At 45.9% G+C, this 144,179-nt stretch overlaps 2 protein-coding genes across 2 annotated transcripts; one reads left to right on the top strand and one right to left on the bottom strand.

Moving 5' to 3' along the window:
• Positions 1 to 81,717: 81,717 nt before the first annotated feature.
• Positions 81,718 to 94,268, top strand: LOC142007170 (sulfotransferase 6B1-like). The gene is made up of 6 exons (XM_074983723.1): positions 81,718 to 81,862; positions 82,597 to 82,781; positions 86,029 to 86,155; positions 90,528 to 90,622; positions 91,713 to 91,899; positions 94,130 to 94,268. Exons 1-6 carry the CDS (start codon positions 81,718 to 81,720, stop codon positions 94,246 to 94,248), a joined length of 858 nt encoding a protein of 285 aa, XP_074839824.1. The 3' UTR covers positions 94,249 to 94,268.
• Positions 94,269 to 116,656: 22,388 nt separating this feature from the next.
• CMAS (cytidine monophosphate N-acetylneuraminic acid synthetase) lies at positions 116,657 to 136,407 on the bottom strand. The gene is made up of 8 exons (XM_075004640.1): positions 136,209 to 136,407; positions 130,422 to 130,564; positions 129,956 to 130,111; positions 127,592 to 127,725; positions 125,509 to 125,603; positions 124,449 to 124,620; positions 121,075 to 121,213; positions 116,657 to 120,576 (listed from the first exon to the last, which is right to left on the bottom strand). Exons 1-8 carry the CDS (start codon positions 136,388 to 136,390, stop codon positions 120,404 to 120,406), a joined length of 1,194 nt encoding a protein of 397 aa, XP_074860741.1. The 5' UTR covers positions 136,391 to 136,407; the 3' UTR covers positions 116,657 to 120,403.
• Between the last annotated feature and the right edge of the window lie 7,772 nt (positions 136,408 to 144,179).

Genomic DNA, 144,179 nt, shown 5'->3' with positions numbered 1-144,179 from the left:
TCCGGCATGGAGTACGCTGGCGCACATTTTCCTCTGCCGTTACCGAGGGCTCCGATACGACCGGCAGCTCCTTTCCTTATCCTGGAGAGACCGTCTGCGAGGCCTCTCAGAGCTGCCAGCCTTCTACCAGGACCTCCTCCGCACTTGGCGTCTGCTTGCAGACTCCGGGTCCTTAGAGGCCGCCGTGGGGGAAGACCTCCTCATGGAGCCCTTGCTACACAACCCCCACCTTCGTGTGCAGGCAGCAGAGTCTCCCACAGTGCACCGGAGGTTGCTCCTAGGTGGAATCACCAGGGTCGGAGACCTCCTGGACTACGACCGGGGGACCGGATGGAGGACCCGTCGCTCACGCGGCGCATGGGGCTCTCCACCCTACGCTCCCCCCAATGCGTACTCGAGGAGGTGAAGGCTGCCTTGCCACCCACTGCTCATATCTACCTCGGTCAGGTCCTGCGAGAGGGTGCGCCCCACCCCCCTCTCACTCCTAGCCCTCTGGACCTCTCCGTGGGCCCCTGGCTTTGTGACCCTGCCCGCCCCCTCCCCGTCACCATCCCAGCCGGCAGCATACTTTTCAGCCGGTCCCCTTCCGAACCACACCCAGACATCTTCTGTACACGCTCGTGCTTCACACGCTCCACTTCCCCACCCTCATGTCCTGCCCCAACCACAAATGGCAGGACCTCTTACCACTGTCAGAGAGTGGGGAGTCCCGGTGGGCCAGCCTTTATTCCACCTTGGTTCTGCAGCCCACCAGGGACATCAGCTGGAGGATCCTCCATGGAGCGGTGAGCACGGGCATGTACCTGGCACGGTTCACCCCATCCCAGACACCTGCATCTTCTGCGGCATGAGGGAGAACCTGGCGCACAACTACTTTGAGTGCGCCAGGCTGCAGCCCCTGTTCCGGCTCCTCCAGAACCTCCTCTTGAGGTTCTGGATGCACTTTTCCCCACTCCTCCTCATCTTGTCACACCCTATCCGCGGCCCCACAAAGTCGCGGGACCTCCTCGTCAGCTTCCTCCTGGCCATGTCCAAAATGGCCATCTACAAAACCAGGGAGAGGAGGCTGGCAGAGGGGGTGACCTGCGACTGTGGGGCCTACTTCCATTCCTCCCTTTGGTCACGAATCTGAGCAGAGTTCCTCTGGGCGGCGTCCACCGACTCCCTGGACACCTTCGAGGAGCGGTGGGCGCTGTCCGGGGTCCTCTGCTCGGTGTCCCCCTCCGGCTCCCTTATTTTAAACCTCTGACCCTCACTCCCACCCCTCTTTTTTCCTTCGTTGTGCCCCGAATTCATTTGGGACCGGTTGCTTTTAGTAGGTCCCCCCTCACCGTGAGAGGAGCCTTTTAGTCGTGGGCAGGCTATGCCTGCCCACTCCCCGACCTTCAATAGGTGGTGCTCTGAAGGCCCTTCTGCTTGTTTGGGTTCCCTCTGAGGGGGCCCTCCACCCTGGCCCTGGCACACCTTCTGAAATTATCCTGTGTGCTTCTTATGAGCCTGACATAACTTTTGGCAAACATTTCCTTAAAAAGCGAATTTCCAGTGGCCATGTGCAAATATGCATAGAAATGGAAATTTAAATTTGTACAGACAAATTTTCTGAGCGGACTCACATCTAAGATGAGAATTTAAATGATACTCTGACTTGTCTAATTAATGCCAACTAGCAACGGGAAGAAAGTGTAACAAATGTGAGCAGAAGATTCTGTGAGATCAGTGTACAGCCTGAGAATAATAAAGATGTCTCAGGCTTATTTCAAGTAACGACTAAGGATTACATGGTGGCTTGGCCTATATGCCATCATCGGGGAGAGTAAGAATGCCATTTTATACTCTTTGCTGGGCTGCCCAGAGCTGGGTCCTGCTGTACAGCAGCAAGAGACTACCAGCACCAGGCAGGGAATGGGATGAGCCTTAGCACAGCAATCCTGGCTCGCTGGCCAATGGAACTGAGCTGTTGTGGGGTGCATCACCCTTCGGTGCTTGTATAGTACCACTGCTTGCTCTCGAGAGCAGGGAGGAGCTGTGTTTCTGTCAATGCCACCTGAGGCTAACCCTGCTGTTATTTGGCACACATACAAAAACCCTTGCCTGAAGTAGGGCTCTCCACATTCTCTTTATGGATATTCCATGAGCCAAAAGGGGCTAAATTCAACAGGTAAATTAGTAGCACAAAGGATTCACTCAGCTCTCTGTTCCCTTTCCTGCCCCCAATCAGAATTAGTTCCTATTTGAAAAATGCTAATATACCACCACAGCTATCACACTGATTTATAGCAGAACAAAACAAGATTATGCTCACCAGCGAGCAAAAAGCATTGCAATGTGTAATTATCCACAGATCTGCATACCTTCCTCATTACCCAGTTATCAAGATGAATAATTACTTGTAACGTAGTTTTCCTGATGTGCTACTCTGCCGCTGTAGGAGGAAACCTGTGGGAAATGGGGAAAGGGTTTGCCTGCTAAAGCTGTAATCCATGATTATCCAGGTGATGCACAGCTATATACTGAATAATGAATGGCTATGGAAAAAGTGAATAAATCCATACTGTGTTGTGCCTGTAGCTCAGGGTTTAAATACTGCAATAGAGTGATGCAGACCCAGAGACAATAATTCCAGCCCCGAGGGCAGAACAGTCAATGGGCCACCGCTCATGCACAAACTGCACCTACCGGGACATAGTGGCTACGTCTACACGTGCACCCAACTTCGAAATAGCTTATTTCGATGTTGCGACATCGAAATAGGCTATTTCGATGAATAACGTCTACACGTCCTCCAGGGCTGGCAACGTCGATGTTCAACTTCGACGTTGCTCAGCCCAACATCGAAATAGGCACAGCGAGGGAACGTCTACACGCCAAAGTAGCACACATCGAAATAAGGGAGCCAGGCACAGCTGCAGACAGGGTCACGGGGCGGACTCAACAGCAAGTCGCTCCCTTAAAGGGCCCCTCCCAGACACACTTTCATTAAACAGTGCAAGATACACAGAGCCAACAACTAGTTGCAGACCCTGTATATGCAGCACGGACCCCCAGCTGCAGCAGCAGCAGCCAGAAGCCCTGGGCTAAGGGCTGCTGCCCACGGTGACCACAGAGCCCCGCAAGGGCTGGAGAGAGAGTATCTCTCAACCCCCCAGCTGATGGCCGCCATGGAGGACCCCGCTATTTCGATGTTGCGGGACGCGGATCGTCTACACGTCCCTACTTCGATGTTGAACGTCGAAGTAGGGCGCTATTCCCATCCGCTCATGGGGTTAGCGACTTCGACGTCTCGCCGCCTAACTTCGAAGTTGGTGCCGCTACTTCGAAGTAGCGTGCACGTGTAGACGCAGCTAGTGAGTCTGACATATGGTCAGTGCTGCACCCAAGTCCTTCTAAATTGCTCAGGCCCCTGGGCAATTATCCCCTTTACCCTCCACTCATCAGCAGGCCTACAGCAGTGTGAAAGATTAACTTTCAGCCCCACACAATTATCCCATTGTTGATAAAGAGTTTGCCACTGTCTGACCTTGAAGAAGCATAAGGTCATAAAACAGGAGAAAAACAGATAACTTGTCACTTCATAATAATAATAATAAAAACATTTATTGTAAAGAGCTCATCATGCGTCCGTAATACGTTGTGCAAAGCCAAAAAAGGATCTGTTCTTAAAGGGTTTAAAGATGCTAGGTTTGAACAGATAACTTCTCTTCTCTTATCAAAATCCAGCCATAAATTTGAGCATGACTAGATTGTCCTCTTGTTAGTGCCAGGCATCTAAATTCATAAAGAGAAAGGTGATTTAAGAAATAACTTAATGCAGGTGCCACTAATTATTAGATTTTCAGCCCACTTAAAAAAGCCCAGAGCTCTCCCTCTTCAGTCTCATTTCAGGATGTCATCAAGAATGAATACTGCTGATACTCTGATAAGCAAGGACACACTCACGTTGACAAAGCAGTTTCATCATAATGAAATGCAATTCATGGAATAGAGATGGGGAGTAAATCAAGTCAAAAAGCATGATTAAACAAAAAAATTGATGAGGGGCGAAAATAATTATGAGGATAATACGGCTTCTAATGAAATGTGGCAAGAAAAATTGTGCCATTAATGAGTACATAAGTACCCCTACTTCAGCTATGAGTTAAAGGCAGAAATAGTGATGCAGTCCTGAGTATAAATGTTAGACTGAAACATTTGTGACACTGTTGTTAAAGGGTGCATCATTATCCACTCCTCATTCTCTATAGCTCCAGGGAAAGGATGTTCAGGCAGGCACTGAGGTTATCCTAATGTGTGAGAGGCCAGTGGGAGAGGAAGGTTCGTTTGTAACTGACCAATGTTGGTTATGCAGATAAAAAATATGAGGCTATGACTGAAGTCTCACTTACTGATTTTCAGAAGATAGGGACCTATTGTACCAAACAGCCTCATCTCCTGCTCCTGAAATGCAGCCCAAACTGAATCTGACTGTCTTATATGATGCAAAAGGGAAAACTTCACCAGTAAAAGGAGGAATACCAGGCAAACATTCCCACTGATGAGTAAATTAGTGCAAACCGGTTCCTTGCAGCTTACCACTCTAGACCAGGAGGCTGCAAGACCTCTGTAGCCAGGAATTCAGGAGGAAATGTCCAGCACCATTTTACTTTCTACCTTTTCACGTTCGTGAGTCAGAAAATTATAATAGGTTCAATTTAGCTGAAGGCAATGAGTAAGTACCGTAGTCCTAAATAGGCTGGTTCTGGCCAACGGTATTGTTACCAAACAACTGTGTGGATAAACAGGTGCCATATTAATTATTCAGAAGTTGCAGTTGAATCAGCACTGTTCTCTTTAGAACAGTGCTGATTTTATGATATTCAATGTTATTCACTTGTATTAAGAGAAAAAGTAATAAGGAGTGTTCAGTTGGTTGGCCTAGCTGATATTAAATAAGTACCCTATGGGGCGTAGGACATCAGTAATATAATATGCAAAAAGCACCATTCTCTATCTGAATTAAAATTGTGGTGAAAAAGGGAACCTGCTGGTGATAACAGCCCTTCCTGGACATTGACCAAATAGCGTTACGATTAATTACAGCAAGTTATGAGCTATTTCTGTGTGACACAAGTGGGCATAAGTCCATTGTCATTGATACTCATGCCAATGCTAAATTTGACGTGTTACAGATGTTTTTATAATGATGATGATAGGCCAATACATTTAACGAATTATTATTATTATCATTCAGTCACAGGAGAAGCCATGGCAAGTTATGTCATTGCTGCTCCTAAATACCCTAATTAGAATAGGAGGCATCTGTGGTAATCTCACGTACCGCTATGTGGGATCAACTGACAGGCACTGATGGTTTCACCATGGTGGTTATATATAGACACAAATATCCACAGTACCAGTGATCTGTGGGTGGAGAGGAAAAGAAAACAAGGACTAGAAGACTGGAGTCAGTTTGGGCCTGACCACATTCAAATGCTTTCAGCTGGTTACAGAAATAGGTTTTTAACATTCATGAACATTCAGTATTCATTTGTTCCAAAGACACCTGGCACCTGAGCCCATGGTGAACATTCACACATTACAAGAAGATAGATGGTTAAGGGGAAAACATGAACAAATATTTGATTGGTCTGTGAGGAAAAAGCTCAGGCAAGTGGGCTTAACACCGCCTCACTCCAATACTATTAAGCTGTCTATACTAGCCCCTAACTTTGAAGGGAGCATGGTAAGTAGGGTGTTGGGAGATTACTAATGAAGTGCTGCAGTACATATGCAGCACTTCATGAAGATAATTCTCCCCCGTGGCAAATTCGAAGCACCGAACTTCGAAGTGCTGGCTCTCAGGTAGCCACGGCTAACCCAGCAGTACTTCAAAGTCCCTTTACTCCTCAAAATTTTGTAAAGGGAGGAATAAAGGGACTTCAAAGTTGCTCAGGCACTTTGAAGTACCCGCTGGTTAGCCATGGCTACACGCAAGCTGGCACTTTGAAGTTTGCCACTTCAAAGTTGCCACTGGGGAGAATTAGCTTACTGAAGTGCTACATATGCATTGCAGCACTTCATTAGTAATCTCTCAACACCCTACTTACCATGCTCCCTTCGAAGGTGGGAGCTAGTGTAGACACACCCATAGTGGAACATTGTATTTGCAGCAGAAAAAATACACAACCTTCTCCCTTGATTACACTTCAGAATGCTACCTCATTCTATTGCCACCAAGAGGCTGCTATGCAGAACAGCATTCAGGCAGATGCTTGAATTAAAGCAATGTACAGAGCAAAGTTTATGACTGCAAGAAAACTTTCAAGAGGACTGAGCTGTAGCCCTTGACGTACAACATAGAAGAGAAAGACAGTGGCTCAGCAAATAAATGATTCCTGAATGTTGCAGCTGTAGGATGGATGTGGGAAAAATCCTACCTAGCTAAAAACAAACTCTCCAAGTTTGTAGTAGCTCATAGATGGTTCTTTCTCTTACGACACAAAGGCCGTGTCTACACGAGCCCCAAACTTCAAAATGGCCACGCAAACGGCCATTTCGAAGTTTACTAATGAAGTGCTGAAATGCATATTCAGCGCTTCATTAGCATGCGGGCGGCTGTGGCACTTCGAAATTGATGCGCCTCGCCGCCACGCATCTCGTCCCGACGGGGCTCCTTTTCCAAAAGATCCTGCCTATTTCGAAGTCCCCTTATTCCCATGAGCTGATGGGAATAAGGGGACTTCGAAGTAGGCGGGGTCCTTTCGAAAAGGAGCCCCGTTGGGACAAGCCGCGCAGCGGCGAGGCACGTCAATTTCGAAGTGCCACAGCCGCCCGCATGCTAATGAAGCGCTGAATATGCATTTCAGCACTTCATTAGTAAACTTCGAAATGGCCATTTGCGTGGCCATTTTGAAGTTTGAGGCTCGTGTAGGCGTAGCCAAAGAGTGGCCCAGACCAGACTCCCCCATCACAGTCTTTAACAAAAGAAAGAGGAGTAGGGCTACCTCCTGAGTAGTATCACGGAGTGCTCATAATTGAATTAGAGTGCAACAATGCATAGGCACCTCTCACAATGGTGCTACCTGAAGTCATATTCCATATGATTAACACACAATGCCCAGCTGCACCTTCTACCACAAACACCTCTAAGTTTTTAAGGGTGTCTCCCGTTGCTGTGTTCTTTTACCATCAGGGCATCAATCCCCAATACACCATGCTTTGCTTCTGTACTGGCTACAGCATAGATGCTTTTAAAGGTGAGCTGTTGGGCAAAATTAAGTCATAATAATAATAATAATTATTATTGAAGAGTTAAACACAGTTTTCTGTACCAAGCTTGAGGGGGAGGGAAAGCTGATAAGTAAAGCAATATGCTTTAATTAGCCTTCCCTCCAACTGGCGTTTCTCCTTCCCAACCTGTGGATTCACATGGTATTTCCTACTCCACTGAGTAAACCCCAGAAGGCTTTGTTCTAAACATCACACTGTATAGGTACCATACGAGTACCTTTAACTATCAAATGGTTCTATGTTTTATTAGGGGCAAATCGCTGCTTAGGTGGTGTCAGTCAAGCCTGGCTATAAAGGCACTTAAGATGCTCCTTTACACCACGAGTGTGGGCTGAACATGCTGAGGGAAGCAGTACAGGAGGAGATGTAGCTTTCAGAACTGACAAGAGACAGGGTGTGGAAAGGGACAGTTGTACATGGGCCTCACACTCCACCAGGCCCCAGTGCATCTGTAACTGGGGTGGAATGGGCGAGTGTGGGCCCCAAGTAAGCATGAACTATGGAGGCCTCAAATTTCTCTTGCTAAGAACCATATTAAGTAATTAGTAAGTTATAAATTCCAATCATATTAATTTAAAGACATTTCTAATGAAAAGTCTCATTCTTGGGTATACTATACTATACTTTCGGCCTTTGGAAAACGAACTGGGAACCATATGTAAGGAGCTGGTGCCAGGCATAAGGAACCAACTTTAGACTCTTTATTGGCCCAATCCTGTACATATATGCATGACAGGGTGGAACGACAGCACAACATACTAGCCAACACAGCTGTGCTGGTACATTGGGGGATCATGAACACAGCATCGGGTAAGGACCCAGCACTGGGAGACTCCTTCTGAAAGCAAGGGTCATTACAGGAGCCGCACTCTGGCTCAGAATCATAATCTGCCGCCTGCTCTGCTTCAGAGGCAGCAGAACATGCTGCCCTTTGCTGTGGGGCCTACACACAGCCACAAAGTGGCCCTGAGATACCAAACTCATCCGTGCTAGGCGTCTTCTCCAAAGGCAGCACCCAGAAAGAAAGTTAGCTATTAAAACCAAAAGAAAAAAATACACACCCTTTTTCCAGAGGTTGCTGTGTCGGATTTCTTAAAATCTGGAACATGAACATAATAACCAAAAACTGAAAGAGAAAGAGATGTGGTGGGGGCTGCTCCCTAAACGGAAAGGCATAAATGCCCCCAGCTTTTTATAATCTGTCCCTCTGCATTTTGACTGCTGCTATGCCCAGATCACACGTTTCCCTTCAGCATCTCCTGCCTGTAAGCAGTACCCGGGCAACTACTTGAAAATGAAAAGGAACCGCTTCAAACTGTAATACAATTTTTGATACACTGTCCACAGTATGTTAATATGGTGAGATAATTTATAGTTTCTAGGGCCCTCAATCTTAACTGCATACCATGCTGAGTATTCATCCCCATATGAAATGCTAGAGGATTTCTGTAAATTTTAGAGAAAAAAAACTACTATAGAATTTCTATAGAATTTTTAAATATAATATTCATGTAGACCCTTCTCATACTTCTCCATAGAAATGTTGTAGCATTTTTTTTTACAGTTGAATCCAGGGTCTGACAGGAATTTTAGATTATATATACACCCTTGTGACTCAATGTAATTTATAAAGAAAAGGAGTTTGGTAATGTCTTTGCAGGGTATAAATCTATTGGTATGCTAGCTTTATTTTAGTAATTTTGAATATTAAGAGGGTTGTTTTTTTATCATTTTCTGCTTTCCGAGAGTTCACTTGAGAAAACGTTGTGAGCTGTTTCTCCTTCCCTTCCTAAATTTGAGACAATGAGAGGTTTTTCTTCTTTAACCAACTCATTGCTGTATGGTTCAGTACCATATATTAAAGAAAAATAAGTATATCGGCGAGCACTTCTCTCTCCAGCATGGGAATCTAACTATAATAGAATATACGATAGTTGAAAACCCTCTATGATGAAGAAGGATGGGGTATTTGGGAGGATAATGGAACAATAAACCAGAGTTCAGCCAGTGGAACCATACCTGCTTTTGTATCCCTTTCTTTGGATTACAAATATCATTGACATTTGGCCATAACTAAAGTGTTTGCCATTTAAAATGTACACTTACACATCGATATATTTATGACAACACTGCTCCATTACAAATTTATGAGCCAAATCCTCACTTGACATGAATTAGCACAGCTCCACTGAAACCAAGCTAAGGATCTGCCCCCTTTAAACGCTGTACACCCCTATTTAATATTCACGTATGTAAAAAGGGGGAAAGCCAAAATGAATCAAATTTGCTTTTCCTACAGAACAAATGCTGCTTCCGATTATATGCTAAGTCATTCAGACACCACCACACAACCGGGCAAATCTGATGTCTTAGACAAGTTCCACAATACAGTATATACTATACAGCCTTCAATCAATACTTAGAACTACATCAGTGAGAATGTGTGTGCATAAGTTGTGTTGGTTCACACCATCTAAGGATCAGATCCATAATATCTTGAGAATTAAGCAATTACCCTACGTTTTACAGGAAAAAAGGATTCTTTCCACCCTAATTTGAAATCAAGTGTAACCCCTGCTCAAAGACTGGTATTCTGCCACAGATTTTCAGATGTCACACTGATGTAGTAAGTAAATAAAACACCACACATCTCCCGAGAGACTTCTGTGCCAAAAAATGAAAAATGCTGCACCAAAGGAAAAAAAATCTGAACCCAATATTTTAAAATTCTGCAAGTTGTTTCTGTTAATAACTAAATGTGAGGGCATGAGTCTGGCAGTGGGGCGCACAAGCCACTGGCTGCGTAGAGCAGAAAATCACCCTGTGACACATCCTTCAAACAGCACACAGACATGGTAGTGAGGCTGCACCCAACCCTGATACAGAACAAGGACTGGGTCTGCCCCCAAAACATCCTAGGATGCTGCAGTCCTACTCCACACTGGGGCATGCAGGCTCAGTCAGAGAGGATCCAACGGTGGGGTGATCCGGGAGTAGGGGCGAGAAGGTTCTGTGTAGGACAATCTTGGTTTGGGCAGCTCAACAGGGGGCCCAGGTGTGGGGCTATTTGGGTGCACAGAGGCTCACTGTTGGAGCAGGGGTTACAGCTGAAGGACAGCAGGACTCTGCAGGGGACTCCATCGGGTGTTGTGGGTGTGAGGGGCTCAGCAGGGACTGCATGCTGGGGAAGTGGACCTTGATGTGGGGGTTGGTCTGGGTATTGTTAGTTGGGGATCAGTGGGGTGGGAACCTGTATGTGGGGGGCTTGCTGGGATAGTCCAGGTGCAGGGGGTGAAGGCATTGAGGTGGGGAGTTGAGTGCAGAGGGTTCAGTGGGGAGTGGTTTGGTGTGATAGTGGGGCTCTGGGGACAAGCATCTGGGTGCTGGGGGTGCGCAAGATGCAGGAGTCAAGGTTCAACAGGCTGGGGTTTGGATGTGGGGGTTCTGGGTATACAGGGTGAAACTCAGTGAGGGGGTCTGGGTATGGGGGCAGTGTCTGAATGCACAGGCACTGGGCGGAGGGGATAGCAGTTCTCCATCCAGTGATCCTCCTCATATGGCAGAGGAACCATGGGGGCAGGAAGCAGAGGAGGATGCTGAGCTTCCTGCATATTGGGCAGGTTTCTGGTGGTGAGTGTGACCCAGAGCTGTTTGCTCCTTGCACGGAAAGGGGTAGTTCCACTCTCCACTGTCTCTAGCCCGGTCAGGACTAGTGGGTGATGACAGATAGGAGCCTCCACCTGGGGTGTCCCCAGTCTCTAGTGATTTATCTCTCTGGGGGCTGTTCCAGGTGGCCAAAACTATGTACTTGTGCTGTTTGGGAGGGGTATATGAAAGTCACTTTTCTTCAAGGAAGTAGAGAAATCTGTGGGGGAAATGAATTCTGAGAATGCATTCTGGTGCAGAATTCCCCCAGGAGTAAATCTAACCCACTCTTCAGGCTGAATAGACAAAGAACAACAACAACAAAAAAGTGATACACTTACATAAATCCACGTATTGAATATTGTCCTCTTGATCAAATCATTCTGAGAGCTTTGTTGGTAAGGATGTGTTTTCAACAAATTACTATTGTTTTAGTTATGCAATATATTAATAATGTATGTAGAGCCATACATTTACATGGCTTACTGCCAGAGAACGGAAGACATTACCTGAACAGCTTCCAATCTGTAAAATGTACATATGTGTTTTGTAACACAGTAACTTAATTCATCTGGCTAATCCTCACTATGTGAAGGGCCATCCCTGTTAGGAATTGACATATACTCCTGATGGAGTACTTTTAATTTTACCTATGTACAAGGTAAGAACTTAGATTTCACATTTTATTTCAATGTCCTGATAATTTCAGCATTCCCGATATGCCCATTCTTGAAAAGGTACCTCCAACAGAGAACAAACTCCTCCTCTTTTGCTTGTTCAACTAATCCTTACGACCAAAACTTCATTAATTCACAGTATACATCAGCATGCCAATTTAGAGTTACAATAAAGCCTGTAAATAACAGTAGATGTATGAAACCTATTTAGTTTTAAACAGGGCTTTTTTTTCTGAGGGAACACACTGGAATGGAGTGCCAGCCCCTTTTGTGGAAGCTCAGAGTTTCATGTGCAGGGGAAAGCAACCTGCAGTTCTGAGCGCTGCCCCTGCTGACTTCATTTGTGGCTCTGGAGGCTGCTGCTGTTTAAACAATGCCCACCATTAAAACTGAATTTGGTACTTTTCATAGAACCCGAGGGCTGGAAGGGACCTTAGGAACTCATCAAGTCCAGCCCCTGCCTAAAGCAGGATCAACCCCAACTAAATAATCCCTGCCAGGACTTTGTCAAGCTGGGACTTTAAATTTGCTAGGGATGGAGATTCCACCACCTCTCTTGTTTAAGCATGGGCAGCCTGTGGAACTACTGAGCAGTCAGTTGCAGCAGGGAGACCAGCTCAGTGGTTTGAGGATTGGCCTGCTAAATGCAGGGTTGTGAGCTCAATCCTTGAGGGGGCCATTTAGGGAGAGGGGGCAAATAGGAGAATTCACGAAAAGGGAGGCTGCTTGATCCTGCTATGCAGGCAGGGGACTGGACTTGATGACCTCCTGAGGTCCCTTCCGGCTCTATGAGAGCTGTGTGTCTCTGGCCTGGAAGAGGGAGTGGCTTGTATGCTCCATGAGCGGGGCTGGGGAAGTCTAAGCCTGCTGGGGATGGGGGCAGATGAGCTTGCCCCTGCTGGAGGCACACTGAAGAGGAGGCAGGGGAGCAGTGGGTGGGCTGTGGCAGCCATGGGGGAGCAGAGCAGGACCCTGGCTCACCCCACCATGCCAGGAAGATGGGGGAAGAAAGCAGCCAGCTCACCCCCATAGCCAGTGCTGCTGCTTCCTCCACTCCCACTCTGGGAGGCCTTGCCCTTGTCCAGGTGCAGCTCTGCTCCTGGCTGGTGCTGCTAGCTAGTCGCAGCCTGCTCCAGGTGCTGGGCTCAGTGGTGGGAGAGTGGACAGCCACAGCCAAAGGGTGAAGAGAGGCAGCTAGTCTTTTGCCAGCTGTTTGTTCCCCACTTCCCTGCTTCCACTGCCACTGCTGGCTCAGAAATGCCCTGCCACTGCCACTGCCCCTGCCCCTGCCGAGACTGCACCATCCACGTGCACTGTGAGGGAGGTAGGGTGGGCACTGGCTCTGGGCTTCCTCTTTATACCTCAGCAGCCAGGGCAGGTGGGCAGCGCACAGAGCTGTCATCTGAGGCAGGTAAATCCTGGGTATGAGGGGGACAGGTTTGGGGCTGAGAAGGGTTAAGCCTGAGAGTGGGTGGTGGGGTGGTTTGAGGCTGTAAGGGGTTTAAGCCTGTTAGTTGGAGGGGGCAGTTTGGGGCTGAGTTCTGGCACCTTTTTTTCCTAGAAAAAAAGTGCTCGTTTTCAACAGAGTGTGTACACAGGACTTACTAAACCCCTTGTACTCTGGGTGGAGCATAGGTTACTTACAAGTCTCCTCCACTTCACTCTGTCTTGGGGCAAAACTTATTAGCATGGGTCTGTTATTTCCAAATACTCAGTGACAATATAACTAAGCAATGCAACTCCTTGTGATAAATATTGACAAGCTCGTATACTCCACCAGCACATAAGGTATGTATCACATATTTTACAGGAAAACAATGCTTTTTCCAGGAAATAATGTAAATGGGATTTCTCCACCTGAAAATCCAGCTATATTATTTAGTATAGGACCAGATCCTTAGCTGGTATAAATTAGTATACGCCACTAAAGTAAACCAGTGCACCAATTTACACCAGAAAAGCTGGACTCTGAGCCTACACATATTTTCAAACCTCCAAAAGCAATTTAAAATACAATACAGTTTCTAAACATAAAGTCAGACATTCAAAGTCAGCTATCCCAGGGGTCTTCTGGGTTTAGAAACAAATGCTGTAATGCAGCATTTAGATACTATACTGTTCACTGGTACTGTTAATTGACAAGTAACTCGGTGGTATACAGTATGCCATGGGGAAGATGTGAATCTCTCCTTTCTAACAGTGGGGTAAGGCCTTCATTTGCATTCCTGCTAGGATATGAAATATCAGGCCTTCAATGTGTTACAGTTGAAGATCTGGTTATTGGCTGACATTTCCTTCCTTGGAAAAGGAGGCTGATTCTTTTAAAAAACCATCATTTGGAATGACTCATGATGCATGTTCAAATGCTTTCAGCCGGAGGAGATGGGGTTTCTGAGAAGACACTGGGTGAAGCAGAAAGAGGTGGCAATAAATGAATTTTTATCATATGTCACAGCAATTTAATGACATGGATCTCACCACCACACACAGCAGCCTCTGAAAATGAGTTAATGTTCTTGTGATGTGATTTTTGTGGCCATCACCTCCACTAACCATGACTGACAATCTGCTCCAACAGTGCTAGCAGAAGGACCAGATGTTTGTCTGACTCCCTCGCAGACATGATCCCTCCAGAGTCAGGACACAGCAGCAGGAGGATGGCTAGTACTCATGTTGTACTGGGTTAGAGGATAAACTCTGGATTTCAGTTGCCAAGACTGTCAATCCAGCACCTTTCACCTGCACTTAATTCATTATTTTAGTCAGTGCATGATCTTCTTAAAGACTGCATTAGGCTTCCTTTATTATAGTTGCTTGAGAAGGCACAAAAGCCTTCATGCTCATATAGTAGACATTTGACTTTTGCCAGCTTTCCAGTGGGAACAGTGCTTTACAATGTGTGGATTTGATTTCTGGAATAATAGCTCAAAATTACATTTCATTCTCTTTAATCTTTTAAATTGGCATTTGAGATGCTTTGCAGAAACCCACAGGTGTGCTTTCTCTACTCACTCACATATTTTTTCTTTTTTTTTTTTAATTTTAAATGCTTCATGCAGAGATGAGCAGTCTCCCTAACAACAGTCCCTGTAGAAAGATCCTTAATTAAATTGGACCTTGCATGTTGTAGAAATTGCCAGGTTTGGAGGCACAAGGTGTGCAATTAATTTGGCACTTTGTCCTATATTTTTGCATTATGGCTCAACTTAATGAGAAGCTCTCCTCAGCCACAAGGTGAAGGATTGTGAATGAATGGGAAAACAGTCTTGACCCTGGCATTTTTTATCTATGTCTCTATGTTTCAAATACATATTATTTCATTAATCCAGTTAGTGGGCCTCTTGCCATAGATATAAAGGCATGTACACAATTTTTTCAAACTAAATAGATCAATCAAAACAATCAGAATCCACCCTATAATCCACCACCCAGAGCTTCTAATTGCTTTATCAGTAAAATTTGATTTTTCTAAAGGAAGGATTGCCAAAATTCACAAAAATCCTTTTGTTATTTTGAGGCAACTATAGAGCTGGTTTGTATTAAGATTTTTTTCAAAAAGAAAAAAACTCTGATTTCCCCACCTTTTTTTTTGACCAGCTCATCTTCTGATAGTATACCCCATATTCTTGACAGAGACGCATTTAGAAGATGAATATGCCATAACTACGATGTATTTTATGCAAGATACAACATATGAGAGATGATTGGAAAAGGCATGATTTAATGAATGCGATTATCCTAGTTTATGAATTTTATGCAAGATACATCATATGAGAGATAATTGGAAAAGGCATGATTTAATGAATGTGATTATCCTGGTTTACGAATGTATCAATTTTGTATTTGAAGTTAGGAATATTGACTATTTAACACCTGGAGAATTCCCACCAGGCAGAATGCAATCAGCCTGGATAGGCCAGTAAGAGAATAATAGAACTTTGAAGATGCTATTCTGCCACCCTTCTGAGAAGCCTCCTGGGATGCCACTCTTGACTCAGGACTGCTTTGACACTGCAGGGTCATGTGATCATGTCACCTGGTACTAGACTCTATCTTGAACTGCTAGTACTTTTCAACTAGGAGGAGGAATGGGGATCATGGGTCAGCAATGTATCTGTACATGAGCACAAGTATATGTGGTAAAAATTTTGAGGTCCATGGGGGAAGCTCTGCCATCTTCCTCTGTCCCTCCACCCTGTCAGCTGACTCTGCATCTTCCAGACAGCCCATTTGCATGGATTGGGAACCACAGCCAATGGGAGCTGCAGGGTTCAGCACCTGAAGATGGAGGTAATATGCCTGATGAGGAGCTGTGGCCATGTCTCTGCTCACAATAGTAGGGAGCTGCTTCAGGGATCTGCTGGAGGTGAGCCACCCCTCCACCCCACGAGGAATTTGTTCTGTGCTAGCTGCTGCTCACAACAGACCCCCATCCACAGCTGGTGCCTACCCTGGTCAGGTACCAGAGGAGATTACCACCTACCCTGGTATAACCCTGCCAGGCAGAATGCCCTGGTCACAGAAAGGGAAGGGAAACCCTGCTCCACTGAAAGACCCCTCTCCTCCACTTCCCACATTCTGTGACATGATCGGGGATATTCCATGTAAGTGACACAAACAGGAGAGAGGGACCCCTTGGTCCCAGACATGGGGTAAACAGTGTACCCTGAACAGCAAGAGGTACACCTCCTCCTCCTGCTTACACCCACACTCTTCATCCCACTGCCTACAGCTGCACACACTCACACACAAAAGAAGAGGATATCACCAGATCTCAGAGAGATTTCCCTCCTCCTCCATACACACATACGCTGGAAAGGGCCCAATCATACAGCTCCCAAAAATCAATTTAAGAACATGCCATAATTACTATTAAACCCTCACTAACATACAATATGTAGCATTCTCTATATACACACATCTGACAATAACCCATGAAAAGCTGTTGAAATAAATCTTCAAGCTCCATTTTCATGCAGCTCCTACTATTTTACACCATTGTTCAAATTGATGCTATTACAGTTATCTGGTTACTGTTTGTCAGAGTAAGATAGTTTTTTTGAAACTTGCAAATGGTTTTAAATGACTCATTATGAACAATATTCCAAAATTTAAGACAGCTTGTGTATACTCTGTGTGTGTTTGTTATTATTTATTACAAGAAAATCAACTTCTCATATTATGCAAAAGAGGGAAAGTATTAGATTTTCTTCTCTAGTTTTAAATGTGAAACTTGGCTGCTTTACTTCCCCCACCACACACACACACAAATCAACCCTTAGCTCTTCTGAATTGAAATAATATGAAGTGATTATTGTGGGAAATTTTGTTAGTGAAATTTAAAACTTCCTGCACCACAAAGATACATGTTCTGTAAATCAAAACCCTCCTTCACTTAAGGCTACAATTAAACTGAGGAAATCAAAGACTAAGTTCCAAGCAAGCTTTGGTATTAATCATTGGAAAAAATAAGTAGTCCAAGTTCTTTTTAACAGAGCTTCTTTCAGTGTAAAGAACCTACATGTTAATATAAAACTCAACTCTTTAATACAGACTGAATTGCAGATGAGGCAAATTTCATGTGTCATACCACAGCAGTACAGTATTGCATACAATTTAGTATATAATGAAATAGCATTGCATAGTCTGTACACAACTACAAAACTAAAATCCTGATTAACTATGTAACCAATGCTGACAGAGTACAAGGAAGGAGCCTATCCCAGAAACACCCAATAAACAGAATATCTGTGTAAAACAGAGGGTTTGTAAATATTCACTTGTGCAATTTCCTAAAGCAGTGTTTCTCAACCAGGGGTACGTGTACTCATGGGGCACACTGTGGTCTTTGAGGGGGTACAAGAACTCCTCTGGATATTTGCCTAGGTTTATAACAGGATACATAAAAACACTAGTCAAGTCAGTACAATCTAAAATTTCATTCAGACAATAACTTGTTTCCACTGCTTCATAGGCTTTGCACTGAAATGTAAGTACAATATTTCTATTCCAATTAATTTATTTAATAATAAGATGGCAGAAAGTCAGCAAGTTTTCAGTAGCAGTCTTCTGTGACATTTTTGCGTGTTTTTGTAAAGTAAGTAGTTTTTAAGTGAAATGTAATTTGGTTGTATGCAAAATAAATCTGACTCCTGAAAGGGTACAGTAGTCTGGAAAGGCCAAATGATCCTTTTTTCAAGACCTCAGTTTACCTTTGGACCATATTTCTCAACCATTGTTATGCGTACCCTTAGGGGTAATGTGAGAGAGGTCTGGGGGTACTTAATTTTTTTTTTTTAAAAACGGGGTACGTTGTAGAAAAGGTTGAGAGCCACTTTATGTACTGAGCTTCTGTGAACAGAGGTTGGTGAATGGGTGCCTCATTCCTTATGGATAATATGTTTAGACTGAATTTAGCAACCTGCAATTTGACTTGAGGCTATCTGTATCTCACTGGATCAAGCCAGTTCTTCACTCTGCAATGGTGAAATCTGAAATCGGGTCCAAGGCCTTTAAAGTAATCAGTCAGCTACTCCCATTTGAAACAATCCGGTATAAATCAGAGTCCATTTTTCCCCCGAAAAGATAACAGCTTTTTGTATCTTTGCCACTTAGGTGCTTGGATTAATCATTGAATAGCTCTTAGTAAATGTTCTATACAGCAGCATAAAACTGACATTTAAGAGGATTTCCAAAGGGAATCAGGTACTCAATTCACACTTGAATATTTAAAAACACACTTTCACCCCCAAACTATTTTAAATAAGCTCACTTTAAAAAAAAGAATATTTTAAAACGATTATTTCCAATGAAAATTTATTTCTAACAAACACAAAAGTCCAATAATGTTCAGACACTGGGAAGCTTTACTTCAGTGAGGTGTTTGGAGACACAGGCTACGTCTACACGTGAAGCCTACATCGAAGTAGCTTATTTCGATGTTGCGACATCGAAATAGGCTATTTCGATGAATAGCGTCTACACGTCCTCCAGGGCCGGCAACGTCGATGTTCAACTTCGACGTTGCTCAGGCCAACATCGAAATAGGCGCAGCGAGGGAACGTCTACACGCCCAAGTAGCACACATCGAAATAGGGATGCCAGGCACAGCTGCAGACAGGGTCAACGGGCGGACTAGCGCTTCCGGGGCAACAGCTAGCCGCTCCCTTAAAGGGCCCCTCCCACATACACTCAGCCTGCACAGCACGCGGTCTGAGGAGCCGTAGGCACACAGACCCCGGGCGCCACAGTCATGGACCCCCAGCAGCAGCAGCAGCAGCAGCAGCAGCAGCAGCAGCAGCAGCTAGAGGTCCACCCAGCCCTCCCGGCAGGAGCAGGGCTTGCCCTGGCCCATGCCATGTGGGAGGCAGCTGAGCACCTCCTTGCCCCAGGGGAGGAGATGCCCCCAGGGCAGCAGGGCTCAACCCCAACCCCTGCAGCACCCCGCTCCACCCCCCGCCTCACACGCCAGCGGCCGTGGAGCTACCCCACCAGCACCGACTGGTGGGAGCGGCTGGTGCTTGGGGAGTGGGACGACGACCGCTGGCTCAGGAACTTCAGGATGAGCCGGCAGACATTCCTGGAGCTGTGCCAGTGGCTCACCCCCGCACTCAGGCACCAGGACACTGCCATGCGGCGTGCCCTCACGGTGCAGAAACGGGTCGGCATCGCTGTCTGGAAGCTGGCCACTCCAGACAGCTACCGATCCGTGGGACAGCAGTTTGGTGTTGGAAAGGCCACCGTCGGGGCTGTCTTCATGGAGGTAAGAGAACCCACAGGGGGAGGCCAGGGCAGGGCAGGGGGGCCAGAGCAGGGGGGCCAGAGCAGGGCAGGCCAGGGCAGGGCAGGGGGGCCAGGGCAGGGCCATAGCAGGGCAGGGCAGGGCCATAGCAGGGCAGGGCAGGGCAGGGGGGCCAGGGCAGGGGGGCCAGGGCAGGGCCAGAGCAGGGGAGGGCAGGGGGGCCAGTGCAGGCCAGGGCAGGGCAGGGCCAGAGCAGGGCAGGGGGGCCAGGGCAGGGGGGCCAGGGCAGGGCAGGGGGGCCAGGGCAGGGCGGGGGGCCAGGGCAGGGGGGCCAGAGCAGGGGGGCCAGAGCAGGGCAGGGCCACGCACACCCTGCTCACCCCTCATTGGGGCTGTCCCATGTGCTTTCTCTGCAGGTTGTGCGTGCCATCAACACCATGCTTCTGCACAGGCTCGTGAGGCTGGGGGACCCAGATGCCACCGTCGCCGCCTTTGCCACCCTGGGCTTCCCCAACTGCTTCGGGGCTCTGGATGGGACTCACATCCCCATCCGCGCCCCGCATCACAGTGGCGGACGATACCTCAATCGCAAGGGCTACCATTCTGTCGTCCTGCAGGCCTTGGTGGACAGCCGGGGACGTTTCCAGGACATTTACGTGGGCTGGCCTGGCAGCACCCACGACGCCCGGGTTTTCCGGAACTCGGGCCTGTGCCGCCGGCTGGAGGCGGGGACCTACATCCCCCAGCGGGAGATCCCTCTGGGGGACACCACCATGCCCTTCTGCATCATCGCAGATGCGGCATACCCCCTCCGGCCGTGGCTCATGCACCCCTACACGGGCCATCTCTCCGCTAGCCAGGAGCGCTTCAACGAGCGCCTGAACCGTGCGCGCCAGGTGGTGGAGCGCTCATTTGGCCACCTCAAGGGACGCTGGAGATGTCTCCTGACCCGCCTGGATGCAGGCCCCAACAACATCCCCCAGATTGTGGGTGCCTGCTGCGCCCTGCACAACCTCGTGGAGAGCAAGGGGGAGACCTTTCTGCAGGGCTGGGCCGCGGAGGCCGGCAGGGCACACGTCCAGCCACCTGCTGCCCCCAGTCGGCAGGTGGACCCCGAGGGGACCCGGGTCTGGGAGGCCCTGCGGGCCCACTTCGACCAACAGGCCGCGGGGTGAACTCTGCCCAGGCCCCCTACTGCCCGCCCCTTCCTCCCCCACACTCCTGCCCCAACGCCCACACCATGGAGCACCCCCCCCCCCCGCCCCCACTTGTCCTGGACAAATGACAGCACGAACTTGTGGCTGAACGTAAATTTTTTTTTTTTCTGGCCGAACCTTTTTTTTTGGGTGTAAATAAATATGTGAAGCACAAACAGAAAACTAGGTACAAACGTTCAACCAAAGCAATATGTACACAAATAAAACAATCCAAAGAAACAACTGTGTGCCATAAAAAGAAAACCAGGGAGGAGAAAGGGGAGAAATATTTACATGGGGGGGACGGGGCAAATGGGAGGACCAAAAAAACAGGGTCCAACTATATACAAGGGGGGGGGCCACCTCCCGGGCCCCTCGCCCCTATAGCCTGGCACTGGGCGTGCCTGGCTGGGAGCCCCGCCGCGCTCGCAGCCTGGTCTGCGGCTGGGTGGGAGCGGGCTGGACCGGAAGGTATCGGGGCCGGCGAGTCTCAGGTGGCTCCAGGGGTCCCTCGGCGCTCTGGCCCTCGCGGGTGGGTGGTGGGGTGACGGCGGACGGGCCGGCGGTGGGCGGAGCAGCTGGTGGTGGGGCTGCAGGAGCGGGCAGGGCGGGCGATGGGTCGGCCGGCGCGGCATGGGGGGCCAGGTAGTCCACGAGCCGGTTAAATGTCTGCATATAGGCCCCCCATGCCTCCTGGCGCCAGGCCAGCGCCTGCTCCTGCAGCTGGAGGTGCTGCTCCGAGACCTCCAGCTGCCGGCGGAGGATGGCCAGCAGCTGGGGGTCCGTCGCCGCCGCCGGTAGTAGGCGCAGGGTCCGCCGTCTAGCCCTCCGCGGGGCTGGTCATTCCTCGGCCGAGGGGCTGGCCTGGAGCGATGGTCCCGGAGGGCTCTCCGGGACAACTGAGGCCTCGCCGGCGCTCTCTTCTGGTCCTTCTGATGGTGCAGGTGCAGGTGCAGGACACAGGAGAGGAGGGGGGAAAGAAGAATGGAGACAGGCATTAGTGTGGGCCCCGAGCTGTGGCCTTTGTCCCCCCGGCCCTGTGCTGCAGGTTCCCCATCCCCGTCCCCGGGAGATGCTGCTGTGATGGATGGGGTTCAGGGGTCCCCCTGCCCTGCACCCCGTCCCCTGGTGGGAGCAACTCTCACTTCACCCCGCAGGGTCTGAGAGCAGGAGAGGTTTCTTAGGCCACAGATGGCCACTTTCTGGCAGGAGTGACAGCACCAGCTGTCGGAAGAGACAGTCCTTCCAACCTGTCGTGGGGAGAAGACCCCAAGGGGGGGCCCCTCTGGGATGCAGCTTTCCCCCTCCTCAGGCTGGCTGCCTACCAGCTCTCCCTTCCCCTAGCCTCTACCTGTGGCCCCCGCCCTCACCCCCCAATTCCAAGCCAGCTCGGCTCCTCCCTCCTGTTTGTTCAGGGCAGAGGTGTCGCCTGCCAGCTGTAGCGCCAGGATCCTCCTTTGGCCCTGGGAGCTCTTCGGCTCTTGTGGCTCATATGTAGCCTGAGTCTCCCTTTGGCACTCCCCCCACTCCATCACATGCTGCTGCTGCGGGGTGTCCCACCCACTCCGCCCGGGGGCCCCTCGAGGTTCCGCTCCCCCCTGGCCCGGGGATGGGGCATGGCACTGTCATGCAGGGTGGCGGGGGGCAGGGGCTGATGGCTGCAGTGCTGTGAGGGCCATGGCCCTGTTGTCCTTGGGGCCATGGCCATGTGAGCGTGTGGGGGGCCCTGGACACATCTCTGTTACCCCCGCCCCTCAAGCCCAGGGGTGTCCACCAGAGAGGGGTACCTACCTGTGGGTCCGCTCCCACGGTCCGGAGATCCCCGGGGGTCGGAGGCCCTGCTGATGCTCCGGGATGGCAGGAGGAGGATCTGCAGGCTGGATTCTGCAGAGGAGGAGACCCCCTCCTCCTCCTCCTCCTCCTCCTGCCGCGATGTCCCGGGGATGGCCTCCGGGGGGGGGGCCCCCAGGGTGCGGGGCTTGCCTCCGGGGCGGACTCCGGCTGCAGGGCCTGCTCGGGCTCATCAGCCGAGGTGTCAAGGGTGGCCGGAGGGGAGGAGGTGTGCCGGGGGCCCAGGATGTCCCTGAGCTCCCTGTAAAAGGGGCAAGTGACGGGGGCAGCCCCAGATCGGCTGGCCGCATCCCGGGCCCGGGCATAACCGTGCCGCAGCTCCTTCACCTTACTCCTCACATGATCAGGAGTGCGGGCAGGGAGACCCCGGGCAGCCAGGCCATCGGCCAGCCGAGCGAACGCATGCGCGTTCCGCCTCTTGCTCCCCATTACCTGGAGCACCTCTTCCTCGCTCCAGAGCCCCAGCAGGTCCCGCAGCTCGGCCTCCGTCCAGGAGGGGCCCCGCTGCCGCTTCCCAGCCTGGCTGGCCCTCTGGCTGGGCTGGCTGCCCTGGCTCCCCTTGGGGGGGGTCCCCTGGGGGCGCTGGGGGGGCTGCCGGCTAGCCATCGCCGCTGGGTGGGTGGCTGAGGGTGCAGCAGGCTGCCCGCGTGTGCAGGCTGCAGCCTGCACATTGCCTCAGCTTCCTGCAGAGGCAGGGAGGGGGAGGGGACCTTTAAGGGGCCGCTCCACGCGGCCACCAGTGAGCTGAGGGGCTGGAGAGAGCGTCTCTCAACCCCCCAGCTGATGGCCGCCATGGAGGACCCGCCAATTTCGACATTGCGGGACGCGGATCGTCTACACTGTCCCTACTTCGATGTTGAATGTCGAAGTAGGGCGCTATTCCTATCCCCTCATGGGGTTAGCGACTTCGACGTCTCGCTGCCTAATGTCGAAGTTAACCTCGAAATAGCGCCCGACGCGTGTAGCCACGACAGGCGCTATTTCGAAGTTAGTGCCGCTACTTCGAAGTAGCGTGCACGTGTAGACACAGCTACAGTTAACACACCTTTATAAATTCAAATACAGTCATCTACAAGCAGCAATCTTCATTATTTCTGCAACTAATTGGTCATGATGTGTACGTGTGTGTGTGTGCATATAGGGGGCTGTCCTTAATGATGATAAAAAGAAAAGCTTGGTCACCCTGGGAAGTCAGTAGAAGACAGCAGTAAAAACTTTCAGCATAAGATTTATTGTAGGGACAGAACTCCAATCTTTGTGGCTAAAAATGAGATCAAAATAGTAAGGGGCATTGCCAGTTCCTTAGCTCTGTGAATTAAATACTTTCTTACTTTACCTCTCCAGATGTATTCATGAACAAAATTATACCAATGAATTCTAATGATTTTGGACAGTGTCTAATCAGAATATTCCCAAACCTTATAACTCACATGCAGTATTTATCCTGCCTGCAGCACTTAGAGGTTTTAAGGCTATGCTTTCTGCCCCTTAGTTACACCAGTGAAATTCTAGACCAGCTCTGCTGATTTTAGTGGAGTTTCTCCAGCCTCTGTGCACAGAAAGGACTGATTTCCACCAGATGAGGACCTGGCGTACAAAGTACTGGATAGGTACAAGAGAACTGCACAGTGGGGTAGGTGGGAATATTTTTGGCCCATAGTGAGGAAGGATTTGGGAGATTTTCATTCAAGAAACCTTAAAAGAAATTCCAATCTCTCACAGGGTTTAACTTGTCATTATGTGTTCAGCTCTTGGTGTGCTTTAGTTTGATTTTCAGACTAATTTTGGGGCCACCTGTTTATTAATATACTTATTGCTGTTAGCTATTTGCATAGCCTCAGTACACTGATTATCCCTTCTCTTCTAAATCAAAATTGTATTCATGTGCCTGAAGCACACCAGGAAGAGTAAGACCTTTTCCTTCCCAGTAATTAACTCGATAAAGGTCATTTACAGTGTTGACACCTACAGTGTTGACAATGAATTAATGTCATCAGTGAAGCACCTATTCCCTGACACAAATGCCAGAGAAGTAGGTTCTTTAGAAATAACTGCTCTCCACATCTATGAAGTCCTATCTTTAGCCCTGGAATTAACTACTAGGATACTGACTCTCGGTGTTAAAATAATGCTCCTGGAAAATTTGTCTACTTCAAGTGCAATAATAGCAATGAGAACATTTTGAGAGATGCAGTGCAACACTTCTGAAGTGTCCTACAGAATAAACTTGTACAAAGTGTTAATGCATTTGCAATGCTGAGAAGCTGCATGCACAATATTGTCATGTGTGAAATTCCAGCATAGTAACATGGCATCATGGCTTCCTGTCCCTTCTATCACAACGATGTGCTGACATTGCACAAGGCTGCCCCAAAACTGCATCATAGCTCTTGCAGGGCATCCAGGCCCCATCAATATCAAGAAGACCCTAGAAAAATAATGACCTTTGGCAATCCATAGGCAAATGTGCCAGCATTGACTGGACTACTGGGCGTTTGCCAAGGCTGCAGGGTCAGTGCAGAATGGCAGCACCGATCTGCTCTCTCTTCACTGGTTCTGTTTTCACAAGGGACTGGGTCAAATGAATGGAGGCATTTTGGAGAGCACCCTGATTTTTTCCACTGGAAACTGAAATAGTTAAAATTTAAGTCTTTGAAAAATGTTTCCAGTTTAGCCAGAGATCCTGCTCTACTTCCTGCAAAGGCCTAAGTCAATGGAAGTTGCGGCTGGCCAGTGTCTTTCAGGATTGGACCCTTTATCTGTATGTCTGAACCCAAATGATTGGGAGGGGGTTGCACAAATATTATTTTTGGCCCAGTCAGGAAAAAACAAAACAAAAACAAAGAAAACCCAAGAAATACTAGAAACCGTATGAGGCCCTGGTTTTCAAGGCTTCCAGTCCAAAGATGCTTAAGTAGTTACAAAGGGAAAGAAAGGGAAAAAAAAATCACACTTTCTCATGCTTGCCAGTCAGGAAAAAAAATAGTGAGCTGCTGGGAGTCATTCTTTTTTGGAAAAGAACAATTAAACTTCATGAAGGATAGGTCATCCATAGAGACAAAGATAAAGGTTAAAGGGGGCAATGTATTTTATGAACTCCAGTCTTCATGACAAAAGCTCATGGCATTGACTTAAAGGTTTTCGCTTTTGAGATTCTTTTCATTCTCAGAGATCAGTGATTAAGCTACACTTCAGTAGCGTTTAAACTGTCAGATCCAGGAGTGAAGCACCATGCTTTCCTAAGTTGTGTGATGAAACTGTTCTGTCTAGTCAAGTGGTGTCAAATTTTGCTGTGTGGTAGGAGGAAGACCTCAGAGAGGAGATTGTCACACCAAAGCCTAAACAAGCTTCTAGGCTAGAATGACATGACAAATAAACCCAAGGAGCTGGAAGTGCTGTCACTTTAACCTTTACATCTTCTGGTTTCCAATTACCACACTGTCCAAGCTGATCAGGTGAAACAAAATCTAGCGTGAGGAGACAAGAAAGTAGCTCTGTTACGTTTACAGAATGCCATAATCTTGGGTGCTTATCTATCTTCTCTTTCCGTAAACTCTGAGCATGTCACAGTCATGATCTGCGTGATGTTTATCTTTAGTGCCCCAAAGAGGCAGGGAAGTGCTACTATGCTCGTTTTGCAGATGGGAAATTGAGGCACAGGGAGACTAAGTGATGTGTGAGGTCACAGAGGAAGTCTGCAATAGAGCAGGGAATTAAACCCAAGTCTCAGGCTGAAACTCCAGCCACTGGACTATCCTTTAATGCACTAAGGGCCAGATCCACACAGTGGCTATGTCTACGCTACAGTTCCCTTTCAAAAGGGGAATGCAAATAAGGCAAATTGAAAATGGAAATGAAGCACCAATTTACATATCTCATGCTTCATTTGAATATCCACATTTTCAAAAGAAAGTCTTTCAAATGAAAAACAGCAGTGCAGACAGGGTTCTTTCAAAATAAAACCTGTTTTTGAAAGCACCCTTCTTCCTACTTTTTGATTTGGAGCAATGTATGAAACTGAGCAAGAGGAAGAAATTTTCTCTCTACATTCATTAATATTTAGCCCTTTGTTAGCTTGTGAAACTTTATTTAGTGTAAATTTTGCCAAGTTATGGAGTGTGTTTGCTAATTAGCTGCATTTTCGTACTTCAAGTAGGAAAATAAGCATAGGGGAGGCAGACTTTACCAACTTCAGTTTGGGACTGGGAATTGCAGCCTCTCCACAGCACCACCATCAGCTCTGCTTCTACCACTGATTCCCTGTGTGATCCTGTGCAAGTCACTTAACCTCTGCCTCCCCCTCTGAAAAACTAGGATGCTACCACTCATGGGACAAACCATGACGTTATGAGGGGCAAGGAGCAGAGGGCAAATGTTGCACTGACTTAGGTGCTGAACAGCAAACTGAATTAGGCTAGGTCTACACTAGGCAAAATAAGTCAACTACATATATGCGATTCTATCTATGGCAACTGCATAGCTAGAATCCATATATCTGTGCTTGGCTTACTTTGCTGTCCCTACTGAGGAAGGTTGATGGGAGAATTTCTTGTGAGGAATAGAGGGTTCGACTGCAACACCTGAGTGTTTGACTTCATGCGTCTGTACTAGACATGTGAAAACAAACATCAGATGATTGACGCTGAGCCAGTCAGTCTTCCAGGCTAGTGTAGATGTAGGCTTAGTCTATATCCATAGATGCAGATATCTGTACACGTTTGCAGATTGGATGAAGATTCAATTTTTTTGTCTGCACAGGGCTCTGTTTTGTTCCTTGCTCTACACCAGGTCTATACCTGACAGCCTTGTTCTGTGCAGCTATATTGGACAACTGATTGGAGACAAAACAAAGGTTTCACCCATTTCCCAGCCCTTCCCATGCACATGCATGCGGTGAGCAAACCCAGTTTACAGTGATTATGCTACTATCAGCTGTAGCTGTAATGTGCATATGAGATGAAGGGGTTTCCTATTCCTTTTTACAACTATGCACTGCCAAGAGTTGGCCGTATTTCCCCATGTATAAAGAGCTACAGGTTTGGATATTAAGTTTGCTGAATCACTTTTTTTCCTCATGGTCATTGCCACCAAGGTCTCAATGTCAAATCCTACACATAGCTACCTGTTTACAATGTTTTGGTCATGTTTTTTCAGTCTAAGTGAACTGTCTATGCCAACATCATTTTAATTGGCTAATGTATTTTGACTCATGATCAGCTTATACAACGTGGAAGAGAAGTCTTTCCAAAATAAATTTATACCATCACATCTAAAAGTCCTAAACATCACCATTATTTTCACGTAAATAATTCACTCTACTTCATAAATCAACAAAATGCACATTACTGTATTAATAGAAAGCTAGTGTATTAAAAGAATAAGTACCAGATATGTGGCAACAAGACCAACCAAAATCCATCCTCACATTATCCTGTCAAGAAGATGAGCAAAACTAACGGTGAGCATTAGTCCAGCCATTGACTTTCCTTGCATTTATATTTTTCAGCACAGTCGTCCTTTTATAGCCAGCAACTAGAAATACTCAAGGAAGAGCATGCAGTGCTAACCTGCAGAGGGAGGGGATAACTATTCAACAACTCACAGATTCATCATTATCAGAGCTAGCCAACATTGCTGTTAGAACCGCATTATTGAGATGGCATTATGCAGTGACTGTGACAATACAAATTGCCAGTGATTTAATGTGCACCTTGAGTGTAGCTTCATGAGATTTCTCACAAAAGCTCATTTGAGGCTATTTCCTGGTGAGCAATACGCAATCGTAGCTCACAGCACAGTTAATTTGGGCTGACTTGCAATAATATCTTTGGGTTAAACACAAATCAATAGTTTACTTACTGTTTCAACTGCAGGACTAAGTTGAAGTTTGCTTGGTAGCATCCATCAAAGACATGAGAAAAGATTAAAACTTTCTATGTTGCAACACATTTAATCTTACAGTAATTGACCAGATTTTTCTAGTTTGCCTCTTGTATGATCGCATTTTAAGACCTAAGTCTGCAACCACTGAATGCACTGAGATTTGCTACAGTTGTTTCAGTGGGACAGCTGTTAGGGCATGGAAATATTCAAGTGGTTAGATCTTCAGAGGATGCCAATGAGCACTTAAAATGGATGCACTTAAAATGTTTCTTCTGTTTTGAAGGAGGGATTCTGAGTTTTAGAAATGTGCCTAATGCCTAAATTAGGGAGCCCCAGAAGAACTGTAAATCTCACAAAACAGGAAAAGGTTTAAAGTGCAAATTACTTGGATGAAAAGTTTGGCTCAATTGCTTATACAGAGTTCCAAATCCATGTAATTCCTTCACCATCAGCCAACAGGAGACTGTGTGACCTCACAAGGAAGATTGCTAGGTTACCCCTAAGAAGCTGTTCACTTTAAAATGTCCAAGATGTAAGGTATGTATGCAAATGCATGAGAAACAGATATTCATATATACAGATGTTTAAATGCAAATTTAATATTCAAATATTGCACCTTTCACACTTTCCAGCTTTTTCAAATAAACTACAATATGATGTGATTTTAAAAGCTGCTTCAGGTTTCCCATTTGTCTCCCCCTCAGACACTTCCTGCTGTTGTGTTGCTTCCTCTCTTTCCCCATTCTTCTCCTGTTTTCCCCTCTCATACTATTTGTGAGGGAGGAACCTCTCAAGGTTCCCATTCTTCAGTTACAATGCACCCTGAAGCTGTATCAATTGGAGGCTTAGCATCCACAATTGCGTCATTCTTCTATCCACTGGCTAAAGGCTACAATTTCTGGGATCAAAAATAGTAGTCCTTTTTACAAGTGTAACTGTGCTTAAAAGACCCCTACACGAAAGGATAGGTCAGCAAATGAAGAAGTTTAATGGGGCTGGGGTGGGGGTTGGGGGGTGGTAATGCTGCAATTTGCTATTGCAATTAAAATTTCAAAAGGCGAATTGCTTGTAATTTCAAAACGTAGTTTGACACTCCAGTAAAAGGATTAATTTCATAACCCATTTGGTCCAACAGAAGACACAATCATACATTTTGATTTAAATAAGGCAAACCTTTGACAATAGGCACTTACATTTCCTATAGACTGTGTGCTTTTGCAGGGAAAATGACTCCTCCAGCAGTGCATCAAGCAGTTAAAATGATTCATAACAATAAGTGGTGACAGTTGAGGCATTAGTCCAGTGTTGGCCTTTGAGCACTTCTGTATAGTAAATGGCATAACAATTGATTTCCTGCAGACAGAACTCAGAAAGATGCCTGCACAACTTATTTTGTTTGAGTCTTTCTTCCCCCTCCCAGAGTACAATAAGATATACTGGCAGAAGATTGCAGGTATTAAGACTCTTCATCTCAGATGCCAAGATAATTCTGGGCTGCCCTTAAAGCAAACAGACAAGTGGCTCCTTGGCGTACGAAACTGCTTCAGCAATTTGCAGCCTGATCTAGCTCCCTTGATCTTTCCTAGAAGCAAGATATAACATTCTACCATGCCAGAACAAGGCTGTCAACAAACACATTAGCTGAGAGAAGACCAAAAAAACAGTTTAGCCATAGATGTAGACCACACAGCACCAGGTCAGCTAGCTCATTACTGGGCATTTAATCAGAGAGTTGATATGAAGAGGAGCATTGGTTTCCTAGATCTAGACTTATTGCTATGTTCTGCTCAGTCCTAGCTAACACAATCATTAAGCGTTGTGTTCAGAAAGGACAAAGTTTGACTTTGTGGACCTTGCCAGTGCAGAACTGAAGGAGGAAGCAATTCACGCCCTGCTTCATCCACACCCTAGTGTCCTGCAGGACTGCTCTTTGTTGAAATGTCTTGTGGATGGATTTGTGCTCAACCTGGTGCACTTGGTTTGCAATGGCAGAGGATTCTGCAAAGACAGAAGGGATGGAATCTTTTGTAAAAGGACGGCTGAGGGATTTTTTCTTTAAGACTGTACGGTCTTGTTCTTCTGTGGGTCAGTTCTTAATTTGCAACATCTTTCTGAAAAAATTACTCAAAATATCTTATTCATGCAATCATACGACCAAATTCAACTCTAATAAAGTCAATGGAGCTTCAGACTACTCATTGCTTTGGAAATTTATGCTACTTGGTTAGGTGCTATGGAGTGGATTTAGGAACCCACCTGAAAGCGAAAGTGATGGATAAATCAAGCTCTTTAGGGACGCTGTAAGGACAGTGAGAGATGATGGGCTTCTGACACTGGGAGGATGCAAGCCAGCAAGAGGTGCAGCGCCGCCTGAAGCATTATGAATGCCTTCACACTTGAATGAAATTAATGTCAATACAAGTAGGTTAACAGAAAAGGTACAGTCTTCCTGGCTACAGAATTCTGGCCCATGCGCTTAATTTCCAGTTCTCATATCCCTTTTGGAGGAGGAAAACTGTTATAGAGACTGTAGCAAATTATAGATATCATGGAGGAAACATCTCAACTGGAAATTTCAGGTTGCCCTGGTTGTCTACCTGCAGCTGCATTCTTGTGTACTAATTACATGCAGACTTTAATTGCACTCAGTATTCAGAATAACATCTCAGCACAATGTGGCTGTAAATATGAAAGATTCCTTTTATTCTACACTCTTTGCAGTGCGTTAGAACAGCTGATCCATATGCTCAATTTGAATCATATTAAATAAATATTTTGAAATCCACAAGGGGACATAAGGGAGGCAACACTTCTCTATATCCAGCACACTCACTGATACTCAAATGACAGGAAGTAGGTTTAGCTTTTGATTAGTAATGAAAATAATTAATTCAGATAAGAGAAATCCATCTAACGTTCCTTGCAGGTGTTGCACTTTGAATAGAAGGGACATACTGCCACAGAATGTCTCACTTGAGATCGATGCTGGTATTTTTCCCCAAAATTTCTCTTGAAAATATTTTTACTGAAATATTCAAACTTTTAGATAACTGTACGTGAGAAGATGACTAGAGCTTCACTGCAATCAGTCTGAGAGACACAAGTCTCTCACGCTAACTTCTGCTGGGACTTGAAGCTCCTAAGATAGCAGTCTCCTTTCTGTGTAGCAGGGGCGGGGCAAAGTGTGGTCTGGGCCCTCTTCAGGGGATGTGAAATTTTGTAATGGGGGTGGCTGCTGGGTGTCAGGCTCGTCCATCTCATTAAAAATGTTGAAATATGTGACTGTTTCTATGTATGTGTGTTCACATTTATATACCCATTAATGAAATTTTTACATTCTACATCCTTATTTTCTTACAGGTGCTGAAAGTTTTTTTTGACTATGAACGTAACTGAAATTTCTGACAGTTTGGATTACGTTAGACAGGGTGAGGGGGGGCCCTGCTAATTGCAAGGACATAAAATGTTTGCTCAACCCTGAGTGCTCACTATTTTTGAATTGCTCTCCTCTGACCACCCAGCTGATCACACAAGCTACGTCTACACCAGAGTGCTTTTTCCAAGGGCGCCTTTTGAAAGAGAGGAATCGAAAGGTGCCCTTTCGAAGGGGAGTGTCTACGCATCAGCCGGGGCTGGCGCCGTCAATGAGCACCATCAAAAGGGCTACTCACCCTTTTAAAATGGGCCATCCAGGCCATTGAAAGAGAGCGTCTACACTCACCCACGCCCTCTTTCAAAAGAAGGGGCCAGAAAATGCCACACAGGGGGGTCACATGGCAGTGAAGCCCTTTTGGGGCTGCAGCCAGCTGCTCTTTTAAAGGGCCCCTCTACAATGCCCTCGGCCTGCACAGGGTATTGGGGAACAGGCTGTGAGTACCAACCCCTGCTCCGCAGCCCACATCCCCCACCCTCCTGTGGGTGATGGGTCCCCATCCTGTTTCCTGTCTGAGGGCAGGGTGACCCTGTGGGTGGCCCCTGTGTGTGATCTGCCCCCCCATCACCCACCCCCAGGAGCAGGGCATGGCACTGTCTGTGGGAACTGGTGCTAAAGGGCACTGGTGGTCATGCCGCCATCCTGAGGGCTGCAGCCTGGCTGGGATGTGGCTGGCCGAGGTCTGCTGGAAGCTTGGGAGCTCTTGGGTGGGTATGGTGCACCCACCCTATGCTCCAGGGTTTGTGCCCTGTCGGGTGCATACTTGAGGGTCCACTGCCAATGTCGGGGGATGTCTGGCAGTCCGATGCCCAGCTGGAGGTGGAGGAGGGGAAGTCTATGATCAGGTCCCCTTCCTCACTGGACCATTCCTCAGCTGAGGCTGGCTCTGGCCCAGGTGGTGCAGGGCTGTGTGAAGGTCTCAGCTCCTCGACATCTCTGAGCTAGGGCTCATCAGCGGAGGTGTCAAGAGGGCTGGCAGGGAGGAGGTGTCCTGGGGGCCCAAGATGGTGGGGAGCTCCTGGTTATAGCAGCTGAAAGTGGAGGTGGCCCCCCCAACCAGCTGGACAAGTTCTGAGCACAGGCATAACCCTGATGCAAGTCCTTGACCTTGCTTCTCACTTGGTCTGTAGTGCAGGCAGGGTGACCCCAGGTACTCAGCCCCTCGCCCAGCTGGGCGAAAGCAGCCGCATTCCTCCACTTGGTGTCCCTGACCTGGAGCACCTCCTCCGCCTGCCAGAATCCCAGCAGGTCCCAGAGCTCAGCCTTGCTCCAAGACCAGGTGCACTTTTCCCCCATTGGTGGACCCCTGTGAGCCTTGGCCATGCTCGCGGGGGGGCCTGGGGCTCCTGGCCTGCCTGGGTGCTGGCCCTGCTGCTATTGGCTGTGCTGGGGTCAGACTGAGGCATGCGGGGCAGCACGTGTAGCAGCTGCTGCCTGCACGCTCTCAGCTTCCTGCAATGGGGCTTCTGGGTCCGTGCGGCTTTAAGAGATGGTGCAGGCACTAACCATAGAGCCCTGCTGGAGCTGGGCAGTGTGTCTCCACCTAATGGCTGATTGCCTCCATGACGGACCCTGCTCTTTCGAAAGAGCAGGACATGGAGCATCTACACATGTCCTCTTAAGAAAAAGGATGTCGAAAGGGGAGTGTAGTGAGCCACTGTGGCCTCCTGCTGACTCAGAGGCAGAGGAGGCTGCGCAGAGGCCCTGGTGGGCAGGCCCGGAGCCAGAACACCAGTGGCCCACCCCTCAGAGGGCGGGGCCTAGGGCTAGAAGGGCCAAGGGCAGAGCGCGGGACCCATTAAAGCCTGGACCTCCAGGTGGGGAGGGAGCGCCTTCGCGGGCTCCCGGACGCCAGGGGCAGAGAACCCGCTGCTGCCCGGCTGGTCGGGAGGAGCAAGCCCCCAGCAGCCCAGACCAGCCCGTACAGCTATGGATCCAGATGCCCCGGGGGACCTAACCAGACTTCCCAGATCTGCCAGGACCCTTATGCCGGCAGAGGACCCCATCCTTGGAGGAAACCCCAGGCCCAGCCGGACAGGCGGGGGCTAGCACCCACGAGGCCCCAGGAGCGGCCTGCCCCGGAGTTCCAGTGGACCCCTGCAGCCCCCAGGCCCAGGATCGCCTCGGACCCACCGTGCTACCGCTGCCGAACTACCCCAACGATGTGGAGATGACTGACTGGCCGGAGCCCCCAAAGGTAGACGATTTGGAGGGGGCCGACCCCTGGGGACACCCTGACCAGATGGACTGGGATCTTCCCCCGACGGAGGCAGAGGTAGGAAGTGGCCTGGGGAACGCTGCACCAGAACCCATGGTGGTGCGTTGCGGCCTGGATCCCCACCACCGTGGCCGTGTGTAAGCAACCCACAGGGCCCCGGGCCGGGTCGCAGTGGTGTGGGAGGGCCTGCGACCCCCTACCCCCTCCCTCACGGGGTAAGCCCTTGCTGGGCTTGTCCCTCAACCCTTGTGCTGCCGCCCCGCCCTGAACTAAGGGCTGGGCTTGTTCCCCAAATCTAGTGCTGTTGCCCCGCCCTGAACTGAGGTCTGGGCTTGTGTTACAAACTGTGTGCTGCTGCCCGCCCTAAACTGAGGGCTGGGCTGGTGCTACAAACCTTGGGCTTCCTGGGACAGCCGGTGTGGCTGCGGTCCCGTCCGGAGCTACGGGCACTGCCATAGCCCCGGGCGCCTACAGGGAGCCTCTTCCTATTTCCTGTTTGGAAGAATTCTTTCAATTCCTGTGGTGTGTACCATCGATTTCATTTTCATAAGAGCACATGGCATGTGTAGATGCACCCCCCAAGCGCTCCTTTGGAAAAGGGCCTGAATCTTCAATTTTATTGCCAAGTGTAGACGCAGCTACAATGAAGGGAAGGAGACCTCAGTCAATAGCCCATTAGTATGGAAAACAACTCAAAGTAAAATAAATACGTGGGCTGGGCTACTTTGACTTATCAGAAAGAAAGCAGTTAAATAGTAACCTCATGATTAAAGAGAACTTTGTATCTTGAAAGACTACAAAGCAAAGCAGTCATATCACCCATCAATGGGATGCAGGACAACCATCTGTTTAACACCACACAGCAGCATTACATGACAGTTTATGAAAGGAAATGAAGTACGCCATGTTGAATTGAAACCAGAATGTATGTTATTATACAAACTGAAATTTAGCCTGGATTCTAAGGTCTCGCCTGCTGCTAGGTCTTAATAGCCTAAAGGTAGTTGTTTTACGCTGCTACTGAAAAACATAACTGCCTAGTCCCTTGGTTGAGGGTATTACTTCTGTTCTTTGGAGGAAAGATGCCACCTACTGAATCACTTATACATGTATTGCAGCACCATGTTATTTCTTAATGTCCTCCTCCCGCCCCGCTAACCCCCAGTTGCCATCATACCCAATCCTATTTTGCATGGGACATCTAGTGATAACACAGGCCACGGCTGTAGCTGATACAGCAAAAGAAAGCCATAACATGCACTTAAATTATTGTAATCTCTTGAGAGCATTGTTCAAGTGACCCCTACCAGGGATACCAAAGTAGCGTCAGCCAGCTTGCACAGGTAACTAAACATCACTCAACTCCGTCTGGAGGAAGGAGATGAGGGAGAAACAGAGGGAATTCCAGAGCTCTGTTTCAGAATGAAAAAGCTTTATTTTATTTTGTCACTGATCCGCAAAGCTATGCTGAAATTGTTTTTCTCAAAATGTAAGAATTAGTTTCAACTTGAAAAAAATGAAGCTAGTTACAGAATGGTGGGGAAAACAAGGTGTGCTTTCCGAGTAAAGTAAATACAACAGTCTGCAATACAAAGAAATAACATTCAGTTGTAACTTGGTTTCAGACTGTAGAGCCTTGCATTTATTGCTCTCATGTCAATCCGTTCCCAACAGCCCAACACAGCTTGTATTCCTTATTATAATCATTCGTTGCTGAGTCACCACCCCATTAAACCACATGCCTCCAGACACTATTTTTAGGATAAAGGTTTTAAATATCACACTACTTTGTACATTATGCTCAGCAAAATTGTGAAAGGAAGGAGTGGTTGAAAGGAGAATCAATGATAGGAATTGCCAACATCATTTTCATTCAAGCTGTGTTGCAGCTAATGTGTGCAGAATATTCAAGGTCTTTTCTGCTAATAGTTGTTAATATGTTCTATTTTGTCTGTGAATTTCCATTCATTGATTTTTCAGGCCAGAAAGGACTATGATCATTGAGTCTGATCTTCAATATGACACAAGCCATGCATTTTCACAAATAATTCCTCCAGAATTATACTTACCTATTATGCAAGAGAGCACTTGAGCACTTAATTGTTAAGTATCCTCCATTTTTAAAAAATTGAAGTTTTATTTCTCATTTGAATTTTTCTACCTTCCCATTGGTTCCCTATTAACACCATAGTTGTGTGATCTCTTTGTGCGGGGGCTGAAAAAGCAGAACGGTGGAGTAGGAAGTTAAAATACTCGTGTTGAAATCAATCACATTTCCCAAACTGGGTTTGTTTTCTCTTCTGCCCCTCCTTTATAAATGAGATTCATTCAAACAGCTTTTCAGAGGTCAATACTGATGCTGGGGCATTTTTAATGGTACAAACACAGCTATATTAAAACATAAATCATTCTGACTTTCTATTTAAGACTCAATGGTATTTGTTTAGGTAAGAAGAATAAGCTGTCAGACAATTTGGTTTCTTATGAATGTAGTGCTAGTGGATGGTGCCAGAATGACATCTGTGGAAACAGAAGTGTTATTTATCCTAAGAGTAGGCATAGCATCGGCCATCATCTTTCTCCAATCTGCCTCATTCCTGATTTGGAGACACCTGACTTCTAGCTGTGACATGATATAGTCCTGCGGGCCAATCTACATCCAGGCCCGTGGACAGCTGAGGGCAGGAGTGTTTGAAACACCAAGCTGTTACGCCATGCACAGTTCTGAGGGAGTGTGGAGTGGGAGCAGGCCTGAGTGCCTTAAGCCACACCCCTTCCGCCAAAGGGGTGGGGAGCTGGGCCTCCCTTTCACCTTGCCCCCAGGCCCACAGTGGCTAACAGCTCCACTGTCCACACCAGTTTAGCCTTCAGCCTGTCTGCTAAGCCTGCCAAAAAGGGTGCCAGTTAATTATAACCAAATGTTTTAGTGGCCAGTTGTTTGAATTGTTATTTGTTGGTCTACAGAGGGTGGACAAGGGAGCACAGAAGCAAGGAGGAAAATGTGGAAAGGAGGAAAGACCGGAAGGAGATGCTAAACCAAGAGTGGAGGCAGGTGGTTTCAGTTATTTCCATATCCTACTTCTTTTTTCCCCTGCCTATGTTCCCTTTCCTATACCCTTTGTGAAAGGCCAGTAGAAGAGGCAAAGAGTGACTTCTAGCTGAGACAAGTTTAAAAACACATAAGCTATCGCTCAGTCCATTGGATATCGGTCACGTTTTTGCCCACAGATTTCAGGATCCTTGCTGAAATCTCGATTACAGCAATGTACAGTAAAACCTCAATTTTGCAGACCCCGATTTTGCAGGCTTTGGAACAATGGACGTTTCACATTGTTCCTGAAGTCTGCTAAATAGGGGTCAGAAAAGTCTTAAAAGTTCCTCCCACCCTCCCTCTCCCACCCAAAAATTAAGAGACTTACATGCTGCAGTCCTGAGGAGCCTCTGCCACCGCCACCTCCTTTGCCAGAGCTGCCAAGTACTCCTATGGCGGTTCCTCCAGGCTACATGGTAGCCCCTGCAGCCACCCGCAGAGAGGCAGCTCCAGGTGCAGGCAGTCAGATGGCTCCTGCCGTGGAGGGCCAGGAGGCTCTTGTTGCGAGGCCGGGTACCCTGAAGCTAGGTGGTTCAAGCTGCGCAGCCAGGTGCTCGCGCTGAGATGGCTTCAGCCACGTGGGACCAGGAGGCTGTTGCTGGGAGCCCAGGCACCCTGCGACCAGGCGGCTCCACCTGCCCACGTGCAGGCACCCACACCACAGTCTCCCGTGGCTGCCTGTGACCAGGCACCTCCAGACGGTGGGCTCCAGCGGCTCCTTCACCAGAGCCGGTGAATGGCAAGGGTTTGGGTTTTTTTAGGAGAGCGTTTTTTGGGGTGGGGAGGGGAGAGTGTTTTGGGGGGAAGTTGGGGTGGGACTGGGACTGGGGAAGCCTGTGGGGAGGGGGAGTAAACCTTTGCATTTAATGGACTATCGAGAAGAACGGACAGTCCCTTAAATGGAGGGTTTACTGTACAGGTATTACAGTGGAGCAGCTCTAGGTTTAGAACAGTTTTCTATTTAGACTGGGCTCAGTGCTCTAAAATCCTCTGTTACTTGGACTGATTTGAAACTGTGTGATCCTCAGGGATCACGGGGTAAGGTTAACAGTGCAGATTTGGCACCATTTCCTGAGCCCCACTTCCACCAAAACAAAAAAACACCTTTTCTTTAAGGTTCAGAGTTGAGCCATGTGTTTTTGCCCAGAACTGGGGATTAAATCAGGGCTCTGACCCTGGCACAAGAATCTCAGTCCCTTAAAAATTAATCCCACCTTGTACATGGAATTCACTACCCCACTGGGGAAATAAAATTGAAACTGGTATTCAAGCAAGTTTAGTCTATTTTAGAGTGTGCCTAACATTCCAAAGCTCATCGACCAAACTGATCACATAGCACACATGTGGACAAACAAGCAATCCAGAGGTTTTCTATCCTGTTGCCTCAAAGGGATGTCCCAGCCACTGATTCCAGCCAAAACTGTGGCTGATTTTGTCTGATGTAGGACAGAAATCAAAAGTGCTATTGGCATTTCCCCCTAATCTGTCAGGCTTTTTAAAAAACTTTTTGGAGAAATTTAATCAAGCTATTTGTGAAAATAAAATCTATTCATAAGTAAAATGTGAGTGCTTGCTGGGAGGGGAGGTGGACTGGGGGGCAAAAGAGTTGGGGCACCACAAGGGGAGAGGATGAGTGAGAATGGATAGTAGGGGAAGGGAGAGGTGGGTCTATGGGAAGGGAAATATAGCAGAGGTAGTAACTGGGGGCGAGGCATTTCTATCTACCAGCCACACATTCTTCGCTCCTTGGTATCTGCCAGGATCTTGGGAGACGTCATTCCCCACTGTACAAACACAGAGCAGGAGACAGCGCCTACCTAAAGAGAATTCATCTAATAAACAAGACATAAGAAGTGGAGCAATGGAAACATAGGCTGAGAGATAAAGTGGTGGGGTAGTATCAGGGACCAAGCAAGACATAAGCCATACTCTTCTCAAGTCCTTCCCCAAAACCGTCTCCCTCACCCTGCCTCAGACCCAGTAATTTGAAATATGAACCCTGCAAGTTTCACCAGACCATTGCATTAGTGGATTCTATGCTTGAGTTTTGGATTTTGCCAGCCTTCTTGGATCACATGACTCAGGGTTGCTTTTTAGTATATGGTGGTGGGGGAGGGAGAAGGAATTATCCTTCAACTGCATTTGTCTAGGTACCACATAGAGCTCTTCACTGAGGGTGGAATATCTGAGCACCTCACAAGCATCACACCCTTGTAAAAAAGGGAAGAATTGTCACCATTATGGAAAGGGGAACCAAGGCACAGGGATATGCCTGCCAAGTCCCCCAGGGAGCCTGAGGCTGAGGCACAAACTGAATCCAGGTCTGTTGATTCCAGCCCAGTACATCTTTGCTAGGCCGTCCTGCCTCTGGGAGACAGTTGTGAGCTCGAGTTTATTCCTGGACTGCACCTTGTTATAAAATGACGTGCTATTTTATATTCTTTTAGGTAGGGCGTGGATGGACACCTGGAAATTCAGGCATCCCCCTTGAGAGCAGCATTTAACACCTTCTTTGATGATGCATGCACCATAGCTAGTTTAGAGGCACAGAACTGGGGAAGAAAACCTTCAGAAGTGCTTCTCTAATTGCTAACCAGAGACTATGTTCATAGGAGTTTAGTTTACTGGATGATACCTCATGCCTTTCCGGAACAAAGTATTCCAGAAACTCAAATTTATGAAAACTAGGAATTAAAGAGTTAAGGTACATGCCTGTGCAATCATAACACCAGCCTCTTTAGCAATGCCCCATGTGACAAAGCTCCGGCTTCTGAGCCATTAGCGCTTGTCTCAGAGGCTTGCTGTAGCCCTCAACATAACCTCTCTCCATTGATTATAGGCAAGGGTCACAGTCTACTGAGTCACCTCCATCACAAGCCAGTCAATGGATTTGGGGTGAAACCCCTCCTTAGTCCCTTTCAGGGGCAGGCACTGTAGTGGTGTATGGAGGGTTTGGGGGAATCCAGCCCCAATCACTACTCAGGGTCCCTGGACTGAAACCCTAAAGAATTGGGAACAAGCAGTGTTGCCTACATGCCCAGGGTTACAGCCTTTTCTCTGGGCAACTTCCCCAAATGACCCCTCTCAGTACCTTCTGTTACCTACCAGCTCTGTGTTTTTGGGGTACCAGAACATGAGCACCTGTCAGTCCTGTCCTCTTGGGGAGCCAGACTCTTTAGATACTCCTGCAAGACAATCTCCCACCTCACCTGGGGCCTCTGTGTGAACCAAAAGATAAAACACTGAAACTGGTACAGGCAGACACACCTAAATCCCACCAACAAGGGTGAGTGGATTAAGGAAACACACCTAGCCTCATCTGCATTGAAGGTAGATCAGACAGACAACTCCATTAGCATACTGAATGGAGAACAGCTTTTCCAAAGGAGGAACTTTGGTATGCGATACAGAAAGCAGAAAAACTGCCTGATTTGAATCGCTGCTGCAGTGCTAATGAACACAGGACTGCTCACACATAAATTAGTCATTATTATACCAACTTTACAAATGGATCCTATTATTATCCAAAATACTGAAACTGCTTAGTTGCGTTGTGAGCTCTTTCTAGGACCATCACCCACAGTTAGTCATGAGCTGTACCTATTGTCTCACCTCTGTTTACCCATAATCAAATCCAGCATTCTTGTTGAACTATCATCCTGTCTCTACAAGAACACCTACCCTTGCTCGAGAAACTGTTCTGATGCCTTGATGTAAACTCTACATCAGTTCCACTGAGACTTCTTTATCTCCTGCTTGAGCGTGCTGGGAGCTGCTGTCTCCTGCCCTCTGGACCTCCAGCTACCATCACATCTGGGAACCCCAATCAGTGCAAGCTCCATGGAGTGTTGCGATCTCTCTCTCTCTCTCTCTCTCCCTCTCTCTGTCAGAATAGCCTCAATGCCGACTTATGTAATCAGCTATATGGTTTGCTAGCCCTAACAATTGTAATCAGTTCCACTTTAGATTTAATATTGTAACTGTTAAATATTCTTCCCCACCCAGAAATATGTAATTTCCATTCTTAAACCAGTTGCTTCTCTCTTTCTCACTCTTCCTTGGAGGTGTGTGTCTGTGTGTGTTTTGGCTTTCCCATTCACTCTGCAACAACATCCAGCTTGCACAGGTAACTAAACATCACCAATGTACCAATGCTAGAGATTCCTGTAGTTCCTGAAAATCCTGTGGGGTTTGCCCATTGGGTGGGTTACTAGTAGAACAGCTGCGCTGTGAAAGTGGGGACTGGGAAGTGGGTGCTAAACCAGGGTGGCATATGCCAGTGGCAGCTGAAGGTGCTGTTTAACCCAGCCACTGAGTCCAAGGGAACATAGGTCTAAACTGGAGTATTGTGTCCAGTTTTGGGAACCACATTTCAGGAAAGATGTGGACAGATTGGAGAGGTCCTGAGAAGAGCAACAAAAAGATGATTGAAGGTCCACAAAACACGACTTATGAGGGAAGACTGAAAGAAATAGTTTTGTTTAGTCTGGAAAAGAGAAGACTGAGAGGCAACATGGTAACAGCTTTTGAGTACCTAAAAGGGTGTTACAAGAAGAAGGGAGAAAAATTATTCTCCTTAACTGTCAGCTGATGGCCAGCTGAGATGCCACTTATGCTCTTGTCTCTGGCAGAGCCCACCAGTGACCAGGCTGAGAGCTGCTGAAAGCAGTTGGGTTCTTTGTTTTGTGTTCTGTTTGCACAGTAACAGGAGGAGTGAGGTTACCACTTAATTGATTACTTTGTTTATTTATCTAAGAAGTTAATCTTTTACTTTTACAATGCAGCTTTGTTTGTTTACCTAGCAAGTTAAGCTCTTGTGGATACAGTTGTCACAAGGTTTATACTTTGATTACAAATAGCTAGCATATGCTTTAATTCATAGATCTATACTTGTTAAATGCACCCAAAAATAAAAAGTAAAATACCTAGCAGATTGTACTCTCACCCCTGCGTTACCAATGTGGCTTGGCCAGTTTTTCTCAATCCCTTGTGAAGAAGTCCTTTGTCCCTTTTTCTCCAGGAGTTGGGCGTCCCCGGGGACCTGGGGAGACCCCCACCCTCCTGTCTGGCAGGAAAGATGATTGGAGCTCAAATACGGGGTCTGCTGGACCCCTCTTTTATACCCATTGGGTCATGTAGGCCTCTTCCTTGGTTTAAAAAAAAAACGCCAATTGAATTAAACTGTCTGATGCTGGTTCTTACAGGGAGTTTAAGGGTGTAGTTCACACATGTGAGGTAGACAACTGAGGGCATTTGTTCCTTAATGGGCTGGAGATTTTTCTTGTGTCTGGGACCAAGTTTGTGTTGAATCAACTGATGGTAATTAGCCAAGGGCAGTCCGAGGCCCGGCTGTTAATTAGCCCATTGTTCTTAGCTTTGCTCCGGAGTGTCAAAGACCATGGCCAAGATAAGCCCATCTGCGCTCTTGAGCATTCCAGGGCTGGGCTATTCCTTTTAACCCTTTCATGCTCTGAAGCACCTAGGGAAGGCAAGCTGGAGTAGAGCAAAAAGCAGGGGTTCTGTCTGGCTACATTCCACCCCCTTGATTTGCCTCACTGGCTACGTCTACATGTGCAGCCAACATCGAAATAGCTTATTTCGATGTTGCGACATCGAAATAGTCTATTTCGATGAATAACGTCTACACGTCCTCCAGGGCCGGCGACGTCGATGTTCAACTTCGACGTTGCTCAGCCCAACATCGAAATAGGCGCAGCGAGGGAACGTCTACACGTCAAAGTAGCACACATCGAAATAGGGTGCCAGGCACAGCTGCAGACAGGGTCACAGGGCGGACTCAACAGCCAGCCGCTCCCTTAAAGGGCCCCTCCCAGACACAGTTGCACTAAACAACACAAGATACACAGAGCTGACAACTGGTTGCAGACCCTGTGCCTGCAGCATAGATCCCCAGCTGCCGCAGAAGCAGCCAGAAGCCCTGGGCTAAGAGATGCTGCCCACGGTGACCATAGAGCCCCGCAGGGGCTGGAGAGAGAGCATCTCTCAACCCCCCAGCTGATGGCCACCATGGAGGACCCAGCAATTTCGACGTTGCGGGACGCGGATCGTCTACACGGTCCCTACTTCGACGTTGAACGTCGAAGTAGGGCGCTATTCCTATCTCCTCATGAGGTTAGCGACTTCGACGTCTCGCCGCCTAACGTTGAAGTTGGTGCCGCTACTTCGAAGTAGCGTGCACGTGTAGATGCAGCTACTGTGTCCCAGACCTCAAGGTGGTGGTGATGCCAGCACCTCTCCTTCCTTGGAGGAAGCTAAAATCGGCCCATAGGGATTGCCTGATTAGGTGATTTGCAGTCAAGGGATTGATCAAGATCACTTGCCAATGCCATGTATTGGACATGCGCAGAGGATATAGCTACATTAACTACACGTTTAACAATACACAAAATAATGTCCAGTAGTAGGAATTATATACAAAGAATTATTATGCCAGGTTTTCCCCTCGGGGTACTGGCTAAAATTCAGGGGAACAATGGTAACATTATTATGTACAGGTGTACCTCCAAGAGAGACATTTACAAGAAGTCCCCAACAGTTTAAGTGTCCCTGATGGGTTGTACTGCCTGAGTTTGGATAAATGTCCCAAATTCCCAGTTTGTTATTAAAAGCCAAAATGTGAGTGCATTGCTGGTCCTCCAGCCACCCTAGGTGAGGTCCAGTACCATTACCATTTTCAAAACACATAGGATATATTTCTTTAGAGGTTCCAGTTACGTATTCTAGTGGCTGGCCCCATACAGTGGATTGCCAGTGTCCGTGCTGCCCCCTTTGTCCCTTCCCAGAGTCATTTCGAAGGTTGTTGCCATCATTAAACCAGGCTGGTCCCCACCTGAAGATGTCGCTCGTGTTCCACCAGTCATTTAGGTTTAAGGGAACAAATTCAACTCCCAGTCCTGTGGAGGAGTTTAACAGGGTATACATCCAGCAGTTTGTGGCCCCAGCAGCAGAGGCGATGGTCTGGATAGTGTTCTTGAAGGGATGCTCAGGCACAGCAGAGACTGCTGGGATTACCAGTAGCACTATAACAAGTGTGAGCGTCATGCTGTTGTCCGGGTTGAGGTCTGCTACACAGATAAGATAAGAGTCCTTGAGGTATATCTGTTCAAGGTAGTAATTGCTTTTATCTCCCCTGGAAGAGAACACAAGTTCAACCAGTCTTGGATACAATCCAAGCCTCAGTGATTGTTATTGGCATCTTTCCAGAGTCCAAGGTGGTCCATACACCTTTTCCCCTGTGTGACTGGAGGACACATGTTTGTGTACCCATGCTAGGGTGTTTAATCACAACAGTGTCTCCAGGTGTATACTTAGAATTCTTGAGCAGTGTTTGAGTCAGAGAAGCTTTTCGTGTAGGGAAAAATCCTTTACTTATCGGGCTACCCGTAGGAGTTTGCCGATTGTTCAGTCGTTGCACTATAGTGTCTAGTCTGCTCTCCCATGTACCGTCCGTGGGCTGTAGGTGGTGCTTTAGTAGCCCATTGCATCGTTCAATTATGCCGTTGGATTGGGGTTGGTACGGGAGGTGAAAGACCCATTGCACTCCTTTCTGGAGGGCCCACTCTTGCACAAGTTTATTCTTAAAGTGTGAGCCATTGTCTGATTGGGTTTCTCGGGGTATTGGGATGATTGCTGTGAGGCGGTTTAGTCCCATAATGGTTGACAGTGCTGTTGCTAATCAAGTTAGGTAAGCAAAACCAATTCCTGAAATGACTTCTACCCCAGTTAAGATGTATTTCCACCTTTGCCTTGTGGTGGGTAGTGGGCCAATATAATCGACTTGCCAGGTTGCCCATAGTGTCTTTCCATCTCTTAGTCTGGCAAATTGTTGCCCTTCAGTTATGTGTTTCCCGGTTATAGCACATAGGGCACAGGCTTGTACCAAGTCTCTGGCTTGTTGGTGGGTAATGGACCACCCCCTTGTACGGGCTTGCTGTACCAGTTCCTCACTCCCTGTATGTCCCAGAGTTTCATGTAACCAGATGTATAAGCATTCCCAATCTACTTGGGTGGTAAAGATCTGGGCTGCTGCATCAGCCAGGTTATTCAGCTGTGCAGCTGGAGTGCTATTCTTTTGGTGGGCTGACACACTTCCTACGCTTAGGGGTTGCTGGGTGGCATGATTATAAAGCCATTTCCAGTATTCCAGTCCCCATACAGGCTTTCCTCCTATTTCCCAATTATTATTCTTCCACTTAGTTATCCACTGGGTGGCGCCTGCCCATACAGCATATGAGTCAGTATATAAAGTAGCGGAGGGGTAGCCGTGTTAGTCAGATCTGTAACAGCAACGAAGGGTCCTGTGGCACCTTACAGACTAACAGAAAAATTTCGAGCATGAGCTTTCATGAGCACAGATTCACTTCATCAGATGCTTGTCTTGGAAATCTGCAGGGCCAGGTATAAATAAGCCAGAGCAAGGGTGGAGATAACAAGGTTAGCTCAGTCAGCAAGGGTGAGGCTTACTACCAGCAGTTGATCTGGAGGTGTGAACACCAAGGGAGGGGAAGCTGCTTCCGTATTTAGCCAGCCATTCGCAGTTTTTGTTTAAGCCTGAGCTGAGGGCGTCAAATTTGCAGATGAATTGTAGCTCAGAAATTTCTCTTTGGAGTCTGGTCCTGAAGTTTCTTTGCTGTAGGATAGCTACTTTTAAGTCTGCTACTGTGTGGCCTGGGAGATTGAAGTGCTCTCCTATGGGTTTTTGTATATTACCATTTCTGATATCTGATTTATGTGCATGTATTCTTTTACGTAGAGACTGTCGGACAAAGTGGACAGTCTCTACATAAAAGAATACATGCACACAAATCAGATATCAGAAATGGCAATATACAAAAACCCGTAGAAGAGCACTTCAATCTCCCAGGCCACACAGTAGCAGACTTAAAAGTAGCTATCCTACAGCAAAGAAACTTCAGGACCAGACTCCAAAGAGAAATTTCTGAGCTACAATTCATCTGCAAATTCGAAGCCCTTAGCTCAGGCTTAAACAAAAACTGCGAATGGCTGGCTAAATACAGAAGCAGCTTCCCCTCCGTTGGTGTTCACACCTCCAGATCAACTGCTGGTAGTAAGCCTCGCCCTTGCTGACTGAGCTAACCTTGTTATCTCCACCCTTGCTCTGGTTTATCTATACCTGGCCCTGCAGATTTCCAAGACCAACATCTGATGAAGTGAGTCTGTGCTCATGAAAGCTCATGCTCAAAACTTTTCTGTTAGTCTATAAAGGTGCCACAGGACCCTTCGTTGCTATTATATAAAGTGTGAGCCCCAGCTTCGCAAGCAAGTTTAATTGCTATCAGCTCTGCAAGTTGGGCGGAGCCGTCAATCTCAGTAGTTAAGGGTGTGGTGGAGTTATCTGCTAACACTGCTGCAGCTTTTCCCTTCCCACTTTCCCTTAACTACTTTAGCACTCCCATGAGTGAACCATACTCCCTCAGGGTGAGAGGGGTTAAATGGAGCAGCATCTCGGATAGGAGACGGTTGTGGGGGTAGGTGGTATTCCTCGGGCATGCCCACCTTCCATAAAGATTCTTTAATCATGGTGGGGTTTTGTGCAGTATCTGCACCACCTACCCTGTGGTGTAAGTACAGTGCCCACCTTTGAATTGTCATTTTCTGTGCCACACCTGGCCGTAGATCCTTTCCTTTCAATATGGGTTTAATAATTGGAAGAGGGGTGTGAGTAGTTATGTTTCGAGTTTGAGTCAGTTCCTCAGTTTCCCTTACAGCTGTGTAGGCTGCCAGGAGCACTTTCTCATATGGAGTGTAATTTGCCTGTGACCCCTGCCATGACTTTGAACCGAATTGAATGGGGCATCGGGGTGCAGTGTCACTCTCTTGCCATAGGGAATAAGACATTCCTGTGATTCCTATAGTAAGATGCAAATGAAATGGGGCATCGGGGTGGATTGGACCCAGGGCTTGATAAGTATGAATTTCACTTATCAATTGCTTTAATGCCTCCTCGTGAGCAGAGATCCATTCCCAAGTGGCATTTTTCTTTAACAGATCGTGTAGTGGCCGGGCAATTACAGCAAAGCCCAGCACATGTTTTCTCCAAAACCCCAAAGTTCCTAGAATCTGTCTCAGTTGAGCCTAGTCCTCAGGTGACAGTGCCTGGCTGAGTTCCTTTACAGTTTCATCAGGCACTGACCTTCTCCCTCCCATCCAGACAGTGCCTGGGAATTTTACCTCCTGGGAGGGACCTTGGCACTTATCCAGAGGTAAATCTAATCCAAGGTTTTCTAGCGCTGTCTTTGCCCTGTCCATGGCTTCCTGTACTTCCTCACATGAATCCCCACCAATCAAAATGTCATCAATATACTGTAATATTTGGACATTATGTGGCATGGTCAAACCATCTAGGACTTTTGGTAATGCACCATGGCATATTGTGGGTGAATGTTTGAATCCCCGCGGCATCCTGGTGAAAGTATATTGGACACCTTTCCAGGTGAAAGCAAATCTGTCCTGATCTGCAGGCTTTAGAGGGACCATGAAAAACATGTCTTTTACATCCAGTACAGCTAGCCACTGTTTGTTCCAGGTTTGTATGTTATTCACAATGTCTACTATACTGGGGACTGCTGCAGTTAGGGGTCCAGTGTTGCTATTTAGTTTGTGGTAGTCTACAGTGAGCCTCCATTTGCCATTAGGCTTCTTTACGGGCCACACTGGTGAATTGTACGGGGAGTGTGTCCGAATTAATATTCCCCGTTTCGCTAGGTCTTTAAGCAATTCTGTTACAGGAGCCACAGCTTCAGCTGGGACATTATACTGCTTTACATTAGTCACAACTGATGGCGGGGGGAGCTTGGGCTAGCAGGTTTACCTGACAGAGGGGAGCTTTCCCCTCATCCAGAACTGTGTGTGCTAGGTTTATAGCCAGCTCCAAATGCCCACCTTTCCCCATTAATGATCTCCTCCTTGCCCCTCAGAATATCCATGCCAAGGATATTAGCATTCCCAAGTATTACTTCATGCTTCTGGGGCTGTCTGTGAGGATTCAAGGGAATATCCAATTTCACTTTAACCAGGGGATAGGACACAATAGTGCCATTTACCCCTGTGACTAGCACATTTCTCTGACCAGAAGGTGGAGGACCAAGAAAGTTTTCTCTTTTAATCATGGACAATTGGGCTTCAGTATCTACTAGAAAAGACACAGTAGTTTTATCATTTACTGTTACTAGAATCTGGGGGTCATTGCTGGTACTTCCCTCCTCTGCTGATTTAAGTTCATTTACGCAGAGAGAGGTTTGACCACCACTATTCAGTTTCCCTGGTCAATTTCAATTATGGGCATCAGTTCATGTAATTGCTGCCTCAGTGGTGAGTAAGGGTTGTCTGAGCTGGGAGAAGCACTAGGCATTACTGCTGTTTTCCCCCACTCAATGCCCTTTGAGGTTGCCAAGATTTTTAACTTTCCAGTTGGCATCCCATGCAGCAGGTCCCTGGGGTATCCCAGCTCTAAACACTGCTTCCACAATTTGGTTCTCAGTTCCTTTTCCCCTGTGGTTATTTCTCACTTGGGCTTAAAGCCTCCTTGCTTACCCCAGGATCTCCTGTAAGGCTCCGTACCTTAGCTTTGGGTTATGATGCCTGTGGTGTTATCTCATCCTCCCCACATTCTCGTAAGTCCTTAAGCATGTTCCCAAGTAAGGTCTGATAGGTAATCATGTTATTCTGAGCATGATTTCTCACAGCTACTGCTAGGGCTTTATAAAATCCAGGAGCTCCTTTAATTATGGGTCGTAAATCTGCTTTCACAACTATCTGCTCCCATGGGCTCCCTTCTTCCCCCCTTCCAGGACCATCACTCCAAAGCATAGCCATTGTGGATATGGTCTGTAGGCTCCTTTAAGTCCATCCCCGTTGGTCCAAGGGGTGCCAGTAGGTTCACCTCAGTCAGAGGGGTGAATTCCCCATGTCCATCTACAGGCAAAAGTCCAGATAGACTTTGGACCTTCCCTGTCTCTGGGGATGAAGAATACTCCTGCCCCCATATTAACTCTTCCACATTCTTGGGAGGACAGTTGTGTATGGCCGGCTCCTGCGTCTCATATTCTGACTAGCCACTCTATTACTCCCTCCCCAGGCTTCTTAATAAACTCTTCCTGAATCTTTCTCAGCTGGGCTGGCTCATAGCTCCGAGTAGTAATTTGGGTTGGCCGCCATTTCAGCTTATCACGCTCAGAGGAGGAACTGCTGTCAGTTTCAGCCCCCTCAGCCTCCTCCTCTTCAGGAGTGAGATCCTTTTGATAAGTAACAACAGGTCCCATGCGAATGGGGGTTTTCTCTGTCTCATGAGAGAGATTGCTGGAGTACTCATCCTCTGAGGAATCCCAAATGTCCCCATCCCACTCCTCTGGGTCTAGCCAGAGAGCAGCCTCTACTTTGGCTCTATTAATGTGCCTAGATTTGCTCTCTAGCTTTGCTCTCTGCTCTATTCCTTCCTTTTTTACCAGAGGAACAAGGCGCTCCTCTAGTTGGCACACATCCTTACTCAGCAGGCGAACCCGGGTATCTAAATCCTGGCATCGCTACTGCAACCCCTCTCTCTCCCTCTGCACTCTTTCCAGCTCCATTTCTACTTCCGTATGACTCTTACATGCTGCCTGCAGGGCACTCTTTAACAGCCAGACACAGGCTCCTTTCCCTTTCCCTTTCTTCAACTTACACGCATTCCTCCACACACACAACTGCGACCACAGTTCCTCTACATCACCCCAGTTCTTTTCTAACATCTCCTTATCCCACTTCGGGTCACCCCAACCTTCCTGGGCAAACCTCTTTTCTACCTTACTGAAATCAGTGCTGATCATGACTGGCTTCATGTTACTATATTACAAACCAATATCACAAATCCTACAAACGACTATGCCAGTGTCTGTTAGCTGATGGCCCGGTGAAATGCCACTTATGCTCTTGTCTATGGCAGAGCCCACCAGTGACCAGGCTGAGAGCAGCTGAAAGCAGCTGGGTTCTTTGTTTTGTGTTCTGTTTGCACAGTAACAGGAGGAGTCAGGTTACCACTTAACTGATTACTTCATTTATTTATCTAATAAGTTAATCTTTTACTTTTACAATGCAGCTTTGTTTGTTTACCTAGTGACTTAAGCTCTTGTGGTAACAATTGTTACAAGGTTTATACTTTGATTACAAATAGCTAGCATACACTCTATTTCATAGATCTATACTTGTTAAATGCACGCAAAAATAAAAAGTAAAATACCTAGCAGATCTTATTCTCACCCCTGCGTTACCAATGTGGCTTGGCCAGTTTCTCTCAATCCCTTGGGAAGAAGTCCTTTGTCCCTTTTTCTCCAGGAGTCGGGCGTCCCCGGGGGCCTGGGGAGACCCTCACCCTCCTGTCTGGCAGGAAAGATGATTGGAGCTCAAATACGGGGTCTGCTGGACCCCTCTTTTATACCCATTAGGTCATGTAGGCCTCTTCCTTGGTTTAAAAAAAACACCAATTGAATTAAACTGTCTGATGCTGGTTCTTACAGGGAGTTTAAGGGCGTAGTTCACACCTGTGAGGTAGACAACTGAGGGCATTTGTTTCTTAATGGGCTGGAGATTTTCCTTGTGACTGGGACCAAGTGTGTGTTGAATCAACTGATGGTAATTAGCCAAGGGCAGTCCGAGGCCCGGCTGTTAATTAGCCCATTGTTCGTAGCTTTGGTCCGGAGCTTCAAAGACCATGGCCAAGATAAGCCCATCTGCGCTCTTGAGCATTCCAGGGCTGGGCTATTCCTTTTAACCCTTTCGTGCTCTGAAGCACCTAGGGAAGGCAAGCTGGAGTAGAGCAAAAAGCGGGGGTTCTGTCTGGCTACATTAACTCCCATTGATAGGACAAGAAATGGGCTTAAGCTGCAGCAAGGGAGATTTAGGTTGGACATGAGGAAAAACTTCCTAACTGTTTGAGGAGTTAAGCCCTGGAATAAATTGCCTAGGGAGGTTGTGGAGATTTTTAAGAGCAGGTTAGTCAAACACCTGCAAGGGATAGTCTACATGGTGCTTAATCCTTCCATGAGAGAGGGGACTGAACTTGAGGACCTCTCCTTTCCAGTTCTGACAGCTGAGATGACATGAGCTACTGTTCTAGTATTCTGTGATTCTCCACATAATGCCAGCTAACACTAGAGTTTCACTTACCCTTCATTAAACTCACAAACACTCATGCCCCACCTAGCTGCTGGTGATCTCTATGACCAGCAGACTCTGTGGCCCACTACTGGCACAGCCTATAGCATACTGCATCTCTGAAGCTACGCATGTACCTACTCCCTTTATGACCCATGGGGAAAAGGGAGAGGAGCTCTGGCATGGGGTTCCCGCACCACTGCAGTGTCTCCTGCTGCTCATCACAGGGATTAGCTCTGCTAGCTTGTGTGCCCTCTCCTGATGGTGCCTTGCCTACTGTCACCATCACCTCTGCAGACCCATCTCAGACCAAGTACTGCAGTGTCCTCCTCACGAATCAGCCTTCTGCTGTGTCACTATTAGTTTTTCCTCCTTGCCAGAGGGTGGGAGATTCTAGTCAGCTCCTCAGTGGTGAGTAGGGGGTGGGTGGAACCTGGGCCCACCCACCACTCTGGGTCATGGTCCAGGGACCCTGTAGCTAGCAGCCTTGTATAACCTTTCCTTCACTTCAGTGTACTGCTTCAGATTTCCTTAGCCACTTCCCCACAGCCCCAGCATCTTCTCCTACCCCTTCACAGAGCTTAGAGCCTGTAAGGCCCCACAGCCTGCCAGGTAGGAGCTCTCTCTAGCTGCCATGGTACCTACTAGCAGCTGCCCTGTCTGAGGTGTTCCTCTCCTGCAGCCCTGTAGAAACCCAGTCCTCTCCCTTGGGTTCCCTACAATAAGTGAACTACCCTGCCCTGTAGCTCCCTTTTATGTGAGCTTGCTAAATGCTGACTGCTTGTTCCTTGTAGCTCCTTTCCTATTGGCTGTTTCCTGTGTAGCTTCCCTATGCTGCTTTTAATCCCTTCTCTGCTACTGTATAGTGGACGCTCTATCACAAATTCTCCCCCTCAAGACTGTTACCTTGTTGTAGCTGGGTGGCGGGGGCGGGGGGAGGCGGGCATTATATCCCTGCTTTACTAGCAGCTGGGTTTATAGGTTGTCTTCCTCCATTATGTTCACCCTTGGAGGAGTGACTTGCCCTGGTCTTCCATGGTACCCCTGAATAGCCTCCTTCTCTACCTGTGTAACCAATTGTATTACTTGGAAGACCAGCTCAGTGCTTTTCAGTTTCTCCCTAGTGTGGATCTTGCTGAAATGGCTTTCCCAGCACCCCTTCTCCTCGGATCTGAGTTTCCAGCTCCCAAGCGACAAGACTTTGAGGAAGTTCCCATATCATTCAGCTGGACATTTAAGAGTCTTTTTCTACTCTTCCTTTTCTCATTTCTCTTCTGCTCAGCCTCTTTAGCCTCCCCAAAAATTATAATACAATTTTTTTCAAGATTCCCAGCTAGTTGAAAGCCAATCATGGGATAAAGTTTTCCAAAACATATACATCATTTAAGAGTCTACGTCCCATTTTCAAAGGTTAATGCTTAACCCTTTCTGGACAGGTCCTTTCTATAGGATTGTTTCTGGTTGCAGAGTGAGATGACATTTGAGCAAGCTGTTGGCAGGCAGAGGTGCCAGCAACCACAAGCCAACAAAGAGGTGGGAACAATCATCTGGCAGCAGCTGAAGTAGCAGCTTGAACCCCTTCTCCATATTCTGGGTTCTTACAGAAGCCTAGTACCAGCTCAGTGAATTGCTGTGTGGGCATCAGAGTTTGGGTTTCATACCAGGTCCAACAATCCTGCGGCATCAGAGGCTGGAAAAGTTACAAATTCAATCTCTGCAAGAGGATGAGGAAGAAAACTGTTCACGTGGGTTGGCAGCAAGTCCAATGGCCAACAAAGATTAATTCCATACTGAAGTAGCCGTTCTGGGCTTCCTTGGTAGGAAAAATACTTGGCTCTGGGGATATAGAGAGGAAAAGAGGAATGGTCACTTTGAGGTGAGCTCAGAGGCAGATACAGTTGTTGGAAAATGTGATAAGGATTATTGTTCTGAAAAATAAGTGGCTCTATTTACAGTTGTATATCATACATTTCTCTAGAATGAGCCATTTTCTGGTATCTAGGAATCTGCAAAAGACTCAGGTGGCAGCATACTTAATGTGTAACTTCCTGACTGATGGCAGCAAAAATTGCACTTGGACTAGAGTTTAATGAGCTGTAAATTAGCTTTATTTACAATAATTTGTGTTATTCAAAATGGTAGAACATAAAATACCCATCACAAACTTCCTGGATGTGTCTGTCATGTTACCCATCTCAGCTGCTAGTTATGAATGAAACAAAGTATCTTACCTTTTCACACCATTGCACTGGAATGGAGCATCATCAACAAGGGCATGAAAATGGCTGAAATTTATTCCGTTATTAGTGACAGACTGTATGTTAATGCAACCCTTCTGCCAAGTGATTAATGGAATCATAAAGGACCAGGTTCAGTATATCTATCCCTTTTCCCTTCTATACAAATAACCAGACTGGCTTGTGAGTCCACTCAAAAAACCTGGGATAACTGAATTCCCCTACTCTGGGTGGCCAAACCTGGCAGATCTTCTACATTCTCAGCTCTTTGATTGTTTCAGCACAAGAAAATCTCTATTAGAAGCACGGAACACGGCAACAAACTTGGGAACACACAGCAGCAGACAATATATGTTCAGAAAAAGACTAAAATGCTCTCCACCTCCCTGCCACCGACTAACTCAACTAGCCCTCCGCTGGAGCTGCCACTCTGTCTCTTCTTGGGACGCAAAGGGGTTCCTATCTTTTGATGGAGTCAGAGGTCACAAGGCTTCTGCACTCATCCCTGAAGACTTTCCATGGTGGGTGGTGGTGCAGAGTCAGTTTTCTCAAACAAGAGGTGGCATGGAGGCAGGTTGTTGCCAATAGAACCTGCAAAGCCTAGGAAGTGCAGTGAAGGCCTCCATATTGGCAATCAGCAAAGCTACAAAGGGGTTAAGAGGTACAGCCCAGGGAGCAGACCAAGCAGCACATTCTATGGAGGGTAGAGAATGACCTGCCCAAATTGTGGGCTCTGCCAATCCCATACAACAAACAGAGAGGGGGTGCAGCAGAGGAGGGAAGAGGTTATTGCAGTGATGTAGTATCTTTATTGCATGCTCACATTGACTATGTCTATGCTACAGGGCTTGCATTTTGTCGACAAAACTCAGGGAGCATCCAGATTCCCAAGACGTTCTGTCAACAGTAAATGGACAGTAAGCAGCACTTTTGTCGACAGCCATATCCTGCTCCCCACAAGGCAAAATGCTCTATCAACAGAAATCTGTCAACAGAATGGTGGTCTGGATGTTCCGGAGTGGCCCTCTGTCAACAGACAGGGCTTCTGGGAGACTGGGCAGCCCTGTCTGCTGTGCTTCTGGTTGGCCATTTTGCCAATAGAGTGGCTGGGCAATTCAGCCACTCTCTGTTGCCAAAGCAAATCACTCTTGTGATCTGCTTGGCAATTTGGCTGCGATCTGTTGACAGAAGTTTTGTTGGACGATATCTTCTAACAAAAACGCCTGTTGATAAATCACTGTAATCTAGACATAGCCATTGTGAATAGAGGACCAAGTTTAAGACACACGGGGGGCTGAGGGTGGGAAGAGCTCTCTCTCTCTCTCTCTCTCTTACACACACACAGACCCACGTGCACACACACCCACACACACACACCCTAGAGATTTGAAGCCTCCATTATTGATGTGAGAGTGCTGTGGTTGAACTCATCGATGACGATGTATTTTTAAAGGCATGACTAAAATGAGGCTCAGACCCCCGTATCTGGGCACATGGGATGAAAGGCTGCCCACTTGGAGTCCATGTAATGTTGCCATGGCTGCAATGGACCAGCTTTTCACAACTCATTTTTCAAGATTAATGAGCACTCAGGAGCTTCCATGGACTTTGGAAGGTTGTTTTGTTAAGACCTCCAAACTTCAGATGTTCATCCAAATTCTCCCTCTCTCTTTTGGTACACTAAATTAAGAACAGAAAACAAACAGCATCATTTAAACTGCCCATCACCAAGAAAAACTGATATGTGAAAGGTAGCAAGAACCTTCCACCAGTCCTAATAGGATGGGCAAGAACACTTCACAAGTCTTTCCCAGCTTTACTTTCTACGATTCTAGAAACTAAATAGAGTCATAGAATCAGAGGGCTGGAAGGGACCTCAGACGGTCATGTAGTCCACCCCCCTGCTTCAAGCAGGATCAACTTCAACTTAGTCATCCCAGCCAGGACTTTGTCAAGCTGGGACTTAAAAACCTTGTGGGATGGAGAATCCAGCACCTCTCTAGGCAATGCATTCCAATGCTTCACCACAATCCTGGTGAAGTAGTTTTTCCTAATATTCAACCTACACCTCTCCCTCTTTAACTTCAGACCATTACTCCTTGTTCTGCCATCTGACATCACTGAGAACGGTTTCTCACCCTCCTCTTCAGAGCTTCCCTTCAGGAAGTTGAAAGCTGCTATTAAATCACTCCTCAGTCTTTTCTTCTGTAAACTGAACAAGCCCAAATCCCTCAGCCTCTCCTCATAGGTCACGTGCTCCAGCCCCTTAATCATTTTTGTTGCCCTCCACTGAACCTGCTCCAGCACATCCACATCCTTTTCATACTGGGGGGGCCAAAACTGGACACAATATTCCAGATGTGGCCCCACCAGTGCCAAATAGAGGGGAACAACCACTTCTCTAGATCTGCTTGAAATACTCCTCCTAATGCACCCTCATATGTCGTTAGCCTTCTTGGCTACAAGGGCACACTGTTTACTCATATCCAGCCTTTCATCCACCATAACCTCTAGGTCCCTTTCTGCTGTACTGCTGCTGAGCCAGATGGTTCCCAGCCTATAACAATGCTTGGAATTCTTCCGCCCCAGGTGCAGGACTCTACACTTCTCCTTGTTGAACTGCATCAGATTTCCTTTGGCCCAGTCCTCCAATTTATCCAGGCCACTCTGGATTCTATCTCTACCCTCCAGCATATCTACCTTTCCCCCTAGCTTTGTGTCATCCACAAACTTGCTGAGGGTGCAATCCAGTCCCTCATCCAGGTCATTAATAAAGATGTTGAACAACACTGGCTCCAGAACCAAGCACCAAGCAGCACTCTGCTTGAAACCAACCGCCATCTGGATATTGGACCACTGACCACTACCCATTGGGCCTCACCATCAAGCTAGCTTTCTATGCATCTTATAGTCCGTGGATCCAATCCATACTTCCTCAACTTATGAGCAAGAATGTTTTATTTTATTTGCAAAACTTATTTGCGTTTGCTTATTTGGGAACATAGTAGTTAATTTCAGGTGCATCATGAATAATTAAATTTAAAAAACAGTGGAAAAACTATTCTTGAAAGAAAAAATTAAATATATAAATATATCCACTGATTGTGCCATCTGCCTGGCATTACAAACCGATAAAAGCCAGACAGCTTAAAATGACTTTAACATCCTCTACCCATGATAGTATACTAGCAATTAGAGTTGTCATGCCAGTGATTTCACTGTTTACTTGCAAAATATTAAAAGTACCCTTTGGCTGCAGATATTATTAAGATGCTATTATGTTGTTGGCTGCTGGATATACAAAGGAGGATTTTATGTATTGCAGAAAAGTGAAGAAATTTTTTCTTTAAATGCATACTTTGAAAAATAGAAAAGTTACAGGTAATATTTTGATTACATTGCCCAAAAGCCATGAGGAAAAGCATGGGAGAAATTTCTAAATGGATAGAAAAAGAAGTTACTCACTTGTGTAGTAATGATGGTTCTTCGAGATGTGTCCCTCTGGGTGCTCCACATTAGGTGTCAGCTCGCCCTGGTGCCGCAGATCAGCGATTTCCAAGCTGTATCTCGTCGGGTCACGCATGCACTGATGCGCGTCGGCCCTTCATGTGCTTTCAGTCATGTGCGTGATCCGGTTCACGCCAGTTCCTTGACCAACCACCCCAGATGCTCCTGAAAAACACAAAGCAGAACTCCGAAGTGGGGAGGAATGGGGTGGGTAATGGAGCAGCCAGAGGGATACATCTCGAAGAACCATCATTACTACACAAGTGAATAACTTCTTTTTCTTCTTCAAGTGGTCCCCATGGGTGCTCCACATGAGGTGACTACCCAGCAGTGACCCCAAAAAATGGAGGTGGATACTGGATTTATGTGCAGCTTGCCCTTGAAAGGACTGATGTCGATAGACACATATCCTTGTCCTACACCTGGTGAATTGCATAGTGTCTGGCGAAGGTGTCATAGGATGACCATATTGCTGCTCTGCAGATGTCCTTTAATCAACTCCTTTAAAGAAGGCTGTCGAGGTCACCATTGCTCTAGTGGAGCAAGCCCTGGGAGGAACTAACAGAGGGGTCTTACGGAGCTTGTAACACATTTTTATGCAGGATGCGATGCAATTTGAAATTCTTTGTGATGATAGGCCTTCCCCCTTTGAGCTGGGTGCAAGAGACACCAGGAGCCTATCTGTCTTCCAGAAGAGTTTAGTTCTATCTACATAAAAGACTAGTGCCCTCCTCACATTGAGTGAATGCAGCCATACTTCCCTATGGCTACGTCTACACGTGCAGCCAACATCGAAATAGCTTATTTCGATGTTGCGACATCGAAATAGTCTATTTCGATAAATAACGTCTACACGTCCTCCAGGGCCAGCAATGTCGATGTTCAACTTCGACGTTGCTCAGCCCAACATCGAAATAGGCGTAGCGAGGGAACGTCTACACGTCAAAGTAGCACACATCGAAATAGGGATGCCAGGCACAGCTGCAGACAGGGTCACAGGGCGGACTCAACAGCCAGCCGCTCCCTTAAAGGGCCCCTCCCAGACACAGTTGCACTAAACAACACAAGATACACAGAGCTGACAACTGGTTGCAGACCCTGTGCCTGCAGCATAGATCCCCAGCTGCCGCAGAAGCAGCCAGAAGCCCTGGGCTAAGGGCTGCTGCCCACGGTGACCATAGAGCCCTGCAGGGGCTGGAGAGAGAGCATCTCTCAACCCCCCAGCTGATGGCCGCCATGGAGGACCCAGCAATTTCGACGTTGCGGGACGCGGATCGTCTACACGGTCCCTACTTCGACGTTGAACGTCGAAGTAGGGCGCTATTCCTATCTCCTCATGAGGTTAGCGACTTCGACATCTCGCCGCCTAAAGTCGAAGTTGGTGCCGCTACTTCGAAGTAGTGTGCACGTGTAGACGCAGCTTATATGAGGCATGCGGTCTCGGATAGAAGGATGGTAGAACTGTTGGCTCATTAATGTGGAACTCTGAGGAGATCTTTGGAAGGAACACCGGGTGTAATCGCAAAACCACTGCTTCCTTTGAGAAAATTGTATTGGGCGGTGTTGCCATTAACGCTGCCAGCTTGCTCACCCTGCAGGCCGATGTAATTGCAAGAGGAAAAGTTGCTTTTATGGTAAGTAGTCAGAGGGGTATGGTGGGCAATGGTTCAAAGGGTGGTCTAGACAGTGTGTCAAGGACCAGGTCTAAGCTCCATGAAGGTGATAACGGTTTCTGCAGGGAGTATAGGTTTGCGAGGTCCTTCAGAAACTATGTGGTAATGGCATGGGCAAATACAGTTGACCCATCCGTCATATGTCAGAATGCCAATATAGCTGCAAGGTGGACCTTTAATGAAGATAAGGTGAGTCCTCCCTGTTTCAGGTCCAGTAAGTACTCCATGATTGTGGGAATGGAGACCTCTAGGGGAGTTAATTGCTTGAACAGACACCAGGATGTAAAACGTTTCCACTTGTATGCATAGGCCTTCCTGGTAGAGGCCCGTCGACTGCATTCCAGGACCTCTTTTACTCCTTTTGCTCCTCCTGAGCATGTTCTCTCTAAGGTGCTGAGCCATGGATTAGCCGTGCTTTGAGGTGGAGCATTCGAGGATGAGGGTGTGTTATGGTCCCTTGATTCTGCGTGAGGAGGTCCAGTACCATTGGGAGGCAGAGTGGTGGATAGCATGACATGCGTAACAGCAGAGGAAACCAGTGCTGTCGATCCCACATTGGGGCTATAAGTATGAGGTGCGCCTTCTCCCTCCTCGCTTTTTCCAGGACCTGGTGAATGAGCCCTGTGGGAGGGAATGCATGTAACAAGGGGTCCTTCCATGAGAGCATGAAGGCGTCCCCCAATGAGCATTGCCCAATGCCCGCTCTGGAACAGTACTGAGGGCATTTCCTGTTGGTATAGGTGGCAAACAAGTTGATCTGGGGAAACCCCCATCTGTCATGCCGTGAAGTAGATCGGAGTGGATCTGCCACTAGTGCATGACAGCAAAATGTCTGCTTAGCTGATCCGCCTTCACATTGTGAACACCAGGTGAGTATGAGGCTTTTATGGTTATGTTGTTTGCAATGCACCAATTCCATAGTCGGACCGCCTCTGCACATAATGCGCAGGATCTGGCTCCGCCTTGGCGATTGATATAGAACACTGTGGAGGTGTTGTCAGTATTGACTCCAACTACCTTGTCCCACAGGTATTTGCGGAAGTGCCTGCATGCATTGAACAGCGCCCTGAGCTCCAGTATGTTTATGTGCATTGTCATCTCTGTGGGGGACCATCGCCCCTACATTGCTTCGTTGTCCATGTGTGGTCCCCATCCTATGTGGGAGGCATCTGTTGTGAGAAAAACCGCGATTTGCGGTTGGTGGAAAGGCATCCCTGATAGCAAGTTCTTGGGGTCTGCCCACCATGTCAGAGACTTTTGCACCTCCATTGTGGGCGATACCTTTTTGTGAGTGGCGCATATCGTTGGCCTATACACTGTTGCCAACCAGTGCTGAAGGCCTCGAATATGTAGTCTGGCATTCTGCACCACAAATGTGGTGGCGGCCATGTGTCCCAGTAGCTGCAAGCAAGTTAGGACTGGCGCTGTGGGGCTGTACATCAGCACTTGCACCAAGGATCGGATGGTGCGAAAATGTGCGCTGGGCAGATATACCCTCGACGTAATAGAATCTAGGCATGCCCCTATGAATTCTATATTTTGCATGGGCTCCATTGTTGATTTTTGAAAGTTGATGACTAGGCCCAATGAGAGGAAGGTCTTTGTAGTAACGTCTATCATGCGCAGGACATCTGCCTGTGAGACACCCTTCAGTAGGCAGTCGTCCAGATATGGAAAAATGAATACATCCTGTCGATTCAGGTAAGCTGACACTACCAAAAGTGTCTTCGTAAAGACCTTGGGTGCTGAAGAGAGTCCGAAGGAAAGGACTCTGTACTGAAAGTGTTCCATGCCCACTGTCAAGCGGAGAAAAAGCCTGTGTGCCAGATGGATTGTTATGTGGAAGTACGCATCTTGGAGGTCAAGGTCTGCAAACTAATCCCCATCGTCCAATGCCATGGCTATGGAAGCAACTGTGGTCATCTTGAAGTGCTGTTTGTGGAGATAGCAACTGAGAGCCCATAGGTCCAGGATTGGCCTTCAGCCCCATTTTCTTCTCTGTGAGAAAGTATCGGGAGTAAAAACCTTTCCCTTGGAACTCGCCCAGGACTCTCTCAACCGCCCCTATAGAAATGAGGCAGTCTACCTCCTGCTTTAACATCATCTCATGAGAGGGGTCCCTGGAGAGGGACTGGCTAGTGGGTTTTGGTGGGGGCATGGATTGGAGTGGGATGGTATATCCCTTGGAGACAATTTCCAATACCCACTTGTCTGCAGTAATGCTTCTCCATTGATGGTAGAATGATCTGAGTCAGTGGTGGAACATATGCTGTGAATGACTCTGAGGGATGTTCATGGGTTGCAGTCTTCAACATAGCTGTCAAACGTGCTGTCTTGGAGTTTGTGCCGCCGATGTACATCCTTGCTGGGGATGTCACCAAGGTGGACTTTGCTGTTGGTGGTGGTGGTGCCCTTGATCGTAAGCCCACTGGTATTGTGAGTGCTGGGGTTGGTAGGTGTAATGTCATTGTTGTGGGTAGAATCTTTTCCTCCTATAGGAAGGGGTGTACATTCCCAGTGTTCTGAGCATGGTCCTCGAGTCCTTGCTAGAGTGAAGAACTGAGTCTGTGGAGTCAGCAAACAGCCTTTCCTTGTCGAATGGAAGATCTGTGATTTTTGTTTGCAGGTCCTCGGGGATGCTGGATGTTTGGAGCCATGACATGTATATTGAGAAATCCTCTTTGGTGAACTGTCATGTGGGTTGAGAACAAGAGGAAGACTGAAGCTAAGATTCAAGGATACATGCAAAAATGCCATGAAAAAATTCAGCATTGATCCAAAATCCTGGGAATCTACATCACCAGATCAAAATACCTGGGGACGATTGTTATGACAGGGCACATAATCCGTTGATAGTATATAGGCAAGCCACACAACAACTACTGCCCCCCTACCCCAATCCTTGCAATCTAATAATGGCAGTTTGGCAAATATTCTTCCTTAAATTCATGGCATCAACAGGGGGATAATGTAACTGACCCTCCTATTAAGTGCTGCAGAAATCTACTAATGAAAAGTGCTATATAAGAGCTAGGTATTATTTTATACAGAAATGCTATTCTGAGGTTACAATGTGTGATTGATAAGTTTCTTTCATTCTTGATTTAAAGTCTGTAGAGTTGGACTCGTGACAACAAGGCACTTGGCTTCCAGGTGGATGGCTACAAAAGACTGCCAATACAAACTTTCAAATTCTCTAAAACAGCATTTCCCAAACTGTGTTCTGTGGAACACTGGTGTTCCACGCGATGTGAACAGGTGTTCCATGAAAAAAAAATCAATCTTAGTGATATTTTCCATTTTAAAATATTAAATAAGAAATTATGTGTGTATGAAAACACTAAGGTATTTGAATAGTATTTAGATTGTAGGTATGTTAATATTTAAAATGCATTCAGAATAGCATATTTATTTTGCAACTCATGCCAAAACAGAAGTGCAAAACCACTCTTCCCATTAAAAATACTGTCAAATATTACTTATTTTTATTTTCCAGTAGTTTTCTGTAAAAATATATGGCCCCTTTTTGTCTCAAGAGATGGTGGTTAGCAGCTGGTGGGGATCTATGGGCAATGTTTGAGTCTGCAGTTTCTCTCATGGCTTATCTATCAAATATTGGATTTGCACAGTCAATTGCAATAACCGTATGTCAGTCTATATCTGAAATATTGAGTCTGAGAGTTTTTCCTTCTAATACAAATTTCTTTTGTGTGGCTTGGTAGATTAGTATCTTTGTTTTCACTGTCAGCTTAGAATTGTTCTATGCACATTTCATAACACTGCAAAAAATAGTAGTTGCCTTCCTGATTCTGATGTTCTGTTTTTCGTTCATCGATAGGTTTGTGGTGACAGTAGATCCAAGGTTGGTGTACATCCAAGGTAACAGAATTGTTGAACCACATCTAATAGGCAGTTATCCAGAATGACATTGAGTCTCTGAGGTATACCTTGAGTGAATATAACAGTTTTCTTCATGCTTATGTCAAGGAAAAGCAATTTGCATGCTCTGGACAGAGAATCCACCAGTGACTGTAGCATGCCTTCATTATGAGTGATGAGAGCTTCACCATCTGCAAAGAAGAGTTCCCTAAAGAGGACTTTCTTGACCTTAGTTTTGACCGTAGTCTTGCCAGGTTGTAGAGAGAGACATCTAATCTTGCCTGGAGAAATACATCGCTTCATGCATTTTGAAATGCTCAATTTAGTAGAACTGAGAAGAATATGCTGAAGAGGGTAGGGGTAAGAACGCACCCTTGTTTGACTCTGCTGTTCATTGCAAAGGGTTCCGATGTAGAGCCATCATATTGCACTGTTGCTTTCATGTTTTCATGAAAGGATATTATGAGGTTGAGTAGGATTAGTGGGCAGCCAGTCTTGGTTAATACTCTGTATAGTCCTGATCTCCTGACTGTGTCAAATGACTTTGTTAAGTCCACAAATGCTGTGAATAACATCTTTTCTTGTTCTGTGCATTTTTCCTGTAGTTGTCGAAGAGAGAAAATCACGTCCATTGTTAAGCTGTCAGCTCTGAAGCCACATTGTGTTTCTGGATAGACTCAATCTGTGAGTTTTTGCAGGTGTCTGAGAATGACATGGGCAAATGCTTTTCCTGTAATGCTCAGTAACAAGATGTCTATGTAGTTGTTGCAGTCACCCTTGTGGCCTTTGATTTTATAGAGAGCGATAATGTTTGCATCCTTTATGTTGTGTGGGATATCTCCTACTCTCCAATGTTTTAGGAGTAAATTGTAGAAGAAGGGGAAGAGCACAGCCTTGTTTCCCCTCAGGACTTCAGCTGGGATTATATCATTTCCTGGAGCTTTTCCACTGGAGAGGGCATCAAGAGCTTGAGAAAAAGTTCTTCCTCCATAGGCCCTGCATCTAGCTCAGACATTTCTGAAAGAGTTGGGATGAGGATGTTAAATTCAGGTTGTATTATACACTCAGGGAATAAAGAGGTGAGTAGTGTTCCACCCATGTGGGCATCTGCAGCTTTTTGTCTGTGATCACCCATCCATTTAAACGCTTCAGTGAGGCACCTTTGGTAATGTTTGGCCTGAGTGCTCTCTTCAAACCAACATACATAATTTTCAGGTTGCCCAAATTAGATGCCTTTCGAATATTAGACCATAGATCAGCCCAATACTTGTTTGCACTTTGTAAAAATAGCATATTTATAAAAACACAACATTTAAAAATATTTTCCATACCTAATTTGTCTGTGTTTCTTTTTCATAAAGATGTTTTCTAGGCTTTAAGGAAAGACAGACCTTTTTTTGAATAATATTGTTGTTTCTATTTTTGTACAAAAGAACAGCACTAACCATTCTGTTGGCTGTTACACAGATGTGTTGTTTTGGGTTTGTACTTAATTTTTATACTTTTTAGGTTGTTAACCATCCTCCTATCAGAAGTGCATTAATTCATTCAGATTTTCACTTGTTTTTTTTTCATCGTAAAATATAAGACAGCTAAAAATTAAGACAAATCAACTTTCAAGCATTCTGTGTGGCAATCTTTTGGTATGAGCCCTCCCCCCACCCTCTGATGACCAGCATAGATATGTTCCATCAATATAGTCCACACCCAAGAGTGTTCTGTGGCCAAATTAGTTTGGGAAATGCTGCTCTAAAAGATTTGTAAAATAGATTTTTTTGAAAATTGTGGCACATATCTTACATGGTGTGGTGTGCTGCTATAGTAAAGGATTTACCAACACAGTTTCTTCATATAATCTTCTTAAGGCTCACAAGCTTTACCATTTCTGAGCAAACTTGTGCTGATATTTATGACTGCCCCATCACACCTTCTCTAAAGAGCAACCCTTTCAGAGATTGAAGGAAGTCCCAGCTTTAAGCAGGAGCAAAGTCCCAAAATGTACATCCATCTTTGCTAGATTGCACCCTCAGTTTTTATTCAGGCAAACTCCCAATGACCTACAAATGAATATGGGACTGAGTTACAATATCTGCATTCATATCCGCATTTCACCCAAGTTCAGAAAACTGAGAGATCAAAAAGTTTGAGTTGAACCTCTCTGATTTAATGCTCCTGGTGATTTGTCATATAGGTCTTCCAGATGAGTTAGACTGCCTCAAGACATAGCTGGTGCTGGCATTTAAGTTAATAACTAGAGGTGGTTGAATAATATTCATTGAATAATTTATTTGATGAACTTCATAATATTGTGATTAAATTATCTGAAAGTGCTGTTTTGCATTTTTATACACAGGTCTCCTTTTTAAATGCTGGCAGTGTCACACAGAAGTTGGTAGGTTTGTTTTTACAGCCGTACATTAAAAGCAATTAATTTTAGGAAGATGTCTTCAGCAGAATATCTCTGTCCATATGATCCTTCATTGTATCATACATTTTAAGTAATATTGTATTTTAATATGGGAGGATCCTGGGCTATAACATAAATAAGTGTGTTTTTAAGAGCTTCAGCAGTAGCCAAGAAAATCAATCCTTTTAAAACTGACACCTCTTGCAGTCCTTGAGATAATTGATATGACTGTGGAAATGAGTATTTGGCTGCCCCTAGGAAGAAACATCTATTAAATGATATGACAGCTTGGATACATGTAATATGATCTCTGCCTTCATGAAGAGTGAGGATTCATTTTATAACAACATTTTTAAAACCCAACTTCAGCATGCTGTGAATCCCACTCTTAAATTATCTGTTCAGTTGATTGAAATTTAATGGAAGATGAGAAATTAGGTCATTCCATTCTCTCATGTCAGACAATTACTATAGCATATACACTAACAGAGGTTCAATCACATAAGTAAATCTGGAGAATGGAGGAGAACAAGAAGTGGGCATGGGTAAGATCTGCAGCCATCTTGAGATGGACATCAAAACAGAGTAAAGTTTGTTTTCATACAAAATACTATAAACAGGTTCAAGAGAACACAACAGAGGCTGAATTGATCCTAACAAAAAGCCATGTTGATATGATTCAGGAACTATGTTGAAATCATTCTTGATGAAAACACCAAATATAGAAGACACAGTCAGTGCCAGTTCTAACTCGTGAACAAAATAATCAGGGAATAGGATATTCTACCTGCCATTCCCCCTCTGAAGTGCAAAAGAAAGACTTTGAGGAGTGGAAGGCAAAAGGACAAACAGAGGCTAGTGGATTGAGCTTCACCATCATGTCTTTCACTCCCACCATCTCCTGGGATCCCAGACCTTCCTCATGTTATTTCTGCGGGACCTCCTGACCAGATTGGGTCAGAGAAAGGGATGCAGATGACTCCTGTACTCCTAGCAGTTCTAGTTCAATTCCAACCACCACTTGAAATAAAATGGGATCAACTTCAACAGCAGCATCAAAAACAACAGCTTCATCTCATGTCAATTAACTTCCCTTTTCCCCAAAAGGACAGCTATTACCACCTTTAGTACTCTCTAACGCTACAACTACATGAGAAGCCTCTGTTGACAGAAGTAAGAAAGGATTTCCCAGCAAAACTTCTATCAACAGAGTGCATCTACACATGAAGCGGATTGAAAGAGCAATTCTCGCTGTTGACAGAGAGCAGCCAGACTGCCCAGTCCTCCCTTGACAGAACATCTGATTGGAAGCTCTGCAAACAGGGCTGCCCAGTGAATTGGAAGCCCTGTCTGTCAACAAAAGGGTACCAGAGTGTCTACGTGGCTCTTTTGCCAACAAAATACTGTCAAGAGATGAGTTATACCTGAATGGGGAGAGATATAACACTGCTGATGGATATACCTGGTTTTGTCAACAAACTGTCAACAAAGTGAAAAGCAGTCAAGTAGCACTTTAAAGACTAGCAAAATGGTTTATTAGGTGAGCTTTCGTGGGACAGACCCACTTCTTCAGACCATAGCCAGAGCAGAACAGACTCAATATTTAAGGCACAGAGAACCAAAAACAGTAAGCAAGGAGGACAAATCAGAAAAAGATAATCAAGGTGAGCAAATCAGAGTGGAGGTCCTCCTTGCTTACTGTTTTTGGTCCTCTCTGCCTTAAATATTGAGTCTGTTCTGGTCTGGCTATGGTCTGAAGAAGTGGGTCTATCCCACAAAAGCGCACCTAATAAACTATTTTGCTAGTCTTTAAAGTGCTACTTGACTGCTTTTTGTTTTGATAGTGTATAGACTAGCACGGCTTCCTCTTTGTTACTTGTCAACAAAGTGCATTTTGTGTGTAGACGCTCTGCAGTTTTTTCCCAGAAAAGCCCTTTTACTGGGAAAAGCCTCTTGTGTAGACATAGCCAGTGACACTAAAGAGTTACCATAAACTAATGGGTGCTGATAAATGATAGTTAGGGTACAGCCAAATAATTATCTATCAGTTATATAACATGTTACTAAATAAATTTTATGTGCACTGATTAATGTCAATGATTGCATACAATATAATGATGACCCAGATATATACAGTTCATAAGCATCAGCATAAAACCCATTGCCTGCCATTCTGGGTATGTCATGTGCTTTCCTCGGTAGCCCCACCACTCCACTCCACTTTTTCTTTTAAAGTGGTCATTGTTTAGAGATTAACCTTGTTGTAATCATGGGCTAATCAGCCAACAGCTTTTGGCTTACAGTTATTGAGTTAACATATCTTAGTAGATGTACCCAGCATCACTCAGCTCTTCAACTGAAGTAATAATTTTAAAATAAGTGAAAAACCGATGTGCTTTTTTTCAGCAATGAGTAAAAATGAAGGCTGGAATGATGGTTCAGGGGTGAGGAGGGGCAGAGGTGGGTGGCTTAGGGCTGAGGGTTGGTGGAAGCTTAAGGCGATGGGGGGCAGCCAAGGCAGGGGGTAGAGGATACAGGAGTTAGAACAGGGGTCTCTAACTGGGGTCAAGACTGCGAGATGGGGGATAGTTACTGGGGCCACCTGTGGTGATGAGGATGATGCTGCTACTATGGCAGCTCATCCCAGGAGTACAGGGAGGTCCTTCAGTGGCTCCTTCCCAGAGGGAGGGATCAGGGGCTGTGTGCTTGTCAGGTGGGGGCTGGGCTTCTGTGGGCTGGTCCTGGCCTCTAGCTACCTTCTGGGAGCAGCCCCCAGCCTGCTGCTGTCCCTGAAACCTGCATCTTCTCCAGAGGTTATTTCTTGGGGTCATGGCTGCCCCATCCTGCATCCTGTCAGAGGAGGGGCAGTACTCTGCACGCTGACCTAGCCTCCAACTGCCCTCCTCGGTCTGCAGGCTGTCTAGGGGCTCAGGGGGACAGGAAGGGGAGCCAGGCTCCAGGGCTGACCGCACCTCCAGTGCCCCCAGCAGCCACAGGCTGTCTGAGGGAGACCAGGCTCTTGGGGTCCCTCCCTTCTGCAGACATCCCCTCCACAGCCTGTAGGCTTTTGAAGTGGGGGTGATGCTCTAGAGCTGCCCCAAGCCTCCAATAGGCTCCTCCTCCCACATAGCCTACCAGCTGTCTGGGGGGACCAGGTTCCAGGGGGCTGCTCCACCTCTGGATGCCCCCCATGGTCTGCAGGCTTTTGGGTGGGGCAGGCTGTGGGGGGCTAGCCCCTCCAACTGTCCCCACTCCAGCAGCCCTGCCCCCGAGGCTGCAGGCTGTCTGGGTAGGTCCAAGTTCTGCGGGAGGGCTGCCCTGGCCTCCATTGCCCTCCCACAGTCCACAGACATTTTGGCCAGAGCCAGTCTGCTATGGGCTGCCCCCTCTCCATCTGTCTACCTCCAGTTACACCCCGCTTCAGTCTACTGGCTGTCTGGGCAGGGGGTGGCCTTCAGAAGATGTCTCCCATATAGCTGCCTCCTGTGGCTTGCAAACTGTCTGTGGGGGAGAGATTCCTGGTGCTGCTCCCTGGCTCCAGCATCCATTCCCAGGGCCTGTAGGCCACCTGGGGCCTGCCCTCTTGCAATACTCCCCTCTGCAGCTTGTAGTGTCTCCACAGGGTGAGGCAGACTCTAGGTTTAGGGCACAAGAATTACTTACTTGGTCTTTATGGCAGGCAAGATGGTGGAACCCCAGTGCTGCTGGCCTCTCTCAGTGCTGCAGCTGCCCCCCATGTCCCTCCTGTCTGTGCCCCCTCCTTTTCACCTTCCTCCTCTTTCTGCCCCCTACCTGTCCATATTCTGGGAAATCCTGAGATGTGAGGCATTTCCCACTTTCCAGGCACAACCAAAACCTGACCTTGATTTAAGTTAGGATAATAGGAAGCTGCATATCAAATTGTGTGGTCATAGCTTGTATGGTTCAAGAGGAGTTCCTGAGCAAAGGTAGCACCAACAGACAGATGGACAGACAATGAATTACACCATTTTTTCCAAGTGAAAAAGGGCATCCAACTAGCCAAAAACCAAACACCTAAAATCAATAAAAGTTGATGTTCAGATCTTCCATTGATATAAATCAGCTTGCCTTCAGTGACTGCAAAGGAACCTGTTTTTAAATTTATCAGCTGAGCAGCTGCTACAGGAACTAAAAATCATATTCCTTGTTTAGTCACATAAGCTGTGTGTACACGTGCACAAAATGTTGAAATAAGTGGCCCTCTTTCAAAAGAACAGGAGGAGCGTCTACATGTCCAATGCCACCTTTCAAAAGAAAATCGAAAGAATGAGACACAGACGTCGAAATCCAAACTCCGATCCCATATCAGGAAGATTGCCCCCTTTCAAAAACCTACATTGAGAGAGCACACAAGTAAACACTCCACGTCCCACTGTTTTGAAAGAGGAGTCCGCCATGGCGCTGCTCTGCTGGAGTGTGAGGCCGCTCCAGCTGGCAGCAGCAGGGTTCTATGATCCCTTCATCTGGCCGTCTTAAAGCAGCATGCACACGGGAACTGCATGGCAGGAAGCTGAGAGCATGCTAGGAGCAGCCCCAGCATGAGCTCCAGCAGCACACTCTGAGAGATGTGATGATGGCCAGCACGCAGCCCCTGTGTGAGCCCCAGGGCCCCCCCTCCAAGCCTTCAAAGGGCTCCCAGGGTTCTGAGGGGGAGAAAAAAAACGGCCGCCTCCTTGAAAGATTGGGAGGTGCAGGACCTCCTGGGCCTCTGGAAAGAGGAGGAGGTCCTCCATGACATAGGCATTAAGTGGCAAAACACTGCAGCATTTGCCCATCTGGCCCAGGGCCTCCTCACAAGGGGCCACCCTGAGTGTATGGCAAAAGTGAAGTGAAGTGAAGTGTAAGTGTGTAGATGCTCCCTGAGTTATGTCGACAGAAAGCCCCTTCTGTCACCAAACTCTCTAGTGTATACCCAACCAATCTGTCAACAGAGTACTGTCCATAGAAGTGCAGTGTAGACATATCTGTTGACAGGGGAGCTTCCGGTTTCCAGGCAGCCCTCTTTGCAGAGCTGCCATCCCGCTTTCTGGCACCAGAGGGCAGTGCAGTCTGGCAGATCTCTGTCGACAAAGCAAGGTGTGTGTAGATGCAATCTGTTGACAGAGGTTGGCCATGGCTACGCTAGCACCCCTGCCTTTCAAAAGGAGCATGCTAATGTGCCACTTTAGCAGATGCTAATGAGGTGCTGCCATGCACATATATATGAATATAACTATGATATCGTTGGCATCACAGAAACTTGGTGGGATAATACTCATGATTGGAATGTTGGTATTGAAGGGTACAGCCTGCTTAGGAAGGACAGACAGGGAAAGAAGGGAGGAGGTGTTGCCTTGTATATTAAAAATGTACACACTTGGACAGAGGTGGAGATGGACGTAGGAGATGGATGGGTTGAAAGTCTCTGGGTTAGACTCAGAGGAGTGAAAAACAAGGATGAGGTCCTAGTAGGAGTCTACTACAGGCCCTCTAGCCAGGTGGAAGAGGTGGATGAGGCTTTCTTTAAACAGCTAACAAAATCATCCAGGGCCCAGAATTTGGTGGTGATGGGGGACTTCAACTATCCAGGTGTATGTTGGGAAACTAATACAGCAGGGGACAGACTGTCCAATAAATTGTTGGATTGCATTGCAGACAACTTTTTATTCCAAAAGGTTGAAAAAGCTACCAGAGGGGAAGCTGTTCTAGATTTAATTTAAACAAATAGGGAGGAAATTATTGAGAATTTGAAAGTGGAAGGATGCTTGGGTGAAAGTGATCATGAAATCAAAGAGTTCACAATTCTAAGGAAGGGTAGAAGGGAAAACAGTAGAATAGAGATAATGGATTTCAGGAAGGCAGATTTTGGTAAACTCAGACAGCTGGTAGATAAGGTCCCATGGGAAGCTAAACTGAGGGGAAAAACGGCTGAGGAGAGTTGGCAGTTTTTCAAAGGGACATTATTAAGGGCCCAAAAGCAAGCTATCCCGCTGTATAGGAAAGATAGAAAACATGGCAAAAGACTGCCTTGGCTTAAGCAGGAGATCTTGCATGATCTCAAAATAAAAAAGGAATCGTATAAGAAATGGAAACTAGGACAAATTACAAAGGATGAATATAGGCAAACAACACGAGCATGCAGGAGCAAGATTAGAAAGGCTAAGGCACAAAATGAGCTCAAACCAGCTACAAGCATAAAGGGAAACAAGAAGGCTTTTTACAAATATATTGGTAACAAGAGGAAGACTAAGGAGAGGGTAGGGCCATTGGTCAGTGAGGAGGGAGGAACAGTAACAGGGAATTTGGAAATGACAGAGATGTTTAATGATTTCTTTGTTTCGGTCTTCACTGAGAAATCTGAAGGAATGCCTGACATAGAGAATGCTAGTGAAAAAGGGGTAGGTTTAGAAGTTGAAATAAGAATAGAACAAATTAAAATTTACTTAGAGAAATTAGATGTCTGCAAATCACCAGGGCCTGAAGAAATGCATCCTAGAATCCTCAAGGAGCTGATAGAAGAGGTATCTGAGCCTTTAGCAGTCATTTTTGGTAAATCGTGGGAGACGGGAGAGATTCCAGAAGACTGGAAAAGGGCACATATAGTACCCATTTATAAAAAGGGGAACAAGAATAACCCGGGAAACTACAGGCCAGTCAGCTTAACTTCTGTGCCAGGAAAGATAATGGAGCAGGTAATTAAAGAAATCATCCGCAAGCATTTGGAAGGTGGTAAGGTGATAGGGAACCGCCAGCATGGTTTTGTTAAAAACAGATCATGTCAAACCAATCTAATAGCTTTCTTTGATAGAATAACGAGTGTTGTGGATAAGGGAGAAGCAGTGGATGTGGTATACCTAGACTTCAGTAAAGCATTTGACACGGTCTCACATAATATACTTATCAATAAACTATGTAAATACAACTTAGATGGGGCTACTATAAGGTGGGTGAACAACTGGCTGGATAACCGTACCCAAAGAGTAGTTATTAATGGTTTTCAATCCTGCTGGAAAAGTATAACTAGTGGGGTTCCACAGGGGTCTGTTTTAGGACCGGTTCTGTTCAATATCTTCATTAACGATTTAGATATTGACATAGAAAGTACACTTATTAAGTTTGCAGATGATACCAAGCTGGGAGGGGTTGCAACTTCTTTGGAGGATAGGGTCATAATTCAAAAGGATCTGGATAAACTGGAGAAATGGGCTGAGGTAAACAGGATGAAGTTTAATAAGGACAAATGCAAGGTGCTCCACTTAGGAAGGAACAATCAGTGTCACACATACAGACTGGGAAAGGACTGCCTAGGAATGAGTACAGCAGAAAGGGATCTAGGGGTTATAGTGGACCACAAGCTAAATATGAGTCAACAGTGTGATGCTGTTGTGAAAAAGGCAAACATGATTCTGGGATGCATTAACAGGTGTGTTGTGAACAAGACACGAGAAGTCATTCTCCCGCTCTACTCTGCGCTGGTTAGGCCTCAGCTGGAGTATTGTGTCCAGTTCTGGGCACCGCAGTTCAGGAAGGATGTGGAGAAATTGGAGAGGGTCCAGAGGAGAGCAACGAGAATGATCAAAGGTCTAGAGAACATGACCTAGGAAGAAAGGCTGAAAGAATTGGGCTTGTTTAGTTTAGAAAAGAGAAGGCTGAGGGGGACATGATAGCAGTTTTCAGGTATCTAAAAGGGTATCATAAGGCAGAGGGAGGCAACTTGTTCTTCCTTGCCTCTGAGGATAGAACAAGAGGCAATGGACTGAAATTGCAGCAGGGGAGGTTCAGGTTGGACATTAGGAAAAAGTTTCTGACTGTCAGGGTGATCAAACACTGGAACGAATTGCCAAGGGAGGTGGTAGAATCTCCATCACTGGAGATATTTAAGAAGAGGTTAGATAGACGGCTTTCAGGGATGGTCTAGAAAGTGCTTGGTCCTGCCATGAGGGCAGGGGGCTGGACTCGATGGCCTCTCGAGGTCCCTTCCAGTCCTACCCTTCTATGATTCTATAATGGCGTCCACGTGCATTTTGAAAGTACTACTTTTGAAACACACACCACTGGTGTAGACGGTTGCCTTTCGAAAGGACCCCCCATATTTCGAAAGCCCTTTCTTTCCAAAAACTGATGCTTCTAGTGTAGACTCAGCCATAAACAGAAAAAGAACCCAGGATAGTTTGGGTACAAAATTAATAAAAATAAACAAAGATGTTACTAGAGTTAAAATGCAAATATCCCCTTCACTTCATCCTTCTTTATTGGAATATCAATAATGCAATCAGTTACTCTATTTTATATATTTATACAGATCTTTCAGGTAGCTGTACATAAAGACTTTTACTGCTTTGGAGCCAATTCATGCAATTCCCCTTTCTGCAGTGGAGTTATACCTCAGATGTTTCTGGCTCTGAGAGTTTACATTCAAGAGTTATGCCCTCTGGGAGAGTCAGTAATTAGCAATTTATAGTAAATTTCAAGCAAATAAAAATGCATAACAAAAGATAGTTTAAATTACCTAAGTTCTTAGATACAGCTGTTGGCATTCCCTTTAGGGGGCTTAGCTGCATTAATTTCAATAAAGTTAATGGGACAGATCAAAGTTCACAAATCACTGAAGATGTATCCCCTTGTGGCTAGAGTTGAGCAAATTTCTGTATTTTTGTTTATGTGACATTTTGCAATTCCTATCTATGCCCATGGAACCATTCTAATCTTACATCGATCCTCTGACTTATTTCACCTTCCCAGCCATGTTTGTATTCTTCTCCCCAGGTAAAGCAACTAAACTCTTTTCCATTCATTATTTCCTTTACAGAGGCACACAGAGTACTCAGATAAGACTTGACCCCCTTTGCATTAGGCACCGTATAAACAAGTAGTAAGTAATAGTCCCCCTTCTAAAGATACATCATATAAATAGAGAGCCAGAAGTAGGAATGAGGTTATCAGTCTCCTAGTCCAGTACACTATCTACTTGACCATGCTGGCTCCTGTTGCTAGCTGCAGTATTTACAAGATTCTTTTAAAAAGTACTCTTCTCTTCCACATCTGCTCCCATGTTTCCTTTTCTCTGTGAACTTAATCTCTGTATGTATTTTCTTCAACTGCGTATCATTCTCTGACCTCCCCTCTTTCACTTTCCATATTTTCCTTTCTTTCCCTCCTTCATAATGCAGCTTCTTTTCTCCGGTCTTTCAGTCAGGATTTTTCTGTCTCTCTTCCATTAGGAACAAAATTGATTTAGTTTATGTAATAGTTTAGCCCTTCTTTATATGATAATCCATGAAGAATTGCATTTCCAGTAGGGAATTAACTAGAAAAATATTCGGAGGAAATGAAGAATGGTTTCCATTGTCATTGGCATCTCACAGTGCAACAATGGCATGAAGAAAACACCTAGGCATAGCTGAGTCCACAGTAACTATGTTTAAGAACCATGGACAGACTGGGCCCACCTCCGTACATACTGCTGATAAGACTGGTTTTGTGGGGATTCTAAAAGATAGGATATGGTGAACGCCACTATAGGGTTCACAAGTTGGGATACTATCCTACTCCTAGGAACTACAGTAACATATGTTGCAATGTATGTTCACCACTAGGGCACCTCCTCCTGGCTGCTTGGGGGAATAGGTCCTTCCAGGTTCAATCCCCTCACCCCACCAGCAGCTCGTTGGTGCGCTTCTCTCTCTCTCCAGCTATGTCTCGACTTCAGGCTTCTGTCTGCAGACTGGAGGTAACTTGGAGAAATCTGCCACGTTGGAAGCATTCTGCCAACGTCCCTGTCTTTCTCATTCCCTGAGGAAGAAAGGATGTCTCAGCAGAGGGCGTTTTCCCAACATATGGCCATGTCTGGCTGGGCCAAATGTTGGGAAAGCCTCTCCCAACAAAACTGTCAGCAAGAGATACACAAATGCAGCATGCAATTTGCATACCTTTTGCTGACAGTTCTCAGCAATCTAGACACAGCTCTGAGACTCAAGGTGCTCTTTCTTCATGGCTTAGCTCTCTGGCAAGTCCCTAAAATCCTCTTCTTCCCACATATCAGGTTCTCCTCATGCAAAATGGCAGTCTTCTTGTCACTGTCAAGACTGTGCAACTTCTCCTAGTGGCCAGTATGGGAACCCAAGCTCTATTCTATGTTCCACTCCAGAGACCCTAGGGTAATTTGCTCCACTGTGCTTGTTTTCAGATGCTGTTACTATTTCCTTAAACTTCCAATATCTTGTGGCTTGATCTTTTGGTGCATCTACACTTGCATTCCTCTTTTGAAAGAGGTATGCAAATGAGGTAAACCAAAATGCAAATTAGGTATGGTTTTGCATATTTGATGCATCATTTGGATATTCTAATGCTGAAAGAGCTTCTTTCAAAAGAAGAAAGACAGTATAGGTGCTGCTCTTTTGAAAGTAAACCCCATCTTCTAAAGAATCCTTCTTCCCTTTTATTAATAGGAAGAAGGATAATTTCGAAGATGGGGTTTACTTTCAAAACAGCAGCATCTACACCGGCTTCCTTCTTTTGAAAGACACTCTTTCAAAATTAGAGTAGGTAAATGAGGTGTCAAATATGCAAATTTATACATCATTTGCATTTTGAATTACCTCATTTACATACCTCCTTTGAAAGAGGAATGGAAGTGTAGACACACCCTTTGAGTTTATCAGCTCAAACTCCCTCCTCCCAGGGAGTAAATGCAGACTACTTCCTCTGTAGCCCTTTTCTGTTGCTAACTTCCTAGTTTTATACCACCTCTGCTTGATCCTTTTCCGTAGGGCTCCATCATCAATCAGCTTTTCAATCCCTGACTCTTTCAAGATGCAGTTCACCAGTATTAAGTGTGAAATGGGTATTGAATTTAAACTGGATAAGGCTGAATGGGACCCTTAACAAAAACAGTCTTCAAGGCCAAGCATTACTGCATGCCAGTATCTATCCCCTGGCAACCATTACCCAAGTAAATAAGCAAGAGAAACGAAAATATGTGAACTAAACAAAGGATGGTTTGTTAAGCGATAACTTACAATATATGGGAAAAATAGATAAAGAAGGAAGTAGATAATAAATCAATACAAATACTAACAACTATAGTCAGTTGCCAAGAACTAATAGCCAAATATGATAACGCCTTTACATTAACCTTCTTCACAGTTCCTGTTGGTTGCCTAGGACCTTCAACCGTTGGACTAGTTTAAAGTCCTCAGAGAGGAGTGTTAGGGCGATCCCTCAATGGAGAGTTTTTTAATAAGGTCATCATGTCCGATGGGTGTACAGGTGGCAATGGATCTTGAGGCAGTGAGCAGCAGATGTTGACTGGAGCCTTGCAGTGGCTGGTGTTCTTCAGATTGAAGTCTGCGCCACACTGCCACTTGGATGGGCAGCTACCCCAGAAGTGTGAGTGGTGGCCTTATATTTCCCTTGTGGTGGGAACATCTTATGTACCAGTGCCCCTGCGGGGAAACCCCTTAGGAATCTGAGGTAAACCAAAAAGGCAGGAAAAATCACTGTGTCAGAATGACTCAGCACAATTCAGCCTCCACTTTGTAATTCCATATAAGATATAGATGGTACCCAAGTCACATGACCACCCTCCATATTCTTTTAGGGGCTTAGGATTTCACTCCTAACACCAGGTAAATTAAACTAGCAACCTGTTCTTCGTTGTGTGTACCCCCTGCCTCCATTACACCATGTAATAGAAAAACAATTTAAGGAAAAACATTTCTAGTCACTAGTTATGGTGCGGGTGTTAAACAAAGAAGAGAAGCGGTATGGACTGATTATGAACATCGATAAAACAAAAACAATGGTATTTGGAGATAAGGAAATAGGAAGGAAGATCAGTGTGGGTGGTATTGAACTAGCAAATGTAGAGAAGTTCACATATCTGGGGAGCCACATAACGTATGATCTAGACTGTGAGAAGGAAATAGTGACTAGAATAGTGAAAGCAAGAGCGAGTTTGAAGGTGATGGATAAGATCTGGAAAAGCAAAGCAATTAGCTTAAGAACGAAGCTGGGTGTCTTGAAAACGTGTATTCAGCAGGATGTTGTAATGATGTGAAACATGGGTGATAATGAAAGATTCAAACAGAAGAATATTGATGTTCGAAAGGAGTTATGATAGAAAGATTCTGAGAATAGGATGGATGCAGGTCACCAGTGAGGAATTATACAGGAAGATACAGCCAAAAGAAAACCTGCTGCAAAAGGTTATAAAACAGAAGCTACAACTATTTGGACATATTTGCAGAACGAACAACGAACAAAAAATCAAGACCCTAGTATTTGGCATAATGGATGGTTTGAATAGGAGAGGCAGACCCCACAGAGAATGGAGAGATGATGTAGTAGACTGTTGTGGAGCTAGTCTACAGAAACTAAGCCACCCTGCACTGGATAGGGAAAGATGGAAGGAAATAGTGATAGAGACATCAGACACCAATGGGAGCTGAGCCCACGGTTATTGATGATGAGCTACAATTTTTAGGGCCCTACAATATCATAATGTTAAAAACTATGACTACAATCTGTCAAAAATCACCTTAAGGCATTTGACATCCAATTTCAATTAAAATGAACAATAATTGAACATCAGAGTCCCACTGGTAACTTTTTAACCTAAATTTAGTAAAACTTGAAGAAGTCACCTACCTTTCCTTATTCAGATTTGTCAACCATTTTCACTTACAGGGATGAGACAGGATGGTTTGCTAACCACTGAAGGAGTCATCAGTTCTTACAAAGAAATTCTTGCTTTCTCTACATCAGTGTTTCCCAATTTTATCTGGCCACAAAACCCTTTTAAACTCAAAAGCGTTTTATGGAACCCCTAATAACAGTCTTATATATGGCTTAACTCCTCTCAACCCAAAAGCCCTCCCCGTCCCCATCCCCAGGATTAATCCACCTCAGCCTGAAACCGGCACCCGGGACTATCCCATCCATTCAAAGAGGACCCCAGCTTAACCCCACCTGAGCAAACACTGCCCAAGTTAGGTCCCCCCGGTACCTCAGTGAATATGGTAGACAAACCTACCTTAGGCACCACTGCTCCTAAGGCTCTAGTCCCAAGGGCCCAATGTCATAGGCCAACCTATGGCAACGTGAGAGGCCAGTCACAGTCAATGAAAGGCAAGGATGACGTACAGAACCTGTCTGGCTCCCCTTCCAGATAACCATTGGCTCCCCATGCACCACACCTATTGCACACTCACCAGTTACTTTGCAAGTCAGGGGCTCTCTGCTGCTTCCTGCCCTGCTGCTGCAGAAATAAGGGACCTAATTCAGTTGGTTGAACAGCTGGATCCCTCCCGCCACCCTGCCAGCTGTTAAACTAATTAAAATTAGTTCTTTTTCACTGGTTGCAGGGCAGGGAGCAACAGAGGAGTCAATGGCAGCAGAGTCCAGAGCCATGAATGACTCCTTAGAGCCGCAGGTTGCCGACCCCTCATCCTTTTCTTGCAGAACCTTTTTTTCACTTTGGAGAACCCCAGGGTTCCACAGAACACCACTGGGGGAAACTGCTCTAAATAGCTCCAGAAACTGCTTGGCAGTGATTTGACCGCTGCAGATTAAGTTTAATCATAGTCTAAGTTTAAAGATAGCTTTTAAAATACAACTAAATGGACCTGTTACAATTTGGAGGCAATTCCTGAGGTCCTGATTCTATCAAATACCTGCTGAAGCTAGTAGATCAGCAGAATAAAGAATGAATCAACACAGCAAGAAACACAGGAACCAGGTCACGCATATGAGTAGGCACAAGCATAAAATTCACTTGTCAAATAACTGTTTTCAACTATTGCTACTGATACTGAGTGACCATCCCAGCAATCAGAGTCCATTAGTCACATCATCCCTGCTGGATGTGCTAGTGAAGGAAATGGGGAGGGGGGAAGAGGGCAGGAGATAGTAGCTGCTATACTAAAAAGATCCTTTTCCTGTGCTCAATCCTTTTGTCTTTCTTACTTTCATTTTATTTTGCTAAGTTTTGGATTAAGGCAAAAAGTATCCCATGAAAAATCACACATCTATGCAGTGCCTTTCATCAGTTCAGATCTTTGGATCATAGCAAGACCTTGCTCCACATGCTCAACTCCCCCTGAAATCCATAACAACTGAGTACCTGAAATACAGGTCATGAAGTACATGGACTCTACTACTTTGTTCTATCCCAGGAAAATTACTGTTTTACTAAAAGGTCCTCATGTGCATAGATTTCTTTTTTCTTTCCTCAGTGAAGATTCTTTTGCTATTCTAATGCATCCAGCTTCTGAAAGCCAAGAGAGAGAGAATTTATTAGAGACAACATAGAAGTCAGAGCAGAGATGAAGAATTCACAAGCGATAAACTTGACAATGAACAGATCACAACGGAGACTGGCATTAGTAACAGAATACAAGTTTGTATATATGTATACACACACACACACACTCATCCCTTGTAAAACGAGTACTTTATTTACAAGTACTCACTTAAACAAGGGACACATTTACCTGCCTTAGTTCACTCTATGAGTGACTCCCCTCCCGCTAATACGAGCCTTACCCCCCTCCCCATGGCTCCAACTGTCTAGTCTGACACCCCCCGCCCACCAGCCCCAACCTGCTGCAGCCAGACCCCCTGCTGAGCCCACAGCCTGACTGCCCCCCACAGCCCCGCAGCCCCAAACTTTGGCAGCCATACCCCCTTACCAGCCCCACAGCCTGAACCTCCTGCCGCCTGTACCCCTGGCGGCCCTGAAGCCTGACCCCCCTCCAGGCCCCACAGCCGGACACCCCTGGGGGCCCCACAGCCCAACCCCGCTGCCGCCTGTAACCCCCATGACCAGACCCCCCTGGCCACCTGTAACCCCCACAGCCCAACCCCCGCCGCCACCTCCTGTACTCCCCCATGGCCAGACCGCCTCCCCCGCTGCCTATAGCCCCTGCTGCCTGACCCCCCCCATGGCCTGTAACCCCCACAGCCCTGCGGCCATATGCTCCCCATGCCACCCTGCAGCCTGACCCCGACCAGCCCCACGGCCCCAAACCACAGCAGCCAGACCCCCTTACCAGCCCGCAGCCAGACCCCCGCCACCTGACCCCCTGTGGCCTTACCACCTGACTCCCTGCACCAGCCCCAAACTGCAGCAGCCTGAACCCCCCTAACCCACCACCAGATTTTAACCCTCCCTCCTGCTCACAGCCACAAACTACCCCTAGCCTTTAACCCTCCCCAACTCAAGGTTCACTCACCTTTCAAAAGCAGCACCACCTGCTGCCACTCCTTCCCCAAGTTGGGAGCCCTATATATATAAGTGGTCTCAAATTCATGCTTGGGTGGGTTTGGAAATTTGGATTTTGTACTATTTTAATGATCAGGTATTACATCATGTGGCGAAAATGAAACTCACTTTAGCTGAGCACTCGGTGGGGTAAGTCAGCTGCTTAAAGAGAAAGGTTTTCTAGTAAAAGTGGAGTAAAATTAAGAGTAAGGTAGAACATAATTCAAAGCCCAATGGACTTCAACCATCTTTGGATCTGGTCCTTATTTTGGAGGTTTGCTTGTAAACTGGTCTCCTGAGCAGGCTTCACTGAATTTTAAGATGTAAATTAGTAATAAAATTAACTTTCAAGAAAATAGGAACCATTTTTTTTCAGTTTCTGATCTCAGTAGAGAGATTTCTTGTTCCATTATGTACAAAAGTATCTATTTCTGGCAAGTTTTTGCTGTCCAAGATTTATTTTTCTCATTTTTCTGGTGTCTCAAGAATGCCATGCAAACTGAAATATTTATCTTTTCTTAGAGCTTCTTGCTAACTCAAGCAATTATGCTAACCTAGACTGTTGTGTGGTATTTTATTTGCAAGGGAACTCTGAACCTAGAAGCATTAATAGCTGTCAAATCCAATCAAAGTCAAGTGATTGATTTACTAGGTAGCAGCTGCTTCCTCCTCTGAAACCTAATTTATTATTAAGACTTGGGGCAAATCCACAGAAATAACATTGCTTAGGGGATCATTTTACTTCTCATTCTTTTTTTGCACTGTTTAAGTGCAATGGGCCAAATGACAACAATGAGGTTGCAAAGGCAGAATTAAGAGTAGAATAGTCCCAGTGGGTGTAATGCTATTCAGAGCAAGTCAGAGTGCATAAGATGATCAGATAATCCAAAATAGAAAATGGGGGAAAAAACCTCACAGCATCTTCAGTCATTTTAATTCTCTGATGTTGCAGGGCTTTTTCTTATGTTAGTGTTCTTTTCAGGACAGTGGAAAGCTCAGCACTTTCTGAAAATGGGGACACTTTAGCCACTTCTTAAAATTTAGTCTGTTGTCTCTATGTTAAAAGACACAATCATTGTTTGTATTCACATAATCTAAAGGAATATTTCATTTAAAATATATGTAAAATCATATTTTAAAGTATGCATTATTCATTCATTGCAAATGTTCTTTGACACTGAAGCAGTAAGCCACTTACCCCAAGGCCTAATTTGCTAATAAGCATGGTAAGTATCTTTTGAAAGCATAGTCTCTTGTCATTCTAGTAGTTTTCCACAGTTCAAATACCTTTTCTCTCATTTGTTTATCAGGAAACCTTTGCAACACACAGCCACTGGGAAATGGAGGTTATCTGTGTGATAAATCAAGATGACTGCTGTAGAATTTTACAGTTGCCATAATTAAATTTCTGATGAGGTAAAGGTCTGAAGTGACTGCAGAACTTTACAAAGTATATAAATGTGCAGGTTTCAATTCTAAAGTTTCATTACTCACTGAAAATCATCTGACTTACAAGTGACTTCCAAGTCCACTGGTCTCTGAGCTGTTATCTGACATACAGAGATCCAAGATATTAGCAAATATGTCAGCCCAGAGTCATCCAGCACTCATTCATAGATTCAATGGGATTCCCTTTACAATTAGGTCATCCCCAGAACTTCTAAAATCCTTGGATGCCTTTGATGCTAGAGAAGATGATATCCTTTTGGTTTCCTATCCGAAGTCTGGTAAAGATCTGCTTTAAAAATTTATTGCATGGAATCTTAATTGTTTGCAGGACATTCTAGGTATAAGAGCACTGAAAAACCTTCTGCGTATGCAAGAGAGTGAGACAGAAAGTTTATGATGCTTAAATTTATATTTCAAACATGGAGCTTTACTGAGATGTAAAAAATAGAATTGTAACCAACTATATTTGGGTAATGGATTTTGATTTTGTAATTGTAAATCATTTGAGCCTGCCTATGGGTTCTGTTAAGTACTAGAAATCAAAATAGATAATTTACTTGTAAGAAAAATCTATATTATAATAATTTAGCATACACCCCCCAAAAAATTAAGGCAGTGTTATTTTTGCCAGTTTAGAAGTGGGTATGTAAGTTTTATGCTGAAAATTGAGCCATAGTACTACATTTTAGTTTCTATCAATCTATCAGAATAATATGTGCATTTACTAAAAAATTTTGTTTACTGTCGGTGTTACTCAATACTTTTCCTTGTGGAATTATTTTGTACATCAGCCATAGATCTAATTCTGTGAGCATTGATACATGCGGAATCAACAGAAATATTTGTATTTGTAAAATTTTTCACGTACCTAAGTTTTGCAGGATCAGAGCTTTAGCATGCTAACAAGAGATCTGCTTTCAAACTCGAACTTTTCCTGTATCACTATATTTTTCTAGTAATAAATCCTTTTCTCCTCTCTTCCCTTTTTCCTTTAAAAATAATGGTCCTGAAGGTACTCACTGGCTTGCAGAAATTATAAAGCAGATTTACACTCCCAAAGTCACCCTCACACCACCTATTGAGTTTGGAGACATCTCCAGAGTGGAAGAACTGAACAATCTTTCATCCAAGAGGATCATCCCAACCCACTTGGACTACAACATGTTGCCATCAAATTTTAAGGTCAAACAATGCAAGGTAAAATAAGTTGTATTGCAGCTCTCTCAGATGAAGTATATGTTTCATTTTGTCTGGATTTAGCCACTTTTACATAGACAACATACAGCATCATGTTAAGTAGCAAGTTCCACTCTTGGCCGCACTTGTGTAAATCTGCAATAGCTCTTCAACTTCAGTGGGTTACTCTGGATTTAACCCACAGTAGCATTCTACTGTTGGTCCAATGTTATTAAAATTTCATAGTGTTAGCTATTTATTGAATCTGATTTGTTTGTACTCTTCATTATAATCCAGTCTGACTTTGCACATAATACAGGTGTTAAAATTTCATGCAGTAATTCTAAATCACTATTTGTTGGTTAAGAACATGTTGACATTTATATATAAGCTTCACTGATACAGATAACTTATGAGAGAATCATGCAGATTCATAATTGCAAAGGCCCTGGATTTTTCAGATATGAATTATGGAAGTGACTTCCAGGCAATTAATCAAAAGACAGTAACTACTCTTTACTTGCCCCACAAGAATTAGATTTATTCCAAAATGGCATGTCAGTAAACAGGTACTACTTTAGCATTGTCATGTTTTAAAATACATTGAAATGCAATAGGGCCAACATCTTGCCATTAGATCTTTAACACAGATATAGTTCAAGGCGCAAATAAACAATGAAAGGTCTGAAACATTCCACCTTCACTTGCATTACAACCTGTCTCATTAGCTGTCCTGCAAAACACATTCTTTGGACTACAATGTTTCAGACATTTGTGAGACTGGATTTGAAATGGCCACAATTATCAAACTGCCAAATTTCTTTATTCCATGTTTCCTTATTCCTTATTCCCAATTTTTACCATGGAAATGCACTTACAGTTACATGTCTTTGAGCATTAGCTACAAATAATTTGATTTAAAGACAAAACATACAGGAGCTTGAACATCCTCAAAAATTATTCTTAAGCAAAGAGGTTAATGACATGTAATTACAAGTTCTTTAAGTATACTTACACCTGCATTCTGCCTTTAAACCATGTGCTCAGCTCCTAGTGAAAGCAACAGATGCTGCTGCTGCTATGCAGATGTGGGCAATATATGCCCCTTAACCTGAATTTAAATCCCTGGGTTTGTAGAAGAGACTTCATCAAAGAATGACATTAACTTTGGAGGACAAGGTGGGTGAGGTAATATATTTTACTGGACCATTTTCTGTTGGTGAGAGAGACAAGCTTTCTGAGCCTGAAAAGGACCTCTGTGTAGCTTGAAAACTTGTCTCTTTCACCCACAGAAATTGGTCCAATAAAAGATATTACCTAATCTGCCTTGTCTCTAATATCCTGGGACTCAAAGGGCCATGACTAAACTGCATTAATCTGATGGGGTAGCTCAGTTTTAGTCATGGAAAGACACATTAAATCTATACCAAGAGTGAAAGGCCTTCCCATGTACACCATTTCTGTTCAGTGCAATGATCAGTGGAGCTAGAGTAACATAATTACGTGGAAGAAATATACGTACATCTGAAAGAAAGCCAAATGACAACCCTGCTATTAAAATAATGCTGCTTTTAATGAGTCCCTTTAAATGTTCTTCTGCTCATGCTTATCTATTAATGGCTACGTCTACTCAATAGAGATCTTTCGAAAGAACCTCTTCTGGAAGAGCTCTTCTAAAAGAACTTTTGAAAAAGTTCATCTACACACAAAAAAGCAGATCAAAAGAGTGATCTGCTCTTTCAAAAGAGAGTGTCCACACAGCTGCCACTCTTTAAAAAGAACAGGCCAGGGATCAAAAATGAGGACCTTTCTTTTGAAAGAAGGGCCCTGTGGAGCGTCTACACACATATGCTTTTGAAAGAAGCTTTCGAAAGGGGGCACTCTTCCTGAAATGGGAAAGGAAGAGTGATTTCGAAAGGAGCACCACATGCTTTTGATTTACTTTTCAAAAAATGCTTTTTGTGTGTAGGCGTTCCATGGGCTCTTTTGAAAGAGCCCCTTTCTTTCGAAAAATCTTTCGAAAGAACTTGCTAGCATAGACGTAGCCGATGTGTTTTGACCTGTTCCTCCAATTATCCTCTAAGACAGGGATTAGCAACCTGTCTGAGGCAGTGCTGAAATTTGACCTTTTGACGTCTATGTACAGTCCAAGTGCTGATGATACATATATAAAGTCACTGCTAGTCCTATTTACAACAGCTTTATTAATAAATTAAGATGCAGAGCTTTACCATTTAGGCAGTGGTTGGTAGCAATATCTGGCCATTTGTTAGTTCACAGGCAGCATGGCTTCAAGCAAGCTCCCAGTTGCATGGAAAAAGAGGGTTGGGACTGAGCACCCACCTCATGTGCTGATGAAAATTAAGCTCACCTGCCACTCTTGGCACCCATGCCCAGGGGTTGCTGACCTCTGCGCTAGAGCCTAGTGTATCACAAAACACAGGAGTTTTTCCCTGATTTCAGAAACATGTTGTTTACTGTAATGTAAGGTTTATGATTCCTCAGAATGTTCCTGAAGGTGAACTCTTGGTAGGACTGTGAAATTTCGAACACGTACAGACTATTTACTAAAGAATGTTACAGGTGACACCAACTATACAAACAAAAGGAACACACTTGAGTAAGAGCTAAAAGCAAGGTTTCAGCAGCAAATCTCTACCACTCACCCACAGCTTTTTCTTTGCCCCCTTGCAGTGTTGGAGCCGACTGGAAAAATGCAGCTCGTTATCCAAGTTTTGATTTCAAACGTACGAACTTCATGGTTATTCAGATGCAGCTTTTGGTTCAGACCCACCTCTAGTTGCAACAGTTCTCATAGAACAGATTATATGTGATTTACAAGAGAAAGAAAAGTAATACATGTTTCAGATGTGGGCTTTATTGAGATCATATATTGACTCAGGAACTATTATGAAAGCTGTCTCCTGCATATTTCCAGTCCACAAACATACAGAAACCCTGTGCAATGGTGTTCCAGCCACTAATACTGTATGAGTGGCACATATATTTCCAGGTTTTACCACTGTTTTTACTGCGTACAATTCCATTAGCTAGTGATTTTCCCCCACAACTACCCTCCTCTAGCTTAATGCTGAACTATAAAGGACATTTGATTATTGGCTGGAAGATGATCAGTGAAAGACCTTTGACCATCACCACATGCTGACTGACCTCAGGTAAAAGGCATATACAATCTCTCTCTCCTGTGCAAGTGGATCCTCTGAAAGAAGAATGTTATCCTTAGTGTCTGTATTGTCTTCATTTACAGGCCTTCTATATCATCAGAAACCCAAAAGATATTGCAGTTTCCATGTATCACTACTACAGAGATAACCCAAATCTCCCCACCATAGATTCATGGACTGTTTTCCTTGAGCTGTTCTTAAAGGGAGAAGGTAAGGATGAGTGTTATCTTTACTCTTTCTAGCCTATTAACTTAAAACTTGGTTAAAAGTGAGAAACGTAAATCTGGAAATTCCTTATTTACAGGGCTTCCAGGTAACTTTTACAAATCATCCATGAAACTTCACATCAGCAATACATTTTGTACAAACAGGGTCAAAGAAAACTATTTATTTATTTATTCACAATACCTACTGTCTCTTCAGGATGGCATTTATAGTATTTCCTATAGTTGGAATAGAAAACACCATATGCGCCTCCTTAAATGTAATTGCTGCCAGTGGTATGTGCTCCTCTTTAATAGAACTATTTTTGATGGCCTTATTGCAACATCAGATACATCTTGTCCTACTGGACACCAGCGCCTTTTACAAACACATAAATGGTTTAGTCAGCAGAGTTTTGCTTAGACCCTGGTCCTGGATAGCAGTCTGATTGCTGTGCTCTAATGATTCCCACTGACTTCAGCAGATCTGCTCATGGGCCCAGCAAGCTGCCACTATGCAGGAGCAGAGCCTCAGAGTCTTTTCAGGATGAATTCTGCCATCAAAGCTCCTCCAGGCAGATAAGTGAACATTCCATAGGCAGTAAACTGACATTAGCATTTTTCCCTGTGCTTGAAAAACATTTTGCCACCAACCCTTTCCCAAACATGTTACTGACCCTTGCTCCAGCCACTACAACAAACAAGCAGCCCTGCTGATTCTTATCCCCACGCTACATTACAGCAGATTAACATGATCTCAGCTGTTACAAAATCATAGGGTAGCCACATGCCCCCACCCCCCACAACCCCTCCCCATAGGAGCATCCCTGTTCATTTGACAGAAAAATGCTGTATCCCTGTTTTTGCAACCCACAAAAGATGAGCCACTTTAACTAGCCACAGCTGAGTTTGGATAGACAGTTTCCCCCTTAGGTCTAGGACTGAAAACTAAACCACCCTGGAGAGACAATTAATCTACTGCTTTTGCATCAAATGAAAAAGAAGGGATCTATTACACATCTTATCTGAAGATATGGATGTCTCCCTGACTAGCAATTAGCTTATAAAATAATATGCAACAGGATCCTCCAGTTTGGACATGAGAAAGATGAAAAAGTGCGTATAACCACCCTTTTTAAAGTAGTGTGTATTCTTCTGAGCATGTTCAGCAGAGTTCTCCCTCATTTCTGAAAGCATAGTAGAAAAGAATAGAGTGTTTAAACAGGCGGGCCAGAAAACATGTAAAGCACATTTACCTTAACTGAGCTGGATGAAACTAGGTGAATGTTATTCTGATCCATGTAACTGTCTTGCCTGTTTATGCATGACAAACTGTTATTATTTTCACTTTACATTTACTAGCGTTTTTTTTTTTATTATTATTATTTTGCTTTCATGGCCTGAATGTTTTCCTTGGCTGGATCCAAACAAAGATTTTATTTGTAAGCCTTGACCTACTGAAGTCTCCATCACCCCACAGACTCTACCCATATCCTGTGGCAGGACCGGTTCCAAAACCCAAGGACACGCATGAGTCTGCCAGTTCCAAAACCCAAGGACACGCATGAGTCTTTTATGAGTAGCAGTTCTGATTCTGACATGGAAGTTCACCTTGTATTAGCAGTGTTGTTCCCATTATCCATCCCATTTTCAGTATTTTATTACTCATTTTTATGAGTTTGTTTCTGCTGGACCTGTCCTATGTAACAGAGGTTCTCTGCCAGGGGCATGTGTACCCTTGGGGGTATGCAGAGCTCTTTGAGAAAATACATTAACTCAGTGTTTCTCAATCTTTTTTGATGAATAAAATAATTGGACTTATTTTATGCTCATCTGAGGTTTTTATTTATTCTTTTTGCACAATTGTAAGTTTATTGACTATAGGCAATTTCTTCCAGCCAACCAGTTACAATTAAGTTTTTTAAAGAAACATGTTGCAACGGTAGAAAATAATTGTGTGTCTGAAAACTGTAGGTACTGGGCGTACTTATTTTTTTTTAAAAGGGGAACTTCTTTAAAAAGGGTGAGAAACACTGCTGTATAAGAATATGTGCAGAAACAACCAGCTGTAGGAAATTCAAAAGAAAAACATAATGCCTCTGATTTAGGGCCTAATCCAAAACTCATTAAAGTCAAGAATTTTCCATTGACATCAGCAGGATCTGGCTCAGGTCTCTGTGCTCCCAGCCCAGCAAAAGCAGTGGAGAACATGCTTAAGTGATTTGTGGGGTCTGGGGCAGTGTTCCCTGGCGCCTGCCCAGGAGAGATGCAGGTGCTGCCCAGTTGATTACCAGAGCACCTACAGCCGCCCACAACTATCAGCATGTGTTTCTATGGGGATACACATCTGCACATGCCTGGATGCACATAAAATTTATTCTGCCCATGGATGATAAAAATCAGGGGGAACTTTGCTCTGGGGCTTCATTACTATCTTTTTTGAGCAACTAGTGTTCAAAAGGAGGAGGCTCGCTTTCAAAAAAAAAAAATCAGAATAGTCTGTCCCTTTCCAATGGCATGGACTATTGTCTGGTAGCACATAGTGTGTGTTCATGGAGCGGAGCTGAAAACAACAACATTTGTTCCACCACAAACAGTTTTTTCTACAGAAATACGCTAAGGGATTTTCTGGCACCTGTGCAGTGTCCCACTGACTTCAGAACGAGGGTGAAAGCACATATAAAGGCGTCAGCCATACTTCTGTTGCTTGTGTGCCCAGCAGGACAGCCAGCCACCACAGGCCCTAGGGCACGTTGGGAGTGGGGCATGGCTCTGTGTCCCTGGAAGGAGCCAAGGGCAGAAGGAGCAGGGCCAACGGCATACAGACCTTTGCACCACTCAGACAGAGGCACTGGGCCCCCCTCCCACTTTTACAGGGCCACGCAGAGCTGCCGCTGCACTTCGAAAGGACACGAACCTCGTGCCTCTGCTGCTGCCAAAGTAGCAATGGCCACCGCAGCTCTGAGCGCCTTTGAAATGATGGGCCTTGGGGCAACCTACCGCTTTGTCCCCCTCTGTCAGCAGGCCAGTGTGTCCTCTGGGCTGGATCCTGCACTCCTGGCGCGAACTTGGCCACTTGTTAATGGAAGCAGAATTGTACTCATTGCTCACAGGTCCCAAAGGAATAACAGAACATGGATTTTTAAGGTCATAAGGAAACAATATGTTCATTACCTAATTCTCCTACTTGACACAGGCCGTGGAATTTTATTCAGCACCAGCAGTAAACACATCAAAATGAGTATGAGTGAGGATTGCAATATTGCCAACCTCAAGTGCTCAAACATCATTCATATGGCTCCTCAAAAGTCAGAACATTGGTTTCAAAGTCATAAGATTTAAAAAAAAAATAAACTATTGGATTCCTCTTGTTTATTATGTGACAACTGAACCTTTTAGGATGTTCACACACACATCAAAACTGCCTTGTCTTTAAACTGCAGCAAGGGAGGTTTAGGCTGGACATTAGGAAAAAGTTCCTAACTGTCACAGGGTGGTCAAACAGTGGAATAAATTGCTTAGGGAGGTTGTGGAATCTCCATCTCTGGAGATATTTAAGAACAGGTTAGATAAGTGTCTATCAGGGATGGTCTAGACAGTACTTGGTCCTGCCATGAGGGCAGGGCACTGGACTCGATGGCCTCTCCAGGTCCCTTCTAGTCCTAGTGTTCTGTGATTCTCACTCAGCATTTTCAATCTTTTATTTATGCTGTAATCAGAAAGTCCAGAAACTTACCATTTTTAAGTGAAAGCTAATTTGCAATTTCTATATTTCAACAAGTGGTGGTCCAACTTAAAAAAGACAGCAAATATCATGAGACTCATTATAAAGTCACAGGAGTTTGCAACATGGTGGCTAAGTACCATTTTGGGAACTAATAGCCCCTCTACCTAATAGTTTAAATTGATGTAGTGTGCTTCAATTCCTCACCTAAAAGTTTTGAAACATTGCTGTGTCGCTGTTACCAGCGACTCTGTTTCACTCCAGAAGTGGTTGCATTTTGTGGTGAGGTGTTTACTGTCTTCCCAAATGATGGCACTACTATGCAAAAGCTTATTTACATGCTCAACTTTTGTAAGTGTAAGCCATAGATTTCAGTGGACTACTCAAATTTTCCGGTGGTTGGATTCAGTAATCAGCTTCAAATCCATTTCTCAAAAAACCACCAGAATTCTATAAACAGAAACTTATGAAAAAAGAGGTTGAAAAATATTGTGCATTAAGTTCAACCTAGTAAACAGAAGGAATTGAACCAGTCAAAGAAATATAGTGCATGTTCACTGCATAGCTGGAAGAGAGCAATTCTTTGATTGTTTACTATATAGCTAGAATTTGTTGCAATGAAGTTTATATAAATCCCATTTTGGTTTCCTCACAGTTGTCTGTGGATCCTGGTTTGACCATTTCTTAAGCTGGGAAGAGCATAAAAATGACAGAAACATCTTATTTTTATTCTATGAAGACATGAAGAAGGTAAATATATTTCCCATCTCATGCAGCAGAAAACAAAACAAAGTCACTGTAAGAGTGCATCACTGAATGTTAAAAAGCAAATTAAAACAAAAGAGGTACAAAGCTGAACAAATTTGTAACAATACAACAAAACTTAGCACTTGTATAGCACTTTTTATCGTTGAAAACGTTACACAAATATGCATTATTTACTTTTAATACCAGTTGAGGTAGGTAGTACATGCTGTTTTCACAACTGGAGTGGGAGTGTGTGCTACTTAGGGACTTAGAGCTATTTAGGGACCTACAAGCCACTTGGTATTTCTAGCTATGTGCAAATGGAATGTGCAAAAGAGCAGCAGTGATTTAGGAGCACATGTCTCACTCAGAGCCTATAGAACCTGAGCTCAATTTTTTTTCAATTGCTACTTTTTTCCACCAGAAAATTGGGCTTTTGACTTTTTGGTGGGAAGTAGTCACTTGCTTCAAGAATTTCCATTTCTAAATTCAAACAAAACAAAACAAAAACTTACAAAAAGCAGAACCCCTAAGGCAACAAACTCTAGTTCCTAGGTTTGGGAGAGTTTGATGGGAAGTCCCAGTTTTCCACTACACATTTCTATAAACATGTGTTTTCCATCTTTGGCAATATTCTTCTTGGGGGAGGAAGAGAAATAAAAATCCAACCAGCAATAGCTCCTAAGTTTTACCAAAAGTTTCACCTACAGATCCAGTCCAGCTAGATACTGAAGAGTATAGGCCTAACTTTAAGCACATTAATATTCCTATTGAAGGCAATGAGAATCATTCCTGCTGAAAGTTAGAGACATGCATTGCTGCCTTGATGGACGGGCACAAAAATTGGCCATGCAACTTTTAAAAATATATTTAAACAAACACATACACATACTGAGCTTGATCCTCTTGCAAGTGAGAGTTGAATCACCCCCACCCCCACCCAAACAGATACCGTGTGTACAAAATGGTGTGTCAGGTAGTTTTGCTTGAACAGTATCTTTTGGAAGGCAAAATCTTTGTTGTTTATTTGACTTAGATATAAAATCTGGCATACTGCTTAGAAAACAAATATTTTACTCTTCGCATCCTGCAGGATCTTCCTAAGGTTGTGAAGCAAATGAGTGTATTTCTGGGAGTAAACATCAGTGACAGAGAGATCAAAGAGATTTGTGAGAAGTCGTCATTCACTGAGATGAAAAGCAACGTAAAAAAAGAGAACAATGACCCAAATCATACAGTTTGTTCACTCACATCCAACAGGAAACTGATATTCCGAAAAGGTACGTTGGTTGGAATTGGCCCAATACGTGCACCTATAGGGCCTGATCCAAATCTCATTGAGGACATGAGGGGGTATTTCCAGTTTGCTTTCTTTCTTTCTTCTCACCTTCTTTGATTGGGAATGAATGGCCACACGAGAGAGAGGAAACCCTCTAATGCAAAAGTCTACTATTGTTTCACATGAGTATTTAGTACAAAGATTCATGTGGTTTAACTATCTCTTTCTTCTTCTATATTTTTATCTCTGTCCTTCACATATGCAGATCTATATTCTCACTACTGCATGAGAAGGTCAGGCTGTTTATCAGAAAGCAAACACACACATTCCTTTTGAGAGTGGTTGCAGTTAGCGTTTATCTTATATAATCCCTCTTGTCTTAATTGAAATATAAAGAAATATGCAGACACAATAAAAATGGATGAGTGATAATCTGTTGGCAGTGGAAAGACATGAATTACATTAAAATCCTCACACAATTCTATGTCTTAGGATCAAATTTTCAAAAGCACTGAAATGACTTATGCTTTCAAGTCATTTAGCACTTCTGAAAACTTTATCCTTTATTGTTTTAAACAAAAGTATAGCTAGGTGAGAAATTTTTCCTGACCAGTGAAAATTTTTGAGATTTTGCATTTTTTTCCCCAGTCTAAATGAGAAAAAAAATTCAAAATCTTGGATTTTGCAAACTGAAAACATGCTTGTGACTCACTAAACAATTTTTTGTTTTTTAATGTTTGTGCTGTGATTAGCTTATCTTACAAAATTGTTTTGAACCAGAAATGAATAAAACAAAAACAAAAAAAAATCCATTACAAATCTCTTGATCAGCATAACTTAAAATTTCCAGATACTGTATCTTCCCTGAATCTGTTGGCCAATTTCTGTGACTTTATAGTTGTATTTTTTTCTTTTACAAATATTTTTTCCTCCCTGTTTTTGTGCAAAAGATGCATGTGAACAAACAGGGCAAAGTGACTAAGATTACAGTCCTACAACAAGCTCCATGTTCCTTATCTTTTTTTAGTCAGATATATATCTACATGGAGCTCCTTGCAGAATTTAGATCTTACAGAACTGGTCAAAAATGGATCAAAGACAGAGAAAACTGTGAACATTTTGCAGACAGGAGGGAGGTTGGTCAAAATCTCAATTTTTTGTCAACATCGCACCAGCTGAGGAGCCTCAAAGGGACAGCACTGTAAGGTCTTCCCACTGATCAGGAGTAAGCGGTGTTTCATCTGAGACTGATTTACTGCCCAGGTGGGCAGTATAAAGACCTGGAGGGTTATAAGCAGTCTAGATGACGAGAATCTGATTCCCACCATGAGCGCATGCCATCCTCCTGTGTAGTCAGAGGTTGGTGTTGTTCAACTGGTGTGTGTGTGTGAGTGAGAGAGAGAGAGAGAGAGAGAGAGATTATATAGTTCAGGGTGACAGTGCCATTGATGTATTCTTTGTCCATTATCTCCACTCAGCATTGCTAACCCTGAGCATTCAAAATCATGAGTCAGGTCCCCCAAAAGTTCAAGAGTGGCTTAAAAATAATATATATATATATATATATATATATATATATATATATATATATATAAAGACCAGCACATTTTGAGTTATATTTGGTGGTCTTCTGTGGTGTTTCTGTGCCTTTCAGGGATGCCTGAATCACATTTTATGCTTTTGCTCTGCAGTCATAATGGCTAGAAGTCCAGGGTTGTCTGCTTGAAACGAAAGCCAATACCATCCCATAATGCATGCCTCCAGAGATTGTGGCATTTAGAAAAACCTAAGTGTTCTGAGGACTGACAATGCCGATGACTCATCCTGCCCCTCTTCTACTCCTGTTCACAGTCCTTTCAGATGACTATTTCCACTGCACCATAGGTTATGCATAGAAATGTGGAAGATGGCCTGCAGACAAACCAGTTTTGCAGGCATGTGACTTGAACCTGGAAATTAGGTGGCTAGAGAAAATATTCTGAGGATATAATGGTTATGATGATGTGGCAGCTGATAAGACATACACTTTCCTCCAGAAAACTCACCTGAACCCTGAGCGTTACTCATTACCCTGACATTTATGCTAGGACAAGGGAGCAAAATAATAACAATAGTAAAACAACATGTTCAAACTTTCGCATGAATAAAGCCAGACAGTTTAAGAGCACATCCTTCTCTGTCCAATGGCAAAGCAACCTCGGCTGTTCATTCCCCATTCTTGTTCTCCCCAGGTGCTGTCGGTGACTGGAAAAACCACTTCACTCCTAAAGACAACAAAATGTTTGAGGAAATATTTGATAAGAAAATGAAATTGAGTGATCTGGCAAAAGGTATCATATATGAATGCTGATATCAAATGAAGAGTGATAGCCCTTGACAAAAGAGCAGAAAAATCTACAGTTGTGTTAATGTAGTATTAAAACAGTGTTTTGTTCTTTTCAAATTACTTCACTGAAAAAACAGATCCTGTGTAGTGCTTTGCAATAAAATATTAGGAGACAATCTGATTACAAAATGATGTGTAGGACATAAGAACTGTGCATAAACTAGGTTTGGGAATAGTGCTGAATGAACATCAAAAGGTGCTCAGGAACAGTTCTGTAAAAAATTACTTTAAAAACAAGTCGTGAAATAATGTCTAATTTTTTGGATTATGTGTGAAAAAAGAAGGGGAATCCCAAATTGTAGTTTTAGGAGTAGAAAATAAAGTGTTTGTTAATCATTAGAAATTGTCCCAAACTCATCAGAATTTTGAAGACTGGATCTGAACACAGAAACATCTTAACACCACTTAAACAAAACAAAAACCTGTAAATGGATTAGCAGCAAAAAGAGGGGTGAAGTTTACAAAGTGTGAGTTTTCAGATTCAAGTTTCCATGTCCAAACTTGTCCTTATAATTTTGGTTTTAAGCTATATTCAGAGCTGGAAGAGACTGATTTGCTACTTTTGGTTTAAATGCAGTAAAGATTTCAACCCAAGATAGCAGAGACTCACAAGGCATGATCTTGTGAGACTTCCATCTTTTACGAATGAGATCCCTGAAGAACAGCTTGCAGAATTTTGATGTATTACCATTGAACCCTAGCACTAAGTTTGACATAAAAATGGAAACTTCGCAAAACCTTAATAGACTCTCCATGTGATCCATGCATACTTTGTCCCTCCTACTTGTAAATGACACCACTTTAGATTTGTGCATTATAGCAGGTTTCAAATACATAGCTCTTAAAAATAATTTTCTGAATTAAGTAGCAAACAATATCAAATATAGTGTCATAAATGCAAGTCAGGTGAGTGTCAATTTGAACATTTACATGATACAATCCGGGAACTTAAACATGTTTTCTGTTACCTTACTTATGAAAAAAATGTTCTGTTCTATTGTGTTAATTTATAAATCTTGTGCATTTGAACTCAGCAATTTTATCTGCATAAGTAAACCACTGCACAGTGGCAACCTAAACGCAGAACAGTTTATTCCTCCATGAGACTCTTTTTCCATCCAGGAGTCAACTGTCAACCTCCAAGTACACTGGATCACCTTGGGGAAAAAAAAGAATAGCTTTTTTTTCTTGTGATTCATTTCATTATTGCTTTTCTGACCTCAGCTTTATGACTGTTTGCTTTTCTAGCTGTTTTGCTAAATCTTAGTCCAAAGTCTTGGGAAGTGTCTGAATTATACAACCATTTACCACAGTGACAATATTTTATCCTCCACACTTGCTTCAGTTTTGGTTACCTGCTTAATAGGCAAGTACTGACATATTTCACACAGCCTCTTTTCTCCCCTTCTCTTGTGGCCCCTTGCACTTCCAACCTGTGTTTCCCTTAGAAGAGAAGGTTGCTGTTTTCTTCAGTCTTCATTGTGTTGCCGTGCTTTCCGTGTCATTAATACAGTAATGCCTTGATTTCCATGAGGGTTGAGTTCCCACTCACCCTCGCGTACCTGGAATTTTGTGTAAGTCAGGGGTCAGCTTTTTTCCCCTGGCAGAATGCACGTTCTGCAGCCCAGGAAGCAGCAGGAGCACTTGGAGCTCCTTTTGCAAGGTAAGTCCCGGGCCGGGAGGCAGTTAGGGAGGGTTAAGCCTGGCGGTGGATTAGGGCTGTGGGGAAGTTGGGGGAGTTGAGCCAGGGCCTCATGCAGGGGGGGTGGTTGAACTGGGGTGGGAGGGGGTTGAGCTAGAGCCATGTGCGGGTGTGGTGAGCTGGAGCCATGCTTGGGTGGTGAGCCGAGCCACGGCAGGTTTGAACGGGGGCTGGGTGGGGAGGGGGGTTGAACCAGAGCCGTGCACAGGGGGTTTGAATGGGGGCTAGGGTGCTGAGCCAGAGCCAGAGGTGGGTGCAGGGGTAGGGGGTGAGCTGGAGCCAGGGGCGGGTAGTGAGCGGGGCTGGGGGGTTGAACTGGGGCTGCGTGGGGTCAGGAGGAGTTAAGCCAGGACTGGAGGGAGTGGGATTTTGGGTTGCGCTTAACTCGCTTTAATGCAAGTTAAGCACAGCTCCAAATCACACATTTTGAGGGTTTACTGTATGGCAGTTTCATTTTAATTATTATGTTTGTGTGGTGTCCATTTTGATAGGCATAGGGCTGCTACGTAATTTAGGAATATCCATCTGTATTAATGCATGAATGTTGCATGTGACCAAGTCATGGAAAATGTGTACTGTTGACTATATTAAAATACTTAGTGTACTTATACAGGTATTAGTGTAGCACCAGAAAGGTAATATAATCGGCCTGTATGTACCCCGAGGGTACACAGAACGGTTTTACAACCTGTGCTATAGTGCCTGTAGGTAACACAAAGAAGTTATTTGTCTGCATTGCCAAGGCTGGGGACAGACAGATCAAAAGGACAGAAAGAGTTACGCAACTCCATAGAGAAAGTGACTGGCCCAGAGGGGACAGGTTTCAAGGAGATAACTGGCAGGGAGGTGGCAAGCTTTGGGTAAGATGGAAGAAGCATATAGGCCTTTGATTGGTTTAAAACCCTTTTTCTCTTATACGGTACTCACTGGTTGAGATTAAACAATAATTTGTTGTAAGCCATGCGGTCGCTATATTAACCACTGGTCATGGCCAGTGTTCCCTCCAATTTTTTCCATCCAGGAGTGCAATAAATGTTACATGTATCAAGGCATGTATGGATATGCGTCACCAGTAAAAACACATGCTGCCCTGTGTGGGTGGCTCTGAGCCCTCCACTAGTCACCTGTGAAGCACCTGACTCTCTCCTGGGCAGCTGCTGAAGCGCACAGCTTACAGGGAACCCTGGTCATGCTCCTGAAGGGCAGCTGTGCAGAGGCTGGGCACACACAGACTTTCTGAGTCATCACAGTTGCTATAAAGGAAGCAGTAGCCTGGTGCCCATGGGACTCCACTCAGGCCAGTTGAAGGCAAGAGGCCTAGTAATGGAGGGGAATGCAACCAGGACAATCTACTGCACAAATCTGAACTAATTAGACACAGCACCAATAGCAACAAGGCAACTAACGTGCCTCCAGCCTGCATACTAGTCTATAGGGAAAAGCTATGGCGAGGAGTTAGTAGTTCTGTCTGTGTTTGCTCATTTAAGCAGATACTTTTTGTGAATAATTTTCAACCTACCCTGCCTCCTATCTGGAGCAACAGAACCATAGCACGAGCTTTCTCAAATGGAACTGGTGCAGACAAGCATTTAACCCTGCTTTGAATATTGTGCTGAAGGGGATGAACACAGCTGTAGCCTAAACATATGCTTTGTATAAACTAACTCTGAAAGAACCCTTCTGTCCTTATTTACAGCAAAAGGGGCTGTCTGTGCCTCATATCAGCCATTTCATTGCACTGCAGGTTTATGCAAACAGATGTTGATACCAGTTTATTTTGCAGCACTAATATGATTAAAAAAATTTACGAGTGGCATGGCTGGTGTGACAGGCACTTGTTCAGCATTGCTTACTTTGTCTCTGTACATTTAACTAATGCAGCACTGAATTGTTCATATGCACATTAAGGCATTTTGAAAACAGTCTGCTATTCTTTGGATCACTGAAGACTTGAGAGTGGGGAAGAGCCCCTTGAAAACTTGTGACTTCTCCCCATGGGCTTGCTACGTAGTAGGTGGCGATCAGATAAAGAAGGGGCTGAAGAGTTTTGCTCAGAAATTTCTAATTTTTCCAGACTTTACCTTTTGGGGTGAGACTGTCATTGGGCAAACAAAAGAGTGCAAAACTACCAGTTAAACACAGCTAGATAATGCCATGTGAAACTCAAATGCAAGGGTTAGCTGGAAATGACAACTGTTAGGACGGCTGAACTGGCAAAGGCAAGCATGCAGAGAAATGGATTCCCTCTCCACCACCCCCATCCTTCTCTTAAAACTAGGCTCCAGCTTTCTCTCTATTGTCAGAATTAAAAAAAAAATGATTAATTGCTGAGCACGTAAATGTCCACAAAAGCACAGGTCAATGAGTCTTGATATAAACTCACAGAAAGCAAACTCTTCTAATGTTATTTCTGAAGCATTCTAGATGGCTATATAATTGTATGGCAAAAGGGGTGACTTTTTTTTAAGCAGGATAGTATTTAAAGTTATGGGGCAAGATTCAGATTTGTAAGTGGTTGTTAATTCCAGTCGTATGAATGGCCTGGCATCACATAGTCTAGTTCTGAATTTGGGGCCTGGGCTACTGGTGAACATTAAGAACAAACCAGTTAACGATTTGCTAACCTCCTGAGTTCCACTGCTCCAAAGCTAATTTATTTTTGAAAGCAAAAAGAGAAGTTACTCACTGTAGTAACAATGGTTCTTCGAGATGTGTCCCCGTGGGTGCTCCACAATAGGTGTTGGGCTCGCCCCGGCGCCGCAGGTCGGATCTTTCCAGCAGTTTCTGCCGGACCGCGCATGCGCCAGCGCGCGCCGCTCCCTTGCGCGCTCCTGGCCACGTGCGCGATCCGGTCCCCACCAGTTCCTTGACCAACCGCCTCGGATGCTCCTGAAAAATACTAAACAGAGATCCGAAGCGGGGAGGATGGGCGGGTGGTGGAGCACCCACGGGGACACATCTCGAAGAACCATCGTTACTACAGTGAGTAACTTCTCTTTCTTCCTCGAGTGTCCCCGTGGGTGCTCCACAATAGGTGACTACCCAGCAGTAACCCAAGATAGGAGGTGGATAATCAGTTTATGTGCAGCTTGTCCCCGAGAGGACCGCTGTCGAGAGACGGGTATCCTCTTGGAATACCCTGTGAAGGGCATAATGCTTGGCGAAGGTGTCATAGGATGACCAGGTCGCCGCTCTGCAAATGTCTTTTAGCGCAATGCCCTTGAAAAAGGCTGTTGATGCTGCCACCGCCCTAGTGGAGTGAGCCATAGGCGGGGCCAGTAAAGGAGTCTTTCTAAGTTCGTAGCACATTTTTATGCAGGATACGACGTGCTTCGAGATTCTCTGTGAAGAGAGACCTTCTCCTTTTGATTTGGGAGCGAGAGAGACTAGGAGTCTATCCATTTTCCGGAAGGACTTAGTCCTGTCTATATAGAAGCCAGCGCCCTCCTCACGTCCAGGAGGTGTAGGCGCGCCTCTTTGTTGGAGTTATGAGGCTTTGGATAAAACGAAGGTAAAATTATAGGTTCGTTAGTATGGAACTATGAAGAAACTGTGGGAACAAAGGCTGGATGCAGCCATAAGGTTACCGCCTCCTTGGAAAATACTGTGTAGGGTGGCGTTGCCATAACTGCCGCAAGCTCGCTCACCCTGCGAGCTGATGTGATTGCAAGAAGGAAGGTCGTCTTTATCGTAAGGAGACGGAGGGAAACCGTGGCTAAGGGTTCAAACGGTGATCCTGTTAGTGCATTAAGCACCAGGTCCAAGCTCCACGAAGGTGGAAGCGGTTTCCAAGGGGGGTATAGGTTTACCAGCCCTTTGAGGAACCTGGTAACCATGGGATGGGCAAACACCGTGTGCCCTTCCTCTTTATGTCTGAAAGCCGATATAGCGGCAAGGTGGACCTTCAACGAGGATAGGGAGAGTCCGCCTCTCTTGAGGTCCAGTAAATACTCTAGTATTACAGGTATAGGCGCAGCAAGGGGGGCTAATTGCTTGGTAGAACACCATGCAGTGAATCGAGTCCATTTTTGCTTATAGGTCTTCCTGGTGGAAGTCCTCCTGCTACTTTCTAGAACTTGTTGCACTCCCTCTGTACATGTGCTCTCTAGGGAGCTGAGCCATGGATTAACCATGCTTGCAGTCACAGGCCTCGGGGGTGTGGATGTACTATGGACCCCTGGGCTTGCGTGAGCAGATCCAGCGCCACCGGGAGGGGCATCGGTGGACGGTCCGACATGCGCAGGAGTAAGGGGAACCATTGCTGTCGATCCCACGTTGGGACTACTAGGATCATTCGGGCTTTCTCTCTCCTGGCTTTCTGCAAGACTTTGTGGATAAGCACTGTGGGAGGAAATGTGTAGAACAGGGGGCCCCTCCACGAGATCGCGAATGCGTCCCTCAGGGACCCCTGTCCCAGTCCTGCCCTGGAGCAGTATTGTGGGCACTTCTTGTTGTGTTGAGTGGCAAACAGGTCTATCTGGGGAAATCCCCACGTGTGAAAAATCGGTCGTAGCAGATCGGAACAGATCTGCCACTCGTGTGTGAGTGCGAAGCGCCTGCTGAGCTGGTCTGCCTTCACATTGCGAGCGCCTGGTAAATATGAGGCTTTCAAGGTTATATTGTTAGCGATGCACCAGTTCCACAGGCGGACTGCTTCCGCACATAAGGCACGGGACCGAGCTCCTCCTTGCCGATTTATATAAAACATGGTGGAGGTATTGTCTGTTCTGATCCCGACTACTTTGCCTTGTATATGGTCTCGAAAGTGTTTGCAGGCGTTGAACACTGCTCTGAGCTCCAGTATATTTATGTGCAGTGACTGTTCCGTGGAGGACCACAGTCCTTGCGTCACCTTTTCACCCAGATGTGCTCCCCACCCTATGTGGGAGGCGTCGGTAGTGAGAAAAACAGATATTTGTGGTTGGTGAAAGGGCACCCCTGTTAGCATGTTCTTGGGGTTCACCCACCATTCCAGGGATCTGCGCACCTCTGTCGTGGGCGACACCACCCTGTGGACGGTGTGTGCTGCCGGTTTGTAGACGCTTGCCAGCCAGTGCTGCATGCTGCGCATATGCAATTGGGCGTTCTGTACCACAAACGTTGCTGCTGCCATGTGGCCCAGCAGCTGTAAGCACGTCAGAACCGGCACTGTAGGGCTGAAGGTGATGACTTGCATGAGGGAACCAATGGCGCGAAAGCGGGCATCTGGTAGATAAATCCTTGCTGTGATGGAATTTATACGTGCCCCTATGAACTCTATGTCCTGTGCGGGGTCTATCTTTGATTTTGCCAGATTGATGACCAGGCCCAGCGAAGAGAATGTGTCTGCTGTGACGCGTATCATGTGAAGTACCTCCTCCTTCGAGGCCCCTTTCAGTAGGCAGTCATCCAGATATGGGAATATAAACACCCCCGTCTGTGCAGGTAGGCTGACACCACTGCCAAGGTCTTGGTGAAGACTCTGAGGGCCGAGGAGAGGCCGAACGGCAGAACCTTGTGCTGAAAATGTTCTTTGCCTACCGTAAACTGGAGAAAACGCCTGTGAGCCGGGTGAATACTTATGTGGAAATACGCGTCTTGTAAGTCGAGGGCTGCGAACCAATCTCCATCGTCCAGTGCCGTAAGTATAGAGGCGACTGTGATCATCCAAAAGCATTGCTTGCACAAGTACCGGTTGAGGCCTCGAAGATCTAGGATGGGCCTCCAGCCTCCTGTCTTTTTCTCTGTGAGGAAGTATCTTGAGTAGAACCCTTTCCCTCAGAGTTGCTCCGGCACTCTTTCCACTGCCCCTATAAGCATAAGATGGTCTACCTCCTGCTTGAGTCTCGCTTCGTGGGAGGCGTCCTTTAGGTGGGGTCTGGGTGGAGGTCGTGGCGGTGGGAGCGACTGGAAGGGAATCGCGTAACCTGTGGCTATGATCTCCAGTACCCATTTGTCTGTGGTGATCTTTTGCCACTGGTCGTAGAATGGTCGGAGGCGATGGTGGAATAGTAGCTTCGGATGACATTGCGCGATGGTAGTGATAGTGCAGCCCTCGATCTGTGTGTCAAACTTGTGGCCTTTGGCCCTGCCCCGAGGACGCACGGCTCTGTTGAGAACGTCGCCTGGGAGTTCTGTACTGTTGGTGCTGTTGATGTCGCCCTTGCTCGTAGCCCCTGTGGTACTGGGGACGCTGTGGTTGATACTGGTATCGTCTTTGTTGGGGGTAATACTTTTTCTTTCTGTATGGAGGGGTGTAAATCCCCAAGGTCCTGACAGTAGCTCTTGAGTCTTTACTGGAATGAAGGACCAAGTCGGTTGATTCAGCAAACAGCTTCTGCGTGTCAAAGGGGAGATCAACGATCTTCGCCTGCAGATCCCTCGGGATACCCGATGTCTGGAGCCAGGACTCCCTGCACGTGACCACTGCCGTAGCTGTTGAGCGTGCTGCCGTATCCACTACGTCTAGGGCGATCTGAACTCCTGTCCTCAAGGCTGCGTAGCCTTCCTGCATGATGGCCTTGAGCACCGGCTTCTTGTCGTCTGGAAGCGAGTCCATGAGGGAAGTCAGCCTGGAGTAGTTGTTGAAATTATGGTTCGCTAGATGCGCTGCGTAATTCGCCATTCTCAACAGTAGGGTAGAGGAGGAGTAGACCTTTCTGCTGAACAACTCTAGTTTATTGGCATCTTTGTCCGTTCCCCCTGTCTTGTACTGAGAAGTTTTCGACCTCTGTTGAGACGATTCCACCACCAGAGAATTTGGTTGCGGGTGGCTGAACAGGAACTCCATGCCCTTCGCCGGGACGAAGTACTTCTTATCCACTTTCTTGTTTATAGGTGGAGTGGACGCAGGGGTCTGCCATATTGTGGTGGTGGACTCCATGATTGCTTCATCAAGCGGAATAGCTATTTTGGAAAAGGCCGGAGGTCTCAGGTTTTTAAGGAGCTTATGGTGTTTCTCCTGCACCTCTGCTGTTTGGATGCCTTGCGTGAAGGCCACCCTTTTAAACAGCTCTTGGAACTGTTTGAGATCGTCCGGAGGATGGACGTCCCCTGGGGCCGTGGCCTCATCAGGTGAAGATAGCGAGGAACCACTAGGGTAAGCCTCTCTGGACCCCTCTGGGTCCTGTTGACGGTAATACATCCTCTTGCTAGATACTTGTGAGGGAAAATCTCGGAGTTCCAGAATCAACTCCCCCTGAGATATCTGCGTTTCCGTCCCCATCCGCAATTGCCCTTGGGGATATTGAACCGTCTGGGGGGATCTGTCCCTGGGAGTATGCCTATGGTGTCTATGCCCCGCGTGATAGGGGCGACCATGGCAACACGGGCACTGTTGTGGAGATGGAGACCTGGACCACTCTCGAGGCGCATACCCCCTGCGTCTGGGGGAGCGAGATCGTCTGGGTGATTGAGATAATGGAGAGACTGATTTGTGGCAGTACTCCAGGGGTTCAAGGCCCAGAAAGGGCGATGGTGGTCCGAGTCATGGTGATGCTGGCTGTAGGAACAGGGATGGGGGCTCAGGGTATACTGGAAGTGACCCCTGCCGCCTCATTGGAGTCCGCAGCATAAGTGGAGGGCTTAGAGCGAGTAGCCCTGCAGCCCTGTCTGGAGAAGGGCCGCGGTGCCAGGTTTTCTGTGCTGCCTTTCCCCTCCCCTGTGGGGCTGGCTCCGCCCCTTTCCGCATCGGGGATCTCGGCCCCGCTGTCTGCGCCGCGCTCAGCATGCTCCGCTGCGGTGCTGCATGGGTGGTCTCCCCCGGTGCCTGCAGGCTGCGTGCCTGCGAGCTCTGCACCGCCGGTTCCCCGGGGGTCGATGCCGCTAGCTGCGGTGCCGCCGGTTCTGGCGCTTGCCTGGCCGCCGCCCTGCCCGCAGTGCGGGGCAGCTGTTTGATTATTGGAGGCTCAGCCTCTGCCACGTGCGTCTCCGCGCCGCTGCCGCTCAGCTGTGACTGTGGCTGGGGGCTATGCGCTCCACCCGTCCTGCTCACTGTGGCTGCCGGCAGGGATCGGGTTGGTGAAAGCTTCCTCCGTTTTTGCGCTGATGGGGTTAGGGAAGCAGCTTTCCTTTTATGGGCCCTTGCAGGTCCCTCCTGCTGAGGCTGCTCCGGCACGTCTGTCTGGAGGGCCTTGTCAAAGAGTAGCATTTTCAGCCGCATCTCTCTGTCCTTCCTTGCTCTGGCTGTGAGCTTTGCGCAGAAGGAGCATTTCTGGGTGACATGAGATTCCCCGAGGCACCTAATGCTCTGACTGTGCCCATCGGAGGCTGGCATCGCTTTGCGACATGACTCACAGTTTTTGAATCCTGAAGAGGACATTGTGGTGAGTCTTTGAGTTGTTAATAGGGTACTTAGCACCTTCTTTGTGCCTGTTCCCCTCTCGGACTCAGCGTGCCGTGGCAGGAGGCCTAATGGCCTTACGTCCCCGGGCCTCCGCTGCTCCGCTTGCTACTAAGCTTGTAAAACTTTAAAAACATTAAATACGCTAACTCTGGCCGTAGCCTGAGCGGATTCCGTCTGCAGCCGATGGCAGTTAAAGAGGAACCGGCGGGGACCGGATCGCGCATGTGGCCGGGAGCGCGCAAGGGAGCGGTGCGCACCGGCACATGCGCAGTCCGGCAGAAACTGCTGGAAAGATCCGACCTGCAGCGCCGGGGCGAGCCCGACACCTATCGTGGAGCGCCCACGGGGACACTCAAGGAAGAATCTCTGTTAATCTGGGGCTCATTAATAACTTGCATTTATACTCCACCTTCCATCTCTACATGGCTTAAGAACTATAGAAAAGGTATACTTTTTCTCACCAGGGAAATGCAGCAACCACTGGGGGCTGAAGGCAGCAGCTGGTTGTGTACAACAGTTTAAGACTGATTCACTTCCAATCACTGAAGTTGAAATTACTGGAGCAATTTAGGAACCACTACAGCACAATGAAAATTTGTGCACATTCTGCTGTTTTTTCATTCAGTTCACAGACAGAACAAATCTTTTAGAAAATTTGAACTTTCAATTACTTTTTTTCCTGTGTTTTTTCAATGAGCTCTTACAAACTCCCAATAATTATCCATGTTGGCGAGGGGGAGGAGGGGGTTTAAACAGATGATGTTTCCCTAAGCCACTGGCTCATTGGGCTGACAAGGCCAGGCTGGGGGGTGAGGTTAGCACACCTGTTTTTTGTTTTTTAAAGGTAAGGGATTTTTAATAATCACAAGAGGCTGTAACCCTGATTTCACTTGTCCTCCAATATACTGTGTCCCCTTTCGAGATAAGGGCTTATAACCAGATTCAGCCTGGTTGAGTATAGGTCAGAGAATGGCACTGGGAACTACAGAGAATGTATTCTCTGGGAGTCATGTCTATTTCAGAAGGAGGCAACCATTTCACTACCTCATGGCACGTTGTTCAGCAGGGGTAAGAATGTTAAAGGAGCCACCCCCTTCACAAAGTACCTGTGGTCTTCCCTGACCCAGCTATTCCTCATGCTAGCAGAGCTAACATTTTTGGGTTTGTATTTTCCTGAGCTCAGAGAGACTGACCTGAAAAGCTGCTCTACTGACAAATCAGGCATACAATCTGAATCCTTTCTGTGACATCAAACACCATGCAGGGTGTGAACACAGCTCCACCATTCCAGTAGATCCTGGCCTACCCTTAACAGAGGGCATGCAGAATTCCAGAATTTCTCCTCTCGCCAAGCACTGTTTCTTGGAAGGATTATTTAGTCAGCATCTTTGTATGTTCCTCCAATTGCCAGTGGCAAGCATACCATGGCAGACACTCTGGCTTCATTCCTAACACATGTCCTACCTATTTCCACCTTCTTCTTAGGATAAAGCTGTAGATTACAAGTTGTTGAGCGCGCTCTTGAATCTCAGCATTTGTTGTAAAATCATTGCATTTAATTTGTAAAGTTTTTCCTGAAGCACATGCTTTCAGAGGTATTTGGGTTTCTCTCCATAGTTCTGGTGGATTTCCAGGTCTCTCGTCTATACATTTAAGGTGGAAATAACATTTGAATTGAAGATTTCTAGTTCAGCCTTTAAGTTGTAAACATTCAGTGATTTTTTTTTCCAATTTGGAGAATGTATCTTCCGCTTTGTTGGTTCGTAAGATCATTTTATTCTGGATCTCCCCAGGGGATGGCTTGACACTCCTGTGGTACATGAACTGACTTACCTCTGCCATTTCTTTGCCTTCTGACAGTGTTTTCATCCCTATCTTTACATCCCTATCTTTATCTGTCACTTAAAAGTAAGTCTTCCAGGTGTACTTTTGTTAAACCATGTTTTCCAACTCTTGTATCTAACTACACTTTTTCTCATAATGAACTCAATGCCAAACAGGAGTGGGGAAGAGAAATCATTGTTGCTTGACACAAATATCTGTTAAACTCTTTTGCTCAAGACACTAAGACAAATCCCATAGTGCTGCATGACGCAATAGCAGATAAGATGAATCCCTCCTGTGGAAGACAAAGGTTTTCACAGTGTGGATGGAGGCTTATCAGAGACTTACACAAGGCTTGTCCATACACTAGCCTATTGCTTAACTGCAATTAATGCAAGGGAACTACCATGCATCTAAATACAGTGTGCTGTAATGGGTACAATATGTTGCCACCTATACCCTAACGCTGGGTCTGTACAATGCGGTTTTCCTGGCAGATCTATGCTAATGAGCAGCCCTGAAATTGCAAATGGCTGCTCATTAGCATGGTCCCATGGCTCATTAGCTTAGCCACGCGAGAGCTCGGTCTTAACGTGGGGAGCCGGCAGTAAAGAGGCCGTGTAGACATGCCTCTGCCAGCAAAAAACCCCTCTGTTGCCAGCCCCTTATGCAACAGATGGGCTTTTTGCTGGCAGGGGCATGTCCACATGGTCTCTTTACTGTCAGCACCCCCCTCTGCCGAGACCGCGCTCTCGTGTGGCTATGCTAATGAGCATCCATTTGCAATTTTGAGGCGGCTTGTTAGCTTGGATCTGCCGGGAAAGCTGTGCCATGTAGACCCAGCCTAAGGCTGCTCCTACACTATGAAATAAATTCGAATTTAAGGCACTTAGGTTGATATTGCCACGTGACTGTCTCCGCTGTGAATACCCTTAGCTTGATTTTGAGAGCACTAATATCATTACAATATTGCTGTTACCTGACGGGTATGGCATCAAGCTCAAATTCAAAAGTTCAATTAAGGGCTGGTGTGGAAGCACCACTTCGTAAAATGGAATTTATTAGCCTCCAGAGGTGTTCCATATATAACCCACTGTGCCCCTCAGTGCTCCACTCTGGTTGCTGCTCTCCAGAGCTGTGTCTACACGTGCACGCTACTTCGAAGTAGCGGCACTAACTTCGAAATAGCGCCCGTCGCGGCTACACGCGTCAGGCACTATTTCGAAGTTAACTTCGACGTTAGGCGGCGAGACGTCGAAGTCGCTAACCTCATGAGGGGATCGGAATAGCGCCCTACTTCGACGTTCAACGTCGAAGTAGGGACCGTGTAGACGATCCGCGTCCCGCAACGTCGAAATTGTGGGGTCCTCCATGGCAGCCATCAGCTGGGGGGTTGAGAGACGCTGTCTCTCCAGCCCGTGTGGGGCTCTATGGTCACCGTGTGCAGCAGCCCTTAGCCCAGGGCTTCTGGCCGCTGCTGCTGCAGCGGGGGATTCATGCTGCATGCACAGGGTCTGCAACTCGTTGTCGGCTCTGTGTATCTTGTGCTGTTTAGTGCAAGTGTGTCTGGGAGGGGCCCTTTAAGGGAGAGGCTGGCTGTTGAGTCCGCCCTGTGACCCTGTCTGCAGCTGTGCCTGGCACCCTTATTTCGATGTGTGCTACTGTGGCGTGTAGACGTTCCCTCGCTGCACCTATTTCGATGTGGTGCTGCGCAACGTTGATGTTGAACATCGACGTTGGCAGCCCTGGAGGACGTGTAGACGTTATTCATCGAAATAGCCTATTTCGATGTCGCCACATCGAAATAGGCTACTTCGATGTAGGCTTCACGTGTAGACGTAGCCCAGGTGCACCAGAATTAGGTAACAGGAACACCATGAATTTCAAAGCAGGAGCAGCAAGCCTGTGGCTGTGGGCTCATGTTTGTATGAGAGTCTGAGAAATGGCTGTCTTTCTTTGCAATTAGTGCTGTCAGCGCACCTACCTGTTACAAATAGCCCCAGCACAGAGTACGTGGTTCTGTCTCTACACTTGTTGTTTCTTTCTGCGCTGCCTGGGACCAGGCACTGCCCCCCTGGCAACAAGGCTGTTGTGGGGGTCATGCTTGCATTACACATCAAGAAACTTCTTCTCAGAGGTTTACATTTGTGCACAACCCCCCCTGCCTCCCCCACAGTCGCCATGCAGTCAGGGTCTTTCCCATGCTCAGCCACATCATTTCTTGCTAGGCAGCACCCTGTCCTGGCTTGCGCATGTTTAGGGCTCCATGGGTGGCTAAGATATTCAGGGTCTTGCAGCTGCCAGGGGAAGACTCCTCCAGCGACTGAGATATTTGGGGGCTCGCTGCTGCTGGGGAAATAACATTTGAATTGAAGTCTCCCCTGGCGGCTAAGACAGTCATGGGGGACCACTTCAACTGGCCCCCCACATAACCCCTCCCACGCCCCTAGCAAGGGACCAGGGGCACTTGCAGCTGCTGCGGGTGGAGGGGGGAAGTCTACCCTGTTGGCTAAGATAGTTGAGGACCATGTCAGCTACTTCAACATTCCAAGCGGCTCTGCAGCTGCAGACCACAGCAACCGCCACACCCCAGCAAAAGTATTTTTAGGAGCTTGTTGTCCACTGGAGTCAGCTGCTGGTTTGATATTTGTCATAGAATCTTTTTGCTAACGTTTCCTATCTGTCTTCATGCTTTGACCCACCCCAACCCTAGAAACACAGGGAAGGGAGGCTAGTTGAGATTCCTGTTTCCATTATAAATTCAGTGTATGATATTTCCCGTGTTGGCAATATCTGTGTAGTGAAGAGGACAGTCAAAAATCTTTCTTCCTAGACTTTCTATCCTCTTTCTTCTAACTTTGAGAATAAAGTCCAGGTCCCTGTATTATTTTCAGGGATATATCGGATGCAGTGTTAGGAGGGGGGACACTCAGTGGATGGCCAGCTGAGAACTCAGCCGTGGCACAGAAGCCTTACAGCGCACCAGAAAGCCAAAGATGCTCACCTCAGCAACTCTCTTACTTGAAAAAACTTTCCTCTTTTTTTCTTCAAGCTTTTCAGGGATATTTCACTGCCATCCCCTGTTTTCACAATGTCTGCGTAGTGAAGAGGAAAGTCAAAAATCTTTTTTCCTAGACTTTTCTATCCTCTTTTTTCCAATTTTGAGAATACAGTATGGGTCCCTGTATTATTCTCAGGGATCAGATGCAATCACGGGGTGGGGGGGCATGCAGTGGATGGCCAGTTGAAAATTCAGGTACAGAAGAAATATGCTTCTGTAAGCTTTTTTTGCCATCTCTGTGAATGCCCTACTTTTCCTTCCTTTCAACAGGAAAAAATGGACATTTGCTTAGCACAGGAGGGGAATTAGGAAAAAGCAGCATGAGAAAATGTCATTAAAGACCAGTGAGCATACCCAGAATGCTATGGGAATGAGGGAACTGTGGGACAGCAGCTGATGTTTGCCAGTTGAGTGTGGCAGCAATGAGTCAACTTTGTGAGGAGCAGTGAGGAAGTGACAGTCGAATTCAAACTTACAATTTCCAGCATAACAAAATCAATATTAATAAATTCAAATTTATCTTGTAGTGTAGATACAGCCTAATTATCCATGACCAGACAGACACCTACGGACATCAACATTCTTGCCTTTCTTATGTGGAATAGCACATGAGCTACCATTACATTGGCTACCTACAAAATGGCTCAGCTTAAATGTCTTCTAATGTATCTGTAAGAGGGACTATTTTATTTTACAATTGTACATCTGCCATGCTACGAAGACTAAATGACAGCTCAGTTAGAACAGCAGAGGTGCACCTTGACGATCACATAATACACACATGCATATAAAAAAACCAGGGCTAACAACTATGTCCTAAATCTATACTTAGACATCTGATACAAGTGGCCTGATTTTCAAAAGTGCTGAGCACCTAGCGGCTTTCATAGGCTTCAATGAAAGATGCTGAAGATCTTGTACTATTGAGGAAAAAAATCAAGCTATTTATATAGGTACCCAAAAGCCTGGATATAAGAAGTTAACTTTAGCCTCCTATTTTTAAGATCTTGGCTGGGACATCTACCATGCAATGTAAATTATCCGTATACAAATATTCTCAGCTGGATATAAACTAGGAGCTGCATGCACAATCCTAATGCATTGACACCATACTTATGTAAACCAAAGAGAGCCTCCTCTCAAAACATTGAATTAAAACATTGCATTTGACACACGCTGCACAGCAAGCTGGGTGTGAATCAGAGGACAGAGCTTTGGAAAAAACAAAGAAAAAACCAAAAAAACACACACACACTGGCAGTTCAATTAATTGTAGCAGCAGAGGGTGTTCCTTCCTCTTGGTGTATTGAAATTCATTCTTTGTTCTTCTAGCACAATCTGTATCAGATGTGAGTTGTAGAAATATTTTGATATATCACACATGCCTCACCAGCAGGAACCCTAATTTTCCATTTTTTTTAAAAAAAAGCAAACTTCTGTGTTTTTCATGATGAAAATTAAGTGCCGAGCTTTAGCTTCACAGCCACAATATATATAGGTAAAGTTAAGATTTTGTCATGATTATTTTAGTAAAAATAAAGTCAGACAAGTTGTGGACCCTAAACAAAACACCATGGAAGCCTGTGATCCTTCTGTGACTTTTACTAAAATTAAGGGGAGGGGGCTGATTAGTTGGCACTAACAGCTACAGGTCCTGCCACCCTCTGTGGCTGAGATCTGGGAAGCCCCTGCCACTTCAGGGCATGGGGCTGGAGCTGTGTCACAGACCTCTCTGAAAGTCACAGAATCTGACTTGTATCACCAAATCTTATCCTTACATAACAGCTGAACACTTTTTACTGACATATATAATTTTAAACAAGTTCAAAACCTACCCTCCATGTGAAATTTGTTCTCGCCAAACTCAGCAACATGGTTTTTGAAGTTTTCAGAACCTTTTCATAACTTTATTTCTCCTGTTTGGAGGCTGACATGAAATTTGAGATGCATTAAAACATAGATCCTCATAGTTCACTGAATAATTGATACCTGCTGACAGCAGGTTATTGGAGTAAGTCTAGCTACCTTAGTTTAAGTCACACACAAAAAAATAAACCACACCGGGGGAAGCTGAATGCACTGATTATTTGGCATGGGTACAGCCAATAAAATTGTTAACGTTTATTATTTCCCCACAAAATGTAAAAACTTAAAATTCTCTATGAAAATGCAATTTGTGCACTTTTCTGTGGCAAACAGATTTCCAGGATCCCTGATAATCAGTCAATTTCTGTCAGATCACGTACCGCATTATTGTTAATGGTCTTGGTAGGAAGATGATGAAGTTTGCTGTGTGGATAAGTGGTGACACCTACTGATCAAACCAAGGAAAAAACCCAAAAGCATGTGTAACACTGGTTAAACCAGCATCTTGCAGCCTTTCCTGACTACCGTATACGGTACTCAGGAGTCTGATTGTCTTGGGTACCTGAAGTTTCACTTCACTTAAATACTTGCTCACTAAATCAGACATAAAAACACTAAAGTGTCACAGCAAACTGTTACTGGGAAATTTATTTTATAATTACATGGTAAAGTAAGCAATCACCTGAAGCATAAATATTGTCTAAATTGAATCTCTTTAGTCCGGCATACTGTGGCCTGGCAATATTGATGGTCTGGCATGATTTCAGTTAGCTGGATGGGTCTGGTCAAGTCTCCTACAGTCACAAAGTTTTACAGCCACCAGTCCTGGCTCTCAGCATTCTGTCCTGTTATTTAGCTAATTTATCTCTAAAGCTGGGTCTACACTACAAAGTTCTATCTACAGAAGTCGCCGTCAACAGAGTTTTGCCAACAGAACCTCTGTCTACAGAACACATCCACACCTAATATGGGCTCCCCTGTCAATGCCCTCTGTCAACAGGAGTGGCCAGACTGCCCAGCCTTCTGTTGACAGAACAGCCAACTGGAAGCTCTGCAAACAGAGCTGCCAGCTGAACTGGAAGCCCTCTCTGTTGACAGAGGGCCCCCCTGGAGTGACTACACTATTTTTCTGTCTATATAGTCTGTCTACAGAGGCACTATGCCTCAAACTTTCAAGACATACCTCTGCTGGAAAAAGTGGTGTGTTCTGTTGACAGATTCTGGACAGAATGCATTTGTAGTGTGGATGCTCCCTAGTTTTGTCACAGGAGGCCTCTTCTGTAGACAAAACTTTGTAGTGTAGACACAGCTTAAATGTTTTCTCAGAGCCCGGTAAGCAGTGGAAGTGTTGGTAATGCTGCTAAACAATATTGACCTCCCATGGTCCAACAAATGCTCTGATCTGGCACTGGCCAGGTCCTCAGGGTACTGAACTAAAATGGTTAAACTGTGCTTACCTTTCATTGGATAGTACATACAGCACTATAAACAAGTCATTGTCTGTATGAAATTTTAACTTGCACTGACTTTAATGGTGCTTTATATGCAGTCTATTGTAAAATTAGGCAACTAGCTAGATGAAGGTGATGTACAACCTAGAAGACCACGCTTCCAAACAGCACCGTGTCCTGGCTTGCGTGCAGTGAAGGCTTCAAAGGCAGGAAAGATTTTTGGGGCAGGCTGTTGCCAGGGGTGGGGATGTCTGGTACCTGCACTGTGCTAACAGGAGCCTTTCTGGGGCTTCATGGCCCCCATAGGCAACACAAGCCTAGGAGCTTGGTCTTTGCTATGTTTTAGGTGGGGCAGCACATGTTGGAGCCTGGCAGAGAGCCCCTGAAGCGCCCATTTCAACTGGCCCCTCAGCTACACCCATCAATGTGGGGGGGGGGGCAGCCACCACAGTCAATGATATTCAGGGCTGACCCCCCTGCTGGAGAAAGCCCCTGAAGGGACCATGTCAACTGGTCCCTCAGCGTCTACTCCCACCTTATAGAGTGAGCCTTCATACCAAAGCAAGCTTTGGAAAGCTGTCTCCCTTTCAAGAAAGCACTTTAGCTGGGTCTACATGTGAGTGCCCTTTCAAAAGGGCAAAAATCGAAGTTTGACAGTTGAAATAGCAGCCGTCGAAAAGGAGCACCCGCCGTCATTTTCGGATCGGCATTTTGATCTGGTCTTTCGAAGTGTCGCCGCGGGTCTTTCAAAAGAGAGTGTCCACACGGCTCCAGGCCCTCTTTCAAAAGAAGGGAGGCAGGAAATGCCACAGATGGGGTCCCATGGCCGACAAGCCCTTCCGGGGCCACAGCCAGACGCTCCCTTTAAAGGGCCGCTCCCTCCCTCCACCCTCCCCTCCGCATGAGCTGAGTGCTGCCCAGCCTTTCCCAGCCCAGCAGATCCCACCTGTGCCCACCATGGAGGCCCAGCAACAGGTCCTGCAGGAGGACACCCTCATTATGGATGCACTGCTGGCAGTACTGTGCACCATCACTGCAGCTGCACCCAATTGGGTGGCTAGGTGTTCCCCCCGGGGCTGTGGGGCTCCCCCACCCAGGGCACCACCAGGCACCCCAACATCTCTGGACCCACCCCAGCAGCTGCGACTGGTGAGAGCACCTGGTGCTGGGGGAGTGGGGTGAGGAAAGGTGGCTGTGGCACTTCTGAATCTTGAGGAAGACCGTCAACGAGATCTGCCACTGGCTGGCTCGTGCACTCCGGCACCACGACACCTGCATGTGGCCAGCCCTCACGCTGGAGAAACGGGTTGCAATTGCCATATGGAAACTGGCCACTGCGGACTCCTATGGCTCCGTGGGACAGCAGTTTGGGGTGGGCAAGGCCACCGTTGGAGCTGTACGTATGGAGGTAAGGTGAGGCAGGGTGGGTGGGGGTCTGGGGTAAGGGGAACTCACCACTGCAAGGGGCTGGATGGGGCAGGGGCCGGATGAGAAGGGGGCAGAATGGGCCCAAGGCAGAGGGAGATGGACACCATATACACTAAAGCACATGTCCTCCTTCTGCCCCTGCAGGTCATCAGAGCCATTGATACGATGCTGCTCCATAGGGTTGCCCGCCTGGGGAATCTGGACAAACACCATTGCCGGCTCCAGGACCTGGGCTTTCCAAACTGCATTGGCGCTTTGGATGGCACACACATCCCCATCCGTGCCCCGCCACACAGCGCTGGCTGGCATGTCAACAGGAAGGGTAACCATTCGGTGATGCTCCAGGCCCTGGTGGACGCGAGGGGCCGGTTCACCGCCATCTGTGTGGGCTGAGCTGGCTACAACCACGATGTCCAGGTCTTCCGGAACTCCGGCCTCTGCCAGTGCATGGGGGCTGGTACCTTTGTCCCCCAGCAGGAGATCCCGGTGGTGTCTGGACACCTCCAAGGACTGTGGGGGGGCTCTCGGGGACGAGGGATGGCGCAGGGCTCTCCTGGCCCAAGGATGGTGCGGCTGTGTGGAGAGGAGGAGAGCATGTCAGCAATGTGCCTGACAGAGGGGACCAGGCTGTGGCCCACTCACCTGAGCCCACCTCATGGGGCCCCCGCCCCCCAAGGGGCACTGACCCCCCCCCACAAAGGCTAGGCTTCTTGGCCTGGGAGTGCATCCAGGGATCTCTCATGCAGGTGGCCCTTCCTGGCCTCCGGTGTGCAGACCCCAGGTGGTGTCTAACACTGACCGACCGCTGCCCCTGTGCAGCTTGTGGTGCTGTCCACTGAAGGCGGGTGTTGGGCATCGCTTGTTGGCCACCCCAGGGTGCCACATCCCATGTGGGGCTGGCCTGTGTGGGGCCTGGGACCACCAGTCCTGTGCGCGGGCAACTAGCTGTTGTATCACCTCCACCCTGCGCAGCAGGGGTGCGCCCCTCCCTGTATGTACCTGAGAGTCCCTCAGCGACATCCAGGGATGTCCGGCTCCCAGTCACCCGGCTGGAGGAGCGGGAGGTGATGACGATGGTGAGGTCCCCCTCCTCACTTGACCACTTGGTGGTCCCCTCACCCTCCTGGGTCCCCAGTCCAGGCTGCTGTTGCTCCTCCTCTGGCTGCAGGTCCTAGGCCAAGGTGTCCAGGAATGATGGGGGTGGGGAGCTGTCCTGGGGCACCAGGATGCCCCAGAGCTCCTGGAAAGAGAGACATGTTGCTGGAGCTGCCCCGGAGTGGCCGGCCTGGTCCCTGGCCCAGGCATAGCCCTGCTGCAGCTCCTTTCCCTTGGAGCGTACCTGCTCCGCGGTACGCTCTGGGTGGCCTCTGGTGTGGAGGCCCTGCGCCAGGTAGGCGAAGGCAATGGCACTGCGCTGCTTCACCCCCATCTCGTGCAGGGCCTCCTCGTCCTTCCACAGGCCGAGGAGGTCCTGCAGTTCCCACTCCATCCAGGAGGGGGCCCTTTATTTTTCCTCCCCCTGGGAGCCCAGCGGAGGCTCAGACGGGGGATCGTGGGGCTCACGGGGGGGGGCTGGCTGCTGACCATGCTGCCATGCTGGAGCACGTGCAGAGGCTGCTCCTAGCACGCTCTCAGCTTTCTGCCACAGGTGTCCTGCGTGCGTGCAGCTTTAAGGCAGCCGAATGCAGGGACCAGAGCCCCGCAGACCCGTATTTCGAAAAAGCAGACAGTGTAGAGTCTAAACGTGTATTCTTTCAATTTAGTATTTTGAAAGGGGTCAATCTTCCTGATCAGGGATTGGTGTTCAGATTTCAAAGTCTGGCCCCTGTTCTTTCGATTTCCTTTCAAAAGACGGATTTACACGTGTGGACGCTCCTCCCGCTCTTCCGAAAAAGGGCCACTTATTTCGATGCTTTTGTGCACGTGTAGAGACAGCTTTTTTGTTTTCAGTGAACAGAATTGCTCCCATTATTACTTGCAGTTCAACCAGGGAATCTACAGCACGTAATATTAAGCTGGATTGACAGTCTATAGCTTTCTTTCAACCAGTAACTCTCAGAAAACCAAGATGCGTTTAAATGAGCACCCTTGCTTTTCCACAAAGGCTTTAACAGATGACAGAAGAAGGATATCACAATCTGTTCCCATGATATTTTCAGAGATGATGTTCCATCTGTTTTTTAAAAATCTTTTGATAATTCATTTATAAAAGCAAGAGATTTCAGTTAATTTGGCAATCTTCGTTGACGCTTTCTTTCCAATCTTCGTTTCTTTTGGCAAATTCCTTCTCAAATGGCTTCCTTAAGACAGGTCGTACCGTACTGTGGTTTCAATGGGGGAAAAGTGGCTGAGGGACCAGTTGACATGGCATAGTGATTCCCTACTTTTCCTTCTGGAAAAATGGCCATCTGCTTCCATGGGAGGGGAAGGAGGGCAATATAATGTGGGAAGATGACATCACACACCCACAACCACTTGTGGGGCATTTTTTTCCCCATAGTGCACCAGAGAAAAAACCCAGAATGCTTCAGGGCTGAGGGAACTGTGGGATAGATTCCCATAATGCACTCCTGCAACAGTCGACCTTTGGCGATTCAGTGTGGCAGCACTAACTCGACTTTGTGGAGATTTTGTGGGGAGGTGAGGACACTCAAATTCGAATGTATAAAACCCAGTGTAACAAAATCAAATTTAATAAAATCAATTTTATTTCACAGTGTAGATGAAGGCAAAGACTGCACTACAGAACTTGTATCAGGTGAACTGAAAAATACTATAATTTGTTATTTACAGTGTGACTATTCATAACTAAAAATAAAGTGAGCACCATGCACTGTTTTTCTGTGTTGTAATTAAAATCAATATATTTGAGAAATGTAGAAAACGCACAAATGTACCTTCCAGCACCCTTAGGACAACTGTTCCCAAACTAGGGGTTCTCCAGTGACAGCACACAGGTCGGCATTCACCAAGTGAACCTGGGAGGTTGCAGGGAGCGCTCATGGAAAGAGTCAAAATGGCTGCAGAGCCTCACTTTTGGGGAGCCAGGACCACTGCCCCGCAGAAGCACACCGAGCCCTGCAGCCACATTGCAGAACTCCTGGCCCCTGGGACTGTGCAGCCACCATGACGCTTCCCCTGAAAGCCCCTTTCCCTGTTCACACTCCTCCTGCACCCTCTCTGAGCTCAAGTATTGCAAATGAGCTATTTGCAGCACTCCGGAAGCTCTGGGAAGGGAGGGCAGGAGCTACAGAGCGCAGGGCCCAGCTTTTCCCTAGGAGGACTCCAGCCAGGGATGCCGGACCACAGATGTTGCTAGACAATGAAGTTCACACTATATAGGTCCAACCTGTATTCTATTATTAACAGCATGATTAATTATGGTTATCTTTGATCATCTGTCACTCCTAGTTGGGATGCTATTAGAAAACGGTATCTTGTCGACAGATTCCTTAATCTCTTCCACACAATTTGGAAGTTATGCCAATACAGAACCATTGGGCTGGCCTTTAAGCACCGTAAAATCAGAAGATCCAATCCTATCTTCAGAAATCCAAGCACATGTTGCTGAAACAGAAATCAGAGACCCACTTAGTCATGAGGCTTTTTAAAATTATACCTTGAAGTACTTTCTCAGATGACTCTTGCTGCCATAACTTCAAGGATGTTCATATAAGGGATTTTCAACAAAAACAAAGCTGTAAAATATTCTGGCAGAAGAATGAACATTTTATTTAACAGATGCCAATTATTTCTACCCATTAATCAAAAAGAAAGACACCATATTTCTTGTGTATACATATAAAAATAGTTCAAACTCCAAGTATTCAGAAATGTCATACCTTAGGCCTTCTGCCTCTAATGTAAAGGAGACAGGAAGCAAGTTTAATGAAATGACTTTCACCAGGCTTTAAATTGCTCATGCACAATGAACATTTCATCAAACATCAGTACACAAACCTTGACTAAGCAAGGTAATTAAGCGCATGACTAATTTAAGTGAGGCACCATTTAAGTACATTGCTGTGTCCTGGCTGTAAATGTAGAACTACTTTGATTTTATGAGTGTACCACAAGTTAAAAGGAACACTGTCAAAGGGACTGTAGTTTAGTCCAAAATATGTACTGATTTTCCTATACCTGATGACAAAGTCCCTGTAACACATCGCATGCAACGCTCTAAACTTTCTGCAAACAAATACTTGAATCATCATTTTGATCTGATTAGTACAAACAGGAAACAATTCACAAGCAACCTTACAACAAATAAACTGGAAAAAAATAGTCAGTAAAGAAATCTGAGTTTTAAGCATTATACAAAGTAAATAAATAATAAAAGAACAACAAACAGATATATTATACTAAATTGAACAATATTAAAATGAGGTGATAGGTAACATATTCATACTGAACTCCCAAAATCGAGATCACTATGGCTGCGTCTGCACTTGCATTCCTCTTTCGAATGAGGAATGCAAATGAGGGAAATTGAGAATGAAAATGAGGCATTGATTTACGTCTTGTTTCAGAAGACATTCTTTTGAAAGAAAGAAAGCAGTGTAGACAGGGCTCTTTCCAAAATAAATCCAGTCTTCGAAAGAACCATTTTTCCTATTTTGTTTCAGGAAGAAGGGTCGTTTCAAAGATGGGGTATATTTCCAAAAGAGCCCCATCTACCCTGCTTTCTCTCTTTCAAAATAATCTTTTCTGAAAAGAGATTATGCAAATGAACCACAAGGTATTTAAATCAATGCCTTATTTGCATTTTCAATTGCCCTCATTTTCATTCCTCTTTCAACGACAGCCTATAATTGAAAGTGTAGGGGGAAATTTATACAAACTGTAAACAGTTTTTATTTTATGGCCTTCAGACATACGCATGCAGATCCTAAGAAAATTAGTTGGATCTTTTGTAGAATTATTATAGTTGAATCAGACCCAATGATAAACTGAACATTAGAAACAGATCTATATTTTAAGTCCTATTCTTGATAATTGCTTATATTTATAAATCCAAAGAGGAATAAATACATCACCAAGACATTTCTAAGAGAAAAAAAAAAATGAGACCAATTAATAAGTCAGCCTGAAATAAACATGATATAAAACAGCCAGAATTCATACCAACAGAGAGGTAGATACCAACTACAGTTTTCCTGCAAATACATTCTTATAATAAAGATCAGAAGTGGTGACAGGTTTCCTTTCAGTGAGCTGACACAAATATTTTCAAAAGTGCAGCCTTAAAAAAGAAAAAAAAATCTGCAGCTGAACTTATTCAAAGTTGTTCCCATTACCTACAAATGTATCCTCCTGTTCAGAAAGCCCTGGAAAATTAGATTAATTTTTAGCAATTAAATAGTCCCAATGACATCATCTTTATAAGACACAGCTCTAAAATCAACAACACTTAAAATTAAGTACATGCTTAAGTGCTTTTCGGGACTAGGGCCGTAGTGCCACATTTACAAGAGGTGCAAAGCACTGACACCCCCTGCACCCCATCTCTCACACAATAATGGTCAACAGGGCAGGAATGCGCAATACTAAACTGGTTTATGACCAAAAACTATACAAGGGGCAGACACCACAGCAGGCATTATTTCCTGATCTTGTGGATCAGCAAAAAATACATTTTGCACTTGCCTATCTGACACCATGAGCCTTCTGTGCGACTTTGGTGGATTCATCCAAAAGTCTGCATTAAGCAACATATAACTTATTGCATAATATTTTCATACCACTAACTCATTTGACCGTATTTTAACACTACTTACATTATGAGAAAACAGCAGTGATGGTTCTGTGAATCATTTCTATTATGCACAAGTTTGTGTATATCCTGGAAGAACTCTGGTTGTAAGCTAAAATAAGATCAAATTAGCTGGGTAAAAACAAATCCCAAAGAACTGATTTTCCATTGCCTTGCACCTTGTGTGGTCATTAAAAGTTCACTTTAACGCTTAACTGACATTGAATCAGGCCCTTTCAGAACAGCAGAATTTTACACCCAGTTGGCACAGTCATGAAAAGATTTTCAGACTACACATTTCCTTCCCTTCCTTACTAAAAAAATCCTAGGCCAAAAAGAGGATCTAAAGGTTTTAAATTACATCTCTTTCACCATTTCTGCCACTGATACTTTGCATTTCATTAATCTTGGACAGTCAGTATAAAATAATCAGTTTTAATCTGTGGTTCTCATACCATAGCACAGTGCTGCAATTGTTCCATAAACAAAAACCTTTTCATTATGCTTATATGCCCGAAAGCATTTATATTAATAACTGTATTATTAAAAATCAAACCACGTAGGGATCTGAACATGTTGACAATATCCTTTTAACTTGATGAAACTGCAAACAAAGACAAATCACTGTGCAAAATAAAGGCAGACTTTATCCTGAAGGAGGAGGAGAAGTATTTGTTTTTAACTCTTTAGTTCATTTTCTTTTCTGCTGAATTCACATTTTCCCCATTAGCTGGATTATGTGTTCTGCAAACTCGTGAACAGCACCATGGCCACCATTCCTTTTACAAATATAGCCAGCAACCTCCTGAGCAGCAGCACAAGCATCTGCAGGAACAGCACTCATGCCAGCTTTCTTCAAGCAGTCCACATCCGATTCTTCATTTCCTACCAAAGGGGGAATTTAGACAGGTTGACATCGGACATCAAAAGCAGCAAGATAAGTAAGCATTTTCTCCTGAGCATGAATTTGGATAATAAATTTAAAAAAATAATTTGTATTTTTACAGCATTTTTCACCTGAGGATTTCACTTCCCAAACTGAGGTCTATCAATCCTTACAAAAGCCTCCGTGACACCTGTAAATTTTACAGATGGTGACTACAAGATGAAAAAATATTGTGGACTAGATTTTGTAGATACTAAAGATCATGCATAACTTTACCTACAAGAGTAGTAGTATGGAGAATTACTCACATACATGTTTAACCATACACAAAAGTTTGTGGGATTGGATTCCACCCTTAATTGAAAAAAACCTTTGCACCAGAGAATCAGCTTTTGACAATTTGGTTTACTAATCTTCCCAGATAAGTCATGCTATGTATTATTTAATTGGACCTGTGCATGTTGCATGAAATTTAATTATAAAATTAAGAAACTAACCTAAGTAAGCCACTTCTTTCCAGGACAAACCCAAGTCTTCCACCACTTGTACTTTATTTGTCACACTAACTTTCACTGCACAATCCAATTTCATAGCAGAAATCATCTTTGAACACTCCCTTTTCGAGATTAACTGTACCTATTAAACCAAAATAAATTAAAATAAATTCCATGTACAGACAGTGATTCTGAATGAACATAAAATGGAAATTGCTTTTAAAAAACCTCTGATACAGGCATTAACATTGTACAGCTGAAGTATCTCTTTTAGACTACTCAAAACTGAGCTGAGTAGGATAGAACACATTGCAAACCCTGCTTCTCTAGTAATTAAGGAAGAATTATTCATCCATATGTAGCTTTCCTTCTAATTTACAAAACAAGAATTCTCATTTCTCTCTTTAAACACAACAGATGGCAAGGTGATTAAATGACTTACTGCTTGTCACAATACAAGCGTAGTGTACTGGCTGTCAAATGCACCAAAGTCTCAACACCCAATTTAAACCACACGGGGCAATAAATACATCTTAATGAAGATTTCCGCAACACTGCTAGAGGTACACACAACTCGAAATATTTCCCATGGATTGCTCCAGCTGGCAACATTCTTGTTATTTGAACTCAAGGTTCTAGAGCAGGTATCTGCAACCTGCAGCTCTGGAGCAACACGCGATTCTTTAATGACTTCTTTGTGGCTCTCAATGCTGTAATTGCAAAGTTTAGAAAACCACCCTCGATTATTTTTGATAAATGGTGAATGTCTAAAAGCCCAACAATGAACAACTCATGAATACAAGCCCAACAATATGTGATTACGAAATGTTAGATAACTCCCCCTTTAATATATGCATTTGCATTGGGGGATGTGATACTCTGTGTTTTGATTGTGTTGCTAATAAAGTTTTGATTCTGAAAAACAAAAGGAAGCTTGAGGCTTTCCTGCTGTAAAGGGCAGGGCGCATTTTAAGAAAGAAAACTGAAATCAAACGTGAAGTAAAACTGGCAAAATTAAAATAGGATCAGGAGCGAAAGTCAGGAAGACAGTGACACACACACATGTAAATGTGAGAAAACAGAACATGTAAAAAGTTTGTGAACATCCTGCAGTAAACATGTATCACATTACAAATCATTGTGTGTGGAGTCTACTTACAATAGGGGTTTTAAAAGTATGGTGTGACATTATTTATTAAGGGCCATCTTGTATTTACATGCATTGTAGCTCTTAAAGTACTGAGGTTTTTTTTTACCTAATTCAAAAAAAAAGAAAAAAAAGGCTCTCCTTGCTATTTTGGTTGCCGACCCCTGCCTCTAGAGTTTCAGCCAAATTCTAAAAGAGCTGCAAGCCACTCAAGTAAATGTCAGAAGTACATTTCGTATTTGAAAGCTAAGAACAAAACACTTTGTACAGCATGTGTGGCGAACCCAAAGCTCTGTGAGCCTTTAAATGCAGCTCCTCAGAGCTGCATGCTGGGAGTGCCACCTGCCCTCTCTGCACACAAGCCTGCCAACTTGGTGGGGGAACTGCATGGCGGCAGTGGCAGCTCCGGCAATTCGCTGGCATTGAACTAGAGCCGGAGGACGCAGAGGAGCTGAGGGCGCGTGGGGGAGGGAGAGGGCATTGAGCAATGTATTTTATATATCTGTATATTGATCTATAATTTTATAGATTGATATATAAGTATGTGGCTCTTTGGACTCTATCCACTGCTATTTTGACTCTTCATCTCCAACTGATTGGCCACCTCATTGTACAGTAAAAGACTCTGTTTTGGGGGTTTTCTTCTTTTTGTTTTTCTAAAAAAACCTTATAGGCAAAATTCTCCTCTTCAGTCTGTGCTGCAAGTCGCATTCATTTCATATTCTGAGCAATGGGAGCAGTGTGCATAGCATGGTACCATTAGTCGGCAGCATACACTGAGGTACAGAACAAAATACGCAGCCCCCTTTGCTATAGGACATCTTTGGAACACCCCTCTCCCTCATTCCTAATACTAACGTAGGTAAACAGGCTTCCAATATACTTTCGCAGTCCTAGACAAGCCATCTATAAGCAACATCTGTTAGGTGTCTGCCTTGTCCCCACCTCCACCTTTGTTGTGTCCCTGGGAGCTGGAGAGGGAGGCCTCGTAAGACAGCATGCAGCTATCTTACTCAGTTCCTGCCCTGGGAAGTTCTCCCTGCCTGAATCAGGTACTACAGTAAATGTAAATGTGTCTTAGAGGGTGTGATAGGGTTCAGGGGTCCCCATGCACTGCACCCCGTCTGCTGGCAGGAGTGACTCTCACTCAGCAGGTACAACAGGAGGTTTATTAGGCAACAGATGTCCAGTTTCTCCCAGAAGCGTCAGTACAGCAGTCAGAGACAGTCATTCCAACCCGTCCTGGGGAGAAGAGCCCAAGGGGTGCCCCTCTGGGGTGTGGCTTTCCCCCTCCTCAGGCTGGCTGCCTTCCAGCTCCCTCTTCCCCAAGCCTCTAACCGCCCCCGATTCAAAAACAGCTCGGCTCCTCCCTCCTCTTTGTTCAGGGCAGAGGTGTTACCTGCCAGCCTAGGTTGTAGCCCCAGGGTCATCCTTAGCCACTGGGAGCTGCTCTGCTTGTCTCTCACAGCCAGCCTGAGTTTTACACAGGCACTCCCCCCGCTCCATCACAGAGGGCTTATGCTGCCCCAATTCAAGATCTTACATTCATGTAAAAATTTAATGAGGACAGAATCTGGCTTTTATGGTTAAGGAAGGCAATGTTAAACAACTGTGGCTCTTTTAATATAAATATCTGGTCTTGAACTCTTAATATTTGTCAGATGAAGGACAAATATTGTGGTTAAAAGCTCTAGGCTAGGACTTCAATGATCTGTGCTTAATCTCCTCTCTCTGATACAGTTCTTCTGTAACCTTGGGCGACTCAGTTAATTTTGTGTCAACTCCCCATCTATCAGCAGGGAGTAACAAAGCTTCTGTATTGCCAAAGGCTTTTGTGATGACAAATTCATTCAGGTTGAATGAGGAACTTAGATACTATGGTGAGTGGGAATCACCAAACTATCAACAGAAAACTACTGCTAGGGTATTTCCTGATCAACAGCACATGAGTAGTGCCAACACAATACCATACAAATTCCTGATCATCATCTTGGGACAACTAGTGCCAATGTCAACACAAGTACAAGTGTGAACTAGAAATGTGTCATAACATTGTAGAAACTACAGATCTTAGCACTACCACCAACACCAAACTGCACTGAGGTGCTAATATGACTAAATCAAAATTGTTCTCCAAGGCCCTGCCTCACCTCTATTTTAATTTTAAAATGTTCATGGCATGGAAGTTAAATGAAGAACAGAAATTCTCATGACTTAAAAGGACTCTTACCTGAACACCCTTTTGCTTTAATAAGGAAATCCCAACAAAATCTCCACCATCACAAAAGATGATTTCTTTTCCATCTACTGACAAATCAATGGTACCACTGGTGAGACAGCCTTCAATATTGCAAACCACTATCTTCACCTTCGGTAATGGCTCTTTACCAAAGTATCCATACCTAGACAAAGAAGATGTCATTGCAGGATGGAAGACTTTGACAGTATATTTTAAAAAATTAAAATAAAAAGTAACCTGTTAATGCAAAGCAAAGGATCTTGGTTTGTGATTCTTTGTTACTTTCCAAAGAAGAAAGATCCCCCCAATATCTGAGTTTTCAAAATACACCCCATAAGATAAACACAGAATAAATGCTTCTGCATTTCTCAAAATGCAAAAACAGAAAACTTAAAGGGCAGCTATGTGGTGAACGACAAGTTGCTCATGTTGTCAATTTTTGTTTTTAAAAACAGAAATAGAGGGCATTGGTTTACTTTAGAGGAGCGAGTTATGTTCTATAGCACTTCTTTTAAGGAAAAAAAATGGGGAAAATAGTGTCACAGACATAATGACCAAAGCATTACTTAGCCTGTACATTATAATAGTGCACGCAGTGCCCAGTCCTAATGTAGGGCTAGTTATAAAAACACAGAAGTAGGAGGCATGGTGTCAGCTTGCAGAATCTTAACATCTTACACAGAGCCAGAATGGACATACTCAAGAAGCATTATGTTAAGGAGGGGTTTTTGAATCACCTATCCCCAGGCTTAAGTCACAGAACAGAGAACAAGGCCAGTTCACCTGATCTCAATAACCTTAGGAAGTGGCACAAGGATGAGGAGAAAAATAGGTCAAACACGTGTGAGCAACTTAGCTTTTTTTTTTTTTAAAAAAAAAACAAAAAAAACAAAAAAAAATCAACACTGGAAAAAATAAAAACCCTCAGAGTGATCAAATTTTGGTCATGCCAACTCTTAACGACTAATATTCAAGATCCAGGCTCAAAATATAATCACAATTAAAACAAATGCTGCACTTTCAAAACTACATTTTTTTTTTTTTTTTTTACCTCCGCACTCTTTGCTCTGCAATAGGCCAATCGATATCTACGTCTATATCCACACTGTGTTCAGCACACATTTCATAGTAGATCACATTTCCACCCTAAGCAAATTAGATTTCAGTGATATTATTCTCCATACTTGGTATCAGTAGCTAACACAACAGTGACTTAAAATACAGAACCATGTATTCGTCATGTCTAAATGGAGAGCACTAACTATTTGTAATACCATATATAGCAACAAACAACTTGCTTAACTAGAAAAAAATTAATTACTTTCCATTTGCACATCGTTTTTCCTCCTAGACTCATACAGACTCATTTTTGTGAACTACTTATTAGCCTTACTGTACAGTCAAGGAAACTAAGACACACAGACTTTCACCATTAAATCATACTGACTTCATTAGACTGTTAGTGGGAAAAGAGACAGCGGCTTATGGCTTTGACGCAGTGCAACTGTGCCTTTTGCCAGCAGAATGGACGCTTATATCAGGATTTCTGGGAGCTCTCACAACATATAAACTTATAGCATGTACCTTTGTCTTTTTGTGTCTCATTTCCTCATCTATGAAATGGAGTTCACATTACGGATCTCTCAGTATTATTATGAGAAATGATGATTGTAAATCATTTTGATTTTCTCTGATGGAAGACACTTTTGAGAAGTAGCCAGTTATTAAGTGGAAAAAAAATCATTGACTTTTCTATTGCGCATTTCAGCACAATGATCTATACTGTTGTATTACTGTGGAGTACATTTCCAGCTTAATACATATGGACCATGCCCCGAGTAACAGTCCCTATATACAACTCTGATGGGCAGACTGGACTACATTGCTTCTTAGCATCAAAGAATCAAGATGATATAAAGCTTATCTTTGGGGATTTTATTTGCAGCTTAAGAAAGACCAAGTCTTAACGGAAGACCTCGGATAACTCCAAAGCACTATTGTAGTAAGTGGATGCTGACAGTAAGTAGGCTCAATTCTCTCTTTAGTAAGACGCCAATGGCCTATTATATTTAATTGTTTCCTCTGTAACCAACATGGTAATAGTACAATGCTGAACAAAGGCAGCTGCAAGATGAAGTTACATAGTATTGCTTACATTCTCTCCTTGGACAGCCTTCTGAGCAAGGGGAGCCAATTACAGCTCCTTCATCTGGAAGCCAGGTCTACACCAGCCTTAGGGCTATACTAACATGTGCTAGTTGGCCATGAGCCCCAAGAGTGTGGGAATGCAGCAAGCCCCTTCCCTTAGGCATCCCTTGCGTTGCAGGCTGCAGGGAAGTGGTTATAGAGGAGCCAGACACACTAGTTCTGCACCCTCAGGCAACTATCCCACTTAAAGAAATCCTCCCAGCTGGAAGACCCACCTGCTTTCCTTTCCAAGTGGAACACAACTCAGGACTGTGTCCCATCAGTTTTTAGGTTTAAGATACTATAGAAATATGAAGTATTTCTAAAGAACTCAAAGCACTCTGGGGAAAAAATAATGAATTAAGCCTCAATACCTCTCCGAGATCAGCATTATCCTCGTTTTACTATTGGGGAAACTGAGGTACAGAGAGATCAAGTACTCACTAATGGCCACAAGAAAACTGATGATATGGCCACAATTTTCTTTATCTGTATGCCAAACTGGAGGCTTTAGCCTAAAACTCTCATTTAAGCTAGCAATTCCACTGCAGTCAAAGCATAAGGAAGACTCAGCTGACTAAGCATCATAGAACCAAATCCTGAAGTTCCAACAGGAATTCTAATATTCCACTTTTATTGGCCTAAAAATATGCATTCTTCTTGTGCAAACTCTTTAAGAAAGGTGTATCCTAAGAACTGTACCTACCAGTTCCAGAGAGTTAAACCCTAGCGAAGGATTATATATAAGAAGTTACAACACACTTGGCTTCAATGGTTATTGCTGCTAGGCATCCCCTACCCCCTCCACGCCCACAACCATGCACATGCACACAATGCTCAACACACTATAGCCAAACACATGCATCACAATCACTAGTGCCAAAGGGTTTGGACTTCCTAATGGAAGAGTACAAGAGGCAATTCGCCTGCAAAATGGAAATACTAACTTGTAAGTAGCCACTTTCAATCAAGTGCCTTTTAGCAAAGTAAAATGACCCATTTTCATACAATTCTCCATCCCAATCTTGACGCCGGGGCCGATGTTTTGGATCGAAGCCTTGGGGTTTTGTTACTTCATTAACTGTAAACAAAACCATAAAAAAATGACAAAAAAATAAAAGCTTTTGTTAGAGGCACTTTCTTGTTTAAGTAACTTGCTACAGGGAAATTAAGGTACAACATAACATGGGCTACTTTGATTCCTGCCTCAGGGCAGGGGAGAAAGTCAACCTAAAATAGGCAACTCCAGCTAGGAGAACAGCATAGATGGAGATGACTTACCTTAGGCTGACTTTCCCCACCAGCCCCACAGGTAGAGGTTAATAGAAAAAACTCTTCTGTTGACTTCCCTTACTCCTCACAACTGTGAGGAGTACCGGAGTTGACAGGAACACCCTCAACATTTAATTTAGCACACTAAATTGAACCCCAGAAGACTGATCTCCAGAGATCTGATCTTCCTGTAAGTATAAACTTGTTGTCAGTAAGGGCAGGTATGTTCAGAATCACTGAATTCTTGTCTCCCTTGGTATCTTTGGATCCCAAGGTTCAGGAATGCCCTGCATTTCTTGTAGAGAAAACTGAAATATCCCCCTTCAAAAGTGCACAGAACACATCATTCATACAAGTCTTCAGATCACAACCTGCTCCTTGGCCCTTCCCTTTCACTCACCTTACACTGTTGGAGTGTCCCTGTCTTTGTGAAAGAAAAATTGTTCTTTTCCTATCATCTCTAGTACCTTGTCAGGAAAATCAGAGGGATTTTTTTTTAAAAACACTTTTTTAGGGATTTTTTAAATGTGTCAGTTGCTCAGCTCCCTCTCTTAAAATAGAGCATTTTTCCTTTTGTCTACTACACACTCATGCCATCTGTAGTAATTTTTGCACCTTTAGGCAGCAGGATAGGAACACTCAGGATACTATCTTGAAGGGGAGCTGAGTAAACTTGTCTCCCACTGAAGGCAATGGGAATACGCAGCATCGTGAGGGATTGGCATATCAAAACAGAGACAGTACACTAAATCTGAAGGCCTAAGAACATGTACTAAGCAACCAAAGAGGACTGCATGATGATACTTCTACACAAACTTACAATATTATCTCTCTTGGGGGCTTTAGCTATAGCAAAATTTTCATTTTCAAAATAATCTGGCAACATCACTCAAATGTTCTGATGAAAACTTTTCACTAATCATTTGTTTTATTTTACAAAGCTTTTGGGGAGGGATAGCTCAGTGGTTTGATCATTGGCCTGCTAAATGTAATGGTTGTGAGCTGAATTCTTGAGGAGGACATTTAGAAGTATGGGAAAAATAACTTAAAAAGAAAAAAAAAGGTTGTCAGGGTTGGTGTTTGATCCTGCTGGACTTGATGACCTCTCACAGCTCCTTCCAGTTCTCCTGTATGTGTATGTGTGTGTACACACACACACACACACACACACACACACACACTTTAACTCATTTTTTAGCACAGTGCTTTGCTAAGATTTTTATTTTGGAGGCTGGGAGGTGGCAAACAACAGTGTTTTTTGTACTTTACATGATCTCTCAGACCATGATGCTCTGTACACTGTAAAAAACACATCCAACATTTTGCAAATTATGACATTATAAGAATTAGAGGCCTCAGGTCATTTTCATGAAGTGAACTGTGTAAAAGCCAGTCACTCAAACCCCTTGAAGAATGAAAGCTTCTATTTTATTTATGAAACAAATAAAATAGACAGCAGTTGTACTAGTATCCAAATATCCACCAAAGTGTCCCATCCTCAGATGCAAGGACCTCTCCCAAAAGTGAGATGTTTGTTCCACCTTCACTTGAAAAAAATGATGTTTTCTTATCTCACGTTAGCTAAACATACAGCAACTAACAAGAGGTAAAATCACGGTGAAGACAAAGCAGTTTGTTATTTTAATATAATTTAGCATGTTAAGATAAACACTAAGGGGTAGCCTACCATTTACCTTGTTTTGTTAATGAAAACTATCATTACCTTGTCTTCACTCATGTTAATTACCATGTGTTAGTCAATATGAGATAAAGTCTTTTTCCCTCTCAGTCAAGACACAAGCATGTGCTATCAGATTGACACATAACATGTACTTGGAGTCTGGGAAGGTGAAATGAATTGAGAGCTTTTTCACAGAGTAATTTTATGTTTAAATATGTTAGTAAAATGGTACTTTGAACTTTAGGGTATATCTAGGAAATGACTGAAAATTAAAAGGATAAATGGGATTAATGGCTACATTAAAACACCAATATTTCCAAAAAGAAGATGGCAATAAACAAAAATTACAAAATATTACCTCCTTTTTTTATCTCACTCCATCTGAACAGGTGTCGTCTCACAACAGAGAAGACAGAATCAAACCCATCCTCTCGGATCATTTTTGCCACTTTAATAAGATCAGTAGGATGTAAACAAGGAGAGGTCACCTGAATATTTCCTATAATATCAACCTCTAAAGAAGGAAAAATATAAAATATAAGATGAGAAACTTTGTATGAAATATCCAATATGTACAAATATAATACTTCCACCTGAATATTAACTTTATTTATGCACACTTATAATTTCAGAGACAATCCCCTGACCAGACACATAAGTTATGAGGTTAAGTGATTCACCTGAGCCTTTAGAAAAATTGTTGGTACAGCATTACTAATTAAGAAAAAAATATGAAAAACCTCCTTTCTCAGTAATTTCAATGGGAGTTAAGGGCACTCAGCACCCTGAAGGATTGGGACCTAAATCAATAGCAACAAACATACCAGGATGATGATCAAGAAACTCTTTGATGGTCTCAAGAGAAGTAGAAGAGTCTTTAGATACTTCAGCGCTTCTGCGATGGACTTGTGCACCATATCGTTTTGCCACTTTTTCAATTTCATCATGGTCTGTGGACACCCAAACACTGTTGGCAGATTAAAAATAAAAAACAAACAAACAAACCACACAATGTGAATGATTCCAGCGAGGGCAAAGAGAAGAATTAACACTACTCTCTAGATGCAGGGTGTAACATTAATGGGAATATTACTAGTTTTACTCATGATAGCTGAAATTTGGTCACTAAATAAGACAAAATGTTTAAACTCGATGTTTGCATCCCATTTCTACATTGTCAGTGAAGCAACTAGAACAGGGGTTGGCAACCTGCAACTCAGCCACACAGAGCATTTTGAGGAGTCATTTGCAGCTCCAACCACTGTCGCCGACGACTCCTCTGGTGGCTCCCTGCCCTGCTGTCGCTGAAACAGTAGAACTAAACTGAATTGGTTTAATGGGCAGCAGGAGGGAGCTGGCCACTAAACCAATTCAGTCTAGTGCTATTATTTCAGCAGCGCTGGCAGGGCAGGGAGCTGCAGAGAGCTCCCCGCTCACCCAACTTCCTGAGTGGCCACACCCCTCCGGTGGGTGTGGCTCCGCTCACCTCCACCAGCCTTCCTTCACTGGATGCATATGGCTGCCCAGCATAAGCGCCTCACCATCCAAGCACTCCCGTCCCCCTTGGCTGTGCTGGGAGGGCTGGAGCCAGCTGCTTTGTGCCCCTTCCCAGCCGTAACTTGGGCAAGGAGCTGTTTTCAGGATGGTTGCATAGGTTCCCTCTGCCCTATGCTCCCATCACAGCCCTGTGGAGCCACCTCCGCACCTCCCCACCCCCCGTGCACAGCGATCCCTTCCCACCTGGAGTGCCCCACCCCCCTGCTACAGCAGGAACTGGGGTTAAAAGTGAGTGGGGGGAGAGTTGGTTTTGAAGCACAAGGACATCAAATTGAAGCCATCAGACTATGACCACCTGTCACAGAATGCCAAAAAACAACGTCTCCAATTATTTTAAGGTGAAAAGTGATGGGCAATTTTATTCTTGCTGCGAAGGCTGCTCATTGGTGTCCAAACATTCACTAACTTCCTAAGAATCATCATATTCTACTATCGCCTGCTTCTGGACAAAGAATTAGTTCAAGTCTATATTTTAGTAAAACTGCTGCTGGCAACAACAGGATAAGAAACTAGAAATCAACAAACTAAGTTAAATTTAGATTAAAATCCATTTTCCTCAAAAGCGGGGTGTATAATATAACCATGTACAGGTGGATTTGTAGCCGGGCCCTCTGTGGCTTAGTGCATGGGCCTCTACAGTTTGAGCTAAAAGCCAACTGGCTCTTTACTAAGGCTGTAGAGGAGACCCATTCTTTCTCTGTCTCAGTGGTCTTCAGCTATGTCTACACTACAAAATAAAGGCGAGTTTTTCAGTCGAATTTGTAACACTGGCTTTTATAAAGTTGAGCGCCCGCATTCGCCCACAAAGTCGACTTAACGTGTCCTCACTAATCACCAAGTTCGACTGCTGCACCAGTGCATTATAGGAACCTAACCCACAGTTCCCTAAGCCCTATCGCATTCGGGGTTTTTTTCCACTGCTGTATTATGGGAAAAAAATTCCCCACAAGTGGTTGTGGGAGTGTGATGTCATCTTCCCACACTTCATTGCTCTCAAAACAAAACAGCAACTTTTCAGAAGTTTCTTCCCCTGATGAGATATTGTTTGAGTTCTCTGCATCACAGAACTTTTACCAAATGTACCCTGATAGCACCCACTGTCATCTTCACAGACTGCATTGCCCTCACTCTTCTCCCTTTGAAACCAAACGGCCAATTTTCAGGGGAAAATTGGGAAAAGTGGGGACTCCCCAGAGGGCATAGGCATCCAGTGGTTAGCAACACTCAGAAGAAAAGAAGGAAAGAGAGCACCTCCCTTTCTAGTGGCTAGGGTCTCTCCCCCCCATTGAAAATCACGTGAATAGGCACCCAGTGACACAATAACTTCAATTCTACAGCGGATCAAAGCTGGATCACATGCAGAAGGTTGCAAGGGAATGCCAGAGGACTTAGCTGTGCAGTAAAGTAACTGCCTGCATGCAACAGGGAAGGAAGAAAGAGTACATAAGCTCCATTCACAGCACAGCAAGTCAAGAAGCTGCCAGTCCCATCTATCAGGGTGTCTGTGCCTTGCTAACAGGAACCTCAGCGGTCTCCTCTGGTAAAAGAGCATCTTCCACGGTGCAGGGCAGCAAGTCAGGGAGCTGTCAATCCCCCTATTAGGGGTTCTGTTCTCCAGGTAGGTGTCTGTGCCACCTCAGTGGTCCCCATGGGAAAGAACACCTTAAGTGTGAGCCCCCTTAGGAAACTGTACAGTAGCCGAACAAATCGGTAAAGGTGCTCAGGATACAACAATCTATGACCACTTCAGGAAACCTGTAAGTGTACTTGTGGTCCCCATTCAAGAATTATTCTGCCTGCAAATAGCAAGGATGCCTTTCTCTGTTCTGACTGTGTCACGCTACCTCAGTGGGCCCCTGGGGAAAGTACACGTCATGGTGCAGGGCAGCAAGCCAGGGAGGGAGCTGTTTCTCCCCTGTGAAAATGCAGCAAACAGACACTGCTTCACACTTTGGGAAGCAGGGGGAAGGAAGAGGGCGCAAGGGGAGGGTGCAGCCCACAACATGGCTATTTGAAGGCACCAGGATGAAGGGGCACCAGCCCACAATGCAGCTATGGCCAGGGCCATCCTCCCAAACCTGAGAGGCCAGGGGTTCCTGTTCCCACTGAAAATCTTTCCCACAGGGGGAGACTTCCTCCTGGCAACAGCCAGCCCCCAAAAATCTTTGCCACTGGGAGAGACTTCCCCCTGGCAACAGCCAGCCCCCAGATCTTTCCCACCTTTAGAGCCTTCCTGTGTACAGGCCAAGATATGGTGCTGTCTGGAAGCATGATCTGCGCTGCACTGCAGGCACATATTTTTATTGGGTCAGGGGCTAGCCACATGGTGTGCTGGGTGGGAACAGACCTCTGGCTGCATGGTGCCTGTGGAGGCGGGGTGGAGGGGGCTGCCCCCTTACAAATGTGAACCGCATAAGAAGTTTCTCAGCCTCTCATACAAGCATGACACCTAGAGCCTAGCTGCCATGTTGTGTGGTGGGGTGGGGCTGGTCACATGGTGAGGTGGGGTCTAGACCCCGACTGCACGGCACCCGTGGGGGAGTGGGGCCTCCACGTACAAGTGTGAAGCACTGAAAAAGTATCCGGGCTTCTCCTGCTATATCCTGTGCAGGGGAGAGGCCTTCACCTTGCACAGGGCAGGACACGTCACCCTGCTGTTTGATGTGCCGCTGTCTCATCCCAACAGCCATGCCACCACGTGGTGCAGCAGGGTAGGGGCTAGCCTTCCAGCTGAACAGAGACCCTGGCTCTTCTGATGGGTCCACGCCGGGACTCTCTTTCATGGCTAGATGAGATCACCACACTGATCATAAAGAAATGAATTCAAAATGCCAGGCTCCCTGTTTTCCACTTCCTGCGCACCTGGAGAGCAGAAGAGATGGAAGCGGCCAGGAAGGACAACCATGGGGCATTGTGGGATACCTCTGGAGGCCAATAAAGTTGATTGAAAGAAATGCTGTTTCCATGCTAGCATTAATTTGAACTTTGCATTACGCCAACTTGCATGGGCAGTGTAAGAATATAGACCTTAGCGCTTCCTAAAAAATTGACCTAATGGTATTTACAGTGAAGACAGTGACATTGTGAAATCGAGCAAACTGACTTTATGCTGTAGTGCAGACATAACCTTAGTGTCACTACATAGGACAATGAACCATTCCCAGTAGGGGTGTGGGCTATACCACCACTTTATGATGTCTGAGATTCCAGATCTGTAGCAAATATACTATTTTAGAGTGTGGATAATTTATCTGGCATGTTGTAACAGTTCATTCAGGTGAATCAATGTTGAATTTCAAATAGTTCCATAGTTCAAAAGCTAAGATAATGCACTGACCATTTACATGTTTCCACAGATCGTTACAAATAGCTTATTATCTAAGTACAATAAAATAAATGCAGTAAATTCAGTCCAATCCCAGAGTGACAGATAATCAAATGACAGCCACAGAGATTCCCTCACAATAAATCCCAATACCAGTATAGCAGGGTTGAGAAATAGCTGCAAACGGAAGGGTTGAGTCTACTGTGGATACTTTTGCAAAATGCATGCATGGGTAGCATGAAACCACTGATAAAGTTAATTATACTTTAAAGAAACCCAAAATGTAACAAATTCAATATAAGCTAAGGAGAAAAACATCTTGTTTTATGCTGGGGTATGCCTTCACTACTGGCAAGACTGACTGACAGTAGATCTCCTGGAGTTCAATTTAGTAAGCCCAGTAGAGACACGCTAAATCAAACTTCTAGGGCATCTATGTTGGCACTCCTGCCCCTTGTTATGACTAAGGGAACCTCAGTGGGAGCAAGCACTGCCATTTACCTCCCTTAGTGGAGACAGCATGGATGCCGCTAATTAAGGCACATGGACTGCAGCTACATAATTTAATGCAGCTGGAATTGCATACCTTAATTCAACCTCCTGCTGTAGCGCAGACCTGCTCTTAGGAATACAAATATTTTTCTCATTGTACTATACGCAATAGATGGTGCTGATTTTTATAAGTTTTTCCATCCAAAAACCTAATGGGATTCATCGGAATATACACAATTATGACAGCAGCTCCAGGTCACATGTGATCCATACGCTACAGCGAGTATCAGTTTCCCGGAACATGTACTGGAACAAAATTCTCATATTGAACAACTTAGAAAACCACCCCCCACACGTACACACAGCCCTTTATATCATGCAAAATTCTATTATACCTCTACGTATATACATTTGCCACTCAAGTTATTTAAAGGATCTTGAAAAGGTGTCCCATAGTGCAGGGTTTCTTAAACTCAGAGAAGTGCCACCCCCGGAGGGAGTCTGTGCTCACGAAAGCTCATGCTCAAAACTTTTCTGTTAGTCTATAAGGTGCCACAGGACCCTTCGTTGCTGCCCCAGAGGGTAGTAACTAGCAACAACTTGCAGCACATGCATATATTTTATGTTATTAACACCACATATGATGTTATGTCTCCATTGCTAGGACAACCGATTAAATTATGTCATTTTGTTTTTGTTGGATATGTTTTTTATTTTTTGCAAGGGGGCGTGGAGCTTACAGTTTTTTAAAGAAAAATGTCCATTGGTGTTCCATATTAAAAATACTATTGTTTGGTGCTCGTGGTCTCAAAAAGTGACGAAACACCGCCACGTCAAGCACTGTTGTACCTCCAGATGGGCTTGCCCCGCCCTGGTGCAGCCAGCAAGACGGAAGTGAGCCGGCCAACAGATTCATGCACAGCTCTAATCTGCACCTGCGGCGCACCGCGAAGCAACAGGAGCACAGACCCAAGGCTCGGGAACGCGGTTCCCCGGCCCCGAGGTGCAGCACACGGGGCAGCCTGCGGGCGCGCACCTCACCCCGGAGCCTGCGCTGCCAAGCACGCGCATTAATCATAACTGCTCAGGTCTTAGTAACAGGGCTCCACCTTTAACTGATTCACATACCAAAAACCCAGCGCCCAGCAGCGCTAATTAACGCCCCTCCGCCGGGGCTCCCCTCGGGTACAGCTGGGGGGAGCGGGGGGCGGCGGGCGAGCTCCCCGCGCATGCGCACCTCTGGAAAACCTCGGAGTCCCCGGCCGCGCGCAGCACCCAGCCGATGAGCGGGAGCCCGGCCAGCGCCTTGATGTTCTTCAGCGGGATCCCCCGGCTGCCGCCGCGCGCCAGCACCAGCGCAGCCATGTGCCCGCCCTCGTCCGCTGGAGCGGCGGCCGTCCCCGGGGCTGAGGACGCCATTCTTCCCCGCCGCTGGGAGCCGCTCGGCCCCGCCTCCCGCTGTCACGCAGCGGCCCCCCGCCCTACCGTGCGGCGCGTGGAGCATGCCGGGAAATGTAGTTCTGGGGGCCCGCAGCGCTCACGGGTGGGGTCAGGAGGTGCCGTGCCGTGCCCAGCGTGGGGGGCGGGCGGGGGAGAAGGAGGGCAGGGCAGGCCTCGGGCGGGAGCTGGAGGAGGACGGGGCGCCCAGGCGCGGGGGCGGGATACAGGTCAGAAATGTTCCGGGAAGAACAGGCTCATGGGGGTGGCTTTGGGGGCTGCTTGTCTGAGCATCAGTCTTACGACGGGTCCTGGCACACGGAAGGCTCGGTCTGCCCCAGCCCAGTGTCCCGCCGCTGCGACTGGGGGGGGCGGGCCCGTGCTGGCAAATGATTACAGAGGACAGCATATGAGAAAAGGGGCCAGATGCAAGGTCGTGGAGGAGGGTGACCATCCATCCCGTTTTGGGCGGGAGAGCCCCGTATTTGGGGTGCCTCCCTAGTGCCCCCTTTCGTTTTAACAAAGGAGGCTAGTTGCCCCATTTGTGTGCGGCTGCTGGGAGCTGGGAGAACAAGGGCCCAGGTGCCGCCTGGCTCTTGGTCCAGCAACTTGGGGGAGCCAGAAAACTGACTGGGGCTGCTGCCCCTGGCTCTGGGCTCCCCACCACTCCCAGGAGCAGGGAACCAGACCATTGTGGCTTCCCCTTTCCCACCTTCCCACGGTTCAGGGAGCTGGGAGGAGCACCCAAACAGGGAGGTCACCCGTGGGACTGCAGCCAGTTCTCCGCAACCTGAGGCATGGGGCAGCTGCACCTTCACAGCCAGGGAGCACCACACCACCCAGAAGGGGGGCAGCCACTGACTGACTCAGAGTGACTATCTGGCCCGTGTTGGCAGGGATACCCCCTCCCAGAGTGTCCTATATTTAACCTACAGGAGTACGGTCACCCTACCATGGAGCCAAAATGAGGAATCCAGAGGGGGAACCTGAGCAAGGGCAACTGGTGCCAGTGGTGAGAGGGGTGCAGGGAGGCCACCCAGCCAGGCACCCTGTTTAGCAATTACAATTTTGCTGAGGCTGTGCACTACCTGAGTGTACTATGAGTTACCTATGCCATGTGATGCCCACTGCTTCTCAAAGGAGTCAGTCTCAAAGAGCCCATAAGGCACTTTGCCCAGCGATGTGATACAAGGGAACAGAAACACACCCTACATATGCAGAGTTCTCCCATCCTCCTCAAGCTTCTCTCTGGTCAGATAGATGGCCTTCTTTTCCTTCTCAGTATGAGGCTGAGGAGGAGGCCTCTGAGCTGGTGGGGGCTAAGATGAGGCATAAACATGCAGCAGGTAGGAAAGACCAGCCTTCCCAAACAGGCAGGTGTGGTCCTGCCCACACTCCGTGCCCTGGGCCCCACTTTGGTGGTGCTGTTTAGCTCCAGGGCCTGAGGCTATGCTCCATATATATCTTCCAGGGACAGGGGAGGCTGCAGCAGTGCCACTGTGTGCCGTCCGACCACTCTGGGACCGGTGGCAGCTGCAGGCACTAGTCAGTCTGGGGTAGGGCTAGGAGCCATTGCCTATGTCGGGGGAGGGCCTGAGGGCCCAGGGAAGGGACATGGTCTCAGGTAGAAGAGACAGGGCTTTGGGCTATTCCCTCTAGCTCTGTCTAGATTGCAAGGATTTGTTGGCAGAAGTTTGTGTTGGAAGATACTTTGTGACAAAACTTCTGTTGACAAATTGCAGCCAGATGGCAAAGTGGATTGAAAGAGTGATCTGCTCTGTTGACAGAGAGCGGATGGACTGCCTGGCCACTTTATCGGCAAAATGGCCCCTCGGAAGCACAGCAGACAGGGTTGTGCAGTGCCCTGGAAACTTTTCCTGTTGACAGAAGGCCCCCCAGAATGTCCAGATCGGCATTTTGAGGACAGATCTCTCTGTTCTTCCTTGTGCTAAGTGGGGTACAGCTGTTGACAAAAGTGCTGTCATCACATTTCGCAATCCGGATGCTCTGTGCGTTTTGTCAACAAAACGGCCATTTTGTTGTCAAAATCCTTTAATCTAGACATAGACTTCCAGACGCAAGTTCACAAACTGCCAATGGGTGTGTACATAAGAATGTGAGAGGGGAAATGCAGAATATCAGCAAGAGGTTTTAGAACTTAAAGGAGTGGTGGTGGGGGAGGTGTCCAACCTGACTCATTCTACGTAGATGAGCAGCAAGGTGTCCCTTTTTTGGTAGAAAAAGCAGATGTTGGGGGAACAGTAAACTCTGCCAATCTCATGACTGCTAACTTAGTATTAAAGGGGAAGCACCACAGAATAGATAGGAGTAAATCTGTCCTCTATCCCATATGCTATGACAAGTTTTCCTGCATTTTAAGGTATGTCTGTTATTTGTTTAATAACATCCCACAAACCTGTATCAAAGAAAGGACTACGTAAAAGTATTTGGTTAGATCAGTGAGAGTAACAAAAGTCCTGTGGCACCTTATAGACTAACAGATATTTTGGAGCATAAGCTTTCATGGGCAAAGACCTGCTTCATCAGATGCATCTGACGGTCTTTGCCCATGAAAGGTTATGCTCCAAAATATCTGTTAGTCTATAAGGTGCCACAGGACTTCTTGTTCTCGAAGATACTGAGTAACACGGCTACCTCTCTGCTGCTTAGATCAGTGTTTCACAAGTTTATTTGGCCACCGAACTCTTTTAAACTCAAGAAAATTTTGTGTGGCTGCCCATTCCCAGGCTTTACCCCCCATCAGTTCCCAAACCTGCCTCCCATCTCCAGGCTTTACCTGCATCAGGTTTCAGCCCCCCATCCTCACGCTTTAACCCTCATCCCTCAAACCTGCCCCCTCATCCCCAGGCTTAACCCCTGTCAACTCCAAACCTGCCGCACCATCCTCAGAATTAACTTACCTCAGCCCAAAACCAGCTCCTGAGACTATCCCATCCATGGCACTGGCTGGGGAGCCTAAGCCCGGTGACCACGCATGCCCAGCAGAAGAAAGGCTGGCCTGGAAGTGTTCTGCTGGCAGGGGTGAGCTAAGCCATGCCCACCAGAGGGGTGATGCCGCATGGGTAGCAGGGTGAGTGAAGAACTCTCTGCGGCTCCCTGCCCAGCCACTGTTGAAATAATGCAACCAGATTCAGCTGGTTTAACAGCCTGATCTCTCCTGCCACACTGCTGGCCATTAAACCAATTAAATTTAGTTCTACTGTTTCAGTGGCAGCAGGGCAGGGAGCTGCAAAGGAGTCAACTATTGTAATGGGATTATCTCACAGAAGCCTTATTTTCACTTTGTGGAACCCCATTTGGGAAACCTTGGCTTAGATAAAACATATTTTAAGTTCATGACACATTGTGATACAAATACATGATTGTTTATCATGAATAAAAGGACTGACTTTTTATCTCTTAAAAAAGTTCCATATTTTTCTTACAGTTGCCCTTTGTATTTATTTACCCATGCCCATTATTTCCTGCATTTGCTATGAATTCCAGTAGAGTGTAGCCTAATCACACAGGAATCATTTTATGATAAGTATACCCTTCAGTTAAATGAAAGATCCTTGAGCCTTCTATTTCATCTAAGTTGGAACAGTAGTTGTAAAATATGCACCCACATGCATTTTTCAGGTTAATAACTTTATGCTCTTTTATACTTAATCATGTAAAGCACAGGAGAGTATAGAACATGCTGTGATGATCTGGGTGAAACCCTGTTAAAAATCTCATTAGTAAGTGTGAACTCACCCTTCTGTGAACATAACTGACAGGAGAGGCCACCAGCAAAGACAAAAATAGCATGTGAACCTATCTTGGGTCTTTTCCTGTATATCGTTTTGGGTAATGGAGGTGCAGGGTGCGGATATAGAATAAACACCCACAAGAGACAGATATAACCAAAAGGTGCAAGCAAAAGCACAGTACTAACCCTGGGAGAGTTTTTCAGTCAAGGATTCTGGCTGAAAAGACAGTTCTTGGTGGTTTAAGCAAAAGAAACTGTTTCCTGCTATTTGATTCCTTCTGCAATCAAGGTGACAGGACTTTGCACGTTGTTTGTTTATAAACAAAGTTAAGTTGTAATTATCTCTGCTTAGTACACACTGAGTCATCTTCAAAATTGGGAGGAGGGGTGGGTGAGAATCATTCATTTTTGCGGAGTTACCATTGTGTGTAAATTCCCTGTTATTGCAGAATGACAGACTTTGCAGTGCGGACACAAGTGGGTTTTTTCTTTTTTAAGGTAAAAAGGTTTTTCTGCAAAAAAAGACCAAAGAGACCCAAACCAAAAAATACCCTGTATAGACAAGCCTTGAATCTAGCTAGCTTCAGTTACAATTGCACACAGCAGCATGGGCTGTGCAAGTCCACTCACTCAAGGCTGCTCTGGCTTCACTGTTGCTGTTTGAGCTAGCTAGGTCAAAGCTAGCTCAGGCAGGTCTATAAGTTCTGCGGTCGCAGCACTGACTGCAGTGTAGACTGCCCTTTGTCTCAACTATGATGCAGAAATCAGAGTGCTAGGAACTAAATCACTAAGACTACATCTACACTAGGACACTATGTTGAAGTAGTCTATTTTGAAGTAACGACATTGAAATAGGCTACTTGAACGCATATCTTCCACACATCCTCTGGAGCTGGTGCCGTCAATGTTCAACGTTGAAGTAGCGACGGGGAATGTTGAAAGGGGCCACCCGGGTGAAAGAGCAGAGCGTCCACACACACAAATGACCTCCTTTGAAATAAGGGGCCAGGAAAGCCCGTGGACGGGGTCACAGGCTGGACTACCCCTTCCGGGTCAACAGCAAGCCACTCCTTTAAAGAGCCCCTCCCAGACACACCCGCCCTGCACAGCATGAGAGCTGCAGAGCGCTAGCCACACTCTTGCAGACCGACACACAGCAGCCATGGACCTCAGCAACAGCAGTTCCTGGAAGACTTCCAGGTTGTCACCCAGGGAGCAAGCACCCTGCCAGGTGCTGCATGGGAGGCCGCCCAGCAGCTGCTGGCAGGGGGACCATCCCTGGGGGCAGACGGGGACACCCCTGACCACCAGGCTCCCCTGTTTCTCCCCTGCCGAGTGCTCTGCTGCCTCTGGAGCTACCCCATGAGCTCCAAGTGGTGGGAGCAGCTGGTCATGGGGGAGTGGGATGACGACCAGTGGCTGCGGAACTTCCGCATGCGCCATCAGACCTTCCTGGAGCTCTGCCAGTGGCTCTCCCCCACACTGAGGCACCAGGACACACGGATGCAGCGCACCCTCCCCGTCGAGAGGAAGGTCTCAATCGCAGTCTGGAAGCTGGCAACTCCAGATAGCTACTGCTCCGTGGGACACCAGTTTGGAGTAGGAAAGGCCATGGTCGGGGCTGTGGTCATGGAGGTAAGGAGGCCTGGGCATGCACACACTGGGGGGCCTGGGGAGGGAGGGGAGCCTGGGAGGGAGGCTGGGTGGGGGGGTGCCTGGGAGGAGGGGCCTGGGGCACCCTGCACACCTTCATGGGCACTTGGGTCCCCTCCCCACAGGTGGGCCATGTGCTCAATGCCTTACTGCTCCAGAGGGTCATCTGAGTAGGGGACCTGGATGCGACCATTGCAGAATTTGCTGCCTTGGGGTTTCTGAACTGCTTTGGGGCGCTAGACAGGACCCATATCTCCATCTGTACCCCGGAGCACAGTGGGGGATGATACATAAACCGGAAGGGCTAGCAGTCCATGATCCTGCTGGTCATGGTGGACAGCCGGGTCCGCTTCCAGGATGTCTACATGGGCTGGCCCGGCTGTACACACAACGCCTGCGTCTGCTGGAATTTGGGCCTGTGCTGCCAGCTGGAGGTGGGGACCTCTGGGGGACACCACTGTGCCCCTCTGTCTCATGGTAGACATGGCTGACACCCTCCAGCCCTGGCTCATGCTCCCATACACCGGCCACCTCAATGCCAGCCAGGAGCAGTTCAATGGTCGCCTAAACCATGCCTGCCATGGACCTTCAGCCTCCTGAAGGGCTGGTGGCGATGCCTCCACACCCTCCTGGATGTCGTCCTCCAGAACATCCCCCAGATTGTGGGTGCATGTTGCATGCTCCACAACATTGTCAAGAGCAAGGGGAAGGCCTTCATCCAGGGGTGAGTGGTCGATGCTGGCATGGGCTCCCCCCAGCTGGCTGCCACACCCATTCGCCAGGCTCACCACAAGAGGTTACAGGTCCATGAGGCCCTACAGGCCCCTTTTTGATCAGGAGAACCCCTGAGCATCTCCCTGGCCATCCCTGGCAGGCCTCCCACACACCACCCCCACCACCTGCACACTATCCCCTCAACAAGCACAAGTCTCACAGGCTTCTTTGAAAAATAAAATTGTGGATTGTTGAATAACTGATAAAACTGTCTGGTCTGGTATGTGCACAACAAAAACTAGAAGTAATATACAAATGGGGAGACAACTATATAGAAATGGGGGGCCAGCGAATGGCTCCATCGGCCCATCACTCTGGGGTGGGGGTAGAGGGTCATGACCCCCAGCGGGTTCATGTCGCGGGCCTCCCCCCTTGTCCACGGTCCCTGGCAGGTAGGGCTGGGATCCTTCCCCGGCCGGTCTTCAGCTCCAGTGGGCTCCAGTCCTGGGGGGCTGGCAGGTGGGGTGACATAGATCAGGTGGGCGGCAGGGAAGGCAGGTGGGGTGGCAGGTGGGGCATCGGACGGAGCAGCAGGGAGGGCGGTGGGGGGGCAGGAGCCAGGCCATGGCCCGGAACAACCAGGCTATGTCCTGGAAAACCCCCATAAACTCCTGCCACACTGCCAGCGCCAGGTGGACTCCTCCCTGTCAAACCGCAGCCTCTCCTCGGCCACCTCTGCCTACCACCAGATAGCCACCAGGATCTGGGGGTCCACAGGGGCCATCCGCTGGGTCTGGCGGTGGCATGCCCGTCCTGGCCTCCATGGTGTCGCTGCATGCTGGCGGTGCCTGACCTCCGGCGGACTCTCTGGGATGAAGGGGGGTGCCTGGCTGCCTGGGGCCTCGGATTGTGCGGCTGCAGACCGTGGGAGAGAAGGAGGGGAAGGCTGTCAGTACTGCTCCCTGGCCCATGGCCCATGCTCCCCATCCCCTCTTGGGTGCTGGGTCTCCATCCCCACCCTTGGGTGTGCTGTCCCTGTTGGAGGCCCCATTGCATGGTCCCCCCCAGGGTTAGGGTGTGGTGCTGTCCATGGGTGTGGGTGCTGACAGGTGCTGATGGCTGTGCTGCCGTCCTGGGACCATGCTGTGGCTGGACAGTTGTGGGTCGGGGTCCACTGGGGGTGTGTGGGGCCCCTGGTTGTGTCTGGTGCTCCCGCCCTGGGGGGGTGTGCCCTATGGGGTACGTACCTGACCATCCATTGCCGCGGTCAGGGGAAACTCAGTGGGCAGATGCCTGGCTGGTGCTCTGGGAGGGGAGGTCAATGAGGACACCCCCCTCCTTGCTGCTGGACCCCTCCTCCACTGTCCCAAAGGCTGGCTCCTCAGGTGGACCCCGGGTGCTGAGCTGTCCTCCGGGCCAGACTCTGGCTCCAAGGCCTGCTGGGACTCCTCAGCTGTGGTGTCCAGTGTGGCTGGTGGGGGGAGGTGTTCTGGGGGCCCAGGATGGCCCTGAGCTCCCTGTAATAGGGGCAAGCAGTGGGGGTGGCCCCAGACCAGCTGGCCGAGTCCCAGGCCCAGGCGTAACCCTGCCACAGCTCCTTCACCTTGCTGTGGATATGATCTGGAGTGTGGGCAGGGTGACCCCAGGTGG

This window comes from Carettochelys insculpta, chromosome 1 (assembly GCF_033958435.1).
Source record: "Carettochelys insculpta isolate YL-2023 chromosome 1, ASM3395843v1, whole genome shotgun sequence".
Taxonomy (NCBI): Eukaryota; Metazoa; Chordata; order Testudines; family Carettochelyidae; genus Carettochelys; species Carettochelys insculpta.
The sequence above is the reverse complement of the archived record's forward strand: the minus strand, read 5'-3'. Positions and strand labels throughout refer to the sequence as shown.

Bases quoted from the DNA above. Each gene is read 5' to 3' on its own strand.
- CMAS (XM_075004640.1), bottom strand. From the start codon at position 136,390: ATGGCGTCCTCAGCCCCGGGGACGGCCGCCGCTCCAGCGGACGAGGGC. The intron at 130,112-130,421 runs GTATGTTTGTTG...TTCCTTCTTTAG, and splicing joins GTTTCTTGATCATCATCCTG to AGGTTGATATTATAGGAAAT. The intron at 120,577-121,074 runs GTTAGTTTCTTA...CCCCTTTGGTAG, and splicing joins GAAAGAAGTGGCTTACTTAG to GAAATGAAGAATCGGATGTG.
- LOC142007170 (XM_074983723.1), top strand. From the start codon at position 81,718: ATGTCAGCCCAGAGTCATCCAGCACTCATTCATAGATTCAATGGGATT. The intron at 81,863-82,596 runs GTAAAGATCTGC...ATGGTCCTGAAG, and splicing joins GGTTTCCTATCCGAAGTCTG to GTACTCACTGGCTTGCAGAA. The intron at 86,156-90,527 runs GTAAGGATGAGT...GTTTCCTCACAG, and splicing joins GCTGTTCTTAAAGGGAGAAG to TTGTCTGTGGATCCTGGTTT.